General features: G+C 50.4%; 4 protein-coding genes across 10 annotated transcripts; 3 read left to right on the plus strand and 1 right to left on the minus strand.

Moving 5' to 3' along the window:
* Positions 1-34,388: 34,388 nt before the first annotated feature.
* AQP2 (aquaporin 2) lies at positions 34,389-55,751 on the plus strand. Of its 2 annotated transcripts, XR_006742837.1 has the most exons (5): positions 34,389-34,817; positions 37,777-37,941; positions 38,264-38,344; positions 39,171-39,817; positions 55,740-55,751. XR_006742837.1 is itself a non-coding variant. In XM_036456925.2 (4 exons), exons 1-4 carry the CDS (start codon positions 34,458-34,460, stop codon positions 39,378-39,380), a joined length of 816 nt encoding a protein of 271 aa, XP_036312818.1. In that variant the 5' UTR covers positions 34,389-34,457; the 3' UTR covers positions 39,381-40,133. The 2 variants fall into 2 exon arrangements, 1 of the variants encoding a protein (XP_036312818.1); XM_036456925.2 differs by lacking the exon at positions 55,740-55,751 and having other exon boundaries at positions 39,171-40,133.
* AQP5 (aquaporin 5) lies at positions 46,889-50,351 on the plus strand. Its single transcript, XM_036458662.2, has 4 exons — positions 46,889-47,320; positions 48,464-48,628; positions 48,994-49,077; positions 49,829-50,351. The coding sequence occupies exons 1-4, from the start codon at positions 46,958-46,960 to the stop codon at positions 50,012-50,014; spliced, it is 798 nt and encodes a 265-aa protein (XP_036314555.1). The 5' UTR covers positions 46,889-46,957; the 3' UTR covers positions 50,015-50,351.
* Positions 55,752-57,485: 1,734 nt separating the features above from the next.
* On the plus strand, positions 57,486-60,181 carry AQP6 (aquaporin 6). 2 transcript variants are annotated; one of them, XM_045587967.1, is made up of 4 exons: positions 57,486-57,967; positions 58,597-58,773; positions 58,992-59,072; positions 59,666-60,181. In XM_045587967.1, the coding sequence occupies exons 1-4, from the start codon at positions 57,575-57,577 to the stop codon at positions 59,876-59,878; spliced, it is 864 nt and encodes a 287-aa protein (XP_045443923.1). In that variant the 5' UTR covers positions 57,486-57,574; the 3' UTR covers positions 59,879-60,181. The 2 variants fall into 2 exon arrangements, with proteins under 2 accessions (XP_045443923.1, XP_036313929.1); XM_036458036.2 differs by having other exon boundaries at positions 58,615-58,773.
* Positions 60,182-70,680: 10,499 nt separating this feature from the next.
* RACGAP1 (Rac GTPase activating protein 1) lies at positions 70,681-103,562 on the minus strand. 5 transcript variants are annotated; one of them, XM_036457480.2, is made up of 17 exons: positions 103,431-103,562; positions 95,360-95,448; positions 84,638-84,840; positions 83,233-83,369; positions 82,226-82,295; positions 80,553-80,606; positions 79,332-79,412; positions 78,806-78,923; positions 77,705-77,835; positions 76,802-76,966; positions 75,485-75,580; positions 75,202-75,400; positions 73,390-73,495; positions 73,095-73,227; positions 72,850-72,985; positions 72,089-72,194; positions 70,681-71,808 (listed from the first exon to the last, which is right to left on the minus strand). In XM_036457480.2, exons 2-17 carry the CDS (start codon positions 95,442-95,444, stop codon positions 71,733-71,735), a joined length of 1,896 nt encoding a protein of 631 aa, XP_036313373.1. In that variant the 5' UTR covers positions 95,445-95,448; positions 103,431-103,562; the 3' UTR covers positions 70,681-71,732. The 5 variants fall into 5 exon arrangements, with proteins under 5 accessions (XP_036313373.1, XP_036313375.1, XP_036313374.1 ...); XM_036457482.2 differs by having other exon boundaries at positions 95,360-95,444; positions 103,431-103,555; XM_036457481.2 differs by having other exon boundaries at positions 95,360-95,451; positions 103,460-103,480.
* Between the last annotated feature and the right edge of the window lie 1,801 nt (positions 103,563-105,363).

The following is a 105,363-nucleotide window of genomic DNA, read 5'->3' on the forward strand; positions in this document are numbered from 1 at the left end:
GGGATCAGATGTGACAGCCTCTGTCTGAGGAGGGACGGCCCATTCAGAGCTCACCCCATGCTGTGCTGGCGGGAGAGCAGGTGACCAGGGATGGCTAGAGGAAGGGGTGCACAGGAGCAAGGGTAAGGGGTGACCCAGGGGAACTTGTTGGGGTCTCACCCTTGAATTCCTGGCCCAGGGATGAGCTCTATTCTGTTTGCACAAGGTGGGACAATGGGGAATTTCTAGGTGTTTTGAGCAGGAATCATGTGTTCAAAGACATGCTTCAGAAAGACTCAGCTGCTGTAGTGATTTTGGCCAATAAAGTGTTTCCTGAAGCAAGGAGGGAGTAAGGGCCAGCCTGTGAGCAGCGTGCGGGAGGGACTGAGCAGGGGCACGATTAAAGGTGCAGGGACGAGCATGGAGACTTGGTGACGGTACAAGAGACGAAGGCTCGCAGCCTAGACTGAGGCCACCTGGGCTGTCATCCCGGCCCTCCCGATGCTTCACTGCTCCGTGCCTCAGTTTCCTTCCTGTAACACGATGGTGGTGCATTCATGTTGGTAAAGCACTTAGAGCAGAGCCAGACACACCAAGTGTCCCATGTGCATTTGGTAGTCTAAAAGTAAGACTGATGATCCAGGGCAGGAAAGATGGAGAGAGGCAGGCAGCTTGGGGCAGGACCGATGAGACTTAGAAAGAGGCTGGACATGGGATGAAGGGAGAAGAGGCATCAGAAGGGATGGAGATTTGGAGGCCGAGTCCCTGGGAAAACGGTGTCGTTATTAAAAGGGAGGAAGGAGCTGACATGGTCAGGGCTCGGGTTGAATTTGCGGTGCCTTTGGGACAACCAAGTGGAGATGTCCTATGGGCAATCAGGCAGAGGCTTCCGAAGTCTGGGGCCTTCCCTTTGGTTTAGGGGAGTTTCACTTCCTTTCCCACCCAGCAGCCCAACGCTGGGCTTCATGGAGTTGAGTAGTGTGGCTACCGGGGACCGGCCTGGATGGGGGGGTGTGGGGCTCCTTGGAGAGTGGGGCCAAGGAGAGAAGAGTGGAGAGAGTAGACTCAAGGCAGCACCTGAGGTTGGAGGAGACAGACGGAAGTTCTCTCCTCCTCCAGAATTTCCCTTCAACACCTCCACTAGGCTGTGGTGAGAGTTGGAGGGATTCGAAGACCTGCCAGTGTTTGCAGGGCTGTTGCTGGGGGGCGGGGGAGTTGTGGGCCCAGCCATTTCCGCTCTCTTCCTTTCAGGCCCACACTGTGGTGGCCCATCCCGTTCCACCGTTCTGCTCCGGTTGCCAGCCAGCTCGGTGTGGGGCAAGAGCCAGGGAGAGGAGGGAGCTGAAGGTGCGGACAGAGGCAGCACTTCTCATTTTATAAAAGCCATAGAAGCCAGAAGCCAAAGATGGTGACTTTTTTCCCAAAGTTACATGACATTTTGGGGGCCAAGCCAAGGTGAGAAAGTCCATCAGCCCAAGGATGGGTCAGTGACACTTAGACTGAGCGTGAGGGGTGAATTGGGAGGTTTTCAGGGCCCTAAGTGGGCAGAATCAGAGCTATCCAGGCACCTCTCCCCAGATCCTCACCCCAACCACGGACCTGTACACCCAGCCTGCACCAGCCTCTGCTCCATCCGCTGGCCCTGCGTCTCTCCAGGGTAAAGAGAGAACCTGCCCACTTGAGGCCAGTGATGGGGTGGGGCAGAGGCAGGCGCTAGGGCCCAGGTTGCTCGCAGCAGGCAAGTTTCTTCCCGAGGCAGTGAGCCAGCGGAGCCCAGGCACCCTGGTGCATGCTGCGTGCAACCTGTGCCTTAGCGTAGCTGTCTCCACAAGTCCCAGGTCCCTGGCCCCCTGTGACTCTGCTTTCCTACCTCCCCCTCCTCCTAGTGGCCCTACAGCAAAGAACCGGACATCCTGTGCTGGCCAGCCAAAGCCTGGTTACACAACCCCTCTACTCAAGGCGCCCAGTCCTGCCTCCAGCCACCCCGCACCCCCCCACCCCTCACGCCATGACGCTGCCTGCCCAGATACAGTCTCCAAGGCACAGGGACAGAAGCCTTTGGCAAGCATCAACACCCCTCTTCTCCGCTGCAGGATTGCTTAAGGTGTGGAACCCCATTCCTGCCCCTCCTCTCCCCACTCTTCTCCACTCCAGCCCACCATTGCTGGGCTCCTGCTAGAAGATGGGGCAGGGAGCAGAGTGTAGAGTCAATATCCCCACCTCCTCCTCTGGCCTCGCCGTAGCCCGGCGCCCTTCAGAAGTCACTTCCCTCCCCTGGGCCTGGTGCTGGCCTGCCCTCCCTGGTTCCTGAAACAGTCACAGGCTCCGCTCCCATCACAGGCTGTGCCCTTCTGCTCCCCCACCGGGTGGAAGCTCCTCAAAGAGAGGACCGTACATCTCAGCCCTGCCAGCCCCCCCCATCTCTTCCACCCGGTAGGTTCATGGTGAAGAACAAAGGTTTTAGAATCGGGTCCCTCTGGTGCAAAGAGGTGAACTCGCCACTGACTGTGTGAGTGACCTTAGGCAAGTCATTGGCTCTCTCTGAGCTTAGTTTCCTCAGCTGTAAAATGGAAACTCATTAATTCACTCATCCAACCAATAGTTAGTGAAAGCCTGCTACATCTGGAGCATTGATGTATGTACAGCAGTCAACACAAACGACGCCAATCCCTGCCCTGTGGGCTTGCTTTTTACTGGGGAATGTTGGTGCCTGTCTCGGAGGGTGCCGGTGAGCGCTCAGTGAGCTCCCGGATGCAGTGTCTGACATGGTGGGCCTGAGAGCTATTGTTGTGAACACTCACTCAGAACCATTTATGGAGAACCTACTATGTGCCAGCGCGTTGCTAAATGCTAGGAAGGCAAAATGCAGAACGCCCATCCACGCCCTCAAGGAGCTAGCAGCCTAAGGCACCCAGTGTGTGTTAAATGGACACAGTCTTCATCATTGTTCAGAAACTTATAAACAGTACTGACTTGGAATTGCAGGCTACAAAAAAGAAAAAGAAAAATAGCCATAAAATTCTGGAATGTCAAGTGTAGCATAGATCTAGCTCTGTGTCTCCCAGTATCCCTCAGACAAAGCCATGAAAATAAGTCACGTGTGGTTTTTGGGAAGTTCAAAAAAAGGATGGTCATATTTGTTTGCAAGATCAGAAAAGATTGGGGGGAAATGGCTTTTGAACTGCATCTGGAAGAAAAGAGTAGGACTCAACAGGGACAGGGTGGCAGAGCTAGGGAGGTAGGCCCTTCAGGAAACCAGAATGGCACACAAATAAAGGCCTGGAGAAAGGAAAACGTGAGACACCAATTTTGTGCTTCTCCCAAGATGGCCTGGCCCAGTGTGAGGTTAGAGGATGAGCCAGGCAAGACAAGAGACAATTGCCCAAGTGGTAAGATTTTTTTCTTTTAAAATCAATCTTTATTGTTCATATTGTTACAAAGGTTCCTCATTTCTTCCCCCCTCCACCAGGTTCCCACCCCACCCTCCGCCCCCTCCCCATCCCCCATTGTCCTCATTTATAGGTGCAGTTTATGTTCAGTCTCTTCCTCCCTCCCTTTCCCTGATAGTAAATCCCTTTTCAGATAGTAAATCAGTTACTTAGCATTTTCTCATATCAATAATACCTCCACATTCCCAATGATACACTTCACACAAAAGACATTTCCAAATAGGTCAACCAACCTCATCCAGGCCCCGCACAAGGCACTCACAGATCAACACCCCAGCCATATACTAACTCAACACATCCAGATCTAAGCCTTCATCACTTGATTCAGCAGACCCTCAAGTTCCCACAAAAGTTTCCAGCCATGTCTGAGAGGCAGCCGTGGGGCAGGGGCAGGCGAAGAGCGAGCTGTTTCGGGCCTGGCTGCTCCGGGCCTGGCCTCTGTTGCTCTGGTTCGTTCCACAACCAGCTGCTCCGGGTCTGGTCACCGCCGCTCCCGACCTAGTTGCTCTGGACCTGGCTGCTGCTGCTCCGGGCCTGGCCGCTCCCAGCCTGGCAGCCACCGCTCCAGGCCTGGAAGCGGTAAGATTTGAGGGACTCCCTTTCCAGCTTTCTACCTTGGCCAACCCCACACCAGGCTCAAGATTTCCCCATTAGAAATGTATTTACTTGGGGAAATATTTAGTCTCCAGGTGGTCGTTGGCAGGGTCGAACCATCCTAGAGGAATAATATGGAAGCAAGACCTCAGAGCAGTGCAGAGCAGGGGTGTGACTGAGCAGTAATGACAGAAGCTAACATTTACTGAGCATTTACATGCCAGGCTCTGAGCTAAGCATGCCATGTGTACTGTTACAGTGGAGGTAGGTCCTCACGTGATCTTCATGGTACAGATGAGGAAACAGAGACTTAGAGGGGCTAAGTGACTTGGCCAACGTCTCCCACAGCTGGAGTCCTCCATGCAGTCCTGCATCAGGCACTCGGTCTTCAAGCCCGCTAAGCGGGGGAGGTCAGCTCCTTCACTGGGCCTACGGCTTCAATGAGAGTAAAACCCATGAGTGTGTGATATGCTGTAGGCACCTCACCCGAGCCCTTTTCTTTCTCCTGAGCACAACGCTCTGTTTCACGAGCCAGGAACCTCGTCAATATTTCAGTGTGTCTGTGGCCGAGGCTGTGAAGCCTGTTCTCTGTAGCACTGTGACAGTGAGGTGGTGGGGATGTCTCAGGCCTGGTGCAAGTGTTTGCTCAGCTTTAAAAAATATATATTTTTATTGATTTCAGAGAGGAAGGAAGAGGGAGATAGAAACATCAACGATGAGAGAAAATCATTGATTGGCTGCCTCCTGCACGCCGAATCATTGATTGGCTGCCTCCTGCATGCCCCACACTGGGGATTGAGCCTGCAACCCAGACATATGCCCTGACTGGGAATCGAAACGTGACCTCCTGGTTCATAAGTCGACACTCAACCACTGAGCCACACTGGTTGGATTGCTCAACTTTATTTAAAAAAAAAAAAAAAAGAAGGATATTTTCCTAGAACAGTTGATAGTCATGGGCATGAGACAGATCTGTAGACTTTTTCTGGAAAGAAGCCAGAACATGAGCTGGCCCAGGGTCCCATTTGCCAAACAAGACCACCGCCAAGGCCCAGCCACCATCATGGGCTCCTCCACCCCCCACACTCCCACCCAGCTTGAAGACTGCCCAGAAAACAAGAGACTCAGACTGTATCCTGACAGCAGGGCCTGAAGCTAGAACTGAGGGCAAGTTTACCTGGGCCAGTGTCTCTCGAGAACTTTGAATTCTTTTTAAAAAGATGTTTTGTGGTAAGAACATTTAACATGAAATCTACGCTCTTAAATTTTAAGTGTACAACACAATGTTCTTTAACTATAGTCACTGTTTGGTACAGCAGATCTCTAGAATTTATCCATCTTGCATAACTGAAACTTTATACCCGTTAAATAGCAACTCTCCATTCCCCCTCCCCCCAGCTCCTGGCAACCGCCATTTGACACTCTGCTTCTCTGAGGTTGACTGTTTCTACCCCTTAAGAGTAGAATCCTGCCGCACTAACGTACAGCCCTCAGAGTCCATCCATGTTGTCATCTCTGGCAGGATTGCCTTTCTAAGGCGGAATGATATTTCCTTGTATGTGTGCACCACATTTTCTCTCCCTAACCATCCACCAAAGAACAGTTAGGTGGTTTGCACATTGTGACTATTGTGAATAATGCTTCAGTGAATATGGAAGTCTACATATCTCTCTGAGATCCTGGTTTCAGAGTGGGAGTTCTAGTTTGAATTTTTGGAGGAACTGTCACTGCCGTGCTGTTTTCCACAATGGCGCACCACTTTATCTTTCTACCAACGGTATGCAAGGGTCCCGCTTTCTTCACATCCTCAACAATATGTGTTATTATTTTTTTATAATCGCCATACTAACAGATGTCATGTGGTATCTCACGGTAGGGTTTTTGTTGTGGTGGTGGTGGTGAATCCTCCTCCGAGGATATTTTTTTCCATTAATTTTTTAGAGAGAGTGGAAGGGGGGGAGGGCAGGAAGGAGAAAGAAAGAGGGAGAGAAAAGGAGAGAGAGAGAAATCACATTAGGATTGAACCTGCAATCCAGATATGTGCCCTTGACTGGGAATTGAACCCGGGACCCCTCAACCCTTTGACCCTTCTGTTCGGAGGCTAGCAGTCCAACCTCGGAGCAAAACCAGCCAGAGCTCTCCTTGTGGTTTTGATTTGCCTTTTCCTGGCGATGAGTGATGTTGAGCATATTTTCATATTTAGGCAGACCTTGTTTGACTGAGCTTTGCTTTATTGAGCTTCACAGATGTTGTAATTTTTTTTTGTAAATTGAAGGCCAGACACTGCATTAGCAAAAAGATTACAACTTGCTTTATCATGGTACTGGCTTTACTATGATAGTCTGGAATCAAACCTGCAATTCTCTGAGGCATGCCTATCCCTGTTGGCTATTTGTATGTCTTCTTTTGGAGAAATGTCTATTCAAGTCCTTTCTTGTTTTGTAACCAGATCATTTTGGGTGGTTTTATTTGCTATCGAATCAGAGGAGTTCCTTATATATTTTTTGAATGTTGATCTCTCATCAGATATATGGTTTGCAGACTTCTACTCCATTCTATATGTTCCCTTTCCACTCTGTTAATTGTTCTCTTTTCTGTGCAAAAGCTTTTTGGTTTGCTCTAGTCCTGCTTTCTAGTGGGAGCCTTTGAGCTCCAGCTTGCCTCCATCTTCCATTCCCTCCGTGGCAGCACATGGCAGCCCAAGGTGATGTGTAGATGCAGACCCCACCCTCCAGAGTCTGAGAGGAGAGAAGGCGGGCCTACAGTTAAGCCCAGTACAGGCTGGGCCCAGAGGAAAGGGATGCGGAGGAAGGCCGCGGAGCCCTCAGGGGACCTGGCATGTTAACTGGTCTTGGAAGACCAGGCAGGATTTTTAACACCATATGTTAATACAGATTGCTTTTTCAAATTATTTAAGTAATTAATTCATGTGTGTGTGTGTATATATATATATATATATATATATATATATATATATATTTAAAAAAAGTTTTAAAGAAGAGTAGAAAGAAGAAAATGGTTTCCTAGTTCTAAACTCCAGAGAAAACCATACGGTTCAAATACAGGTGTTTTATCTTTTGGTCTCTTCTCTTTGTTGTACTTTCTTTTCTCCCTTCATTTTGCAGCTTAAGTATTTTGAATGTAGCATGTGGCAGATGCAGGTGGAGGAAGAGGAAAGGAGGCGGCAGGAGGAGAGGGCAGAGTGAGGGTGCGGCTTCTCTGGACTCTTCATGTGCCCACACTGGGGTCCTCGGAGCCCACGGGTGAGCTGGACCCTTGCGATCTCTGGGCCCCAAGCCTCAGCTCTAACTGATTAACGGGCCACACCCTTGGCCCAGCCTCAGCCCATTTCCTGCCTGACACCCTGGGCTGGGCTCTGGGCAAGGACATGCAGTAGCAGCCGCCCTTCTTCCGGGCCAAGTCTCTCGGAGAGAGAGCTGTTCCCGGGGTAATGGAGTGGGTTTCCAGCTCCAGAGTGAAGTAAAGCAGGCCAAGCCCCAAGGCTGGTCATCCAGACCTGCGTGGCCCAGTGTGGTGGCTACCCGCCACTCGTGGCTGCGGAGCGCCTGGTGTGGGGAGTCCAGGTTGAGGGGCCCTGTAAGTGGAAGGCACACACTGGACTTCCCTGATAGTAGGAAAAGTGAATGTAAAACATGCTATTTGTGATTTTTTAAAATATTGATTACATGTCAAAGTGACAATATTTTGGGAACAGTGGGTTAAATAAAATATATTATTAAAAATACTTCTACTTGTTCTTTTTGCTTTTTTTCATGTATTAAAATGATTAAAATTACATGCTACATGGTTTGTGTCTCACGTGTTTCTTTCTGCTGAACTTTGCTGACCTAGATGGAGCCATTCCCTTCCCCCTGATCTTCTGAGGGAAAGCCACAGGCAGATATTATGGTAGTATGGCTATTATTTTTTAAAAATAGCCACACTACCATTCAGATGGACCTTGATGCATCCAGACGAGGCTGGAGATGGAGAGGGACATTTGACAAAGGGTCTGGGGGGAGGGGATGGAGGAGCAGGCATCTTCTCTTTTCACCCTCATATTCCTCATAGCTCATGTCTGCCTCCCTGAGATAAATAAGGCCTTGTTGTTCTAGTCATCTTTATGTCCTCAGCGCCAACCATAGTGCCTGCCATAGAGAAAGTGCTTGAAAATACAAACTGAATTAATGAACCAGGTGAGGGGTGGGATGGGGAGAGGATCTAGACAGCAGAGAACTGTCGGGAGATGGGTCTGCCTGGGTGGCTATAGCACTCACAATGTTTGAAGATTTTAATCTTAAATCCTTATATTATTGTGTATAACCTCCGGAGAGCAGGGAGGCCAAACTCATAAATACATCCGTAGCCAGTAGCTGGAAGACAACTGGGAGCAGGCAGTGGGGACACCCGAGGCCATTGTCCTCAGCCTCTGCCTCTCTGCCCCCTCCATAGGGCGGATTCTCCCCACTCCTGCAGCCGGCCTGCCAGCTCCGGCCTGCCCTCCTCACAGGCACACTCGCACCTGGGGGAGAGTTCAGCGGGTCTCCCTCCTCGGGCCAAGATGGTGAAGGCAGCTGGTGCAGCCTGGGAGGGAGGAAACATTCAGCTACACCTGCCTGACACAGCTCTGCTCCCACTTCAAACCGGGGCCCCACCCTCGCCCAACTCATGGGTCAGTGACTCTCAAGAGCACCCGTCTCACACACCTCACCTCTCAAGGTGGGGTCCCTCTGGTAGGTTCCCACAGGCCCCACCCTCAGCAAGCCTCTTCGCCCGGGCAGCAGCGGGCAAGGTGGGGAGGCAGCAGGACCAGGAGGCTGTGAACGCGGGAAGGGTCCCAGAGGAGCTCAGCTGGACGGGCGGCGAGTGCTGCGTGTTGAGAAGCAGCCTATCGCGGGACTGAAGCCGCAAGGGGGCTCTGGCCAAGTCACTAGCCTCTTTAGACCTTAGTTCCCTCACCTCTCAAATGGGCACCAGACAAATTCCCTGCCCGTAGGACGGTTCAGAGAGTCAGTGACTGGAAGCAAACCAAGGACTTCGAACTGTGCCTGCCATGTGGTCAACACTCAACGTTAGGAGTCTAGTTCCCTCACTTACTGCTGGGGAGACGGGTTATAAAGACAAAGTGATTTTTATATCGCTCAGCTCCTCCTTTTGGTTTTTATTATGGAAAGTTTTAAACTTTCAAAAATGGAGAGAAATAATGTAACAAACTCCCATGTGCTCGTTACCCCACCTCATTGATTATAGACTTAGGTCCTACCAAGTGCTTCTATGCCCCTGGGCTCTTTTGAAGAAACCATCAGATGTTATATATATATAATAACATTTCAGTGTGTATCTCCAAGAGAAAGGGATTTTGAAAAATAGCCACACTTCCATTAGTGTACCTAAAACATGAATTCATGAATAATAGTAATGTATTAATATCATCAAGTATCCAATAACTGTTCAAATTCTTCAGTTGTCCCATTTCTAAAATATTTGTTTAAATCGGGGTTCAAATAAAGTCTGTGCATTACAAATTATTGATGCCTCTCTCTCAACTTTAAACTAAAGGTGCCCCCTTTCTCTCTCCCGCCCCTTACAATATATTTGTCGGAGGAAACACACACAGGCCATTTGTCCCGTAGATTTCCCACCGTTTGAAGTTCGGCCGTGTCCCTATATCCAGAGGCTCGATATGATCCCGGTTCAGCATTCGGGAAGTTATTCCCAGTGGGGGGGTGCTCCTTCCTATGCGGAGACACACAGTGAAAGCAGCTAGGAATGATAAACCCCTGGACACATTATTTCCTTAAGCGTTGCAAAATAGTGACGTTCCATAATCTCTTTCTGCATGAAACAGCTGAAATACTTTTAACTGTGTGTGATGCCAGCTGGGTGCTAGAATTTTCAGGAGGTTCACTTCATATATAATTGTCTAACCACCATGCCATACACATGAAACTAATATAAAATAATATTGAATGTCAACTGTAATTGAAAAGAAAAAGAAATAACTGAAATACTTTTACTAAGAGAAATTTCCTCCCTCAACTATTTGGTTAACCGGAGTTAACTTTTATAAACTGTATTAAAAACATAGATCGGTGCTCGATTCTTTCCCTTTTATTTACAATTTCACAATACTGAGTTACTTCCTTAGCATCTCCGGAAGAAATAAATGGTCCTTTTAAAATCATGAACTTGTAGATTTAAATATATGTGAAGTTTCACAGCCCACTGCTATTCCAATTAGGATATTTCTAAACAATGTATTGTATTTCTGGCTTCAATTTAGGAAACGAGGGGCCACCTGGAAAAGCTGAGAGGATTCTCACTTCGGAGTCAAACTGCCCAGGGGTGGAGTCCCGGTTCCACCACTGAGCTCAGTGACCTGGGTCAGGTTACCTAACTTCTCCCTCCTTCTATTTCCTCGTCTCTAACACAGGGAAACGGTTGGCAATAGCTAACATTTATTGAGTGTTTACCGTCTTCCGAGCTTTGTGCTAAGTGCTTTAGTGACATGATAATGACATGTAGTCTGCATGTCAGCTCCATGAGGTGGGAGCTGTTGTCATCATCCCCATTTTAGCGATGAGGAGGAAACTGAAGCAGAGAGTTCCTGAGCAATTTGTCAAAGTTACACACCTAGGAAGTGGTGGAGTCGAGACGTGAACCCAGGACAGCAAACGCCAAAGCTCGCTGCCGTCCAGTGGTTGTTGTGAAGACTTGAGATGGTGATGATCAATCATTGTATGTCTACTACATACCAGGCATCATGCCAGGCACTTGGCCTAACTCCAAATGCCACGCTGTTAGCCAATGCTGGCCTAGAGTGGGTGCATTAGTGAGAATTGCCAGTGGTTGCAAGTATGTTAAACAAAAAGGCTAACACGGGCCAAATAAACAAGGTTTAAGTTTATGTGGGCCACAAAAAAACAAAAAACTTCAATTTTCATAGAAAAGTAGGTTTATTTTTATAGAGACGCGAATACAAAGGGCTGAAATAAATGAGTAATTGTTAACATAAAATAATAGAACATTTCAATAAACATTAATATTTTTTCTTGAACATTAACTTACCAGCATTTGGGAATATTTATGAATAACTGCACAAATTAAGAAGTGTAATGCAAATAAACCTATTTTTCTTGTTCTCTGAAAGCAAGATGTTTACTGTTGTACACACCAAACAAGTCAGTCCAAGACTAATGACATGGCAACCTGCTGCTAAAATATTCACTGCTAGCCGAAACCGGTTTGGCTCAGTGGATAGGGCATCGGTCTGCGGACTAAAAGGTCCCAGGTTCGATTCCAGTCAAGGGCACGTACCTTGGTTGCGGGCACATCCCCAGTGGTTGATGATTCTCTCTTATCGACATTTCTAACTCTCTATCCCTCTCCCTTCCTCTCTGTAAAAAAATCAATAAAATATATATTTAAAAATAAATAAATAAAATATGCACTCCTAGTATTAGTGGAGAGAAATGATGAGCCTGCGGGTAAGGCACGAACTGTAGTTCGTTATTAATAATTATGTATAACAGGATATTGTAAAAATTAAGTTATGAAAAATTTTAAAAACATTTATTACTGTTATATAGGCTGTGCCACAAAAATATTCATTGTGGGCTGCATGTGGCCTGCGGGGCACGAGTTTGACATGCTTGGGTGGTTGTGTAAGTAACCACTGGGGGAATGTGGGATGGGGCACTAAGCTAGCCAGGAAAAGGGCAGGCCCTACCGATAGGAAGATCCGTCCGGGGTCCAGAGTGTGAGCACGGCTGTCCTTGGCACTTCCCCTCGGAAAGGGAGCATGATCAGGTCTGGCCCGTGGGGGGGGGGGTGTGTGGAGAAACTCCTGTTGCAGCAGTGGTCTCCTCGTCCCAGGCTTTCCCTCGCCTGCTGAGAGCAGACCTCTCCCTAAGAGTGCGCTGTTGTCCGTGCGCTCTATTTCCGCTGCCATCGTGGTTCTCATCCTACCACTCGCTTCATCCACCCGCCAGCAGGTATAACCCTCCTTTCAAGATATGATTTGGTGGCACAATTGACCCTGCGGTGGGGGGACGTGCCAGTGCTGCTGGGCGGGGGATGTCAGTGTCTGAGGACAGGAGAGCGAGCTTGGAAGTGGGTGGAGGCTGGCTCTGGGGAGCCCTCAGTCAACAGTGTTACTATTACTTCCGCTTAACATGCAAGGAAACTCAAGTGCATTCGTTTAACAATGTGCATTGACCCCAGTGCTTTTCAGGGCCTGAAGAGACAGGTTAACTGATTTGCACAGAGTGCCCAACTGGAAGCCAGTGGCCAGCTGAGCTCTGCATCCCTGGGGGTTATGTACCTCTCCTCCCTCTCACAATGTCAGCTGCTGGGCAATTCAGAACAATACGTTGTCCGTGTGTTAGAATTTTCTGTGTGTGTGTACCCAGCTCTACACTCACACCTCACCCTTGGATGGGATCTCCAAGAGAGCAGGGATAATTTCATTCCCCTTGGGAGTCCCAGGCAGAAGCTCAGAGAGGGTGCTCAGTAATGTGGATTCCAGGGACAGTGATTCACGGGGGCCTCTCTTTCCTGGATACTGTTCTCTAAGCCACTGCTTCCCTGGTCACCTGCTCTCCAGCGGCCCTGCTCCCCTTCCTGCAGGCCACTGAGACCTGGGGCCCCTGGGAGGAGTGAGAAAGGAAGGGCCAATACCTGGGTGGAGCAGAGGAGTAGGAGAGGATTAAGGAGGCAAAACACACACCTGCTCAGGTCTGCCATTTCCTACGATGGGTGGTCCCTAAAAATGAAAGTTCAGTGGAGGAGGCATCAGGGCAGGGGTGAGTTCAGAATCTAGGTCCTTAGGCAGTGCTGAGTATGTGTTCGCCCGTTGGGGCAGCAATCTATGACTGTCCCTTCCCACCCCCCACTCAGCTGGGGTCACACTGGCCACCTTGCATCCACATTCCAATGTCAGGGCCTTTCTCTAGCTGTGACTGCTTGGAACACCTGTCACCCAGATACCCACTCAGCTACTCCATCACCGCCTTCAGGCCACCGCCTCAGCAAGGCTGGCCCTTGTCCACACTACTGAATGCTCTAATTCCCCCCCACTCCTCACCGCCCTTGCCCAACGCTACTTTCATCTTCCCTAGAAATGTTACTTTTTTATCTTGTTTTGTTCAATGATATACCCAAGCCTGCAGACTAGAGCCTGGCTCGGTGGGGGCTCAATGGGCACGTGCTGCAGTGAGCTTGTTGAGCTGGATCTGGAAGGAACCTTGATCATCTAGCTCAGTGTTTCCCAAACTTCTCTCATGATGAGAATCACCTGGTGGAGTTGTTAAAATACAGATTCCTGAATCCCAGCTAAGAAGTGCTAACCTAGCTGAAACCGGTTTGGCTCAGTGGATAGAACGTCAGCCTGCGGACTGAAAGGTCCCAGGTTCGATTCCAGTCAAGGGCATGTACCTTGGTTGCAGGCACATCCCCAGTAGGGGTTGTGCAAGGGGCAGCTAACCGATGTTTCTCTCTCATCGATATTTCTAACTCTCTATCCCTCTCTCTTCTCTCTGTAAAAAATCAATTTATATATATATATATATATATATATATATATATATATATATATATATATATATATTTTTTTTTTTTTTTAAGTGCTAAACTAGAATTTTTGGGAACATATAGGTAAAATTGTATACTTAACTTAGTGCTCTGTCTTAGAGCTTTCAGAGCCTGGAGCTCAATAACTACCCCAACCAGAGGCCCTTCCCTGGGCCTCCTGAGAGGCTTGAGAGGCTCCCTTCGGTTCCTGACACATAAAACCCCTCCTCTGGTGCAGTCCCCCACTTAGCGGGGTTTACCCAGGCTCCCGGGAGAACTGCCTTCCTCAAGATCATAGCGTGGTTCGGGCACCAGAGCCGGAAACCCCGCAGTCCTCTCCCCCCAGGGCCCTTGCTGGCTCTTTGGGAAGATCTGGGGCACCTCCTAGTGCAGCACAGGGGACCCCGGTTAGGAAGACAAGTTATCAGACAGGGTGCCTGGTGCTAGAAAACCCTGTCTAGTTTTCTCCTAGCTCAGTTAGCCTAGCACAGTGGTCGGCACACCGCGGCTTGCGAGCCACATGCGGCTCTTTGGCCCCTTGAGTGTGGCCCAGCGTTTTAGAACCACTTCTTCACAATAGACTCACCCAGGCTGAAAACTGACTTCTGAGCATGGGCCACGAAGTTTCAATCGCACTGTATGTGCTCACCCGCACGTGGTATCTTGTGGAAGAGCCACACTGAAGGGCCAAAGAGCCGCATGTGGCTCTCGAGCCACGGTTTGCCGACCACTGGCCTAGCACATAGTTGCAGTCAAGGAATGTTTGTTCTTATTACTTACTGTCCCAGTCTTGGTAAGCAGAGATGGGACCCTGGCCTAGGTGATCTTTTTTTCCATTTACAGTTGACATCAACATTACATTAAATTTCCATTTACAGTTGACATCAACATTACATTACATTATACAACATAGCGATTAGACATTTATATCCGTATGAAGTGATCCCCCAGAAGGCTAGTTCTCATCCAACATCATCCACACAGGCCCAGCCGGCCTTCTCCTCAGTCTCCACCAAGGCCGAGCAGGAGCAGAGCTGGAGAAATCAGGGGCTCAAGCAGGACTCTGCCTTCCTCTTTATTTCATTACGCCCTGAGTTTCAGGGCAATGTCCTGTGGGGGCTACAGCATTGGCTTTGGGGTCAGTTGTTAATTGCTCTGCGGCCTGAGCCGGTCTCATAACCATTCTGGGTCTGTTTGCTAAACTGTGAAATGAGCTTGTTCCCAGGATCGGCATGAGGCTCCCACCTGGTGATGTGCCCCTGGGAGCCCCGGGTAAACCACAGGTCATCATGCAAACCCATTTATCACTGTCATCCACTGCTTGCTTAAGGCCTCCTCTGGCCTCTCAGCACCCCCACTCCTTGGTCTCTTTCTACCTTGGCTCCAGCACCACTTTCCCACTCCATCTCCTGCCACTCCTCCCTACACGCCCTTCACTCCGGCCATAGAGTCAGACACCACCCTGAACAGGACATACCCTTTTACGCCTCCGCGCCTTTGCACAAACTGTTCTTTCTGTCGGAAATGCCCCCTCCCTTTGCCACCTTGAGAGTTTCAGCATCATCTGCCTCCTCAGAACCCTGCTTCCTGGTCTCTCTGTACCCAAAGTGGAGTCAGGGTGGGTTAGACTCCTGGCTCTACTACCTACTGGCTAAGTGACCTCAGGCAAAGCTGCTTAACTTCCCTCAGCCTCCGTTAGCTCATAGGCAAAATGGAGACAATAGCAAGACCCAGCTCTTTGGGGCTTTGTGAGGGTGACTGAGGTAACACAGTCTTGGCCCCCGATGTTCTTAGTATTCTTATCCCTATCGTCTCCTCTGAACTGCACCCAGGATCTCTGCCCCCTCACCTGAGCCAGGTGGGCCCTGACCTGTCCTCTAAGACACCACCCAAGGGCCAGCTGACCTTGGAGAAGCCGAGGAATGGGAGTGGAATTGCTGGATGGATCATTTGGTAATTCTGTTTACTTTTTGAGAAGATACCACACTGTTCTCTACAGTGTGGTGTGGCTGCACAATTTTGCATTGCTATTATGAGAGTTACGTTGTCATGTATGAGGGTTTCAGTTCCTTCACATCCTTGTCAATACTTGTTATTGTCTGTGCTTTTTATTATAGCCAAACTCCTGGGTATGAAGTGGTATCCATTTGCATTTTTAGTGCCTATTGGGCATTTGTACACACACACACACACTCTCTCTCTCTCTCTCTCTCTCTCTCTCTCTCTCTCTACCTAATAAAAGAGTAATATGCAAATTAACCATCACTCCACTACACCCACCAGCCAATCAGAGCAAGTATGCAAATAAACCCAACCAAGATGACTACAGCCGCAGAGAGCATGAGGGATGCTTGGGTTTCCCAGGCAATGGAGAAAGCCAAGCTTTCTGCCTGCCCTTGCTGGCCTAAGCCTCCACTCAAGGCTACAAAGTTTCAATTATAGGAGGTAAACAAATCCAAACAGAAATGACTGCCAGCCACAGAGCAAACAGGAGGCTTGTCTCTGCTCCAGGCCACAAAAGTTTCAGTTGTAGAAGGTAAATAAATTCCAGAAACCAGGGCCTCTGTTTGGGTCACTAGGGGGCATGGCCAGCCTGCAAATCACCATGGGCCCCTCGCTCAGGCTGCCCCACACCCTAAGGGAACCCTCACCCTGATCCGGGACACCCTTCAGGGCAGACCAGCTTGCCCCCACCCATGTACCAAGCCTCTATCCTATCTAATAAAAGAGTACTATGCAGATTGGCCATCACTCCAACACATAAGATGGCTGCCCCCATCTGGTCAAAGATCCTGTCCCCATGTGGACACAAGATGGCCACCCCAAGATGGCCAGCAGGGGAGGGCAGTTAGGGGTGACCAGGCCAGCAGAGGAGGGAAGGTGGGGACAAACAGGCTGACAGGGAGCAGTTAGACATCAATCAGGCTGGCAGGCAGAAGCGGTAAGAGGCAATCAGGAAGGCAGGCAGATGAACAGTTGGGAGCCAGCAGTACTGGATTGTGAGATGGGATCGGGTCTAAATGGGCAGTCAGACATCCCTCGAAGGGTCCCAGATTGGAGAAGGTGCAGGCTGGGCTGAGTGACACCCCCCCACTCCCTGCCCACACCATGCACGAATTTTATGCACTGGGCCTCTAATATCTATATATAATAGATATTCCATATATATATTAGGTATATATGAAATATCTATTCAAATCCATTATTAATTTTAAAATTAGGTTGTCTTTTTTATTGTTGAATTGTTGAGTTATAAGTGTTCTTTGTATATTTTGGATGCTAGACCCTTATTAGGTATATGATTTGCAAATACTGTCTTTTATCCTATTGGTTGCCTTTTTCATGTTCTTGAAGGTATCCTTTGTAGTACAAATTTTTAAAATTATGATGATTTTCAGTTTTTTTGGTTGTTTGTGCTTCAGATGTCATATCTAAGAAGCCATTGCCTACTCCAATGTCAAAGGAGTTTTATAGTTTTACCCCATACATTTAGGCCTTTGATCATTTTGACTTAATTTTAGTTTCAGGGTCCAAATTCATTTGGTTGCATGTAGATATCTAGTTGTCCCAGCACTGTTTATTTGAAAAGATTATTCTTTCCTCATTGATTGTCTTGGCATCTTTGCTGAAAATCTATTTCCATAAACATGGATTTTTTTTCTGGACGGTCAGTCTATTCCCTTGATCTGTTATATGTATCCAATGCCAACACCACACAGTCCTGATACTTGATACAGAGTGCACTGCAACAAGTGTAAATCAGGAAGTGTGACTCCTCCGACTTTGTTCTTTTATTTAAAGATTTGTTTGGGCCATTCTGAAGCATGAGTTACTTTTATAGAAGGAAAAATACATATTACTATGAACAAAATCCTACATTTTCAATTCATTATCACCCAAATGCTACCTCCTCCAGCGAACTTCCTCAGACTCTCCATTCAGGACCTGCCTCCCTCTGACGGCCTTGTTAGAACTTCTCTGATAGCACCTGTGTTCTCCTGGGGTGCGGGATCACCAGTCTCAAAGACAAACTCTTTGAAGGCAGGGATCATGTCTTATTTACTTGAGAGTATTTCCCAGGGATTTTGGCATAGAGTCTAGTATTATGATATGGCTGATATACATGCTGAATGAATAAATCAATAAATGAATGCTATTAAATCAATCATATAGGTCATATTCTGATCAAAACCTGGGCAAACATCCACAAAAGAAAAAAAAAGATTTTAGGAAATGCATTCATGAAATTCATGGTTATATCTCTATAGACAAGTATAGTCATGTTTTGTTTCACCTGAGGTTTCCTTAGCTTATTATAGCCATTATAACGCTTGTCAGTAAGAGGGGGGAAATGTGCCTGAGTTACTGGAGGAATTACTTGTGAATTGCAAACTCAGGCAATTCCACAGCCAGGGCCCAGCTTCGATCAATACTGTAACACAATGACAGACAGGTCGTATCAAAGCATCAGACCTTGCTTAAATAAAAAGATTATTAGCCTTTGAATTAGCACTCTAAACAGGGCTCTTAATTAATCTTCTAATGATTTTTGTTGTCTGGAGGCATTAACTCTAATCCCAGAGCTCCATGCATACATTTGTCCCTTAAATAATCCAGGGAGAGCTGGGGTTTGAGTTCCTGCTCTCAGTCCAGGCATGGAGATAGCACACACACCACTCTTCTGAGTCTGGGGCCAAGTTCAGGGTCACACAGTGGGCCCAGAGCTGGGTGGCAATAATAATTCTGCCTGAGAGGCAGGGAGGTATCAGGCCACATGAGACCTTTGAGCCGAGCCTAGGAGCCTATCTAGGATGTTGCCTGGGAGAGACAGGGGAGGGCACAGTGTTCCTGGCAGATGGACCACCGAGAGCAAAGGCATGTTCCCAGGCGCTCAGAGGCTCCTTCTCCCACAAGGCCCGTCAGAGGCCATCTGGAAGAGGATGTCATTGTGCCTGCCTGGGTCAGCCCACAGCTCAAAGCCCCACCAGGCCATGGGCTCTAGCTGTCCTTCTCTCAAGAGGGCATTTAATGTCTGCCATTCCTTGCTTTCCTTCCCATCGGGACAGGCCCTATCTTTGCCACCAGGCTGGGCATCTGCTTAGGGTCCTTATTCACTGCAAACTGTGGTACTAATCCCGGGAGGCTGGGTGTGAACTGGCCAGAGGTCATTGGTCATGATGAAGCTCTTAACCCCAGTGAGTCCTTGGACTGACCAGCCAAGAGGTGGGGGCAGGGAGAACCTCACAGCACTGCAGGCCACTGACTGGGGGGCAGCTTTGTCCAATATTTAAAACATTTCTTAGAAACATTCTCAGTGTGCTTTCATCAATCAATGATAAGCATTTATAGATCATGTACCTTTAAAATCTTTTAATTGGAGTATTGCAAACATGCATTAGTATGTATTACAAACATACAGCCCGAGACATTTCACCAACCAAACACACCCGTGTAGCCAGAATCCTGATCAAGAGACAGGATGTGACCAGACCCTAGAACTCCTCTCGTCCCCTCCCAGTCACCACCTCCCTCAAGGGCAACTGTTGTCCTGGCTTGTGACAGCATAGATCAATTTTATCTGCTTTTGTACTTCATAAAAATAGGATGATATAGTACAGGCTCTCTTGGCACTTACCCTTGAACAAATAGTTGGTCAAAGACTCCGGAGAGAAAACGAGAGGGTGTTTGAAAGTCTGGCTCTTGGCCTGACTGGATAGCTCAGTTGGAGCCTGATCCCAATCTGCCAAGGTTGCAGATTCGAGCCTTATATGGTCAGGGAACATACAAGAACCAACATAATGGATGCATAAATAAGTGGGACAACAAGTCTATGTTTCTCTCTCTCTTTTTTTCCCCTCTAAAATTAATCAATCAATAAAAGTTTAAATAAAAAAGACTGGCTCCCATGAAGATTGGGGGCCCACAAATGTAAAACGAGGGTCTGTGAGGTCCCAAGAAGGTGGGGAGGGCAGGTGGCCTCGTGGAAAGTGGTCTGGTCTAGGAGTCGGACGCTTGTGTTCAAGTTTTATATCTGTTCTCAGTTTGCTGTGCAACCTTGAAAAATCCCTTTGCTTCTCGGGACCTCAGCTGCATTCTCTGCAGGGTTGGAGTGGTTAATCGTTTCCTACCTTTTCACCAGCTACGACACCTTCTGTTATCTATTCCCGCCCCTGCCGCTGCCGTGGAGGTCATGCTTTGAAAAATGTTGCCGACGGAGCAGACTGCATGTAAGTAATGATTGATTTGTTCCCCCATTTCTTGTTAACGGGAGATGCATGAAGCCGACGCAGATCTGCTGCAGATAGCGAGCGGCGCCACCCTGGGTTGACGGAGGCTCTTTATGGCTGAGTTACTCGATGGCAGCCTCACGTCAGGGAAATGCTCAGAGCCCGGTGCACGCCACGAATCCTAACAAACAGCTTGAGAACCTCCATTCCAGCCTTCATGCAGCCCCAGGCCCAGAACCACTGACAGACAGGCCATCACTAACTTTCTTTCCAGCTCTAGTAAGCCAAGAGTCTGGGGGTTGCCTGCTCCCCCTGAATTGACCACAGACTTGTGATATATGGACCTTTCCCTTCTCAACCTGATCTTAGCCCCCAATCCCACTTTGTGCCCTTTACCCTGGGGGAGGGGAGCCCTGCCCAGCCCCGCTGGACAAATCCTGGAGGCCCTACTACTGCTCCATGGGGCTACTTGGCACCTGCTGCTGGCACTTGAATTCCTGGAGTCTGTGATAATCGCAACCCCAGGCAGTCCCCGCATCCTGGGAGAGGAGACCAGTGCTCTCTCTTCGCACCCCTACGAGCTCTCTACTTTCCAGCCCCAGCCCTATTTCTGTCTATGACCCAAGGATGGGATGAAGTCTGCTTGAGGACAGGAATTATTGTGCTCGCTGCTGGAAGCAGGGAGGAAGGGGATGGATTTGGTCAAAGAGAACTTCTTGGCAAAGGGGACTCAAGCATGGACATGGAGTGTAGGCGGAGCTGTATGGAAGGAGGTTCTGGGGCGGGGGCATTGCATCTGGGACGGTCTCCATGTGGTATTCTGGGCAGTGTGAGCACGTACAGGGCATCCATTTTAGAGGAATGGAGTAACTGGGAACCCTCTGGGATGACGGGCTGGGGAGGGCTGAGGGCCCAACCAGCGGGAGATGGGGGAAGTGTGCAATGATGAGTCTGTTGAGAGCCTGGGACTTGATATAGACATCTAGAAGCCTTGGTTGGACATAGGAACATGCCTGGAGCAGGTCACAGTGGATGGTCAGCGTGGATGACCTATTTCCACTGACTTCAAGGTAAGATCTGGGCTTTTGTACAGTGAGGGGCAGTGGGAATTGAGAGGTGTGGCCTGAGGTGTCACCTTGTGGTACAGAGGTGCTTGTCTGGTTATAGGAAACCCCATATAAGCATGTGCTACGGCTGGCGCAGCTCTAGAAAATAAGGGTGAAGAGTTGTGATCCCTGCCCCCCGGGAGCTGACGTTGTGGAGAAGACAGACCATGGAAAACGGTAAAGACATAGAACCTGAGAAAGGCTATGACGAGGGGGTGAGGAAGGGTCTAAAGCCAGTTGTGTCTGAATTGCACTTTGACATTGTAAGAGTTTTTTAAGGGATGAAGTGGGGGCACATACCCAGAGGCTTAAAGATCCTGTTAGAATCCATGAAAGTTATGGGCTCTTTCAGAAACACACACACACGTGCTTCTCAGGTAAGGCAATAATTAAGAACATTGAATTCTGGGACAAAGATAAATCTCAGGGACAAGGACCCCAGCCAGGGCACAGCCTGCCCATGGGTAGTGGTTGCAAAAGTGTGACTCTCGTGACATGGCGAGGCCGCTGGTGAGGGTGGGAGAGGAGGTGGGCCTCAGCAGGAGTGATTTCCCTGAGACGAGCTGAGCTGAGGGTGTGGCTGAGGGTGTGGCTGAGGTGGCTGTGGGTTGAGGGACCAGGCGAGGACGGTGATGGTGGTGAACCTGCTATGGTAGCTGGTGAAGGGCTGGCTCATGCAGGTGGTCCTGGTGAAGGCAGTGCGGTGGGGAGGTTGAGTGCATTGGTGTCAGATGTTTGAGCTCCAGGGGTGGTTGTTAACACCTCAGAGCTGACCTGGAACTCAGCCTTCAGCAGCAGCTTCTGAGGAATGGGGCTGGGGAGGGTCAGCATCCTTCTAGAGCTTTCTCAAAGTGAGGGTCTCACCCCCTCCCCATCCTCATCCTTGCCTAACTCAGACAATATGGCCTCCGGGAAGGTGGGCAGCTGCATTGTGGAAAGCCTTCCAGGTGGTTCCGATCCGTCCCAGCACTTTGTCTTTCTCCCCCAGAACAACTAACTGCCCAAGAAGGTCATTGAAAAGGAACAAGACACGGTTCCTCTGAACTAATTAGACCACCAGCAGCTCAACCCAGCCTCATTCAACCAACCAGCTCATTCATTCACACACTGTTAGCGAGTGTCAACGATGGGCCAGGTGCTGGAGACCCCACACCCAGCCCCACACCACCGCACAGGGAGGCAGGCGGAGCAGACATGGCGGTGCTGTCAGCTCTGGGACAGGGACAGTCCTGGTGCTCTAGGAACGCCCCCAGGAAGGGCAGCCTTGGGTCAGGAGGGAAGGCTCCCAAAGAAGAGTACGTCAGGGCCGGAGCCAGCCAGGGGGGCGGAGAAGCCTTTTCTGGGAGAAGAGGCCACCTGTGCACAGCCCGGAGGCACGAGAGAACAGACAGTTCAGGGAAGTGCAGTGATCCCGAGCGTGGCCTGTGTAGAGAGGTGGCTGGAGGGACCACAGGGTCAGGGGTTCATCCCGCGGGCAGGGCTGGGGGTGGGGTGGGGGTGGGGGTGGGGAGGTGTCTGAGCCTGAGGAGTTGTCCGCTGAGATGGGGTTACTCTGGGGACTAGGCAGGTCTGGAGAGCGGGTCCCAGGAGTCAGGCTGTGGGTCAGGCGGCTGCTCTGGGGTCTCAGCAGGAGACACTGACCCGGGAATGAAGAGAGTGTCCGTGGGACTGGATTCCTCGGAGCCGCACCCCCGTCTGCTGACCCGGCTGAGAGGCTGCAGGGGGGTTGTTTGGGAAGCCTTGTCCGGCTGTCCCCATCTGAGCTGTGAGTTTGTGTGGCCCTCCAGCTCTTCCCTGCTTTTTGTCCTCTGCTTCCTGTTCCCTCTTCCCCTCCCCGTCTTCCCAGGGCCCTCTGACAAGCCGTCCTGTTCCTTCAGCGTCGCTGTTAACGCCCCTCCCTCCTCCTCACCGCCCTGGAGCCCACCTCTCCTCCGGGTGGTGATGGCCCTCCCCTGCTCTGCTCTTTACCATTCTCAGTTCCAAAGGCCTTCCCATCTCCACTTAGTCTTCCTCCCATGGGCACACCCCGGAGCTTCTTTCCTAAAACACCTGATCTTCTTAAAGCTTGAATGAAACCTCCTACTCGATGGACACATCCCCTGTGCTTCTGATTCTGACTCTCTGGCTCCCGTCTGCCAGTCCTGGAGTCTCACTCACCCAGACCTCCAGCCCCTTCCCCCACCCCCACCCCCACCCCAAGGCCCTCTGGCCTGCACAGCCTTCCCTGCCTGCCACCCCCACCCAGGTTCTCCTTGTACCCACCCAGCACCCCTGATGGAGCCGCCGCCACCCTGGTTTCCACCGGGGCTGCACCCACCCGCAGAGCAGCGGCCACTGGAATCCTGGCCCTTCCCTCAGCAGGCTCCTCCCCCTCCAGCTGGCTCCCTCTCGGTGCCTCGCTGCAGCTCTTTCAAACCCTCAGCCCCCAGCTCTCCAATCTCTCCGGGCAGCTCATCTTGCTCCTTATTCACAAAGAAAACAGGAGCCATAAGAGGAAAATTCCCTCAAGTTCCTCCACCCACCTTCCCATTTTCACATCATCCATGTCCCACCTTTCTTCCTTCTTACCACCGCTCTCCTGCCTGGGCCCAGCCTGAGGTCTGGACCCCAGCTCCTCCCTCTTCCCTGGACATGGAGCACCATCCGTTCTCCCCCGTCACGCCCCTGTCCCCAACACCTTCTTCCCCAGCACTTCCCATAATCATTGAAACCTCCTGTCCTCACCTCCCATCCCCTGCTTCCGGCTTCTGCAACTCCCCAGAACACGCTCTGACCCAGCCAGAAGCACCTCAACATCCAAACACCAGAGCTCATCTCGGCATTCCTCCCCCAACCTGCTCCTCCTCCCGTGCTCCCCATCTCAGTAAAGGGCAGCAGGGCCCAGCGACACACCAGTCATTCCGGACTCCCCATTTCCTCGATTTCCCACATCCGACCCCCCACCCCTCACCGAGGCTGCTCTTTAACGTCCCCGGAATCCATCCCCACGCGAGTTAGGCGCCAGGCACTCACCCTGCGCATTCTTGGCGTGTTCTTCTTTCAGGTATTCGTTCAACAAGCATTCCTCAGGAAGGCCATCCTGGGCAGCTCTGACTTCACTCGCGTTCACAATTCCAGCTCGGGCCGCTGCCCCACTTGGCACTTGGCTTCTCTCGTCCTAACACCAACAACTGCCCTGAACGCCTCCCTACTGTCCAACTCTGTCCCACCACCCGCACTGCCTGGGGATTTGGCTGCTCCTCCTCGGGCCGTCTCTAGCTCCTGCTGGCTTTCTGCGGACCTGCTAGTGGGAATTATGTGAGGAGTCGTGGCAGCTCTGAGGACTCCATGGCAGCAGTGGCAGTGACGGGAACCCTGTGGGATGGGGCTGTTGGAGGTCGTGAACCTATTAGAATTCCCTTGGGAGTTATTAATTTATGCACACAATCAATATTCATGGAGTGCCGACGTCGGGCTCTGAGGTAGGCGCTAGGGGTGCATCAGGGATGAAAAAATATACAGGCTCCCCTTTCTTTCCAGGAGCTTATAGTTTAGAAAGGGAGGCAGTCATCATATACATGCTGTCATTATAACCAAGACATGTACTCCCCGGGAATGGCACATGGTGCTTGAGCATGCAATGGGGAGGAGGCTTGTCCTCTCTGAGAAAGTGGTGGTTGAGCTGAGATCCAAACCCTCGTGATGCTTTACGTGAGAGGAGAGAGGAGAGACATGCATTCCAGGTAGAAGAGCCACCAGGTTCTGGCAAAGGCCCTGGGGGAGGCAGAAGAAATACGTGAGACAGGAAGTCCAGGGCGGGTAGGACCACACAACTCACACTTTTCAAAATTTTATGGAAGAGCACCCAAAATTCACCTCTTCACCCATCTCAACGCGCGTTAGCTCCGGGGCGTTGAGTAAAATCACCATGTTGTGCAATCGCTACCACTATCCAGTCCAGAACATTTCACAGCCCGAAAGGAAACTCTGTGCCCCGTAAGCGGTCCCTCCCCATTCCTCTCCTCCCCAGCCCTTGGCAGCCACTCCTCCGCTTCCTGTCTCAATGGCTTTGCCCGTTCTGGACATTTCCTTCAGATGAACTCACACAACTTGTGGCCCTTTGTGACGGAGTTGTTTCACTCAGTATGCTTTTGCGGTGCAGCGATGCTCTGGCATGTATCAGTACTTCATCCCTCTTTGAGGCTGAATCATATCCCATTGTACGGACGTACTGCACGCTGTTCACCCATTCATCAGTGGACAGACACTTGGGCTGTCTCCACCTTTTGTCTATTGTGAGGAGGGCTGCTGTGAGCGTGTGTGTACAAGCTTTTGTTTGAACACCTGATGTCAACTCTTTGGACACACACCTGGGAGTAAATAGGATTGCAGGGTCGTGTTCAGCTTTGTGAGGCACAGCACACACTTTCTGCTGCATTCGTGTGACCTCACTTCACGCTGCGGTGACAAGATGGGGGTAAAGTGACAACAGCGAGTGAACACTTACTTTCTACAGCTTACGGTTTCTTTTCATTTGGGTTACTTAAAGTGGAGGAGACCCAGGCTGGGAAGGGTCATTTAATACACGTCCCCACGGACTGAATAAACGGCCCCCACCGTCAGCCCACCAGGCCAGGGAGCTTTGTCAGTTTGCTGAAGGGCCTAGAGCGGTACTTGGCACACAGCTGGTGCTCAATAACTATTTGTCGCATGAATAGAAAAATACAATGGACTATTTCAAGTGCGCCCTAAAAATCCCCAAGAACACAGCCACCCAGCAGGTGGAACCAGAGAGAATGGGCCGCCATTCCAGCCAGAATGGGGGTGGTGAGAGAAGCCAGGGTTTCCCAGGGCCACGGGCCCTCAGCCGGTGGGGAAGCCTGGCTCACATTTCTGAACACTCGCCACGGGCAGGTCCTCTTACGTCTGTTCACCCGGAAGCTTGGAGAGCCAGGGTGGCTTTGGATCCCACAGCCAGGAAGCCTACGAGGTGGCCTCAAGGTCTGCCCCGGCCCTCTGGACAGGCAGGTCTCGCTCCCTTGGTGGGCACAGCAGCCCTCCACACCGAGGCCCGGGGTGAGGTCCGCAGAGGGACTCCCAGGGGCCCTCGCAGCCAGCGCTGCGGGGAGCGCTGTGCTCTCCCTTCCCCCAGCAGAGGCCGGAGGGAGGAGGGACGGGTGGCAGCAGAGCGTGCAAATTGGAGGCTTGATATTGAATTGCAGCAAAATGAGCAGAGGATCAGGTGCCCCACCTGGACCCACCCCAGAGAATACCGAGGCCTGGGCCGGCTCTCACGGAAAGCCGGCAGGCCCCGGCCCGGGCGGAATCATGGTTGGGTGAGCAGGGGTCAGGAGGCAGGTGGCTGGGCGGGAAGACGCCATCGGTGTGACTGAGGCCTTCACCTCCTGGGCCCTCCATCCCTGGCCTGGACATTCACGTCCCACAGCGCTCCTCCTGGGTTCTGGGGATCAGAGCCAGGCTGAGACGCTGTCCCAGGCCCCATTTTCAAGGAGGGGGGGGGGGTGACAGGAGCACACCTAAACTCCCAGGATTCTGAGTGAGTCGGGAAGGCTGCCTGGAGGCGAGGGGAGGCTGTGGGGCTCGGTTTGGGATCCAGGAAGATCTGAGTGTGAATTATGGCTTAGGCACTTCTTAGCCGTTGAACCTTGGGCAAACAGTGTGTTCTATAAACTCTTTTGTTTGAGCACCTACTCCATGCCAAACATGTGTTACCTTCTGGGACTACAGAGTTGAATTCAATACAGTTCCTGTCCCCAGAGCGTAAACAAATCACCCAGGACAGCATGATCCGTGCCGTTTCGGAGCTGAGGCAGGGCGCTGGGCGCAGAGGGCCAGAGGAGGCGGCCAGCTGAAGGAGCTTTAGCCTCCTTCCCCTACTCCATAAAGTGGAGTGCCCACCTCACCTCGGAGTTGGAATGACGGATGGGGAAAGGACAGGAGCCTGGCTCGGTGCCTCACACAAAGCACAGGCAGGAGGAAGCCCGAGGCTGACAGGGACAGAGGCCTGGGAGGGCAGGAGGAGGCTCCAGGGTGGGAGGAAGGTGAGTGTGTGGCATGGGGGGAGGGGGGGAGAGGGACCCTGAGCAGTCTGAAAGGGGTCTTGCAGGCCCCCCTGTTGCTAAGCCCACAGACGCTGGAGGCAGGGGCTGGGCAGCCGGGGCGGATCAGCTGCCACTGTCCTAAGTGGGGAGTCAAACAGGTTTCGGTGACCTTTGTGAGGAGGGTGGTGGGGCGCTGCTCACAGCCCTCCAGTTTGTTGCCGCCCCGTCTCAGGTAGGACCTGGGTTGGCCTGGCCCTGTGTTCACACCCCTCTCCCTCCCTCTATGGCGGAGGACGCCACTCTCCTGGGCCGGCTGGCACTCTCCTCTCTGCCCTGCAGGCCTGTTTCCAGGGTGGGTGAAGCCAAGGGGACCGCCAAGTCACCCTCCGCTCTTCGGGGGGCCTCCAGGCTGGTCCCCCTCCCCCAGAGGTGCCGGGGGCTAGAGGCGCTCAGTTAAGCGGGGAGCAGTCTGCCCTCCTGCAGCCTCTTCCTGCCAGCTGGTCTGGGCTCCCGCCGGCTTCCACAGTGGCTCCCAGCTGCCCTCTGTGAGGAGGCTCCTCCGTGTGCAGAGCTCTATGGGACCCCCTTCGTCAGCTTGTGCGACCCTCCCGCTGTGCGCTGACTCTTGCCACAGCTTCCCCGCTGCTTGCACAGCCTTTTTTGGACTCTGCTCACAAGGCAGGGCTATTAGAAAGCTGCCCCCGCCCCCACCGGCTTACTCACACCTAATCCTTTCAAATGAGGACAGACGTGTCCCCGACCCCTCCTCGCCCACCAATGCACAAGTACACACGCCCGCTCTCTGCCCACGCTCTGAGCATCAGCTTCTCCCCTGAGCCAGGGCCCTGAGGCAGGATGCTATGTGGATGGAGCTGACAGGCAGGGTGCAGGCAGGCTTGGGGGGGATCAGATCTGGTGGTTTTGTTCGTTTATTCACTCGACAAACTTTTATGGAGCAGCTTGATGGGCCAGACCCTGTGCGAGGCCCGGGGTGGAGGTGCCGTGTGAGCAAACCCAGAAATGGCCCTGCCCTCCGCTCACAGCCCAGGGAGGAGCAGCAGGTAATTACCGGCCTCTGGGGGAGGCGGAAGGTCGGAAGGTCGGGCTGCTGGTGGTGGTGCTGCTGGGTGGTGATACGGAGGCTGTGGGAAGCCCTCGCCAATAAGAAAACGACTCTACAGAACGGCTTCCTGTCTCAGTCCTCGAGGAGCAGCCAGGAGAAAAGGCCACGTGTAAGCCGGGATTGAAAGTGGTGTTTTTTTTCCAAACTCTGAGGGGCAGCCCACTCGTGAGTCATGAAATTGACTCAATCGTTGTGACCTGAAAAACTCTTTTAGGGCCACGGAGTAGAGGAACTTAACACATCACCTCTAGGAAACGCTGGTTTGTGAAATGGTAGTTTTAGTTGTGTCGATCTCTATCGTCCTACCCAGATAATGTTATGAATGAGGATATTAAGCGTATTTCCTCTTGCAGGTCTTGATAAAAAAAAAAAAAAAAAAAAAAGGGCTGATAGTCACTGGCCTGGAGTAGTTGGAGGAAGAATTAGTCACGAGAAAACGATGGTGACACATGGAGCCGGCCGAGAGCACAACACACACCGGAGCCCAGAGGGGAGGGTGCGAGGAGGACAGGCGGAAGCCGAGGCCCACGCTGACCTGCGGGCAGGCGGGAGCTACGTGAGGTTCGGGAGCTCCCGCCTCCTTAGCCCTGGGCCCACCCCTGGGCGGGAGGAGATGGCACCAGCTGTCTTTGTGCCCCTCCAGGGCCCTGGACCTTCAACCCCCTCCTCCGCCTGGGCCTCCTCCGTCAGAGCTGCCTGACCTTGAGCTGCGTTTAGAGGACGGAGCCAGCCAGTCCCTGGCGGGGAGGGGGATGAGTTTCTGGAGCAGACAGACCTGTATGCATAGCTTACATTCATTCCGACCAGCCCTGTGTCTCGGGAAACCTCTATCACCGCTCTGTGCCTCGGTTTCCCCCTGTGTGAAATGGAGCGAAAACAACGCATCCCCAAAAGTCCTGTGAGGATTTAGGTTGAGGCCCAGATGTCCCCAGGCCTCCAGTGCTCCGGGTTCCTCCTTTCTTCCACACAGAACAGGGCTGCCAGGTTTAGCCGATAAAAATGCAGGGCACCCAGTTCCATTTCAAATAATTTTTCAGTATACGTATGTCCCACATAGGGCTTGGAATTACTTATGCTAAACCTTTTATTCTTTTTTTTTTTTTTAATATATTTTATTGATTTTGTACAGAGAGGAAGGGAGAGAGATAGAGAGTTAGAAACATCGATGATAGAGAGTCATCGATCAGCTGCCTCTTGCACACCCCCTACTGGGGATATGCCCGCAACCAAGGTACATGCCCCTGACCGGAATCGAACCCGGGACCTTTCAGTCCGCAGACCGACGCTCTATCCATTGAGCCAAACCGGTTTCGGCTAAACCTTTTATTCTTTATCTGGAATTCAAATGACCTGGGCACCCTGTATTCTATTGGCAAACCCGACAGGACATCCAAGGGCTTGCACTGTGTCCCGGAACCGCGTGGATCCGACACCCGGCGGCACCCCCAGCTTCCTGAGGGCCGAGCCCCCGCCCCCCCCCCCTCCCGCCGGCTGCTGCCGGGGTCCGCTCCCCACACGTCCCCCTGCCCCGGACTGTGGACGGCCCGGCCCCTCTCCCTCATCCCCCAGGGGCCCAGCCTCCAGGCTGTGATGTGACCCACTTTCTCTGACCTCGTGGGGAGATCGGAGCGCATGTGCGCTCAGCTCAGAGCAGGAAACACCGCGCACCAGCGGTCAATTCCGTCCGCTCCCACGTGCGGCGTCCTCACGGCACAGCTCCCCACGACACCCTCTTTCAGCCCCACCTCAAGTCACCAGCGAACATCACCCAAATCACCCGCGCGCGCGTGTGTGTGTGTGTGTGTGTGTGTGTGTGTGTGTGAAAGGGTGAGAGTCCTTTAGCATTCTTTTTATTTTTTTTAATATATTTTATTGATTTTTCTTTTTACAGAGAGGAAGAGAGAGGGATAGAGAGTTAGAAATGTCCATGAGAGAGAAACATCGACCAGCTGCCTCCTGCACACCCCCTACTAGGAATGTGCCCGCAACCAAGATGCATGCCCTTGACTAGAATCGAACCCGGGAACTTTCAGTCCGCAGGCCATCGCTCTATCCACTGAGCCAAACTGGTTTCGGCGCTTTAGCATTCTTTCTCACTTCTTCTCCATCTCGATTCTTTCTGAAGGTGAGGCAGTGATTCACTGTCACAATCCAGAAGCCCTCTTGAAGCCAGACTGCTGGGGTTCTAATCCTGCCTCCCCACTCACAGCTGTGTGGCCTCCGGAAAGTTACTGAACCCCGCTCTGCCTCATTCTCCTCCTCATTTCTGAAAAATGGGATGTCTAGCTCACAGCACTGCTGTGCAGGGTTAATACGTGTAGCATGTCGAGAGCAGTGCTCGGCCGCCTGAGTGCTAGGTGCATGCTGATATCCTAACTGCTGCCTCTCCTCCCCTCTGAGGTGCCCTCTTCCTCCTGTTAACATCTCTCTCCATCCTGTTGTGTGGGAGCAGCCGGGCGTGGCTGTCACTGCCTGTGCGCACTTCAACTTGGTCAGGTAAGTTCCCCGCCCCTCAAGCCTACATCCGTTCAACCTAATTGCTATTTAAATGTCTTCAAGGAGGTTACACTGTGGTTTCGCAGTTAAACACCGAGTTATTGTGTGTACACAAAGACGGAAACTGGAGCGCAGCAAGAATGTGGCGTTAGTGAAGCAAATAGTTACCATTGAAGAGCGGTCCCATGTTTTATTGCAAAACAACAGCCAAGTGTTTTATGAAACCTAAGACAGGAACGGCCTCGCAAGTAGATGGGGCTGTGGTGAGTTTTATCACGGAGAAAAGGGCAGCATGCTTGCCAGTCACATGCGGAGCAGGAAAGAACACGCGATCAAGTTTGCAGAAGGAGCAGGGAGGCATGGAGAGGAATTCGGACACAGCGGCGGGCGGTCTCGTAGGAATGGTGCCTGACGACTGCCTCTCCTGACGCAGAGGACGCTGCAGAGACGCGCGGGGACGCGGAATCCTCACAGGGCTGAGGAGAGGCGGACTCTGACTGCGAAGGAAATCTAGGCGACAGGTGGCCCTTGAACAACACGAGGATTCGGGGGGCCTTTGCAGTCGAAATCCACATACAACTTTTTGCTCCCCCGAAACTTAACGACAAATAGCCTACTATTAACGACAAATAGCCTTACTCATAACATAACCCGTCAGTTAACACATATTCTGTATGTTATATGTATTATATTCTTACAATAAAGGAAATGAGAGAAAGAGAACATTATTAAGAAAATCATATAGAAGAGAAAATACATTTACAGCATTTAAAAAAAATATCCATATGTAAGTGGACTCATGCAGTTCAAACACTGTTGTTCAAGGCTCAGTTGAATTTCAGCCAATTTCTTTTGCCTTTCATTTCCTTTTTCATGCATGCACAAGAGAGATTTTTTGACTTAAACACTGAGGTGTAAATAAATAAATAAGATTTCTTCAAATAAATACACAAAATAAAAATTGGTTTTAAAAAAGCATTTTCAGCCAAAACTGGTTTGGCTCAGTGGATAGAGGGTCAGCCTGCGGACTGAAAGGTTCTGGGTTTGATTCTGGTCAAGGGCATGTACCAGTAGGGGGTGTGCAAGAGGCAGCTGATTGATGACTCTCTCTCATCGATGTTTCTGACTTTCTGTCCCTCTCTCTTCCTCTCTGTAAAAAATCAATAAAATATATATTTTTTTAAAAAGGCATTTTCAGGTCATGTTCCTTTACTTACTTTCTAAAATTATTTTTAATTGCTACAAAGTACCATCCTCCCCATTTTTAAGTGCACAGCTCGACGGTATTAAGTACAGCCATGCTGTTGTGCAACCATTACCACCACCCGTCTCCAAAAGAGCATTTTGGTCACACCGCGTTAGCAGTGCATCATACAATGGATGGCATCTTGGACGTCATAAAGTCACCACACAGTGGTCGCTCACTGGAGACAAAGTACATAGCCCTCCCTTTGGGAGTGCTCCACTGCCTGCCAGAAAGCAGGGCTCGAACCCGTGGCTTGACGGGGACACCTTCTGTCTCCCTGGCTCACAGGCAATGATAAGGCCCCGGGCAAGACTGGCATCCTCCCTCCTCCCAGCCTTGGGCCCAGGCAAGGACGAGGGCAAGCCACGATGTGTCCCTCCCTCTGCATCTCTTCCTGGAGCAGTAGGGGTGCCTGAGGTTGGGAAGGAAAGGCTGAGAGCAGAGAACCAGGGTGCCAAGTAAGAGCCGTGTCCTGGAAAAGGAGAGGGCGGCCGGCAGGTGGAGGGAGGGGAGCTTTACCCGGAGATATTGGAAAACTACTGGGCACCGGACTGAGAGCGGGCAGTGGATGTGGGGATTCGGCACTCACGTCCACCCAGTGCTCAGCCCAGCTGGTGCACCTCAGCCTGTCTCAGCAGGAGGCAGGGGCGGAGGGGTATTTTCCTTCGTTCAGGACACAGCGGAGCATCCACCTGTGTGTCAGGCACCATTCTGGGCCCTGGAAATACACCAGAGGACAAGCCCCATGAGAATTCCTGGTTTGGGGGCGGGGGAGGGGCGGTAATTTTCTTCTGCCTTCCCCTCCTCCTTCTCGTCCTCCGCCTCCTCACTAGTGGGGTGCACTAGTCCCTCTATATATTTGGGTGGTGCCTTCCCAATTGCAAAGTATTTCCCATTCATTCTCTTGCTCCATCCTCAAAACAACTGTGGTGTGGGCAGCATTGCTCCCATTTTCTGAACTAGGAAACTGAGGCTCGGAGGGCGATGGCAGGCAGGGTGTGGTCGAATGCTCTCCAGGTGAGGCTCCAGCCCCAGCTCAGCCACCAACTTGCTGGGCCACCTCAGCTGAGTCACTCGCCCTCCCTGAACCTCAATGACCCCTGTGATACAATACAAGAGGTTCTATCTACTCTACAGTCTTCCACCGGCCCGGGTTTCCCTTCCTGGGCCTGCGACTGGGACTGCTGGTCAGGAGGCAGAGCAGGGCCCAAAAGCTAGTCCTCCTGACCACCCTCCAAGACGGACCCTGCTTTTTCATCCGCAGGAAAGGGAACAGGGCTGGGGGGATTGGGAAGAGCAGGGTGTGAGGTCAGGGGGGTAGGAGGGATTTCCAGACCCAAATGCCTCTTAGACCCTGGGCTGGAGCAGCACTGATGGCAGGAAGTGGCATTGCCTGGTGCTGGGCTGTGTGGGCACCCAGGCAGGAGAGCCGCCTACCGAGCCTGCGGCCTCCGTACGCCTGCACAGCTCACTGCCTCTCAGAAATGTCCTCCCAGAGCCCGGCGTGGCTCTGAGCTCCAGGGGGCACCCAGATTCTGTCCCAGCTTCAGGAACCCTGACATGTGAGTTTGGGGAGACTGATTCTCCTCGGAGTATAAATAATGCTATTAGTAAGAATAGCCGGTATTAATTGATGGCTTACTGTGGGCCAGGCACCGCTTTGAGCACCGTACATACATTATTTTACTTAATCCAAACCTCAACCCAGCAGTCCCAGTCGCAGGCCCAGGAATGGACATCTGGGCTGGTGGGAGGAGATTGTGGAGTAGAACCTCTTGCATTACGGTCCCCTTTTTACAGAGCTGGGTGAGAAGGGGGTCACAAAGAGGGGCAGGGGGGTGCTGCCTGTCAACCCCAGGTTCACCCCGTCACCCAGGGCCGGGGTCCCACCGCCCTGGGACCGCCCCTGCCTCCAGGCGGTGGGGCTGCTGTTTGGCTGGGGTTCCAGGGAGGGGGTGAAGCTTAGTCACTCACGGGTGCTTGGCTGCAAGAAAGCGAACACAGAAGGGACACAAAGCCTTTGTGCCTCAGCAGGTCCGCGTACAGCCAACCAGTTGTTTTCCATCCCCTAGAGAAGTAACTGGTGATCAGACGGCAGGAAGAACTTCCCAGTCACCAGAAGGGGTAGCACTGACATCCTCCCGCCGTCAGTTTTGGGTGAAGCACTGCCCCTGCCTTGGCCAACAGTTTGAGTCGGAGAGAGGGGTCTTGGCAAACCTCCTACAGAATCCCCGTTCACAGGCCCCGTGGGGGCCGGGGAGGCCCCGGGGCAACAGCCCTGGGGTTAAGCGAGGGGACAAACACGGAAAATCAGTCCTTATCTGGAGCTCATTAATGGGGAACATTATTCAGCTGTGAAGGCCAAGATGGGGTGATAGGCATGTGGTGGGCAGGGGTGGGGAGTGGGGGCAGGGAGAAGCTATAAGGGTGAGGAAATCTTAGTCTAAACTCCACCTCCGCCCCACGTGTCCAAATGCTGGACGGAAGGACCCTGTAAATGCCCATGACCCAGCCTCCCCAGAAACCCTGAGAGACAGAGGGAGAGAGAGAGAGAGAGAAAGAGAGAGAGAGAGACCCAAGCCTCCTGCCCTGAGACCGCTGGGCCGGCCCGCGGAAAGCCGGCAGCATGTGGGAACTGCGGTCCATAGCCTTCTCGCGGGCCGTGTTTGCAGAGTTCCTGGCCACGCTCCTCTTCGTCTTCTTTGGCCTGGGCTCGGCCCTCAACTGGCCGCAGGCCCTGCCCTCGGGGCTGCAGATCGCCATGGCCTTCGGCTTGGCTATCGGCACCCTGGTGCAGGCGCTGGGCCACGTCAGCGGAGCCCACATCAACCCTGCGGTGACCGTGGCCTGCCTGGTGGGCTGCCACGTCTCCTTCCTCCGGGCGGCCTTCTACGTGGCCGCCCAGCTGCTGGGGGCCGTGGCAGGGGCCGCTCTGCTGCACGAGATCACACCCGAAGACATCCGGGGGGACCTGGCCATCAACGCGGTGAGTGCCCATGCTGCACCCCCTCCCCAGGGCGGATGGGGTGGAGGGAGCAGGTCTGGGTGAGGGTCTGGGAACTGAGAGAGAGACACGGAGGGAAGCTGCCGGGGGTGGGAGCGGAGGTGCCGGAACCAGAAACACAGCTGCCACAGGAGAGCCAGGTGGAAGGAGCGGCAGGGCCAGAGCTGACGCCGAGAGGATACCCCCGGCGCTGCTGCTGCCTTCTGCCCTCCCTCGTGGAGGAAGGCCTGGGCTGGGGCTCGGTGGAGGACAGGGTCCCAAAGTAGAAGTGCTTTCCGAGCTGGGAGGAGCCTCGGAGTGAGTCCCCTGGGTCTTCCGAGGGGAGAAGGACCCACCTTTTCTTCAGCGTGTTCCGCCCTCCTGCGAGGGGCTCCTCACCAGCCTCTCACGACACCTCCCACAGCGCTGCGGAGTAGGGTGGGCACGCCCTTCCTTAAGAACATGGAACTGAGGCGCGGAGAGGGGAAGGACAAGCCAAAAGTTCTACCGGGTGTCAATACCAGAGAAAGTGCCAGAACCAGGGGCAGCAGACCCTGGAGCCCGTGAGCTAACTGCCGGCTTCATGGCTGGCGGCTCACCGGCACGGCAGGTGGGTGCGTGGGGAGCTGAGGGTGATGCCCAGCCCCTCCATGCCCCCACCCACTCCCCTTGTCTGGGCAAGGCCTGGGCTTCTGAGGGCGTGGTGGGGAGGAATGGTCTGTGCCCCTCATCAGAACCCTGACTCCCCCTCCCCCAAGTGCCTCTTTCGGGCCTCAGTTTCCTGTGGTTTTTGGCCTGCTCTGTCCCTGGCCACTAGCTCAGAGCTCTGGTGTGTCGGAAGAGTCCTGCGCAGTCCCTGTGGCCGCCCCTCCTCTGTGCGAGTGGCCCTTTCTCATACGAGGGACACAGAGGCCCCAACTGGGGGGCTTCTCTCTTCTTACCTCCCCCGAATGGACTGTGTGATGGGGCTGGGGCTCAGGGCTGAGGAAGGGCTAGGACGGCCATGCCCGGGGACAGCCTGAGGAATGTGACCGTTTCCATTGAGGACAGAACAGTTGGCAGCGAGGGGAGGTAGACAAAGAGCAACTTCCTGAGAACAGGGCCAAGAAAGTCTCAAAATGTGACTGAGGAATCTCCTCTAATCGCGGGCGACAGGATGACTAAGGAGCCAGGGGGACTCTCAGTCTCGCTCCTCCATCATGTCACAGCTGCTGGAGCCTCAGAATGGGAGGGTCTGGGAGGTCTCCCCCAAGGTTATCACTACCGTGAGGGGCTGAGGAGAGCCCCGCCTGGCTGCAGGGAGGCAGCCGTGGGGCTGACTTACCCAGAGGCTGGAGGCCCCTAGAAAGGCTAGCCTGGCCCCCGGGGAGTTTCCATTGGTGTGCGCCTGCTCTGTGCCAGGCCAGATAGCATCTCAGTCTTGGTATAATGCTGTAAGGTGAGTTCTGGGACCCTCTACCAAGAGCGGTAAATTGAGGCTCAGCATTCAACTGATTTAAGTCACAGAACCAGTAAGTGTCAGTACCTGGAAATGGACCCAGAGCCATCTGACACCAAACCCCTGTCCACACCGTCTCCCTTAGAGCAGCCATTTACCAGCAGGAATGGGGCTGGGGCTCTGACACTGTCGATTCCAGTCCTCACACAGCCCTCCGGAATTTTGTTGTCCCCATTTTACAGAAGGACAAACCAAGGCGGAAGTAAGTAGGGGCCCGTGGTAAGTCGGAGGCCTCCAAAGTGTCTGCCTTTAAGGTGCCTCTCACTGTCCCCCACCACAGGCGGTGACATTGGCCCACAGGGGGTTGGCATAGCTCTAGGAGGCCCGACGGTGACAGCCCAATGGCGAGGATCCAGGGGTCAGGTTTCAAGGCCTGCAGAAGGGGCATGGGAGGTGAGAGCTGTCACAGGTCTACCTGGTTCAGTGCCCAGCCCCAAAGGGCAGGGTGTAGGGCACAGAATGACAAACCCCAGAGAGAAATCCAGTTCTGGGTGTGGTCCAGTTATGAAATTAGCTCTTTGCTTGGCCTCAAGTTCTCTCATTGCCCAAGGCAGGGGCTGATGGGGTCACAGGCACCCCACATGGGTATGGAGGCATCACAATGCAGGGCTCCAGCACCCTCACCTCAGCCTCCGTGGTGTGTGCAGAGAGCAAATCACAGGGCAAAACTGAGGCCTGAAATGCAATGGGAAACAGGCAAAGTCAAAGGGAACCGTCAAAGGTTAGAGGAAAGAGTCATATGCTAGACTTGAGGGGGGTGAGGGGCACACTGGGACTATCCCCAGACACTCGTCCCGGTCCCTGGGAGCCTCTGACCAAAGGCCTCTGGTTACACCAGGATCCTACGGCCTAGCGAGAGAGGAAGGCCTTCCTGTTACCTGGCCTCAACTTCCTGCTGCATTCAAAACCTTTTCTCTTCTTGCTCTTCCAGAAACAGGAATTTTGGCCTGTCCGATACGGCTCAGGGGTTGAGCATTGATCTATGAGCCAAAAGGTCATGGTTCAATTCATGGTCACAGCACATGCCCGGGTTGTGGGCTGGGTCCCGGGTGAGAGGCGCACTGGAGGCAGCCAATCAATGATTCTCTCTCATCATTGATGTTTCTATCTCCCTCTCCCTCTCCCTCTCTAAAATCAACAAAAATATTAAAAGGAAAAGAAAAAGGAATTCTGGATTTTGCACCCTTTTCCTCTCACATCATAGGCACACATCCCAGCCCCCAAATCTCCTGGGCTATGGAGTCATTTTTCCTCCTCTGACCGGGGACTCAGGCCAGTCTGAGTCCATCCCTCGGCCTGTGGGCCACGGGCCCAGGAAGAAGCCAGCGGTAGTTTGGACTAAGGGCCGCCCTGGAGTCTCGACAGGACGACGGAGCCGGTGCGGGGAGCACGCTCACTGTCCCCCTCTCTGTCCTCAGCTCAGCAACAACACGACAGGCTCACTGTCCCCCTCTCTGTCCTCAGCTCAGCAACAACACGACAGGCGGCCAGGCCGTCACCGTGGAGCTCTTCCTGACGCTGCAGCTGGTGCTCTGCATCTTCGCCTCCACCGATGAGCGCCGGAGCGACAACCTGGGCACCCCTGCCCTGTCCATCGGCTTCTCCGTGGCCCTGGGCCACCTCCTCGGGGTAAGTCATGGTCTCAGCCTCACGGTCTACACAGACTTTCCCCCAAAGAGACACAGAATCCCCCCACGTGGCAGACAAAGGCCCCACAGGGACAGATCAGACTCCCTCGAGGACAGACACACCCCAGAGGGTCTGACTGCCAGATACCCAAGCACAGATCTCACTCCAGCCTCAAAGGATAGAGCCCAGTAAATATAACATGAACCTAATAGTCCGGGGGGTGGACTCCCTTTAGGTTGAGCTCATGGTCTGGAGAGGGGCACAGGGCTCCTGCCCAGGCCTCCCCTCTTTTCTCTCCCTTCCCCTGCCTCTCCCACTGCAGATCCACTACACCGGCTGCTCCATGAATCCCGCCCGCTCCCTGGCTCCGGCTGTTGTCACTGGCAAATTTGATGACCACTGGGTAATGGCAGAATCCTCCCACCCTTCTCCCCTCCCCAGAAACCCAGCCCAGCCAGGCCTGGAACAGGTCAGAGAGGGGGGCTCCACACCTTGTCCGGGGGCCCACCCTGGGGTCTGATGCTGAAAGTCTCAGTCTCCCCCTGTCAGTGAGGGCCGTGGCAATCTGGCCTCACCGCCTTCGGGGAGGATTAGGTGAGGTCACTGGTGTGAGCAGGTCCCTCGGCGCCTTGGGACTTGATAAACGATAGCTGGCGAACACATTTTTTAAATATATATATATATTTTATTGATTTTTTTTTTACAGAGAGGAAGAGAGAGGGACAGAGTTAGAAATGAGAGAGCATCATCGATCAGCTGCCTCCTGCACACCCCCCACCGGGGATGTACCTACAACCAAGGACCTGGACCTGGAATCGAACCTGGGACCTTTCAATCCGCAGGCCAACGCTCTGTCCACTGAGCCAAACCGGTTTTGGCCAAACACATATTCTTTATTTGGCACTTACCTAGCGCTCAGTGTGTGCCAGGCCTTATTCTACATTAACTCCTTTAGTTTTCGCAACCCTGGGCGGTGTTATATCGAAAGGAAACCGAGGCACCGAGTGGGGAATAAGGTGTCCAGGTTCGCGCAGGCAGCCCGCGGGGGAATCCGCCCCCTGAACCCCAACTCTCAGGGCGCCCCCAACAGCCCGCGTGGCCGTTTCTAATCACAGGGCGCGCACTCCATACCCCTGTGAGGCCTCGTGGCGGGAGAGGAGCAGGGCCGCCCCGCGCCCCCCGCGCCCCCCGCGCCCCCCGCGCCCCCAGCGCCTCCGCTCCCCCCGCAGGTCTTCTGGATCGGACCGCTGGTCGGCGCCATCCTGGGCTCCCTCCTCTACAACTACGTGCTGTTCCCGTCCTCCAAGAGCCTGGCGGAGCGCCTGGCCGTGCTGAAGGGGCTGGAGCCCGACACCGACTGGGAGGAGCGCGAGGTGCGGCGGCGCCAGTCGGTGGAGCTGCACTCGCCGCAGAGCCTCCCGCGCGGCAGCAAGGCCTAGGCGCCCGCCGACGCCCGGCCCGCGCCCAGCCCTGCCCGGACTCCCGCCGCCCCGCCAGCCCGCCCCCCGGCCCGGGCCCAACGCTGGCCGCAGGGCAGAGTAGCTGCTTCCGGGCCTGCAGGGCTCCCGGGTGCGGGGTGGTGGGAGCCGGCCGACCCGTCTAGAGGCCGCAGGTGGAGGGCAGCGGACTCCCGCTGGCCCCTTGCAGGGAGCTGGGAAAGGAGGGCGGGTGAGCGGGCGGAGGAAGGTTCTGGAGAGCCTGTCTCCAGGAGTGGGTCGGGTTGGGGAGGGAGAGTGTGCAGACCCCACCATGGAGGGTCTGGGAATGGGGTTTCGCTAGTGTGCGAGTGTGTTCATCCCCGCATGGCTCTCTGTCCCCAGGTGTAGGGCTGTGCGTGCTCCTGAGTGTGAGCGAGTGTGCCTGCGGAGGTGCAGGTGTGGTGGCCGGCGACCTCTCCCGCACCTTCCCCTGGACCCCTTCCTCCTTTCCTCCCTTCCTGCAATAGCTCCACTTCCTCTGTGGGATTGAGTCCTTGCCAGGGTCCTCCCCGGCGCTCTAAGAGTGTGCTCCCTGGAGAAGGGGGGGTCTGGAGGCCACGGAGAGGGCTGAGGCAAGCACCTGAATTCCCCACCCGGCCCCTCCTGGAAAATTTCCCCAAGGTCAGCGCTGGGCTAAGGCTTGTCAGGACCCATTGCTAGAGGCGGAAAGGTGTCAACCAGAGGATGGCTCCCCCAGAACTGACCTCTGGAAAAGAGGAAAAGGGGGTGTCCAGGGACCTCCTTCTGCCCTGCAGAGGATCTCTCCCAGGGAGGAAGCAGAGGGGTGTGTGTGTGTGTGTGTGTGTGTGTGCACGCGCGTGTGTTTGTGCACGTGTGCATGTGACCCACATGTGTGCATGTGCCCCCACCTCCAGGGGGCTCTCGACCTAGAGATTAGCCTCCCACTGTGACAGAGAAAACAAGCGTTCTTTGTGGGCCCCTGGCTTTTGTCTTGGGAGAGGGAGAAATTTGCAACTAGACACTTCTTGAAAGGGGACACTCCGTTTCGCAAGTGAGCCCTCTCACCCAGCACACCCTGTGGCTGGCTGAGCAAGGAAGGCGCTTGGGCATGAAACCACAGGCACCAGGCAACACCCCTCCATCACCCATCCCACCAGAGGCACCCCCCCTCCCAGCAGCAGCTCTTCCCTCTCCGTCCTCATTCCCGGGCTCCCTCCTGCAGCCCCCACAGGACAGCCCCTGTGGAGAGAGTAGCCCAGCACTCACGGGGCCAGAGGAGGGAAATGACGTGTGCAGGCCGAGGCGGGTTTGTGTCCAGAGCCTGGGCTCCTACATTTCCAGGCTAGTGCGTCGGCCCTCTGTGAGATTCACTGGGATTAAGTGAGATGCTCCCTGTAAAGATGCTGTGTGAACTGTGATTCCTCACACCATCATCACTCATTATCGAGACCATTCCGCCAGTCCTGCTTCGTGGGGCTAGAATGCAGAGGGGCCCCGGCCCCCTCCTCTTTTTACCTCTTTTGGTTGGTAGTCCGAGCAAAGGAGAGCCCTGAGAACCCCAAGGTGCAGGCAGAAGGGCCTAGGCTTGGGTCCTGGCCCCTTCCTGGTCCGGCCTCTTAAACTCTCCTGACCTGAGTGCACCCTGCTTGTTCTCTCCTTTCTTTCTTCCCACCACCCAGACCATCCCTTCTCTCCTTCCTCTCCGACTTGCTGCGTAGCTAACTTAAGAATCACACCTTGAGCCCCTTCTGCATGCTCTCTGAGGCCTTCATGCTTTCAGGGCGTTTATAGGTATCTGTACCTCACTGCGCCAAGCACCCACTGTGTACCCGAGCCTCCAGCCCCTTCCTCCTCCTCTCCCTTCAGAGATGGACCGAGTACCAGGAACATTCCTGTAATTGTGCCCACCTCTGCATCTGTCTTTTTTGTCTTCCTTGACCAAAGCTCCCTTTAGGGTCAGAAAAAGGCTGCTCTGGGTCATTGGAGGTGATTCTGCCTCATCCCCCCCCGAAACCGTCCCCCCCCCCCCGCCCCCCGACCAGCCACTTGACCTCCAAGACAGTACTGGGAGAAGACTCAAGTCAGAGACCAAAGTGACCTCCAAGGCGGTACTCCTGGCAGCTGACTGTCCTCTGGGAGCTCAGAGACAGCAGGGCTCTGAGCTGTGGGCCGTGCCCAGATGTGTCTCAGGCACTTCATCCCCGCCCCACCTCCTTTCAGCCTGTCCCTTTAGAAGTTACCGAGAATTTCTCTCCATGTCTGTTTCACTTCCTGGGTTTCATCTCCCTCAGAACTAAATGTGAGATCCCCACCACTTCTAGCCCGGATGGCCCAGATTGGGGTTACGAAGGTCAGAGTTCAAGGCAAAATTCTAAGTGATGGAGTTGGAGGAGAACTGGCACCTTTGAGCGTCTCTTGGGTCCCAGCCTCTGTGCTGGGTGCTTTACATGCGTTTTCTCACTTACGGTAATCCTCCTAAAACTGCAGTGTTCCCTTACCCCAACCTGCGGGACAGTCATGTGCCGCAAAATGACATTTAGGTCAACAATTCATCACATATGTGACGGTGGTCTCATAAGATTATAACAGAGCTGAACATTCCTATCGCCTATCATAACATCGTAGCACAACAATTACTCACATGTCTGTGATGATCTGGTGCAAACAAACCTACGGCGCCATCAGTAGTATAAACGTATATGGGTTTATTCCATCCGCGTTGGTGTGAGTTCACTCAATGACATGAGTTCACACAGTGACAAGATTGCCTAACGATGCCTTTCTCAGAATGTGTCCCCCTCGTTAAGTGGCCCATCCCTGTACTGTTCTTCCTCTTTTATAAACTGAAGCTAAGAAATAGGTCTGAAGTCGTGGAGACAAGATTTGATCTGAAGCCCATGATGTTTCCAGTCAGAAGTCAGAGGAGACGAGGTCCGGTCTCAGGCAAGTCCTCGGCCCCTCTTGGAAGCCCCTGGCAGACACCAGCGCACGCAACTGAGCCCGTTCAGCCCAGCCCACGGACTTGTGGTGGACACAGGGCCCTGGAGGGCTGTGGCAGGGCAGGAGTAAAATGACGAAGAACACGGGGCTGGTTTCTGCCCTTGAAGAGCACTCAGGGTGGAGGAGGATGGAAGTGAGTCACATCTCAAACCAGACAGAGGCCGGGCAGCACAGAGGCAGGTGGACACGTCCCCAGGCTGGGGACAGAGAAGGCTCTGAGCTGAGGGGAGGAGGTAGCTGACCACTGGGTCCCAGCAGCATCCATTCCCGTAACCCCCCACGTTGTGTCAGATAAAAGGCTTTGCACCTGCAAATGTTGCTTTGATGTTTTGTATCTTTAAGCTGTACATATGCAATGCCCCCCAGCTAGACTGTACGCCCTACAGGGGCAGGCCTCCTCCCAGTTCTCAGCTGGCATTCTCCTGTCTATCCTCATTCCTCTGTGTTGTCTGGCACAGCACCCTGCGTATATTAAGCTCAATAAATGCTCATTTGCAAACCAATGCTGTTTCTTCCACAACTTAGAGATGGTCAGTACAGCCCAAAGTGCAGGCAGGCAGACGGGGGTCCCTGGCACATCCTGGGCTCCCCAGAGCTGCTGTTAGGAATGGTGCAGCGAGGGTTTCAATGCTCAACTGATTGGTGGCAACCTGGCCAGAGGAGCATCCGGGCTCTGTGGCTCAGGTGGCACCATGGAGAGGGCACCAAGACATGGGTAGGCTGCGTGGCCTGCAGACAGAGTCAAGAGCAGCCCCTTTTGTCCCCTCGTGCAGGCTGTAGCACTGTGTTGGAAAATCAGGGCAGAACCTCCAGGGTCTGGGACAAACCTAAAGCTCCATGAGTTCAAAACTGACCACCTGCTCTTCTCTCCAAACCTGTGCTTCCTATGCCTGGACACACTGGCTCAGTGGTTGAGCGTCCACCTATAAACCAGGAGGTCGTTGTTTGATTCCTGGTCAGGGCACATGCCCGGGTTACAGGCTCAATCCCCAGTGGGAGGGGTGTAAGAGGTAGCCAATCAATGATTCTCTTTCATCATTGATGTCTCTATCTCTCCCTCCCCCTTCCTCTCTGAAATCAATAAAAAATATGTACTTTTAAAAAACACCTGCTCTGCCCACAGTCCTTTCATCTCAACTGATAACAACTCCATTTTCCAGCTGCTCAGGCCAAAACGCTCATTATCCTTGACTCCTTGCTCTCACTTGCCACGTGAGCCTCATCAGAGAATCCTGTCAGTTCCACCTTCACGGGGGACCCAGAATCCAATCATCCTCACCTCAGGTCCTGGCCACCATCATCTCCCCCTGGATGTCAGTCCCCCTGCTTCCATTCCTGCCCCTCCAGTCTCTTCTCAACACCGCACCAGAGGGGCCGTGTTGCAAACGTTGTCAGACCACATCAGTCCTCGACTCAGTGACTTCCTTGATCTCTCAAGGAAGCCAGCAGTCCTCTGGGGGGCGGGGGGGGGGGGTGCACAGGTCTACCCACCTTCACTACCTCTGTCCTCCACCACCTCTACCCACCTCCACCACCTCTGTCCTCCACCACCTCCACCACCTCCTTAAGCTTCCCCTTGCTCCCTCTGCTGGGAATGCTCTTCCCTCGGGCATATGCATGGTTCTCTCCCTCTCCTCTTTCAAGTCTTTGTTCAGCTGTCACCTTCTCCGTAAGACCTACACTGACACCCCTTTACAATTTCAAAGAAACTCCACTCCCACCCCAGCACAGACCCTATTTTCCCATAGCACTGAACAGAGGCTATTGTACTAGATACTCTGCACATGTCCGTTATTTGTTGTCCGTCTCTTTCCACTAGAATATTAGCTCCACGAGGCAGAGATGTTGCCTGCTAGCTCATAGCTACGGCCCCTGTGCCTAGAGCAGTGCCTGGTGCATAATAAGTGCTCAATAACTCTTTGTGGAGAGAATGAATGACTATTTCCCAACACTGGGGCTAGGTGATCCTCCTGTCCGTTACCCCCGCCCCCCAGAGAACACAGTGGTCTCTATGTCAGGAAAGGAGAGAAGGGGCCCTCCCTGAGGTAGTCTAACCCTCTCTGCCTCAAGCGGGGAGACCCATCTCCCAGCCCACGAAGGTCCCAGGGAAGCACACTCCTCTGGGGCTGGCAGGGCAGGGCCCTGGCGCTCAGAGCAAAGACAAGCCCAGGACACGGGAGCTCCTATAGTTCTTTGTGACAACCTGGGGGCGGAGGGACCCTGATGGAGAGTTGGAAGAGAGGCAAGGATTTCCAGCACAGAGCCAGGAAACATAACCAGCTGCCCCATCTGAGCAATCTTAACAGCCAGGCCTCCTTGTTCAGCCACACCAGGCCCATTCCTGGTGACACCGAGGGTCCCCTCTCAGGTCACGGTGTGACTCCGCACCTCTGAGCCTGTGTCTCCTCACACGCGCAGTTCAGAATCGAATCACACAGCGGAGGCCGAAGACCTTGGTTAGAGGTAAAGGACTGGGCCAAATCCTCAAGCAGGAGCTTCCCCTGGTGGTCAGTCTCCTGTGAGCACTGCCGAGTCCTTCCACCCCCAGAGACCTGTGGGATCACGCAGACAGTGCCCAGGGAGAGAAAGAAGGAAGAAGGGTGCAGACGGAGGCAAGTTCAACAGCCCTCAGCGCCTGTGGGGTTATCAGGGTCCTTGATAACAATTTCTTTGAAATTGTATCAGGGCCAGGCCCACAACAGGCCCACAAAATCCTACGCCCAGCCTCCATGCTGTGCCAGGAGCAGGGCCCAGGACCCAAGGCAGAAAGGACAGACAGACCTCCTGCCTTAAGAGGAGCCATGTGGGGGAGGAGCCACGCCAGCAGGAAGCACTGACCGAGGAGGAACAATAACAGGGTTTCTTCGGTCCCTGTTTTCTTTGGCCTCTGAGCTGCCACGGAGCCCAGAGCCCGGACCTCCGGGCCCTTGGCTTTCCTCCCGGCCCCTCCCCTTCGCCCCTACCTGACAGGCGGATAGAGGAGCACCTGTTCTTTCCCTCTGCTGCACCCGCCACCTTAGCTCCACACAGAGCCTTCGGGGGGCTTTTTAAATTACAGTTGCAACACCAGGAAGCTTTACTTAGCCTTTCTCCGCACCAGGCTCCGTGCTAAGTCTTCCCAAGGACACACGGTGGGGGTGGGGGGTGGGGGGTTGGAGGAGGGAGGTTATTAGTGCAGCTCCCCTCCCGAGTCATTCCCTGCCCCTCCTCCAAGCCCTGAGGGCGCTCCAGCCTCATTCCCCACGTGCCTGACCCGGAGATAGGAAAGGGAGAGAGACTAGGGGGAAACACAGAAAGTCTGAAAAAGAGAGATGGACAGGGTTTGGAGAAACAGACCGAAGGAGAAAGCCAGAGGAGCTGCAGAGAGAGGGAGGAAATTCAAGGCTGAGTGAGAGTCTGAAGGACAAGGAGGCTACCGAGGCTGAGGCTGAGGGAGGCGGGGAGCAGAAGCTGGAGGAGAAGGAAAAGCTGGGACCTGGGGTGGGGGCTTCTGAAAGGAAGGCGGGAGAGCCCAGTCCTGGCATGGGAGGTCCGCGGTGCCTTGCAGCCCCACCCCCCCACCCCACCACACTCCAGCGCCCCAAGTCCCAGGCTCCTTCCCTGCCTGAAACCCTAACCCACCATGCCCCTCTTTCGGTCCCGTGTACAAAGTGGCCCCCCAAGCAGGCCATGCTGCAGGGGTAGGACGGTTGCAGAGCAGAGGGTGCCTCCGGGGCTCCACCGGCTCCTTCCAGGGCTGCCCTGTGGCTGCTGAGGTCCAGGGTGGCCAGGCGCGGGGAAGCCTGTCCCGGGAGCTCGCTTTTCCCAAAACGCCCCCACTCCAGCGCGGGAGGCCCGCCCGGTCCGGGCCAGGGAGAGGCCCACGACGGCCGGCCGGACTGACAGCCCTGCACGGCCCAGCCCGCTGGCCGCCCCCGCCAGCGGGGAGCTGAGAGGCGCTGTCCGCGGGGATCGCATCACTCTGCCCCGCCGCCCGCCGGGGTGAGGCTGCGGGAGGATGCCCGGGGCGCGGGAGGCCCAGGAGGAGCCGGACCCGGGGCCCGCGGAGGAGGAGAGCAGGGAGGACCGCGGCGGGGGGCGAGCCCGGCGGCGGAGGTCGGTAGTAGGACGGGGGAGCCCAGCCAAGTGTCCGCGGGGCCCGGGGCGCGCGGCGCGGAGCTGAGCGCGGGAGCCGCCCGGAGCGCGCCATGCGCGGGGCCCCGGCCGCAGGGCCGGTCTACGCCGCCGCGCGGGTCCCCTGGCCCCGACAGGCCGCACGCTGCCCCGGCTGGAGCCCCCGCGGGGCCCGGGACTGCGGCGGCGGCGGCGGCGCAGAGCCCGGGGCGGCCGCGGAGGGCGCTCCCCGCGAGCGGCGCTGGCCGCGGAGCGCGGGAGCCGCCCCCTGCCCCCCCGCGCCCGCCCCGGCGGGGGGCGCCCGCCCGCTATATAGCGCGCCCCTGCGGCGCCCGCGCCAGCCCGCCCGCCGCGCGCCCGGCCCCGGAGAGCGCGCCCCCGGGAGCCGGTGCCTCGTCCCCCGCGCCCCCGCCGCCGCCCCGACGGGCGCCCGCCGCCGCCGCCGCCCGGGCCCCGCGGCCACCATGAAGAAGGAGGTGTGCTCCGTGGCCTTCGTCAAGGCCGTGTTCGCCGAGTTCCTGGCCACCCTCATCTTCGTCTTCTTCGGCCTCGGCTCGGCCCTGCAGTGGCCGTCGGCGCTGCCCACCATCCTCCAGATCGCGCTGGCCTTCGGCCTGGCCATCGGCACCCTGGCCCAGGCCCTGGGGCCCGTGAGCGGCGGCCACATCAACCCGGCCATCACGCTGGCCCTCCTGCTGGGCAACCAGATCTCCCTGCTGCGCGCCGTCTTCTACGTGGTGGCCCAGCTGCTGGGCGCCATGGCCGGCGCGGGCATCCTCTACGGGCTGGCACCGGCCAACGCGCGGGGCAACCTGGCCGTCAACGCGGTGAGTGCCCCCCGGGGCTGGGGGTGGGCCAGGGCACACCACCGAGGCCAGGAAGAGGAATACCCGGGCCCCTGGAGTGTGCCTGCTCAGCCTTCCCGGGTTTTACCTGCCCCCTCTTTTGTGGCCCCTTCCGGGCCTCTCTCCTGGAGCCTACGGCCCCTCCTTTTTGTCCGAAGCTCCTGCCTTTTCTCCTGTCTCCCCCTGAGCTCTGCCTTCCTCTGGCGCCCTCACAGCTCCCATCCCTTCCTCAGTGGAGTGGTTTCCTGGAACCATCAGAGAGGAGGGTTGCAACCTTGGCTTCTGCTGACCCTGGCCTCTCTGAGTCTCATTTTCCTCAGCCATTGCAGGGGGATGGCGGCCACCTACCACAGCAGGTGTCAAGGGGTCCCCTTTAGAGATCATGCATGTGAACCCCTCATTCTGTCCTAATGGGAGGGTGTCTGCTGAATATTGGCTCCTGTTCCTGGCCCCCCGCTGCCTCCCCCTCTGTACCCACCCCCCTCAGCCCCAGATTTAGCCCCCATGTCCCATGCACACTGGGTTCATTAGGCAAACACAGAGGAGGATTTTCTCGGCCATTGTCAGGCCGTGAGTCAGCCGCACTGGAGAGACGGGTTTGAGGTTGGCCTGGCAGTGGCTCAGGCACGGGCGGGAGGTGGGCTGGGGGTGCAGTAGGCAGACTGGGCAGCTGCCCACAGGAGGGAGGGGAAATGCCAGCTTGTGGGGGTTGGAGCCTGGGCAGAACCGTTGATAGGGCTGTGCCAATAGAAGCTCCCTCATCCCACCCTCCGGCCAGGGCCCCCGCCCCGGGCCCTGTACGTGCTGTGAAGTGTGTCCTCAAACTTTTTAAAGTGGGGGCCAGATCACGGTCCCTCAGAGAGCTGGAGGGCCGGACTATATGAACTACTAATTCCTACTGTAACACCTCGGCTGCGCTCACTGCCCAAAAAACCTGGCGGGCCGGATCAGGCTCCTCTGCGGGCCGCATGTGGCCTGCGGGCCGTAGTTTGAAGACCCCTGGGTAGACTCTCTGGCAGCCGGCCTCCCTGCCTGGACGTGCACGGGGCTGGGGTGTCCTCGGAGGCCCTACCCCCCTCTCTCCAGGCCCCCGGAAGGCGAGCCTAACCCTCCTTCCCCCTGCAGCTCAACAACAACACGACGGCCGGCCAGGCCATGGTGGTGGAGCTGATTCTGACCTTCCAGCTGGCGCTCTGCATCTTCTCCTCCACCGACCCCCGCCGCACCGGCCCCGTGGGCTCCCCGGCCCTGTCCATCGGCCTGTCCGTCACCCTGGGCCACCTCGTGGGGGTGAGCAGAGCTGCCATGTGGCTGGGGTCCTGGGAGCCCCTCCCAGCAAATAACGGGGCCCCGGAGCAGTGCCTCTCCCGACCAGGGAGCCCTGCCGGTGGGCCTGGGGTGGCGCTGCTGTGCTCTGTCCCAGCCTGGAGCCCCCAATCCTTCTCTAGCCCTAGGGAAGACGGGAAAAGCGGGCGGAGAAGAGAGGAGTGGTCGCAGGGACCGGTGGAGGGAGAGGTCACCAGCCTGGGAATGGGGGATCCTGAGCTGGAGATCTGGCTGAGCCCCTGGACTGCGGGGTGACCCTGAGAGAGTTGGGGCTCGGTGGGAGCAGACATGCACGTTGTCCCCCTCCCCACCTCCCTCTCTTTGTCCAGATCTACTTCACCGGCTGCTCCATGAACCCCGCCCGCTCCTTCGGCCCCGCGGTGGTCATGAGGCGGTTCACGCCGGCACACTGGGTGAGTCTGGGCGCCCCCCGTCCCCGGCAGTGAGGCCGGGATGCCAGCTGCGCCTCTGGCCTTTCTGGGTGCTGTGGGCCCAGAGTTTGGGGTGGGCCGGGGAGCAGTGGCTGCAGAGAGAAGGGGGCACCATAGGGAATAGGATGCAGGCATAGATTTATATGGACAAGGAGGCCCTTTTGGGGTGTGCGGGGGTGGGGGGGGAAGCTATGTCTGTCTGTCTTCTAGGTAAGCGAGGGGATCCCCACCCCTGGGCTGATCTCTGAGGATTTTGTCTGTGCCTCTGGGAGTCTGTGTGTCTGTCCTCCCTGATGTTTTACTTCCCTGTTGAGGGGTTGGGACAGTCTTCCTTCCCATTCCCATGGGTCTGTCTCTCTGGACAATCCTTTGGGAGCTCATGGTGTCCCTCCAGAGTCTGGCCCTGCCCCCCTGTGGAGGGAGAGGACCTCTGCCTGTCTCTCTGGGGAGCGATGTGTCTGTTCCCTCTGATGGCTCATCTGTCTCTTTAGGGACAGGAGCCCTGGCTCCGGGGATCTGGTCTGTCTCCTTTAAGGATGTGGGTGTCTGGGATCCAAATCCTTATCATTGGGGGGTCTGCGATCTCGTCTCCCCGAGGTGGGAGAAAGCCTTTCTTTCTGGGGGTCCGCATGTCTGTCTCTCCTGAGGGTCCCCTGAGTCTGTCCTCCGGAGGCGGGGAGTGGGGTCCCCAGGCCTGGGGCTCAGCCCGCGGATGCCGCCTTGTCTCCCCCAGGTGTTCTGGGTGGGGCCCATCGTGGGGGCCGCCCTGGCCGCCATCCTCTACTTCTACCTGCTCTTCCCCACCTCGCTGAGCCTGAGTGAGCGGGTGGCCGTCGTCAAGGGCACGTACGAGCCGGAGGACGACTGGGAGGAGCAGCGGGAGGAGCGGAAGAAGACCATGGAGCTGACCGCCCACTGACCAGTCAGACAAGAGCTAGCCCCTCACCCCTGAACCCGCCTCCCCCCCACAAAAAAAAAAAACCAACAAAGCTTCCTTCCCCACAGCCGGGTCCTCTAGGGGGGAGGCACTGGCTCCCCAGGCTGCAGTTAGAAATGGGAGCGGGAACCCATGATGGGACTCTCGGGTGGGGCCAGGGGCTAAGGTCTGATGGGAAGGGGGTCTCTCTGAGACAGGCCAGGCGCTGCCATGAGGTGAGACCTCAGAGAGTGTGAACACAGCACTGAGCCACCGGGGCCAGGCCAGTTGGGAGTGGCCTGCATTCCTCACTCCCCAGCCCCCCACCACCCCCCAAGAGCCAGAAGGATCCCAGCCCCTAGGAGGCAGAGGCTGGCCTCAGGAGGGAGAGACTGGCTCACTAATGCTGCCTTATTTATTGTATTTCCGCTTCCAGGTGCATGGGCTGGGGCTGCGGGGTTGGAGTGGGGGCTTCCCAATAAACCGCTGACGCTCACGTTCTGCCTCTGGCTCATCGCTGCTCCTCCTCACCATCCACACCTCCCCCGGCTCCGCGGGCCTCTGTGGAAGGACAGGGAGCTGAGGCCGGGGGCCCGGAGTCAGATATGGCGGAGGGAAGAGCGAGAGAGGCGAGTGGGAGAGGGAGCGAGCCCAGAGGCAGAAAGCGCGGGAGGTCAGGAGCAGGCAGTGGGAGCAGAGGAGGAGGCAGCCTCTTCACTCAGCCTCCGCCCACACGCCCCTCCCGCCTCAGCTATGTCAAGTCCCTGCCCCTCCAGGAGGGTGTGCCAGGCAGGGAGGGGGAGAAGCGAACCAGCCTGCAGCCCCTTGAGATGCCAAGGGGGTGACCAGCCAGGTCTGTCATCAGGGAGGAGGCACAGCCTGGACTCCCCTCTCTGCCTCTCTGTGTTCTAAAAAGGAGCCATGTTGGGAGCCTGTGCTCAGGGACAGCAGCCCTACCTGCCCCGCCACATACACACACACACACACACACAAACATGTACACACACACACACACACTCACACACACTCAACCCACACACACTCTCTCACACACACACACACACACACTCACACACACACACACTCACACACAACACACACACACTCACACACACTCACACACACACAAACACACATACAAACACCCCCACACACTCATACACATACACACACACAAGCACACACACACACACACTCACACACACACACACACACACACACACACACACTCACACACACACTCACACACACATACACACACACAAGCACACACACAAAACACACACACACACACACACAGCCTGCACTGGCCCAGCTCTTTTCTGGTCTCCCCTTCCCCGCCCAGTGTCCCCACCATCTTCCTCGCTGAGCCCGCTGCTCTGCCCTCACTGGCTCTTGTCCCCTTGCCACGGACACGCCTTAGGGAACCCCCTTAACCAGCCAGGCCTCCATCTGCGAGGCTACAAAACGAGGATTAAAGCTGCTTCCCTCCCAGGTTGCTGTGGGGATCAGATGAGATGAAGGGGTGAGGTTCCTAGGACCCGCTGCTCGCTGTGGGGAAGGGTGGGGTGCAGATGAGCAGCTCAGGACAAGGCTCTGCCTCAGACTTAAAGAGGCTGCTGGGGTCCAAGTCTGGGTGCCTAACTTTGGGTAACATACACCCTCCGAGCTTCAATGACCTCGCCTGGGAAAGGGGGCTCCTTGCATTCATGGTGGCTGTGAGGATAAAACCAATGGATAGAAATAAAACCCTGGTGCCCACAGGGCCAGATGATTCAGGGTGAGCGCTCAGTAAACAACTGTGAAGAGGAATCAGCAGCTGGGACCCTGGCCGCACCCCGAGTCCGGGCCTCTGCTCTCCTGGGAGTGTGTGAACCTGAGCGCCAGCTTTTCTCTTGGGTGGGAAGCTTGCTCCACAGTCTTCGGCTTTGCCTCAGAAGACGAGGGGCTGGCTGGGCTCGGAGATGGGCAGGGAAGAAGAGGGAGAGTCTGCAGGCCCTGCTGGCAAGGGTCAGTGGCAGGGGGTGGGGGTGAGGGCGGCAGAGTCCCCAGCCCTCCTCCACCTGAGCCTAGTATCTGTGAGTGGGAGCTACAGCCGCCCTGCCCTGCCCCGCCTGCCTCATCAGCGTGCAGTTAACACCAAGAGGCAGCTATGCATGTGAGAACCTGTGGACAGGGGCGGCCAGCTCCGGCCTCCACCCAGGCCCGGCCGCCAGTGCCAGCTCCCACCAGCAGAGGGCGACCTCGACCACCGAATGCACAAATGCTGCTGCGCTTCTCGGCCTCCAATTCTGGGTCTGGGTTCCAGAGGTGGGGGATGGAGGACACGGGGAGTCTCTCAGGCCTGGTTCCCCTGGGGCCACCGGGAAGTAGCTACTCCCAGTCCACCGCCACGCCACGATCCGAGATGGGATGCAGAAGAGAGAGCATCCTTTCCCATTCAGCCTCCAGAAGACTCAGGTGCAGGCACAGCCGTGCCTGGGAGGCTGGCCTCTCCCGCAGCCCAGCAACTTGCGTTCCTTTCTCTGGCAAGTGGGCCTGTGGGGGACAGACCCTCAGGGCGCGGGGAAGCACCCAGTCCGAGGGAGTTCCCGGCGCCGCCAGAGCGAGAGGAGCCACCTACGCTTTGGACGGCCACGTTGCGGCAGTCGGGCTCCGTGGCCAGCAGAGGGCGCTGTGCTCCGCGGTGGCTGATCCTCCACGTGCCGCCAGGTCCGGGCTCACAAAGACCTGCAGGAGCGGGCGCACGCCCAGCCCCGCATCCGCCCTGACCTGCAGCTGTGTGTGCCGAGGGGCTGCTCCCTCCGTGCGTATGACAGCCTCGCCAATCCCCTCCGCTCGTGTCCCGGCTCCATGTGTGTAATCCGAGAGGCGCATGTGTGTCACACCCAAGCACACATGCTCAGTCACACCCCTGGGACCCTCTGCTCCACCTGAAGATGGGACCAGGGAGCGCCTTGATTCCCCTCTAAGAGGCGTCCTACCCCTCCGCTTCCCCTCTGCGCAGGGCTGCCAGGTCTCACCGGTGGAAAGAAAGGGAGACGCGGTGAAGAGATGGAGGACTGGGGGTGAAGGAGAGGATGGACAGAGGTTGGCTGTCTAGATGGATGGACGGGAGGGTGGGCTGGAGCCGTGGTTGGCAAACTGTGGCTCGCGAGCCACACACACGGCTCTTTGGCCCCTTGAGTGTGGCTCTTCCACAACATACCACGGCCTGGGCGAGTCTATGTTGAAGAAGTGGTGTTAGACGAAGTTTAAAAAATTGGGCTCTCAAAAGAAATTTCAATCGTTGTCCTGTTGATATTTGGCTCTGTTGACCAATGAGTTTGCCAACCACTGGGCTGCAGGGTCAGCTCTCTCGGCCCCTCTCTGATCTCGGTTCCCTCCCCTGTCTGTGCAGACGCGGTCAGACTGCCTCGCCTGCCACGTTCTGCGGGGATTGGGGAGATGAGGTGAGGGAAGCTATCTTGACGTCTTCCCTCCGGTCATGTGTTTATGCCCCTCCTCTTCTCTCCTGATACCTTCCTCCTTCCTGCTGCCCCATCTCCCCCGAACCCTGGTGCTCCGTCAGAGCTCGCACTCCCTTACGCATGTTCCTCCCTTCTCGGGGACCTGGGCGCCCAGAGACAGGCCTCTGGGAGGCCAAGCGCACACGGCCCCCTGACAGGCGGTGTGGGCCGCCAGGTGTGGGGCCTTGGCAGAAGGCCTCTGAGCGCGAGTGACCTAGAGCCCAGGTCACCGGGCTGGAACCGGAGCAAGCCCTGGCCAGTGCCCGCTGGCCTCGGAGGTGAAGGACCTTGTCCCAGGCCGGGCTGGGCCCCGGGAGGCTCTGCTCTGGGCGACCAGAACAAAGGCTGCCCTGCTCTTCATGCCCGGCCTCCGGGCCCAGGGCGGGGCGCGGGTTGCGTGTCCTGGAGCTGCCGCAGCCACCCGACCCTTCCCCGCGGCCCGCCCTGGGCCCTCTCACCGGAGAGGGGGGGGAGGGGCGGCGGTTCTAATGACCAGCATCTCCTCGCTCAGAAACACCTCCCGGGAATCGGCACATTGACTCCTAATGACACGTGTGGAGGTGGGGGTTCCAGTCTCCATTTCATTCGGAGGGAAACTGAAGGCGCAGGCGCTGGGCGCTGGTCGGGAGTGCAGTGCATGACAGCGAGGCCTTGGCGGACTCCTGTGGTTTGGTGCCTGGAGTGCAGGCCCAGGGCTGAGGCTGGGAAACGTGGCGGGGCTGGAAGTGGCCGTCCCCAGGGGAGGGTTCTCGGGGACAGCCTCCGGCAGAGCGCCCACCGAGGCTCGGAGGAACGCCACCCAGGCTGCCCGGGCCTCCTTCCCTGAGGGGTTCCTGGAAGACTCCTCCGGCCAGCAGAGCACAGGAGCCTGTGCTGGGACCGCGGAGGCAGGCAGGTGGCGGGGCCGGAGCAGCCCCTGGCTTCGCTCAAGCCCAGCGTCTTCTCCACGCAGCCTGCCCTGCCTCCGCTGGAGAGGAAAACCAGGCAGACCTCATGGAGGAGTCAGACTGGAACAAAGTCTTTTGAAAAGAGACAAGAGGAAGGGCGTTCCAAATTCACGGTCTCCCCAGGACTCCGAGCGACCGGGCACGTCATACAGGAGCCAGGAGAGGGAGAAGCGCAAGCCATGGTGAGACAGAACCGCAGAGACTCCCCCGCCCCCCGCCCGGGTGGGCCCTCATTCAGCCAGGGGGCTGCCTCTGCCCCGGGGCAGGGGAGTGGGCCAGGGCACGGCAGCCACGGCAGCCACGGCGAGCTGTGGCCGGAGGGCGGGAGGGCGCACTGCCCGCCAGCGTGGCTGTCTGGGTGGACAGGAGGCCAGCCGACCTGCTGGAAGAGCAGGTTCTTGAGCGGAGTGGGGGAAGCTGAAGAGTGGGGGCCGTGGGAGAATGGGGAGCGGCCGCCCAGGGTGCTGTGAGGACTGCAGAGCGGAGCAGCGGCCCCTGCTGAGGCCAGGAACCGTGGGCTTGTCGTGGTGGCGGCCGGCACGGCTGGGCGAGCGTGTCCAGCGGCACTCGGCAGAGCGGGTGGCGGGCAGAGGGTGTGAGCAGAATGGGAATGGAGAGGAGCAGGTGGGGGGGGGAGAAAAGAGAGCCAGGACAGGGCCAGGGCATCTGGCTGGAGGAGGTAGGGAGGACAGAATGGGGGCGGGGCAGGGGGCAGTGTTATGTGATTGAGATGGGGGAGGTGGGTGGCCAGAGCCTGTGATCAGAGCCGGGGTATTTCCCTGGAAGAGTTCAGAGGGCCCGGGCCCAGGTGAGAGCGGGGATAAGACTAAGAACAGACAGCTGGAAGGAAGCAGATGTGAAAGCCACCCGCCTCCAGGAGGTCAAGAAGCCGGTGAAGCCCTAGCTGGTTCGGCTCAGTGGATAGAGTGTCGGCCTTTGGACTGAAGGGTCCCGGGTTCGAACCAGGTCAAGGGCACATGCCCAGGTTGCTGGCTCGATCACCAATGGGCAGGAGGCCGCCGATCCATGACTCTCTCTGTCATCATTGATGTTTCTCTCTCTCCCTTTCTCTCTGAGATCAACAAAAACATTTTTAAAAAGCTGGTGAAGCGTAGCCAGCCCAGCAGTGGGGCCACCCACTCCTCCTGCCTCTTCGTCCCCTCAGACAGCCGATGGAGGCACAGACTCAGGAGAAGCAGAAGGGAAGCTTTTACTCGCTCATGCCTTCGCCAGTTACTTATTGAGTACCTACTATGCTCCCTCCCTGCGCAGGGCACTGCCTGTAGGGATGAGCAAGCCTTGGCTCCTGCCTCCCTCAGGAGCTCCCGCCTCCCTGGAGACCCGTCAACACCATGGCCACAGCCTGTGGTGACTGCAGCGCAGACTGTCCAGGTGTGGCGGGGACACACAGAGGGGCTCGCCGAGGGAAGGGGCGGTGAGTGGGGGTGGTAGGGGGGTTGAGGAGGTGGGAAGAGAAGAGAGAGCATCTTCCAAGGACAGACCAGCTCTGAGCGTTCCGGAGCCCACGGGCCTTCGGATGAGGCCGGAGGGTAAAGTGCCCGGCGAGGCATGGAGAGAGGCGAGGAGGAGGAGGAGGAGGAGGAGGAGGAGGAGGAGGAGGAGGAGGAGGAGGAGGAGTGGGATCCCGGGGCCTGCAGGCCAGGCACGTGCACGCAGGGGGCTCGGGAGGGACGGAGCTTTGAAGTGCTCGGCAGAGAAGAGCAGGACAGATTTGCATTTTAGAAAGATCACTGGGGCTGCGGTGTGGATAATTGATTGGAGCAGACAGAACGGTTACAGGCAGCAGGGGTGCCGGAGGAGAGCTCAGTCAAGAAGCATGTAGGGCCCAGAAGCAGCAGGACGGAGGCCTTCGGTGGACGGGGGTGGGGGGTGGGGGGGAGGGTCAGGATGCTGCCCAGGTGCCTGCAGCTGAGCGGGGTGGGGGGCAGGAGGGGTGTTTGGGGATGGGAGAGGAAGACCTTCTTTCGGGAAAGGTTTCGTTTGCGGGGGCCTGAGGACAAGAGGGGGCATCCGCTGGGCAGGTGGGTATGTCCAGGGCGAGGCCCTGGCACCCAGAGGTGGTTATTTTAGCAGCTCGGCAGAGCCTTCTTAGGGAGGGAATGCCTTTGTTTGGGTCAGCACCTCGCTATATATACGGCAAAGGATGGAAGGGCAGAGCCTAGGGCTTGGGTGACTTCAGGGCGGCATAGCCTCTAAACAGCCACAAAAACGGCTCAGCTGCCCTGTGTGAGGCACAGGGCACTGTTTTGTCCCCTGAGAAGGAGAGGGGGGGTGGGGGCGGGGGGTGTCTGAGGAATGAGAGGGAGGGAGGGAAGCAGAGAGAGACAGGGAAGTGGGTGTGACTCCAGTGGAAATTCCGCGGGCAAGCAGCAGGGTGGCACGGCCTGTGTGCCGCCTGACCAGCTGTGGAACAGAATAAGCCGCCTTCCACCTGGCCCTCTGCGTCCCCACAGGCCACGTCCCTAGGAAACGCTATTTACGCTGCTTCCCGTGACCTGGGCTGTAGGTGGGGATGGAGGAGAGAGCTTCCTTTCACATCTGGACTTATGGGGTACAGGTAGGGTGAGCCCATCTGGAGGCAGAGGGCTAGGAGAACAGGAGTCCCCCTGTCGTCCCCCCTCCTACCCCCCCCCCCCGAATGCACAGGGCCCTCCGGGGCAGGCCTTGGGCTTGGGGATGCAGAGACCTCACTTTATCCACGCTGGCATCAGGGATGTGAGCGCCCTGGAGTCCCAGCGCCTGTGCCCTCCGGCTGGGCTCTGCCCGCAGCCCGTCAGGCCTGTCCAGCTTGGAAACCTCCCTGGAGGTTTCAGATCAGCGCCCCAAGACCGCGCCCCCCCCCCCTCAGCTGTCAGGTGAGCTCCGGGTGGACAGGCATGTGAGCGCCGGCCCACCCCGCCCACCCACCCCGACACACATAACCCGCCAGCGCGGCCCCTGCCGGTCCGCCCAGCACCGCCCTGGCTGCAGGCAGCGAGGAGCCCCAGGCGGGCCAGTGAGGCCCCAGAGCAGCCCGGACGGCAGACCAGGCGAGCAGAGGGCCCTGGAGCGGAGGGGGCCGCAGCCCACACTCAGCACCTGCAGGGATGGAGCCAGGAGGCTGCGGCTGGGCCGGGAGGCTGGGGTGCCGGCTCTGGACGGCCATCAGCAAGGCGCTGTTCGCCGAGTTCCTGGCCACGGGGCTGTATGTGTTCTTCGGCGTGGGCTCGGCCATGCGCTGGCCCTCGGCGCTGCCCTCTGTGCTGCAGGTCGCCATCACCTTCAACCTGGCCACGGCCATGGTGGTGCAGGTGACCTGGAAGACCAGCGGGGCGCACGTCAACCCCGCCGTGACGCTGGCCTTCCTCGTGGGCTCCCAGATCTCCCTGCCCCGCGCCCTGGCCTACATGGCAGCCCAGCTGGCGGGGGCCATCGTGGGCGCCGCTCTGCTCTACGGGGTCACCCCGGGAGACATCCGAGAGACCCTGGCGGTCAACGTGGTAGGTGCGGGGAGGGGCCCCTGCAGGGCCAGGGGCGGGGAGGTAACCACACAGGCGCCTGCCTCACTCTTGCCGTGCTGGGCCCTGGGCCCCAGGGAATCAGACTGCGTGCGGCTCCAGTGCAGACAGAGGAGGGGTGGGGGCATGGGTTGGGGAGCAGGTGGGAGCAGCCGCACGAAGGGGCAGGAGGCAGAGAAGGACCAGGCATCCGAGGACTGGGGAAGCCAGGGAGGGCTGGGGCTGCGGGTGACGGCAGGAACCCTGCATGCACTTCGTCTCCCTCCCCACGGTCCCCCAGCACCCTAAGGCCCGTTTCACCAGCCCCCAACCAGTTCCCCTAGTCACCTCTGTTCCTTCCGCTCCCATGCAGGTCTCCCCCCAATCAGCTCGCAAACATGCTCCCCAGCTTCTCTGTGCCTCCTCTTTCCCACCATCCTGAGCCCCAGCCACCTCCTAAACCACTGGCCCCAACAGCCTCTGGGGTGGGAGGGGTGGCACTGCCTCTGCAGGGAGCAGGCGGCCAGGGCTGACCCCCACCCCCTGCGCAGTCCTGACGTCCGGCCTGGCAGGGGTGAGACGTGACCCAGGAAACGGGCGGGGCACCTCCCCTGGGAGCCCCTCGGACCCAGGGTAACCCTCTCGCCCAGGTGCAGAGCAGAGTCTCGGCGGGCCAGGCGGTGGCGGTGGAGCTGGTTCTGACCCTGCAGCTGGTGCTCTGTGTCTTTGCTTCCACCGACAGCCGGCAGACCGCGGCTTCCCCGGCCGCCATGATCGGGACCTCCGTGGCCCTGGGCCACCTCATCGGGGTAAGGGGCAGAGGGGCTGCGGGGGCCCGAAGGCCGGGGAACGTCCCTCCCTGCGCCCCTCAGGCCTTGGGCGGTGGGGGTGGGGAGCCCCATACTCCAGGCCCAGGCTACGTGCTGCAGAGGCCACGGCCGGAGCTGGGTCTGAACTAAGGCTGCGGGGACGGTGCCCTCCCAGGCCTGCTTATCCCTGCACATCCTGACCCACAGCCACTCCGCAGGTCTACTTCACCGGCTGCTCCATGAACCCCGCCCGCTCCTTCGGCCCTGCTGTCATCGTCGGGAAGTTCGAAGTCCACTGGGTGAGACCCTCGGGGGCAGCCATGGGTGAGGGGGTGAGGGCCGGGCCTCACCGGGGCAGGCAGGCAGTCGCCCTGCCACAGACCAGCTTGCCCCCTGAGGGAGGTTCCCTGAGCTCAGAAGGCCAGGGCTTGTTCTTCCTTTCGCTCTGGCTTCCATCGCCCAGGGTGCCCAGGGGACCGGCTAGAAATGGGCCAGGGCGGGAACCGCAGCCTCGAGTCCTGGCTGTTTCCTTATTCACTGTCTCCAGCTGGACCAATTTCCAAACTTGGATAAAGAACAAGGCAAACAGAAATAGACACACACACCAGCAAAGCTAGGAGCAGCACTAGCCAGGGCTCCCGGCTGGTACAGGGGAGGTGAGAGCAGGGAGGAAGGAGTGGCGAGGAGCCTGGGCCGCCTGTGGGAGGCGAGATCCCCCGCCCCCCTTCGCGGGACAGTTCTGGACAGGACTCCTGCTTCTCAAATCTGCCACCTTTCAGGCAGCCCCAGGGCTCCTGGGAGACCACACCAGCACTGGGGAAGCAGTCAGGGGTCCCACAGCCCCCTGTGATCCCGATGGCTCACAGCCGGTGCCCCTCTCTCTGCTACTCAGATCTTCTGGGTGGGACCCCTGACAGGGGCTGTCCTGGCGTCGCTCATCTACAACTTCATCCTGTTCCCCGACACCAAGACCCTGGCCCAGCGGCTGGCCATCCTCACAGGCACCTCGGAGATGGAGGAGGTGGACGGGGTGGAGCCCCAGGAAGACAAGCCCCCGTCCGGTCCAGGGGACACCAAGATGGAGAACATGTGTCAGATAGCATAGCACTCGGCCTCGCTCAGGCTTTGGCGAGGCCTGTGCATGGGCATGTGCCTCATGTGACACGACTTCAGGTTTCCCGAGGGGGGCGGGGGTAAGGGTGTGTAGGGGGGCTTGGCCTCTTGTCCTAACAGGTGGGGGCAGGGGATACCAATCCCTCCCCCGGGCATCCGTTTCTAGATAGAATTCGGGGAGCAAATCTGTCCCGCTTCCTCCTCCATCTCCAATGAACAGCAGAGGGAGGCAGGGGACTCGCGCCTGCCCGCCCCCTCTCTCATCCAGCTGGACTCCAGACCCCCAGGTCTTGCGGGGGGAGGCGGGGGGGAGACAGGGGAATTAGAGCCCAGAGAGCCAGTCTGCTTAAAGGGACCTCAGGGAACCCCAACTTCTTACCCCACCCGCAGGGAGGAGAGGCCAGACTCCCCAGAAGACTCGGGGCTCCTCAGAGGGATCTCTGCCCTTCACTGTGGTTTGGGGGGAGCGGGGGAGGAGGCCCTGGCTCCCCCCTCAGGCTGGGGGCTTCCTGAGGACAGAGATTACCTTCCCTTTAGGTCTTCACCCCTCACTCCCCTCACCCCCCACCCCCAAATGCTCAGGAGAGAAGCCCACCCTTGGGAAGAGCTGACACGGAGAGGAAGCTCCTCTCGGGCTGGCAGAGGGCGGGATACAGGCCAGGAAGGTTTGAGCCTGATGGCCTTTCCCGGGGCAAGCTCTTCCGGGGGTTTTCCTGCCCCCGCGCCCTGTCCCATCCAGGGGATGACTCCGGCCCAGCCCTCGGCCATGCCCTGGGCGACAGGAGCTGTCTCAGCCTCTTCTCAAATCTGCCAGGACCCGGAACGCTGTGGACTAGTCCCAAGGATGGCAGGAATGGAGCAGGGCACCAAGATGTTCAGCTCTGTGCCTCTGAAGGACGGCCAGAGTCTCTGCTGGTTCGTTAGTCTTTACAAGCTGCTACAAACCGATTCTGCCCGGACCCGGGTCCTGCCTGGGCCTCAGCTTCCCCAGGGACCCAATGGGCACAGGCCTCCCCTAGAGACTGCTGTGAAAACAAGTAAGGAATTGGAAAATGTTTGGGGAAGTAAAAGTGTTAGAAAAACAAAGCCAATAAATGATGATTATTGCTGCTATTACTGTAATTATTGGGTTTAAATACAATTGCTGTTGATAATGGGAAGAAGGGAGACGGGGAGATGACTGAGAGGGAGAGACAGGGGACGTTTTCTCTCACTCCATTTGCTCCCCTCCTTTTCTGCTGAGGCTGCAGACCTGGGAGCTGTGTGAGGATGGGTGGGGTGAGAATCTGCGAGCTTTGCGAGGGGGCGGGGGTGCTGGGGGAGGGACCCTGGAATGAAGAGACAAGCCAATAAAAGTTAGTTCTTCTCATCTCTATGGTGCCCATCACCATGGCATTCTGAGATGCAGCAACCGAATCCATAAGATAGGCCTTTCCCTTTGGGTAGGTCTCCAAAGGGCTGCCAGTTTCCCAGGCTGGGTGACGAGGCCCAGCCTGCGACCAGGGCCAGAACAGTCCCGTCCTCGTGGCCACAGCAGTCCTGCCCAGGGTCCTGTGATGCTGTCAGTGCAGAGGACGGCTTCCGGCTACATCTCCCCAGGCTGGGCTGCCCTCATCCGTTGTCACAAAAGCACCCAGGGCTTCTGGTGCCTTTATGAGCAGGGTGGCCGGGTGTGTGTGTGTGTGTGTGTGTGTATGTGAGGTGATTGGCTTGCTAAAGGTAGCTTGGCTCAGAGTACCACAGCCCCTTAGATCTCCCTAGCTCCCAGCTTAGAATTTTCCAAAATGGTGCACCAGGGGGGCTCCCACAGCCCCGGGATGGGAGGGAGCAGGAGAGGAAGGCTGAAGGGGGCAGGGGGAGCTCCTGCAGCGGGCCCTTAGGCTCCTGGACAAGTTACCTCCACATCCCAGAGCCCAGGGCACTCGGTGCTTGATAAAAGTCTGGTGGATGAATGACTGAAGGTGGGCAGCTGGGAGGGAGAGGAGGTGGTGATTGATCAAGAGGAGAATTCAGGAGCCTCAGCTGCACAGGAGCCGGCAGGGGTGGCTGGAAGAGGGCGAAGTCACACTTGAGTCCCACCCTTACTCCAGAGCCAGCTGTGTGACCTGTGTCCCAGGAACTCTGGGCCAAAAGGGTAAGCAAGGGTGACTGCCTGAGGGGAAAGCTGGGGGCTGCTTTCACACACAGTCCTGTGAAGCTGTGACAGAGCCCGGCCCAGCTTCCTGAGACGTGAGGAACTAGGTTACAGCCTGAAGAGCATCCCAAGTCAGACAGGAGAGAGGAACCAACGGGGAGCCCTCCTTCTCCGCAGCCTTTAATAGGACAGCCAGCCATCTGTCTGGCCGAGGGAAGGGCTGGCCTTCAGGGAGCCGAATCTCAGCGGGTTCGGCCAGTGGGCTCCACGGCCTCAGCCCCCGGCCCCAGGTGGGAGTGGGGAGCACAGGGAGGACAGAGACCCAGCCAGGCAGACCCTCGGCGCACTCCCTTCCTCCCATTTGTCAGGGGAAGTTTTTAATTAATGGTGTGTAATCTGATCTGGCCCTTCTCCCTGCTGAGCACTGCTTTCAATCAGCAGAGCCATCTGCAATTGCAATTCATAATTCTCCCCAAAGGGAGGGGGACTCCGGACGGGTGCCTTGGTGATTAATACAATTAGCCTTTTATGTTGATGATTGTCTTAGCAGGAGCAGATGATGCCGGCACAGAGCCCAGGCTGTCGCTTCCCCATTGGTTGGCAGGAAGCCCCTCTCCGTCCCCTCTCACTGCTCCCTCGGGTGTAGAGGACAGGTCTGATCTGGGGCCGCCCTGTGGGAAGGGGAGGGCCCCCTCAGGGGCCAGGTTCTGGGGCACATTTGAGCCCCTTGGGCTGAGGGGAGAGGAGGGGCAGGATGATGAGCCAGAGACTTTCTTTCCAAGGAAAATCATTTTGACCTAAAGGAGTCTGTAAAGGTTAAAAGAAAAGAACTACTTAAGCAGACTAGAGGATGGAAGGGTTGAGTTTAGATACGCTCAGGCTCTTTCAGCTGCTGCACCTGAACAAGTTTAGGGATCCCGAGCCTCGCTCTCCTCATCCGGAAAATGGAGTTTGTTCCTCCGGGCCCCGGCGCACTGCGTGGGGCGTGCCATCAGTGGTGGTGGGTTTAGCCCTCACAGTAGCTGCCATTCCCTCTGCCAGTCTGGCTGTGTCTCCTGCGGTGTGTAATGCAGCCCAGCTATCAGGAAAGAAGGCTTAGCCCAGGCTTAGCGTGAGCAAAGGAGAGCCTGTGAGTATGAGTGAGTCCGGGGAGAAGGATCCAGAGGAAAGAGGAGTCAAGAATCAAACCCGAGAAAGAACAGAGACGTGAAGGGCCGCAGTGATGGCAGCTGGGGAGCCGGTTTGGGGAGGTTCAGGGGACGGGGGTAAGGGAGCTAGGTGGCTATAAAGGGGTGAAAAGAAGCAGGGCTTGGAGCATCTGGGATTTCATATGGCAGCTAAGTAAACAAGAAAGGAGCAGTCACCAGAGCTGAGGGTTTAAGAGGCAGCACAGATCAAAATCTGTGATCTCAGATCTATAATGAGGTCAAGTGATCTGGAACAAGCTGACTGGGGTTTTTGTTTGTTTGTTTTTAAATTAATTTATAAGTGGGGGGGAGAGAAACTTCAATGTGAGAGCATATGGACTGGCTGCCTCCTGCACACCCCCTACCAGGGACCAAGCAAGCAACCCGGGCATGTGCCCGACCACGAATTGAACTGGCAACCTTTCAGGGCACAGGACAACGCCCAACCAATTGAGCCACACTGGCCAGGGCCTGACTAGGGTTTTGATGCGAGACTCTGCAGGGTCAGGAGAGGGGATCGCCCCAGTCTCCCTGAGCCCCGGCCTGTTCTCCAAGACCTGAAGCAGCATGAGAAGAGGGCAGCTATCACAGGAGATGCTAACCTGCAGCCAGTGTCAGGCCGGCAGCGTCATGGGGAAGACGGAGGGAAGAAGGGAGGGGTGACGTGAAGGGCTAATCAAGATGAAGCATCAGGCCAAGTTGTGGCCACTCTGGCGGCTGGCGCAGGGGGTCCCCACAGCCAAGGTCTGTAATCATGTCCCAGGGAGGGGCAGCTTGGTTTGTGAAGGAGAACTGAGGGTGGGGAGCCCAACGGCACTAATTAATAGGCAGCAGCCGATGGCAGAAAAGAGGGAAATGAAACACTGTTTGAGCTCTGATGAAGTCAGATAAAGGGGCAGTTGTTACAAGAGCTGATGGAGGAGGCCGGAGACAGAGGCAGGGACCAACAACTCCACCTGCCCCGCGTGGACAGGTCAAACAAGGCCAGTCGGGCGGGCCGGAAGACTTTAGAGGCCGGACAGGGCTGGGGAGTCCGGTTGTAGGACCCCGGGCTAGAGGGCCTTCCTTGGCCTGGATCCGCTCCAGGCCCTCTCTAGCTGCCTGTTCATCCTGAGACCCAGCTTGAACACGTCACTTTCCAGGCTCTTCGTAATATTTACATTACGATTCATAACTCCAGCTCCTTCCCTCCCTCTGGGCGCCCACAGCACCCAGCACCCACCTCCATCGTGGCACTTGAACACCTCTCCCTACCAACCAGGAAGACCTTCTTAAGCAAAATTATATTTTTAGTCTACTTCTCATCTCAGGGCAACCGTCTCCTTCAGCTGTCCTTCTCTCGTCTTGGTCCCCGAACCATGGCCTTCCAGGGTCAGAGGACAAAGGCCCTCCCAGGCGCTGTGGGACGGGAGCAAACTGGACAAAGGATGCAATACACTCCCAACTCCCTGCCCCGCATCCAACCACCGAATCCCCTTTGTGCTGAAGCACCTGAATGTTTCCGTCCTACACGGAGATTCCAGAACTCCACCGACATGGCCTGTTATTTTGGTCTTGGCCTCACTGGCTCACAGCAGCTTCTGCCCCCTCCCCTGACTCAGGGGTCCCATGGAATGGCTCGGGGGTCATGGCTGGAACAAACGTTGGTCCTACCCTACACAGGCTTCGTGCCAATGTCCTGGAGCTGAACCTTGCTTTTCCCATTCCTCAGGTTCCCTCGGAGCTGAAGGAACTCCCTGTTTCAATCTCTGCACAACTACTAGCAAGCAGCAGGTTCCTACCACATCTGGTCTAGCCAACAGCATATATCCCGCAAACAGCTAACACTTCCAACCCAAATGACATTGATAGTAAGGTGCACTACCACTTTATGAGCCACTAAGAAAGAAAAATCACTGCATTATATTTGTAAGATGCCATTGATTATGATATCTCAATTCTCAGAGACACTAAAAGATATTTTTTAAGTGCAACTTATGACCAAGGAATGGTCATTTCTCTCTCAAGTCTTGGCTTTTTAAGTTAGATTTTAAAGAAAAGGGGAACAGCCCTAACCGGTTTGGCTCAGTGGATATAGCATCAGCCTGCGGACTCAAGGGTTCCAGGTTCAATTCCGGTCAAGGGCATGCACCTTGGTTGCGGGCACATCCCAGTGGGGAGTGTGCAGGAGGCAGCTGATCGATGATTCTCTCTCATCGATGTTTCTAACTCTCTATCCCTCCCTTCCTCTTTTTTAAAAAATCAATATATTAAAATAAAGAAAGAAAAAATAAAAGGGGAACAGAAGGCCAAATGGGAGCCACATGGGTGGGGGGGAAGGGTGGAGTGTCTCAAGTCTTCTCCTTCCTCTATGGATGGATACCATTGCCCTTAGATGGGTGATTCTCAACCTTTCTAATGCCTCGACCCTTTAATACAGTTACTCATGTTGTGGTGACCCTCAACCATAAAATTATTTTCGTTGCTACTTCATAACTGTAATTTTGCTAGTTATGAATCGTAATGTAAATATCTGTGTTTTCCAATGGTCTTAGGCTCTACAGCAGGATTCACAGGTTGAGAACCGCTAGCAGGGTCACGTAAGACTATCGGAAAACACAGATACTTACATTATGACTTATAACAGTAGCAAAATTACAGTTATGAAGTAGCAACGAAAATAATCTTATGGTTGGGGGTCACCACAATATGAGGAACTGTATTAAAGGGTCACGACATTAGAAAGGTTGAGAACCACTGCCTTAGATGCTTTCAACTCACCTGCTTAACTGTTGCTAGCCCAGCTCCTAGACACCCAGGCCACCCCTCGCTGTGAACATCTCCTCTCCCTTAGTACCAGGGAACTGCTAAAGAGAACCCCACTTTCCTCATAGAGACAAAACAAAGCACAAGCCAGGGCCACCATTTTTGAGATAATCACCTACCACTCCACCATTTATCCAACCACTTCCCACCCTACCAGGTTATCTGCCCCGGAGCCTAGGCCATGCCATGAGAAGATGGCGAGATTAGTCATTCCCTCCTAATCGGACAGAAACAGCTCTGTTAAACTGCCGAGCAGCTGGAAAGGGGCTTAGCCCTTTAATGCCAGCAGCTGTATCTCCACAGTGTGGCTGCTCTGCTGAGGGGCTGGACTCTGTCCAGGAGCATCAAGCGTTTAGCCCCAGTCAATGCATACTAACCTAGGAGGGGAAAGCAGCCAGCTCCCTGGGAGGGAGGTGGTTCATTTAAGAACCTCCACCCCCAGGCTTTGCTTTCCAATGAGGAAGAAAAATTCCAGCCCCTTCGTCTCCCTCGCCCTACTAAAATCTGGACAAGCTGCATCATCTCGAAGGCAGAAGGCGCTTTCTCTGTGGCAGGAACAATTCCATTTCAAAAACTCACCTAGGGAGAGCTTCACCTGTTAGTTTTGACAACATAAAGACTTTAGGCCATTAACCACCTGACTCATTCTCCTTTAAGCTGATTTTCCCCCTCTGAGGCCTTAAGTATTCTTTTGATCTCAGGCATGCACACATGTGGACACAACAGACTGATAACCTCTTCTTAGAGAACACTGGGCCCTCATGTTGGTGAGGGAGGAAGCTGAACGGCCCTCAGAAAGCCCTGGCACAGAGCAGGCTGCTGGAGAGAGATCGCTCAAAGACTTCTCACTCAAAGCCAGATGGTGAACATGAGTCGAGGTGAGAGCTAATGCCACTCAGGGGAAAAGCCAATAAGCTAATCCGCTGACACGTTTCTAGAAGCAGGCTGATGGCTTTGGTTCAGAGATTTGCCTGTTCTTGGCTCTGAGCTTCAGAGCACACAAGATGCACATGCACTCCCACCAGGAGTAACCTCATAACCCACACCAGCTCTTCCTCCTCCTTCCACACGGAATGCAGCCCTGGATCACCAAGCACAGGTCTTCCATTCCACCAGATAACAACCCTAATCACAAGACATTCCCATCCCAAACGCTTTCCCAGGAGTCTGGGCCTCCCTGCTCTTCCACAGTCATCTGTTGAGCACAAAAGCAGATCCACATACAGAAATGAGTGGAATCATTTATGTGCCTAACTAGAGGCCTGGTGCCCGAATTCATGCCCAGGTGCGATCCCTCGGAGTAACCTGTGGGAATTGGGCCAAAACTGGCAGTCTAATGTCACCTGCTGCTCCTGCCTGCTTTTCCCGCTCATCCCAGCCCCGCTGGGCCTGCTGTAGGCTCGTGCCCAGTCAGTCCCAATCAGGAGAGGCTCACACTGCTGCAGCAGCCGCAGTGGCACTCACCAGCTGTGGGACCTGCATCTGGCGCCTGTCCCAATGGAGATTGAGGGGGGAGCTGAGATGCAATCGGCCCTCCGGGAGGGCTGTGGGATGCCCTTGCTGGCCGTGATCCGGATCCATATCACTGGCATTCGCTCCGGTTGTCAGGAGCCATCTGGCGGCCACTTTTATATCATTTCTTCTTTGTGGAGTGTCTAGGGAGGAGAAGCGGGCCGCAGTACCCGAGGCTGACTTCCAGGAGGGCGGCGCTGTTGGGATCGTGCCAGCAGTGCCAGTCTGTCAGTGCCTGGCCCATTTTCCAGAAATTGGTCCTGCAGGACTACTGAGGGAGGGAGTGGCTTGCTGGGCTTGTGGGCCACCAGGCTTGTAGGCCACTGGGATGGGATGGTCAGCTGAGTGGCACTCCTGCTGTGGGAGCACTTACTGCCAGCAGGCAGATCCTGCATTGAGCATCTGCCCCCTGGTGGTCAGTGCATGTCATAGCGAGGGGTCAGTTGGTCACTAAGGCTTTTATATATAATATATAGTGTATTAACAAGTCCACAATATTAAAGAATCTGAAGTAGCAAGCACCACAGTTGACCTCCAGAGTGGGGCTGCAATCCCCAGGGTCTAATCCCAGCCAAACTATAGACCTGTGGGAATTTGAGCCATCACCTCTCTGAAGTTGTCAATTGGGATATCACCAATCCTGTCCACCATACATGGGTGTGGCGATCAAGTGGGTGATAAATGAAAGCACTTTGCACACTGTAAACCATCACATTACTTTCCCTAGAGGCTCTGTGGGAAATCAGTTCCCAAGTCCATCTTCACTGATAACCAGAGAGGGTATGAACTTGCAAGTGCTTGATTAGAAGTCTTAACTCTCCATTTACATGTGTCTGAGCCTAGCACACAGATGGTATCCACCTGTGTGAGATGTGAGAGTAATGCTATATAAAAACATGCATTTAAGTGCAGCAGGCAAGACTTATAGAGAAGGTAGACAAAAGGGAAAATTCCTGCTTCCAACTCTGAGTCCCTGAAAAGTGGCCTCCTTTGCCAGCCCACATGACTGCAGAGGAGACGGCTCCCACACACTACAAGGTTATTCCTGGTGATGTCAAGCTGTCTTCCGCCTGACTTCGTGAATAGAAACCGTCAACAAACACAGACTCAGAACCCGAGTCTAATAAGTTATACAAGGTCCTCCTGGACTAGGGCCATCACTTATTTACAAAATATACCAGCTACAGGGAGATTTTTAAAAATTATTAAATTCTTAGGTTAAGTGGCCATTCTCCAAACCCTGTTTATACTAAAAACACCACATGACAAACATGCCCCAAACCTGCTTGCTTAAAAAGCTTTTTGCATCAGTGGCTTCAGCTTCAGAATCATGACCAAGACTATCATTGATGCGTATTGAACAAGAACCTAGTGTGTGAGCCATGGCGACTTGAACACTGAGCTCTGCCACCCTCGCTTCTCAGATCTGCATTGCACAATGGCTCTCTCCTTGCTCATGACGAGAGTGAGAAAAGGTGATGCATGATTATGCAAACTGCTTGGTGTACCAGGCACAGCAGTGGGTCTCCCACATGCTTTTCCAATAGGAAATCATATACCATACGCATATGCATAGGTACGTGCCTGTCTATCTGAAGCTTGAGGTGGGTAGGAGGCCCTACTGTAACAAAATAAACACACAGCAAGCCTCGTAGCTGTGTTCCTTGCAATCACTCAGCACTACCTGTCATTTTGTGCTATCCAATAATTTAACCATGACTATAAGGATTCAAGACCTCTTTCAATGCCACAGGGTCAGTTTATAGCCCCCAAAATGACTACATTTACCACAGTAAATCACCTGAACACCCTATAGCCCTCGAATCAAAACCAGATGCCTTCTTGCCTTCTATTTCTGCAAGCAATGAATTCACCTTCTTAAGGAAGAAGTCATTAAACATCCAGTAAAAATGCAAATCGTTGCTGCTGAACCAAACTGTGCAATGCTTGCCCAGTTAAATAAATAGCAAACTCAGGAGACTTACACAGATAATAGAAGAATAGATTTAAAGATTCTGGTTATTAGCAAGTGGGACAGTCAAGTTCAACTGCATTAAAGAAGGAGCAAGAGGGAGCAGCAGAAAGGGTTGGGAGCAGGAGACAGAGGTGACAGCCACTCCAAAGCACTGACCCCTTTCCACAGATCTCGCACAGGAAGTATAATTTAATTAAGAAAGCCCTTGAAAGTGGAAAGGCAAGCTGTTCCACATGAAGTGCTGTTAAAGAAGTTGGAGGTGGGTACATACTTCCCTTTGCTAATATCAGAATTATTTTCATGGCCAAGGTCTCGTAGCCTAGCCCCAAACTGAGCAACTGCCTGCCAGCATCTGACACACAGGACCATTTTCTTTCTCCTTAATGGGCCATCAGTTCCTGCATAGGGAAGCCTTGCCTTACTAACGTTCTACAATCCATTTACTTCCTCTGCATTAGTGACTTAAAATGCACCTTGGGGAGATTCTACAGAACAGCAACTATGGAGCCGGGCCAACACTAGGCTTGCAGAGACACAAGGAAAGGAATGGCACCTAGGACAAAGTTTAAAAAAACAAAACCTAACGGGCTTGTGTGCGCGAAGGCGAGGACGGGGAGAAGGGACGCATCCTCTGTCAGTTTGCTGAGGCAGATGGGCCCTGCTGTGAGAGTGCCACCTCCTGGGAAAAAAGCCAGTAGGTTGCCTCCTCTCTCTGCTGTTACATATTAAGCCTGCAACTGTTTCCGTTCAATCTCAGATACATTCTGTTCACCAGCTTCAGAGTTCCGAGTGCAGGTGCCCTCAGTTAATCATCCAGCTCACTCCAGAGTCACTTCCAGCAGTGAAGGATGTTCCTTCCAGGCAGCCAGCCAGCCAGCCAGCCAGCATCGTGGTTTTTAAAAATCTGCACCATTCTGGTCCCTAAAGACTTGTTCAAAGTTTGTTTGCTTTTTTATTTAAATTTCTTAAAATTAGAGGGTAACAGTCAAAGGGACAAATCCAGGACTTTAATATTGACAACAAAAGAGACAATGAGAAATAAACCAACTACTGCTTATGGTAAAGATTGTGTGGTAAAGGAACGGAGATGAACAGACTCAAAACACTTAAGAGGAAAAAGTAGTATTTTCTTTAAAAAGATGTTAAACGTTACCTTCCAGGACAAGACAACCAACCTCATGTTCACTTTGAAAAAACTATTTACTTTTTTCCAAATATTATTTCAAATATGTATTGTACAGACAAGGGTCAATATGGGTCATAAACATTCTATAGAAAAACACATTTTATAGACATTGGAAATAAATTTAATAAAAGAAAACTCTCATATTTATCTAGATGTGCTATGTTATACAGGAAGATTTTAGCATCCAAAGTGCAAAGACAAAATGTGGCTTTTCTTGCCACACCAAATATTGACAATCTCCCCTGAAGCCTACTCTTGTTAGTGGGATGCCAAACAGACAGCACACTGACCTCTGCAGCTCCATAAGACAGGCAGGGCTCAAGTATCAGAATGAATTCAATTTATAAACAAACTGGCCTTGACCCCCACCAAAGCCAAAATTCAGCCAGAGGCCCATTAGAGATAAATACAAAAAGTGTCACTTTTACAAGGTTGTGCCACTTATCACTACTAAACCTAATCAATCCAAAATACACCCACCGCTAGTTCTGTCCTCACCCTATCCCATTTTTACGAAGGCTCCGGGTTATAGCTCCAGTTCATCATGAAGAAAGAGGGATGTCCAGTTCTCAGGAGCCATCCTGAATCCTCTATCCAAACCTGTTTTTACCCTGCCCTCCCACCTCCCACTCTGAGACAAGTCAATTTTACTAAAAAGGTAGGGCTTCTATCATCGCCTCACAAAAATAAGTTCTAAGTAATAGCACAGAAATGTCATTCCATGAGCGGCATTTAGCTTTCAGGCAAAGGGACGAGGCTCCCCCACCACAGCCCCTCGCAATCACAATGAATTTCATACTGCCCTCTACCCCTACAAAGAGCTCCCATCTAAAAGCTCCCAACCACAGCACAAGGTGTTGGTGTTACATCACTTGAGAGAAAGAGAGGAAGATATATATAGTTTTAATGAACCCCCTGCACAATTACACTGGATTGAAAGCCTGGAGAATGCTAAAGTAGTGACGAGTGAGGGGGCTGCGAGCAGGGAGTACAGGTGCGTCCTTCCTTTGCAGTCAGTAAATGCTGGAAGTAACAGGAGATGCGGCTTCACTTGAGCATTGGAGAAGCAAAGAAGTTGCCTTGCCGTCCTAGGTTTGTGGCAGACTTACTTTTGCTCCCAAACCTGAAGAAAAAGAGAATAAACTAGAAAAAGTATTCTATGAAAAAACAGTAAATGAACAACTATAACATGATGATTTAATGAACTAAAAGTAGAAACTCCTCAAAAACTACTCTGTAAGCTACTCAGTCATCTAAGATGGGGGCGCTGGGACTGTAAAGAGGGATCCTTATGGCTCCAGGTTTCCTTTTAAAATCTAGCCACTAGCTAAGATCTAATTCTATCTTTCTTTGAATTAGCTTCAGTATGGTAGGAAAGAGATCTAAGCAGGCAATCCCCATACCTGGGCGTGTTCCTGAGCGTGGAGCGGACTCGCTGCGACAGGGAGCTGGAGGAAGGCGTCTTGAGAAGCTGATGCTCAGGCGTGGTCACAGGCCCCAGAAAACTCACTTCAATCACAGTTAAGCATATTTTTAAAGGAGGGGAGAGAAAAAAAGCACCCATGAAGGTGGCCAGTTTTAAGCTGAAATCCCTAGAAATACTTAAGAACTAAGGCTAGAGACCTAGCAATGCCCAGAGATCATGCCTGTCATCATGTAACACACCAGTGTATCTTTTGAACTATGAATTGCTGACATTCATTCACTTCCTGATTTAGGCCATCCTCAAACTTCAAACTACACAAATCTAACATTTGACCACTTGATTTTTACCTATATTACAAGAAATAATATGCTACCTTATAATGAAAGAACATGTGAGGTTGCCAGTGCCACTGAGGTTGGAATAAAACCAGCCTCCTACAAACTGGCAAAGCTTTTAAGAAATCAAATTGGTAAAACATATCAAGAAACATAAGGATAAATTATATATAATTATTATTGTATCTATGTTTTTTACTTTCCATATGGGTAAAGAAGACCACAGAAGGTGGGGAAAATCAAGATAGTAGATCTGTATAAATTCTCCTTCAACATTAGCATTCTCAAAACGATTTTAATTTTTATTGGAAAATGTGAATTTCAAATAACTCTAGCAAAGGCAGGGAAACAGCCCATGACTAAATCTGAAAAGGTCTTTTAAAAAGCACAACTAGGGCCTTACCTTTAATATCTGGTGTCTGTGGTGTTGAAAAGGCATTTGAGTTTTCAATGACATGCATGGGGTCAATGTTCTCTTGTTCCACCATCATGAACTGACTCCAGTATTCCAGGGGCAGTGAGAGCAAGCGTTCTACCACCTAAAAGCCACCAAATATGTTAGCAAGCTTCCAAATCTCAGGGCTTATCTCTCACCAGTCTCTCATGTTATCATATCACACAAGTTCATGTATAAATATGATTGCCCACCTTGGGTTGACGCTTGATGTCCTGTAACATTGTCACTGGATCTGGATTGGGCACAGCGTGGGCAACTATTGTAGGTCCAAAGACTTTAGCCAGATTGGCAACATCCATTTTCGTATTTGGGCTCTGAGCCACTCTAAGCAAAAGAACATTATATTATAAGACTTTCTCCTCCACTTAAACACAGACCAAAATATAAGTTCTACAAGAAAACAATTCACCTCCCTGACACACAACCCACATTGTCTTCCCTTGGAAAATTCCCTAACTCCCAGAAACAACTTTCTGCTGTACTTACCTCTGCAAGTGAATCATGAGGAAAGCTAATGTGTCTCTGTTGGCCTGGGGCAGCTCACCAACAGCCTGGTACATGGCAGCTATGCTGTTGTCCTCATCTGTGATTTCTATAAATGGAAAGAAAGTACCAAAAGGCCTAAGACTGCTTTCCCTTGACAGCAGGCATCCAAGTTATCGACCACAAAGTCTCATCTATACAGTAAGCTCCTGAAACTTCTGATTAGGTTCATGACTACATCAGACTCTAGGTTCATTAACAAGCAGGATACTGGCCAACAGTTCAATATTAGAAATCAGAACTTTTAAAAAACCAGCTCTTGCAGGTAGGGAAAGCATGTGCAGGAAGGCAGACATACAACTGCTATGACTACAATTATCAAGAAGGCATTTGTTTATAGAACATGTTTATGGACCTACTATGTGCCAGGTACTATTGGAGGAGTTACTAAAAAAAGCAAATATCTACTAGGTAGTAACACATGTAATAAAATAAGGCAGGCAAGAAGCTAGAAAGTAATGGAAGCTATTATTTTAGAAAAACTGGTCAGGAAAGGGGTTTCTGAGGAAAAGATATTCAAAAAGAAACCTGAAAGAAATAAAAAAGCAAACCATGCAAATATTATTTCTGCAACTACTGTGAAGGCCAGGAGAGTTGGTATGTTCTAAGAATTGCAAGAACTCCGTTGTACCTGGAGAGGAAAGAAAGAAGGGAAGGGCATAAAAGGAAATAATACTGGATACAAAACCAGGAGCAAAATCATGCAGGGTCTTTGGGCCATGCTAAGGACTGGATTGATCGTGTGAATGAAGGGAAGCCATTGGAAGACACTGAGGACAGAAATAATATCATGTTATTTAAAAGAACTACTCTACCTCAGAGGGTAAGAGTAGTAACAGGAAAAACAGGAAGTTCTTACATTACTCCAGGTGAGAAATGTTCAGAATGGTAGTAGGACCATAAATTTTCAAATGTAGCCTATATTTTACAAGATCTTTGCAGACAAGATTTGCCAGCCAATGGATTAAATGTGAAATGTGAGAAAAAGGAATTAAAGATGGTTCTAAGTTCAAAAGGCCAACCTAAAACTTGGCCAAACAACAAAAAAAACCTATGAGAGCCCTACTGTTTAGACAGGAAGAAAACAGGCATGGGCAACATGCCATACTTATCTATCCATCAAAGTATTTGAGTATCTGCTATGTTTCAGGCACTTAACTAGATGGGGATAAAGCTGCAAACAAAAACATTCAAACATTCCTGCCCCTTGTGGGACTCACACTCTCAAGTATTAAGATCTGCCCTTAGCCCTGACCGGTTTGGCTCAGTAGATAGATCGTTGGCTTGCAGACTCAAGGGTCTCAGGTTCGATTCCGGTCAAGGGTATGTACCTTGGTTGCGGGTACATCCCCAGTAGGAGGTGTGCAGGAGGCAGCTGATCCATGTTTCTCTCTCATCATCGATGTTTCTAACTATCCCTCACCCTTCCTCTCTGTAAAAAATCAATAAAAAAAAAAAAAAAAAAATATATATATATATGTATATATATATATATATATATATATATAAAATATATTTTGTTGATTTTTTACAGAGAGGAAGAGAGAGGGATAGAGAGTTAGAAACATCGATGAGAGAGAATCATCGACCAGCTGTTTCTTGCACACCCCCCACTGGGGATGTGCCCGCAACCAAGGTACATGCCCTTGACCGGAATCAAACCCGGGACCTTTCAGTCCGCAGGCCAACGCTCTATCCACTGAGCCAAACCAGTTTCGGCTAAAATTTGTTTTTTTAAAAAAGATCTGCTCTTACCTGCTGCTCCCATAAAGGTCTTATTCAGCCGAAAGGTCAGAAGGGGTTCTTTAAGGTTTCGAAGGAAGTCTTTCAGGAAGCTACAGATAGCATGGATATCATCCACTTTGCTGAGGAGGGGTACAGTTTTCACTCTGAGAAATTTTTCTTTTAGTTCTTTTACTGTCCGGTCGCAGCCTGAGACCCGATATAGGCCTGTCTGTTATCAAGAAGACACTCAGTTAAGAAGCTCATAAGTGTTAACACAAGAAACAAACTCACTCTCTTCCAAGTTCATGCTTACCTCAGTCAGCCCCCTCTGTTCAATCTCATTTACGCAGTGGACAATAATGGAGGGGATCATTGGAGAAGTCTGGGACACATAATCTGCCAGTATTCCCTGAAACGGAACGTTTTAAGTTATCATTTTTACCACTTAGACCAGCAGATCTCGACCAGTGTGCAGAACCATCTCCCAACTAATACTCAGGCTGGCACAGCATGTCTCCTTTAAATTCCTATTCCCAACGCATATATTAGAACAGAGACACTCAATTATGTTTCCTACCTCCACACCACGACTGATTTATGGTCAAAGATACCACACTCTTCATGAACAAGTAATAAAACCACTAGCTACAACTGTGTCCTTGTTTTTCTAATACACAAGGGCATCAGAAAAAAGCAATAATGACATTACAGTAAGGCCTTTAATATACACTAATTCGTTGCTTTAAAAAAAAAAAAAAAAGCCTTTTAAATTAATTCTTAGTAAGGAAAATAAATACAACTCAATTGCTGTGACACAGCCTTACCTTTAAGGGAGAACTCCATGGTACTATATCAGAATACAGAAAATTTGTTAAAAAAAAAAAAAAAAATCTTTGCACAAATAAGAATTCTTAAGATTAGGGAAATAACATTTGATTTGCTGGGGGCTGGGTAGTAGCTTAGTCATTTTGCTTTGATTCTTGCTAATGTTGCTTGAACAATAAATACTTTCTTGAAGGATTAAATAGATTTTTAGAAATAAGCAACCTAATCTTAATAGCCTTGAATGGGATATCTCTAACATAAGAGAAAAGATATTCATAGATGAACTTATATGTTGTCTGGGATTTGATTCAAAATAATTTACTGGACAGGGCCAAGAGGGAGAGATAGGAATATTGATAAAGCAAGACTAGAATGAATTAGTAATTGTGGAATTTGAGTGATAAAAACAGGGAATTAGTTATACTAATCTCTCTACTTTTGCATGTTCCAAATTTTACAAAATAGGATAGGACGGGGAAGGGAGGGAAGGGAAGAGGAAAGAAGGTGAGAAAAGAGAGGGGAGGAAGGAAAGGAGAAAATGGAAACAAGGAAGAGAAGGAGGAAGTGTGAGGATGGGGGAAAAAGGGAAGGAGAAAGGGGGAGGGCAGGTAAAGGAAGAGGACTTTTGGTCTAGAATGGTTATAAAACAGACTAACCCATACAGGACCCAAATGCAAGTTAACATTTTATAATTTGTATTCATTACTCGTGGAAAACATACTTAGCATAATTTAAAACAAAACTGACATTCAGCTGCAGAAAAGCTAATAATAAGCCCTAACACGATGCTTTCCATAGGCCGTACCTCTCCTATCTTAACAGGTGTTCCCATCAGGGTAGGAATGCAGGGAAGGGGACAGCGGTCCCGACATTCTGGATGAGAGACGACACGACAGTCTCGACACTTCAGAGACAGCTTGCCAAATTTTATCCGCTTTCCACATGGAACACAAGATTCGGGTTTAATAACCTGAGGATGAAATGGGGCAGAAGGAACAGAGTGGTACGAATTAGGAAATTATCAACATCATCAACCACTTTAAGCACTTAGGATGTGCTGAACAGCTTTCTAGTCCTTTTTTACACTTAGATGTTGTGTAATTCTCACAATAATCCCATAAAATAGGTTGTGTTTTTATTTAAGGAAACAGATGCAAAAAGAGGCTAAGTAACTTGCATAAAGTCAATCCACTAGAAGGGAACAGTGAGTGTACAATAGTGGAAAGAACTTGTTTACATAGAGTCAGAAAACCTCCACGTAACTATGCCACTTACTGTCATGTGGCTCAAATAAGTCACTTAACTCCTCTGAGCCTGTCAGTTTGCTTGGGTTTTTATGAGGAAATCAAATGGGACAAAGTTAAAATATGCCATTTAATAAGTATAAAACATAAATATATGTCACTAAGAAGCACGAAATGCTTCTGAAAAGTTACTTTCTTCGAATTTTAGTGTTCCTCCCAGAATGGAAAGCTACACACCTTTTGTAATTCAGCAGTGACCCCTTCAGAGTGGGATTAGGAGGAGGAAGGAAATTCAACATTTAACTCTATAATGTCAGAGCAACTGTCGCCAACCCGTGGTCTGTGAGGTCCGGAAGGCTGGTGACTGCTATTTTGAAGTATTAAAATTTGTTCCTGGTACATATTACTCTCACAATTGAAAAACTATAGGTGGCCCCCAAAAGGAGGAGCAATCAGAGATTTACCGTCTTGGAGACAAAGTCGTGCAGACGCATCCCCCCAGTACTCTGCGGAGTGTTGGAGCTGTCTGTCTCAGTTCTTGGCTCCAGCGGCCTGCTGCTCAAGGTGGAGTCACTACTCCAAGGCTGTAAAGTACCTAGAAAGCAAGCAGCTTTAACCTTAAGTATTTTGTTCCTTCTGAATTTTAACCCTAATTTCAATGTAATCTGTAATAATAAAAGGGTAACATGGTAATTAAACTGGATAACTGCCGGGCGTCCTTCCTGACAAAGCCAGGGCCAGAGGGAAACCAGCCCAGGTCCCGGTGCCTGCGGGCCTGTGGGCGGCTGGAGGAGGGAACCCAGCCTGGTCCGAGTGCCTGCCAGCAGCCAGCAGAGGTAAACCCAGGTCCCCGAGGGAAGCAGGTGCCAACAGCCAGGGGAAGGAAGGCCTACTCTTGCAAGACTTTTCATGCATCGGGCCACTAGTTGATAGATAACCAGTAATCTGTAACATTAATCAGAAGTAAATAGCCTTTTATGTCATTGCTGGCTGGTGTGGCTCAAATGGTTGGAGCAACATCCCATACACCAAAAGGTTGTGGTTTGATTCCCAGTCAGGGTACACACCTAGGTTGCAGGTTCAATTCTCCAGCCAGGAGGCAACCAACTGATATTTCTCTCTCACATCAATGTTTCTTTCTCTTCATCTCTCTCTTTTCACAATTTTCTCTCTCTCTTAAAAAAGAAAAGTGAGTCCTGGTTGATGTGCTCAGTGGTTAAGAGTGTTGGCCCATGAACTAAAATGCCTGGGTTGCAGGTTCTCCTGTCCAATTGGGGCACTAGCAGGAGGCAACCAACTGATGTGTCTCTCACATCAATGTTTCTCTCTCTCTTCTCTTTACCCTTCCTGGTCGGTCCCTTTCACACTCTAAAATCAATGGGAAAAATATCCTCCAGTGAGAAATAACACACACAAAAAAAGAAGTGAATATAATGGCTACTCCTACACACACACACACACACAGTATCAAGAATAACAAGTTATGCATTAATGGCATAGGCCAGCTAGCAATCTAAGGTAGAGTTTGATACAATGTTCTGGCCATCAGCCACAACCCAGCAGACCTGATTTCCTTCGACTTCTCGTCCAATATGGAACAGTTTCAATAGTGGATGTAGCTTCAATGGGCCCGCCATCATTGGGAACAGTCACTGTAGTTTTTGCAACAATGGATTCATTCCCCTGAAACAAAATTGTAATGAAGGAAGAAAAAACATTTAAATCTAATATCCCCTCCACTACAGGGTTTTGGAATGCTTGAAAAATTCCTGAGTCTTTGTTAGGACTTAAGGCCCAAATCACTATTAAGTCGAAATCTCATACTTTAGGACAGAAATATAGGCCACAGGGGTATACATACAAGCAACTAAGAATCAAGCATAAAACTGACAGCTGTTTACTTAATCAGACTGATTCCATTCATATGGATGATAAGGACTCTATTTCATTAAAAAAAAAAAGAAAAAACAACCCTCATCAACATCTCTCTCAAAGTAACACTTGCAATGTTCACTCAGAATTTTTAATGTTTTGAGCCACTAATCTTTAATGTGTTCAAGAGCACAATCGTCTTGGCCTGACTAGTCTTACCTGGTCTGCTGTAGAGCCAATGGAACGAGTTTTCTTTATAGGTCCTGGGGGGCCATCAATGAACTGTCGGCTATTGGAGCGCTAGAGAGGGGGCAAACACCATTAACTTTACTGCCAAGCACATCTGAAGCACAGAAGATAAACTTATTCATTAGACAACTTGGATCCAAGTCCTAGGCTCCAAGGCTATGGTTAATAACAAACAATGTGCTCTCTCTCACTGCCTATTTCCACAGGAAGCTTAAGTTGTACCGACACAAAAATGTCTTCCCTTAAGAAACAAGCAAGCTTGGGAAAAATTTAGATGACAGCACAGAGAAAGTAGAGCTGTAATCCTATCTAAGGACAAGAAGTCTTTGGAAACATATTAAGCACCCTAAACAAACACACAGACACACCTCTGATTATCCCATTATACACACATTACATCTGAAGCTTTTATTAGAGCACAAAAGTTCTGCATAAAAAGTCATATGACAACTCAAAATAAACTTAAGCATTTCCTTTTCCATATGATGAATAAAGTGAGAGCAGTCCAGAATAGTAAAATGGGACAGAATTCTATCCTGAGTTACCACCCTCAGCAAGGATTAAAATGTATTTAACAATGGCTAGAGCAGTGGTTTGCAAACCGCAGCCCGAGAGCCACATGCAGCTCTTTGGCCCTTTGAGTGTTCTAACGCCACTTCTTCAAAATAGACTCACCCAGGCCGAAAACCGACTTCTGCGCATGGGCCCCAAAGTTTCAATCGCACTGTACGTGCGTGCCTGCATGTGGCATTTTATGGAAGTGCCACACTCAAGGGGCCAAAGAGCCACATGTGGCTCGGGAGCCGCGGTTTGCCGAACACTAGGCTAGAGCAACAGTCAGAAATGCAATATTGTGGTAGAACTTACAAGGAAACTTTTATTTTATTTTTTTTAAAGAAAGAAAGAGATAAGGATAAAAAGAAACTGACAAACAAAACAGATCCAGTGACATGGAAGCATGCAACAGATTAAGGACTCTCAGATGGAAAGGACTGGGGGGAGGGAAGAGGGGGGAAATACACATACACTCACACACACACACACACATACACACACACATTCATAACCCATGGACACAGACAATAGTGGGGTAAAGGCCTGCAGAGGGGTCAATGGGAAAACAAAGGGGGACATCTGTAATACTTTCAATAATAAAGATAAAAAATTTAAAAAAAAAAAGAAATAACATACCCTCTTTTCTCTCTTCTTCAGTTTGAAAGTCTTTATTACAGAAGAATCCCAATCCTGTTGACAATTACACTGTATTAATTTCTTTCTTTGGTTAGGCCTCCCCTAAACCCTGTGCAAATAAATTTACAGAGAACTTTAAAGGCTTCTTAAGTCAGACTCCCTTAACTAACAATTTGAGAAAATTGGGGGCAGAACTCAAGTATTGTACCTACAAAGCCATAGAAAGTTAACATGTTTTCTTTCCAAAATTGAAGCTATTATAATAGAATCAGGAATCAATACCACAGAGACAAGAAAAGGTTAAAGAATCAACTTCTGTTGTGATTATCTCCAGTGCCTAGTCCTTTGTTTCTGATTATGTGTGTAATTGGTTTTAGAACTTGTTAGGCACTGTACTGATCGTGTTAGATGTCATCTTCCTCTTACGGGATTGTTATTTTCTGTCTAATCATATGTTCTGTACAATATAGCCACTTAAAAAGTTCTAGTTTAGGTTTTACTTCTCTCAATCACCTGGGCCCTAAAAGACATTTGCCACTGAAGAATTATTTGTCTTTTACTATGGTCTAGCTTCCTTCACTTATTTTAACCACATGCATTTTTAGTAGCTACCTGTGATTTCCTTACTCCTGATAATCCCTTAAAACACAAAATCCACAAACAGCTGTATGCAGCAAATTGTAATTTAGCTACATAAATTTAATCTCTCCAACTCATGGTCAAATAATTTAGCTATTGCTTGTTTGACCTAGCTTCAGTTACAACAGATAACATAGCGGAGGTGTAGCTCCAAAGTCAGCAAATTAGTTTTATTATATGTTCCAGACCTATTCTATATCATTCCTTATTCCAAAAGGGAGATACCAAATATTTATATCTATAAAATGGCAATTATTTCCCTAGTCAAATACTGAATTTGGACAGAAAACTCATAGTCCATGTAACAAGTAGTTGTCACTTGTTTGGCTATCAACCAGGAAACAAATCTCCAATAACCTCCCGATTTATTGTTTTACTGAGCTTTCAGTCAGTAAAACAGGTTCCTGAACATCAAAGACTGAAATATGAGGAGATGACCCTTCATGCAGAAACACCATCAGAAGTTAAAGAGAAGGGTGCTGTCCTATAAAAGCAGGGTAACAGTTTAGACATGTTAACCATTGTTGATCAGAGCATTATATAGTACCTAGAAACTCATCAGTCCTCTGACTGAAGCTCCAGATCACTGGTTTTCCTTCTACTTGTGAAGTAAAACTAAGTTTCCCTCTAGAACCAAACTAATTCAGAAATAAGGCACAAATCTATTCTCCCTAAGAGCAACAAATAGAGCTTTGCTTAAAAAAAAAAAAAAAAAAAAAAAAAAAAAAAAAAAAAAAAAAAATTATTGCTAGCTGGGGCTTTAATAAGTCAGGATATAATCAATTAATACATGCAGCTCACAAATCCATTAAAATTTAATCTCATGCTAAATCCTGAATTCTATATCTCCACTTCCAGAAACTAATAAAATATATAAGCAAGTCTCTTTTTTTATATTTTTATATTTTTTAATGCTACCTCAGTATCTATAACACATCAATTAATAACAGTAATAAAGGAATTCCAGAAGGACACAGAGATATTCCTAAGGGAGCAGAAATATAAATAATTCTCAGAGGTCAAATGTTCATTACCAGCGATTCATCAGTCTTGTCAAAGCTGATATCTGATAAAATGGAACCAGATTCATCAATGGTTGACAATCTATTGAGTGAAACAATACAAAGTTAGACAAAGATTATGAAAAGTAAAATCCACCAACGCCCAGAACAAGTTACCTAGCAGGTCAGATAATGTCAGCACTTTCACAGCAACCTCCTCCCTTTAAAGATAACTCCAAGCTTAGCCCCTAGCTGTGGTGGGTTGCTTTTATGGTTTCATGAGGAGTGTGTGAATGCAATACAGTGCTTTTTCAGCAAAAGCCTATAACTACAGCTGAAAATTACAGTTAGGGGTACGGGTTCTATTCCCTACTGAGTCTGTACTACAGGCTACTAAAAATTTACAAGGCAGAGAGTGAAGTTTAATGTGATCCCAATTGTGGTTGCTTTCTACAAGAGAGGGTATTACCCAGCATTAGCTTTTTAAGAAATTAAGCCCATACATCTTCTTAGTTATCAAGATTCCCCATAAAACAATCAGGCAACAAAATAAATGCCTCCAAGAGTGCTGACCTCTCCCTATATACTGTATTGGGGGTGTTAAATTCAAAGCCTACTTGAGATTTTTTTAAAGAGAGATGCAGTGGAACCAAAATTATTGTCTGGTCTTGGCTCACCGAAGACCTTTCTAAACCAGAGGAGCCTCAAGAGCTCTCTGGAGAGTAAACACTCAAAGTATTGCTGAACTGCCACTTTCACCTGTAGGCTTCTTAGCAATCTGCAGGATTAGTTATTGGTGTGCAATTTAGCACCAACATCAAAATTTTACCCATGGTGAAACAACATCTTAAGGAAAGATTAAAAAAACAAAAGAAATAGGGAGGCCACTGTGCCTTTATTTTCACCCACCCTTCCTCCAAAGTCTTTTCTGCTTTATTCAGCACACATTCCAGAACCAGTTTATTTAAGAGTTCAGATAACAAGAACTTCTGACAGCTGTGTTGCTCGTGATCAGATAACAACAGATGCAGTTCCCCCACCTTTTGTTCCCAGCATTGCCAGTGGATGGTTGGCCTCTGTTGAGAAAAGCCAGAGCTGATTTTTGCTCCTCGCTTAGTTGAATGCTGCCAGATGTGTCACACATGAGCATCTCTCGGATCAGCTGAATCTGTCTTTCCTACAGACCAAAGCAGAATAAAACATCCTAACCAACCAGGGGAGAAAGCTTCACCTCAAATTTATGGGATGGGCAGACCAGAAGACATTAAAATACAGCATTACACAAATGAGTCTTCAGGAAAGCGGTTACACCAATAGCATATTAATTCACATCAAGTCCAGATTGTGTCTCAGATTTCTGACTGGTAAAATAAACTCCATCTAGCAAATTGGGGTTTCTCTACAAGACTTTTGGATCAAATTGCTAATCCAAGAGGACAGAGTATTGCAAAATGAGAGTCCCAAAATAAATTTTGCATAGCACACACACTTTATTGTCATTTTACCAGGACAATTATTGGCTTCTTCCACAGATGGAAACAGCTACCCACCTTTCTAAATGGTGGAGCAAAATGCTATTAAATGGATACAAAGCTATGACACACTAGAACCAGATAATTTGAGCTCACTGAGGCATCTAACACTGTGCCAGGGTAGATCTGTGCCTCCTGGCTTTCCTTTGTACCATGACCCACCTTGGTACACCAAAATGAAAGTGTTCTATGTTAGCCACACTGCTCAACTTGTTGAATATATCTAGCCCTTTATCTTGAATCAGGAGCAGTGGTGAAGGAAAAACTTCGAGTTGTCTTACCTGTATCAAAGTACTAGCAATTTCACAGCAATCCCTTCCCTTTAAAGATAACTCCAAGCTTAGACCCTGGCTGTGGTGGGTTGCTTTTTATGGTTTCATGAGGAGTGTGTGTATGCAATACAGTTGATTGATATAAAGCTGAGGATATTCTGGGTGGCATGAGAGATGGCCAACTGTCTTGTGACAGACCAAGTATGGATTTCCCTGCCCTTCCCCCTAATTATAATTCTTTAAATTTGAAATCTGTCAAGTCAAAAAATGAAAAACATTTTAAATTTCAACCTATGGAGAACAGGATTCCTAAGATGCAGTTTCAGTTCCAATCACAGACATATTGTCAATGGGCAGGTTGCTTTTAGTTCTTTAATACGGAATAAGAAGCTGGGCATGTCTGGCAAGTAGATAGCTCAGTTGGTCAGAGCATCATCATGATATGCCAAGGTTGTGCATTCAATCCCTGGTCAGGGCTCATATAATCAGCCAATGAATGCATAAGTGGAACATCAAATCGATGCTTCTCCACTTCACCTCCACTTCCCTCACTCTAAAACATCAATTTAAAAAATCACAACATTACCAGATCCTCCCCCCTCCCCCAGCGTCACAGTACTAGCATAGAAAACAATACACACCAGCTTTTCACAGTCGGCCTCAGCTCGCTGTCTCCGTTTGATCTCTACATCCACCTGATTGCGTGCATGCTTCAGCTTAACATCCAGAGCACTTCGCTCAGTCTCTGCTTTCATCAAAAGATCCTTGTATTTTCCCAGCTCTTGGTCTGTTCTCTGCCACTTTTTACGGAAATCCTCGAAGTCCTTTGCCAACTGGATGAATTCTAAAGATACGAGGGAAACTTTAATAATTCAAACGCCAAATGCTTGAATTATAAATGCTCTCATAAATGAGTCCTCTGGTTATTTTACTCCAAATACATAATTAAGAGCCCAGCTAAACTATGAGCAGCTGAAAACAACCAAGAGCAGATTCTGGATATATGTTCATCACTCTAGATGAGGACTTTATGGGGAGCAATTCCTGTTTCAGCAGGCCACTTACTCTGGCTTAGCCAGTAGCATCTGCTATGAAATAAGTAACTCATTAGTCACCTGGCTCCAGATGTAACACCAACACCGAAAGCTCCTAACAGAAGGCAATCAAAACGGAATACCTTTGGGGCAGCTGTCACACACCAGGACAGTTACAGCTATAAAACAAAAGTGGCCTCCTTTAGAGTCACTCATTGCTGTGCCAGAGAGATGTTAAACAGGAAATTCAAATGTACCTGTTGTAGTATGCTCCAGTAGATGTAGGTTAATATTAGAGATGTCTAGGCTTGCAATTCCATTCAGCTATATAATTATACAAATACTAGAGGCCCAGTGCATAGAATTCGTGCATGTGTGTGTGAGTGTGTGAGTGTGTGTATGTGTGTGGGGGGGGTCCTCAGCCCTGCACCCTCTCCAATCTGAGACCCCTCAATCCCTGCCAACAGTCGAACATCCCTCTCATAATCTGGGACTGCTGGCTCCTAACCACTCGCCTGCCTGGCAGCCCCCTAACTGCTCCCGGGCCAGCATGATTGACACCTAACTGCTTCCCTGCCAGCCTAATCACCCCTAACTATCCTCCCCTGCAGGCCTGGGTCTCCCCCACTACAGGTCTGGCTGCCCCCAATCGTCTTCCCATGCAGGCCTGGTCGCCCACAACTGCCCTCCCCTGCCAGCCATCTTGTAACAATGTGGGGTGGCCATCGTATGACGACGTAGGGGTAGCCATCTTGTGGTGGCCATCTTGTGATGACGTGGAGCAGCCATCTTGTGACAATGTGGGGGTGGCCCACTGTGACACAAGGGTATGAGGGTCAATCTGCATATTACCTCTTTATTATGTAGGATCGGTTTGAAAGTAAAGAGCCAATTTGCTGTTTAACACTGCCCTGAAGGGTATATAAACATTCCAGTTAGAAAGATACAGGAAGAGAAGACCTACTAGGTTTGGGTGGGTCACTGATAGCAAAATGTGGATTCTTTTCAAGTGTCTGCAAAGACAGCACCACTTCCAAGGCAGCACCTCAAAGCATGAAAACTCTAGTGACATTCATTGTTATCATCTGCTATCAGCAAAGACTTTTTTTTTTTCCATAATGCCTTACTATTTCCAGTTAACCTGAATCTATCTCTAAGCATCACTTTACACCAGTATCAATGGAGGAAGTTTCAAAGGTGTACATCTGTTGGTCAAACTAACCCAATTTACAGCTGAAACTAGGCCAAATTTACACAAGGCAAGCAGATTTTTTGGTGCACTTTTCCTATTTGAATTTAACTTGGAGCATAGAAACAATATAGTCTCCTTTTAAAATAATCTTAATAATTTGACTAAATTTCAAACTTGAAATTAAAATTGGGCTACCAATTCAATCTATAGAAATCAAGTCTTACATATAAGGAAACTAGTTTTTAGCCAACAAAAGATTTTAACAAAACAAGGATATTATGACCTACTTATCTTAGACAATGCAAATAACAAGGAACATATATGTATGTATGTATGTATGTATGTATATTCTACAATAGATATACTAGTTAATTATAATGGATTTGTAATTTAAAAAAACATAATTTCAAAAGAATCATCAAAAGTTCTTTATTCAAAGTAATGTCCATCGCTACCTACACATTTCACCCATCTTCCAGGTAATTTGTGGATACAGTTCCAATAGAACTTTTCTTGTTTTGAGGCAAATCATTCAGAGACCCAATTTTCCACTTCTTTATATGTTTTGAAGTGCTGATCAGAAAGTGCAAGTGCCATGGATCAGAACAAGTGGTAATCTGAAGGAGCAAGGTCTGGTGAATGCAGCAGGTGGGTTAATACTTCCTAAGGTCTTTTAATGTGTCTTTAACTGGTTTTGAAGTGTGTGATGGTGCGTCATCATGAAGCAGCATCATCATGAAGCAAAACTACTTTGCTGTGTCTTCTGGCACATTCTGGTCATTTCACGATCAAAGCGTGGTTCAGCCCTAACTCGTTTAGCTCAGTGGATAGAGTATCAGCCTGTGGACTGAAGGGTCCCAAGTTAGATTTCAGTCAAGGGCATGTAACTTAGTTGTGGACACATCCCCAGTAGGGGTGTGCAGGATGCAGCTGACTGATGTTTCTCTCTCATCGATGTTTCTAACTCTCTATCCCTCTCCCTTCCTCTCTGTAAAAAACTCAATTTTATATATATATATATATATATATATATATATATTTTAAAAAGCGTGGTTCAAGTTGATCATTTGTTGTCGGTATCTATCAGTATTAACGGTTTCACCTGTTTTAGAAGCTCATAATACACACCTTCCTGATCCCACCAACACAGAGCATTGTCTTCTTTCCAAAGCAATTTGGCCTTGCAAGCGATGTTGATGATTGGCCTGGATCAACCCATGATTTTGTGCATTTGGGATTCTCAAAATAAATCCACTTTTCATCACCAGTCACATTTCATGCAAAAACGACTTTCTTTTGTGCCATTGAAACAACATTTTACTGATGACTTTTCGGTTTTCCATTTGTCTTTCGTTCAGTTGATATAGCACCCATTTTCCTTCCTTTAAAATCTTTCCCATTGCTTATAAACGATCAGAAATTGTTTGCTGAGCAACGTTTAATCTTTCTGCAAGTTGTTTTTGAGTTTGACACGCATTTTCATTCAATAATGCTTTGTAATTGTTGGTCTTCAAATTTTTTCGGTTGACAAAATAGCATATATATCAAATCACACATATATCAACATATGTGTAACTCCATCTATTGAAAAAATCTGCATTATTAACCGGTACACCTAGTGTGTGTGTGTATATATACAGAGTGTGTGTATATGTATATGTGTATATATGTATATATATGTATATATGTGTATATATGTATATGTATATATGTGTGTATATGTGTGTGTGTGTGTGTGTGTGTGTGTGTGTATATATATATATAAATAATTACAATTCAAATAGATTTTAAAAATACCCCTGTTTGGTTAACAGTTTGGAACATTACTAAGGCCTAATTTTCCTCCTTAATTTAAAAAATAACAACAATATATCCTTTTGTAAATTTAACAATTTCAACACTATAGATTCACAAGGAAGAAAATTTAAAAACAAGCCCAGCCTGTATGGCTCAATGGTTGAGCAATGACCCAGGAACCAAGAAATCACTGGTCCCCGTGTCAGGGCACATGCCCGAGCGAAGGGCTCGATCCCCAGTAAGAGTGTGTGCCGGAGGCAACGAATCGATGATGTTCCTCTCTCATCAATGTTTCTATTCTCTATCTCTGTCTTTTCTCTCTGTCTCTAAAAATCAATAAAACATATTTTTAAAAAACAACACACAAAAAATCCTAAAGCTGGTCTTAGCCATGTTCACTCCGGTAATCATTAAGTAGTACACTTATGATTTGTGTATTTTCCTGATGAATATAATACTTTAATTTAAAAAAGAATAAGAAACACACTTTTCAACTACGCAGTCTAAAAACTTTCTACCTCCACGCTGCAGCCAATTAAATGTTTCTAAATGTAGTTGTACATACACACACAAATACTTAAGTACTGAAAAACAAATTGAGAACAAAAGATTTTCATTTGACCTAATTTTGCTGGTTTGTTTATTCTTTGGGATATTCCCTTTTTTCTTTCTATAATTCTTTATTGTTGGATATATATATATATATATATATATATATATATATATATATATATCCATCCATCCATCCATCCCTCCCTCCCCTTTTGGGGATATTCCTTGATAAGTCTTATTAAATTTAGGTTTTTAGCCCTGGCCAGTGTGGCTCCGTTGTTTGGGTGCTGGTTCAATTCTGGTCAGGACACATGCCTGGGTTGCAAGCTTGATCCCAGGTAGGAGGCAGTCATGCCAGTATTTCACTCTCAACATAGATATTTCTCTCTTCCTCTCACTATCGCTCTCTCTAAAAATCAATTAAAATATTTTTTAAAATAAAAATAATGAAGTGATCAACCAAAGAACTTGTATGCATATATCCATAACCTATAGACACAGACAACAGGGTGGTAAAGGCCTGGGGTGGAGAGCAAAGCAGACTAGAAGGGGTCAATAGAGGAAAAACAGGGGATATATGTAACACTAAAGCCCCGGTGCCCAAAATTCGTGAAAGGGGGGAGGGGGGTGTCCTTCAACTCGGCCTACACCCTCTCCAATCTGGGACCCCTCAGAGGATGTCTGGCAGTTGGACATCCTTCTCACAATCCAGGACCACTGGCTCCTAACCACTTGCCGGCATGCCTGCCTGATTGCCCCTACAGCTTCTGCCTACCAACCTGATGACCCCCTAACCGCTCCCCAGCCACCCTGATTGACACTTAACTGCTACCCTGATGGCCCACAAGTGCCCTCCCTTCCTGCCTGATGGCCCACAACATCTGGTCCCTGCTGGCCTGATCACCCACAACTGCCCTCTGCTGCCACAACCGGCCTCCTCTGCTGGGACCTGCCTCCTCCGTGCCAGGACTGACCTCCTCCGAACTGCACAGAGCCATGGGACCCCCTGGCCGCCTCCTCTGTGTGCACAGCCATCTTGTGATGACATCACGCAAGGGCATCGTGCAAGGGCATGACACCACCTAGGCTTTTATTATATAGGATTTCCAACAATAAAGATTTTAAAAATAAATATTAATTAAAATAATAAGTAATAAATTAATAAATAAAATGTAGGTCTTAATTCTTGTTCATTGTTAATTGGCATACATTACAGGTCTCATTGCAATGGAACTCCAAATAAAGTATCAATTAATTTCAAGGAAAAAGTTCCTATTTTAACAGTACCAATTATTGTATTACTAGTAGTTCAACTTAGTTTGTTAGACCAAAACCATAACACATGCATACATGACTAAGTGATTACTTTTTTTTTAATCCTCACCTGAGGACATGCCTAGAGAGAGGAAGTGATTGGAGGGGAAGGGAGGAGAGAGAGGGAAAAAAACATCAATGTGAAAGAAATATCGATCAGCTGCCTTCCCTATACACCCCAACTGGGGGATTGAGCCCACAACCCAGGTATGTGCCTGACCAGGAATCGAACAAGCAACCTTTTGGTGCACAGAACACTCAACTAACTGAGTCACCCCAGCCAGGCCAAGTTATTACTGTTAAGTACAAGTTTGTTATAAACTAAGTTTGTTATAAAGGGTCAAAAAGGCCCTTTAGACCACAGACCAGGAAAAATTCTGACGTTGGTGATCAACAAACATGGCCTTTCCCCCACTAAATTGTGAATCACTTCATACCAGCCCGTCGTGAAGTACACATTCAAACGATTTATTAAATTCAAACTATCTCCTTAAAAAAAACAAGGACATATTAAATTCAATTAACAAAAAGGAGAAAGGAAAATAGAAATTTCCTTAAAACAAATTGAGGACAACCTTTGATTAAAAAAAAAAAGTAGGGTTTTGTTCATATTTCAGCAAGCAGATTAAAGCAATTCAGAAATCTTTTCTCAGTTCACCCCTCTTGCGATCTTTGTTATCAGGCCCTTTATCTTATGATATCTACTGTCCTCAAAGCTTCTTCTTTTTAAAAAAATATATTTTTATTGATTTCAGAGAGGAAGGGAGAGGGAAAAGGAGAAACATCAATGATGAGAAAGAATCATTGATTGGCTGCCTCTGGCATCCCCCTGCAACCCGGACATGTGCTCTTGACTGGAATTGAACCTGGGACCCTTCAGTTCACACGCCAACGCTCTATCCACTGAGCCAAACACGAGAGGGCCCTTGAAGCTTCTTAAGGGCAATGACCTAGTGTCTCTTTTGCTTTTATCACTAGTGCCTAACACTCTGCCTAACACATAATAGGGATTTAAATATTGATCGAATGAATGAATGAAGGAAGGAAGGAATGAATTGCTGTTCAGATCAAATTTAAATTCCAGGGATCCAAGCCCACCTTACCAATCTAATCAAATTTACCTCCCACCAACACACAACATCCTCTTTCTAACTAACCCGGTTTGTCCCTGTCCTCAGAACAGACCTATGCTCATCTCTGCCTTCTCACTTGTGATCAAGCTATGCACTCCAAATGAAATGCCCTATCTACTCTTCTTTATGTACCCATTTTTCTAGTCCCATCTGCTCTATGAGTCCTTTCCTAATTTGTTTGCTCCACATTAAATTTTTCTCTACTTCCCACAAGCATATATTCTGATACTTTTCCTATCTTCATTTCATGAGAAAGAATCCTGTCTCTGAAATTCAAATACCATAATCTTCTTGAAGACAGGTACCATATCATATACACTTCAGTATCACCTACTGTATAGCATAGAACAAACCTAGCACAATATTGGAATACAATAGGCACCTAATAAATACTGTTATATTTATTCCTAATTTACACACCAACAACATAAAAAAAATTCAGGCAGTCCAGCTGGTGTGGCTCAGTGGATGAGTGTCAACCTATGAACCAGGGGGATCACCCATTCGATTCCCTGTCAGAGCATATGCCCAGTTTGTGGGCTCAAACCCCAGTGTGGGGCATGCTGGAGGCAGCTGATCAATGATTCTCTCTCATCATTAATATCTTTCTAGCCTTCTCCCTTCTCTGAAATCAATAATATATATATATATATATATATATATATATATATATATATATATTTTATTTTTTTTTTTTTAACTCAGGCATTTCATAATAAAATAAAGATAAAAATCATGGTGACTGGGGAAAACAAAGATAACAAAATACCTAGACCCGTGGTCAGCAAACTGCAGCTCACAAACCACATGCGGCTCTTTGGCTCCTTGAGTGTGGCTCAGCCATAATACCATGGCCTGAGCGAGTTTATTTTGAAGAAGTGGTGTTAGAAGAAATTTGGCTCTCAAAAGAAATTTCAATCACTGTACTGTTGATATTTGGCTCTATTGACTAATGAGTTTGCCTACCACTGACCTGAGCCATTAAAGTCATTTTATTTGAATAGTAGTGGCACAGTGCACGAAATTCGTGCGGGGGGAGGTCCCCTCACCCCAGCCTGCATCCCCTCCAATCTAGGACCCCTCAGAGGGTGTCCGACTACCAGACATCCCTCTCATAATCCAGGACTACTGGCTCCTAACTGCTCACCTGCTCGCCTGCCCAACTGGCCCTAATCACTCTGCCTGCTGGCCTGCTTGCCCCCAACTGCCCCTTCCCCCCACCAGCCTGCTTGCCAACTGCCCTCCTGCGACCTGCTCACCCACAACAGCCCCTCCACACCAGCCTGATCACCCACAACTGCCCTCCCCTCTTGGCCCCTAACCACCTCCACCCTCGGCCCCGCCACCATGGCTTTGTCCAGAAGAACGTCCGGAAGGTCTCCCGGAAGGTCTCCCAGTCTAATTAGCATATTACCCTTTTATTAGTATAGATTAACCCTCACTCTGATCTTTCAATAACCTTGGACTTCGCTTTAAAAAAAAAAAAAAAAAACTATACAAAAAAGAGAAAGAAGAATGAAGTTATGATGAAACTCAAGAATAATTTGGGATTTGGGATACCTGGGCGTGGGAGGAATTCCTAGTGTCAAAGAAAAGGACAGACCCATGGCTCCTTATCTCTGGGTCTGTTCTTGTTCATCAGGCTATGTTGTTCACCATTTCCCCTAGGTGAGTGAGATCATGTCCTACTGGAAATATACTTATAAGAATAAAAAATGAGACAAGCAATAATCATTATGCTGAAAGGCAAATGAATCAGTCTGTAGTTTCTTTCTGGTTAGAATCTCTTTATTAATACTTAATTATAACATTTTTTAAAAATTTCTTTATTGGTTAGGCTCATATGTATACACATGAGTCCTTTGGTTGATCTCTCCCTTTTATCCCACCCTCCCTTTTATTCCCAGCCTAACCAATGGTCAAGGACAATAGGGGGGTGGGGGATGGGGTAATGAGTGGGAGGGGGTTGGAAGATTGGAATGGGGGGTTGAGGATACATATGTGATACCTTAATCAATAAAGAAATTAAAAAAAAAATAGAAAAGAGATTCTAGAGTCTAGAAAACACTGAGCCACTTTAGTTGCTCAAAAGCCAACATTCCAAGTTAGGAATTTAAGAGGGAGACAAAACATACCTCTATTTTATAACAGAAATCAATGGGAAAGCATAAATTTGCTTATAAAATAAGAGTATCTGTAAAAATAAATATCTTTTATATTTTTGGCATAACTACTTCCAAAGTATTTTCACAACTAGTATCTCATTTTATCCCCAATCTTCACATAACTCCCACTAAGAAGATAGACATTTAAATTCATATTTTACAGACAGAGACACAGAAATAAGCATTAAAAGTCAGCATAGTTACTGAGACTCCAAACCTCAGATTCCTCTCTCTGCCCCCACATCTACCAGTTGCCTCCTCCTAGAGATCTTAATTCTCACAATCTCTTCTACCCGTTCCCCTTATTTCCATCTTCACACTATTCCAGTTAGGACTCCCGTTGCCTCTTTCCTGAATATTGGCAACCATGTCTTATCATTCTCCCAGACTCCATCTCTCTAAGGCAGCCTCCACCTTTGCCGGCTTATCTTCCAAAAGTACAGCTCTGAGTATATCACTCCCCCTTACTCCTATTCCCCTCAACCCCACACCCTCTTGCCTCCATTCAGGCTATTCCCCTGACCCTAAATGCCCTATTTCATCTCTGTCTGTTGGGATCTTACCCTATATCTAAGGCTCAACTCAAACCCTACTTTTCTCCATTATGCCCTTTAGTCATCTCCATCAACTCAACAGGTGCTAGGGGTTGTGATAGGTTCTCACTAAATATTTGTTGAATTTTAAGATCTATTCAATACTCCTCCCCACTAGACTCCAAATTATCCATCTTCTGAGATAATGTGATCTCAAAAAGAAGCCTAATTAGTATGCCATCATGGTTACTGAGCTGGTACCAGATGATAGGGTCGTGTAACAGCTATTAAAGAGAGAAAATAGAATATTGTTTTGAAAGGCCTGTAAGTGGATAAGAGCTATTAAAAACATCAATCAAATTGAAGGAAATATTGAATGGCATAAGCAGATGCCATTACTAAATACAGTAGGGTTGTTTTTTTTTAAGTTTAAGACATAGTTCTTACATTATTTTTTAACAAGGCTGACTTAAGAGCAACACTTACTAAGTTAAATATTAATAAAAATCTGAAATAGGAGAGGATAGCATCACAAAGCGAAGCTGGTAAGAATATTTCCAGATCACTTAAAACTCTGCTCCCAGCCCCACCTTCCTTTCTCACCAATCCACTTCACAGATGACTATTTTATTATCACCTTTATTTTCTCCCTAGCTCTCTACCCAATCTCAATCCTTTATTACTAAACATCAAATACATGAAGTAGGTAAAAGCAAATGATTAGTTACTCCAAAAAGATGTTATAACATTTTTCTCTTCTTCAATTGAAAATGTTCTTTAGAATACAGGGAAAGCCCAGAATTAAAAAATGTAAATAACTACTCTCTAAAGAAAAAAGCAACATCCTTAAAAATTCGATTTTGCCCAATTCATGGTACAAAAATGAATTAGCAGCTACTTAGTAGAGAAAAAAAATCTGGATAAACCCATTTAATAACTACAGAAAAAGTGACCATCCTATCCTATATAATAAAAAAGTAATATGCAAATTGACCATCATTCCAACATACAAAATGGCCACCCCCATGTGGTCAAATATGGATGCCCCCATGTGGACACAAGATGGCTGCCACAAGATGGCCGGCAGGAGAGGGCAGTTGTGGGCGATCAGGCCTGCAAGTGAGGGCAATTGGGAGGGACCAGGCCTGCAAGGAAGGGCAGTTGGGAGCAAACAGATCTGCAAGGGAGGGCAGATGGGGGGAGGGGGACCAGGCCTGCAGGGGAGGGCAGTTGGGAAGACCAGGCCTGCAAGCGAGGACAGTTGGGGTGACCAGACCAGCAGGGGAGAGCAGTTGGGTGGGGGATCAGGCCTACAGGGGAGGGCAGTTGGGTGGAACCAGGCCTGCAAGGGAGGACAGTTGGACATCCCTCGAGGGGTCCCAGATTGGAGAGGGTGCAGGCTGGGCTGAGGGACAGTTCCCCGTCCCCCGCCACACACACACACACACACACAAATTTCATGCACAGGTCCTCTAGTTTAGAATAAGTGTCCACTAAGCTTTAACCATGGATAAGTGACCATCACTTTCTTTTAGGAAACCCAAATAAAAAACAAGTTTCTGATTGGAATGTACTTCAGCTCTGTAGAAAACCCAAGTCTGAAATGTTTTCACTCTTCACACAGCCAGCTCAGAATGACTTACGGAGTTCATTTCCTTCACTGAGAATCTCCACCCGGCGTACAAGCTGCTCAAACAGATTCCGCAAATTCAGCATCGTAGTATCCATCTTTCTGCCAAGAAATCAAATATACATTAGGGGTCCTGCCTTCTCCCCCAGACAAAGATTCAGTCACAATCCAGTACAGTCATCAGTAACTAACATCTGGCCTCTTCCATTTGTAGCTACCATTATAAGAATCACAAGTCAACAATTTGTGTAATCCTTATTATAAAAACAAAGTTGGAATGTTTAATACTCATTTGAAAATTAGAAAAGCATTTTAGACCTTTAATTATAATACCCTCTTCCTGCCTACTGCTTTTCCTCCACTCTGCAATCACTACAGAACTGAGAGGAGAGCAATTAGGGACAAGCATGTCCGTTGATCACTAGGTGACAAAATACAAAATGTGGTTCTTAGTCAAGCATACTGATTAATAACACTTCTACCACTTTAAATCCTTCTGGACACTTAAGAGCTTCAAGATAACTTAAAGGTTTACTTTTAATTTCATTTTTAGCTAGTACTCCTGTTGCATCTGCCTTTTACAATGCAGGACATGGTCAGCACATTTCCTACCAACAGAACAGATGACGTCACACAAGTGATTAAGTGAGGAAATCGCCAGCTCAGCAGCACAAGAATTATTTCTGTAATGCAGGGCTCTCTGCTAGACTGCATGCAGGGACTATGTCTAATAAATTTATACTAAGTATAGGCAAAGGCTTATGTTATACCACATTCTGGCATCAAGGAGACAATACACCACCTTCACAGTTAGAAGGGCAAAGGAAAAATCATTTGCTACTGTGTTCTGTATAGTGAATTTCAGGGTTGGTATTTTCCCCAAAGACCTGCTGATATTACATTAAAAATGGTGTCCTTTCTAGCAGTTTTGCTCCAAATAGACTTTAACTGGGTACACTTTGAGAAAATAAGCTCTTCATTTAATAGTCAAAGAAGAAAGACAACAACTAGATATTACATAAAATTCAATAAAATTTAAAAATGTGAATTCATGTAAAAGCTGAACATCTTAAGAAATACCATTAAAGGATTATTCTGTTTCAACATTCTAGTCCAGGTCCTTATTTCATACTCTAAATAAAATCTGAGGAACTATTTTATGACGGTTTAGTGATTTTATAATGTTTATAAGATTAGGCCATATGCTATGAGGGCAAGAAAGAAAAAAACCAACCACAAAGAACAAAAGAATATATAAAGAGATTTTCTATTAAATGCTACAGAATTATTCATTTGTACTTTGTATTATTGCTCTAATAGCAAAAGAAGCTTTTAATTCCAAGCTTGGATGCAATATATACCTGAACTAGGGCCGGAAACCAAGATTTTCAAATGGCAATGTATCTGTTCCAAGCTACATGAACACAGCTAGCTGCTAAGCAACCAGACCAACAAACTTATTACAAAGATCTTTCTCTAAACTAAGAACAAAACTAAAATAATAGCATTGAAACTGGCAGGAAGATATCTGGAAGTTATGGAGAAACCCATGGATTTTACAATATGACAAAGCAGGTAAATACATTCAAATTCTATGGGAAAGAAGCAAGAATAGGGCACTCAGGATCCTACTCAAATTATTTCCTTTAGCTCCCTGTGAAAATGGAATTTACTGATCACTTTTAATATGGATATTTATTTCTATCATTTCAGCATTCATCTGTATATTCTGAGACTATAAGTTCAGACCTAGGAAAATTGACGAAGAATGCAAAAAAAGGAATATTTCACAGTGCAACTAGAGTACCAAAAACTAGTTAATATTTTTTTCCAGGAAGTTTTTATGTCTTAAATGGCAATACAATAACCTGATCCTTTGCCCCTTTATAAGAAATCCTCACATTTTCTCAAGTTCCTCTAGTCCATTATTCTTCTTTCCTATTTTTGTGTGCATACTACTGCCTAGAGTGAGTGTTTAGGGAAGGTACTCTCTTGAAAACACAACCTGATTCCTGAAAAGTCTAAGAAAACAGAGAACCTACCTGGGGACATCTCCTCCTCATAGTAACTGTCATCTCATATACTAGTAACTACCTCAGTCTACATTGTTCTCCTAATACGATGCCTAGTACCTAGAAAATAGTTGTATAATTGAACTTCCAGTGCTGTATTGTAAAACAGCAGAGGTAACCCTAACTCTGTCAGACCATTAGTCTCCAGATTTAGAATTTTAGTTTTACAAATAGTTTGATTATGGATTTTTCTCTATTCTTCTCTTTCAACACCAGATATTCCTTTAGTTCAGTGGTTCTCAACCTTTCTAATGCCACGACCCTTTAATACAGTTCCTCATGTTGTGGTGACCCCCAACCATAAGATTATTTTCATTGCTACTTCATAACTGTAATTTTGCTATTGTTATGAATCGTAATGTAAATATCTTGTTTTAATTACAGTTATGAAGTAGCAACGAAAATAATTTTATGGTTGGGGGTCACCACAACATGAGGAACTGTATTAAAGGGTCACGGCTTTAGAGAGGTTGAGAACCACTGCCTTAGATGCTCTCAACTCATCTGCTAACTATTGCTAGCCCAGTTCTTAAGAGACCCAGGCCACCCCTCGCTGTGAACATCTCTCCCTCAGTACCAGGGAATTGCTGAAGAGAACCCCACTTTTCTCATGGAGACAAAACAAAGCAAAGGTTACTGAAGAAAAAAAATGTATAAATTTACCATAGCCCAGTGTTTATAAAGTCTATAGTAATGTATAGTAATGGCATAGGCCTTCACATTCACTCACTCACTGACTTACCCAGAGCAACTTCCAGTTCTGCAAGCTCCATTCATGGTAAGTGCCCTTTTTATCTTTTACACCACATTTTTACTGTACCTTTTCTGTTTAGATATACAAATATTTATCATTGTGTTAGTTGCCTACAGTATTCAGTACAGATCATGCGATATAGGCTTGACTTTATTATCAACTACCTATCTACTGATCTACCCTGCCCTACTGACTCCCAACTTTGATTCCTTATTTTTATCATTCTCCCAGTCACTCAGTTCCAAATCTCAGAGTCACCTGAAGTTAGTCCCTTTCTTATAAGTATAACCACCAAACCTGTGCTTTCTTCTCTAATGTGAATTATAACCATCCCCTCATCACATATAGGTCATCATCACTCAATTAACCTTATCTTTCTTCCATTGCTTTACTTAATTGGCGCTCAGACACATATACTTTGCACTCTAGCATGTATGTACCATCCCTGATAAACTAAATTCGAGAACAGAAACCTTACATTTGGCACTATTGTACATACAAACACTCAGTATTTAAAAATATATGACAAAAGTCAGATAATACACACACACACACACACACACACACACACCCAGTCATCACTCTATTGTCAAAAGAATTTCCATTCTACATGAACATCAATGTATAATCTAGATTTTTTTTTTTTAATGTTAAAAGGGAAGAGGGCAGAGCCCTGGGATAAAGTCTTAGTTCTTCTATTTACCAGTAGTATAACTTTAGTTGAGTCACTTAGTTTATGATACATATCTATAAATAGGAACAATAATACATGTCCTAGTTACCTCACAGAATATTATCAATTAATGTAGTTAAAAGTTTTATAATGTATAGCCCAGGCAGTGTGGCTTGGCTCAGTAGGAGGTCAAGGCACATCCCCAGTGGGAGGTATGCAGGAGGCAACTGTTCAATGATTCTCTCTCATCACTGATGTTTCCATCTCCTCTCCCTCTCCCTTCCTCTCTGAAATTAATAAAAATAAATAAAAGTTGTATAATGTATAAATTGCACCTTATCATAAAAATACATGGTATTATTATAGTAGATATGAATTTTTTGTTTTTGCTTTGGTCTGACAGTTGTTATTTACACTATAGTGGTTACAAAATCATAGCTGGACCCCAGACCAAGAAGAATGGGGGATAGCAAAATCTGACCAGTTCTAGGCTCATTTTTAAACAAGCTGTTCTAAATGAGGCTTATAGTGTCTAAGAGTTTTTCCTCTAACATAGATTTATTCAGGATAATAAAAAAGAAAAAAGAAACAGCACTAGGAAAATATAATCCTCTTTTCTTTAGACACTAGGGGACCATCATTCATTTTTACTAATGTTCTATAGAAGTGACTCTCAGGAATTAAAAACTTTTTTTAAATATATATATATATATATATATTATTGATTTTTCACAGAGAGGAAGAGAGAGAGGATAGAGAGTTAGAAACATCGATGAGAGAGACATCGATCAGCTAGCTGCCTCTTGCACACCCCCCACTGGGGATGTGTCCACAACCAAGGTACATGCCCTTGACCAGAATCGAACCAGGGACCTTTCAGCCCGCAGGCAGATGCTCTATCCACTGAGCCAAACCAGTTTCAGCTTAAAATATATTTTATTGATTTTTGACAGAGAGGAAGAGAGAGTGATAGAGAGTTAGAAACATCGATGAGAGAGAATCCAGGACCTTTCAGTCCGCAGGCAGCCGCTCTATCCACTGAGCCAAACCGGTTTCGGCTTAAAATATATTTTATTGATTTTTGACAGAGAGGAAGAGAGAGTGATAGAGAGCTAGAAACATCGATGAGAGAGAACCTGGGACCTTTCAGTCCACAGGCCGACGCTCTATCCTCTGAGCCAAACCAGTTTCAGCAGGAATTAAACACTTTTATAGATGACTAAATATCTTTTTGCATCAGTTCTAACTGTGATATTGCAGCCAAACTGTAACTCGAAAAGTTAAAAATTACTCATCCTACTCAATGTCCATTGAAAATGGCTTTAATTTTCCTCCTGGGTCACATTATCACCCTCATGAGTATTTTATTTCTCCCCCTTTATTATTTAGCTCCATAGCCAGGAGATACACTCCCCCTTTACTATTTAGCTCCATAGCCAGGAGATACACTCCTCCTTTATTATTTAGCTCCATAGCCAGGAGATACACTCCTCCTTTATTTAGCTCCATAGCCGGGAGATAATGTGAAAGGAAACAAAAACAATGTCATATTGTAGTACATTGCTTTGCAGCTGTACAACAGCTGTCACTTTTCACTAGAGGCGGCTGCCTTTTGGGAAAGCTGAAATGATCCCTGTGTGGAGCAAGGAAATCAGTTTGTAGAGCATTTTAAGCAAAAAGGTGCTACAAAAACCTCAGCTGTTATTGATGAGAAGCCCAGAGGTGGAGAAGTCATTGTTACAGATTCCCAATCTGTGAGTATCCCTAAGGGAGCAATTTGGCATCACCAGGAAAGAGTCTCAGCTTGATGTGATTGCTTTGAGTCCCCAATTTAATTTCAATCACCCAGCCAAGAGACAGGCATGTCTGTCCTTCAGAATAACAGACTACTACAGATCTTGACTGCAGAGTATCCTGAGTAAAGTCTCTATCCTTTTCTTCCTCCCCCTATAAATAACATTATTAAGAGACCTAAACATCATGTGTTTTAGATGCATCAAGGGTGTTAAATATTGTAAGCCAAAGCAATGGAAGATTGCCTGAATTTTTCAGGAAGAGTTTTGATGAAAAACATTCTCACAAACATTACTAAATCTGGAGATCCCCAACAAATCAACAATATAGGTTCTCTGCTGCCAAGGAAAACCATTCCCCAAGGCAGTCTCAATACTATCCAATTTTTACATGAAAGCATTTCCCCCCAAATATCCAGTTTCTGCTTCACCATATCAAAAGCCTCTACACAGTCAGGCCGGCATAGCTCAATGGTTGAGCGTCAACCTATGAACCAGGTCATGGTTCGATTCCCAGTCAGGGCACATGCTCGGATAGCAAGCTTGATTCCCAGTAGGGGGCCTGCAGAAGGCAGCCCATCAATGATTCTCTCTCATCACTGATATTTCTCTCTCTCTATCCCTCTCCCTTCCTCTCTAAAATCAATAAAAAATATATGTATTGTATATTTTTTAAAAGCCTCTATTCAACTGGCAGGCAGAAGGAATATCTTGAAAACAAATGTTTTTATGAGCAAATCAATTGCACAAAGAGTAAATAGACCATCTTCAGGCCAACATGAATGAAAACCAAAGAAAGGGATGAACTGAATTATTTTTCAGAAAATTATTACCAGTCCAATATATTAAGTTCTCCTTTTTTTCTGTGAATTCCCTTTATGAAGTGCTCCATTCTTCAACATCCATAAGTCTTATCAATTCACCAAAGCATTCCCTAACTATTTCAGTCCAAAATTATCTCTTCTTTATCTACAATATTTATTTAGCAAATATAAAACATTGCCTCATATTGTTAATTTTCTATGTTCAAAAAATTCCCACTATGCTCAAATTTATTTCATAAAAATTACAATCACAGATTGTACGTAATTTTGCTTTGCTATTTTTTCTACCATGTTTCCAGTAAGTCCCAAAAAGTTGATGAACAATTATTTGTTTAGCCGTTCTCTTCTTTGGATGTTTAGGTAATTTCCAGGTTTCAGTTACATCTGTCTGGAACTTCTTGCAGTCACTCCCTTACCTCCTTCAAGTGTTTATTCAAACATCCTTTTCTCAATGAGGTCCTTGCCACCCTATTTTATTCCTCACCCAAAGATATGTTTTCTTAACTGATTTAAAAATATATATATGTTTTTACAGATTTCAGAGGGAGGAGAGGAAGGGAGAGATAGAAACATCAGTGATGAGAGAATTATTGATCGGCTCTCCCCTATTGGGGATCTGCCCAAAATCCTGGCCACGTGCCCTGCTCAGGAATCTGTGAGCTAGTTCATATGTCAACAGTCAACCACTGAGGCACAGCGGCTGGGCTTAATTGATTTTGATTGGTTGCCTCCTGTATGCACCCCAACTAGGGATGGAACCCAGGGAATCAAACCCACCAAACCTTTTGGTGTTTGGGACCACACTCTAACCAATTAAACCACACGGCCAGGGCCAGCCACTCTATTTAAACTGCAGGCTTCCCCTCCAACACATTTCTGCTTTATTTTGCTCCAAACCACTTATCCCCATCTAACAACATACATAGTAACTTGTTTATTTGGTTTATTGTCTGTCCCCCAAGTAGTTTAAGTTCCAAGAACGCAGAAATTTTTGTCCGTTTTGTTCATGGTGGAGCCCCTGATGTCCAGAACAGTACCTGACACTGGGCAAATGATTTATAAATATTCACTGAAGGAATGACTTGAATACCCCATGGACAGTGTTTTTCTTCAGGTGGCCGTGCTCCTTGGATTTCCAAGGCTGGGATTATTATAACAGAAAGTAAAAGCCTCTTGGGGCTCTTCGTAAATATTGCCAAAATATTCTCTAAAAGAGCTGTCCTAATTGATACACATTACTTTCAACAGTGTGCAAACCTACTAGATTCACCAGTTATCTTTTTTAAGTTCTATCACCCCCAAATAAAATGCAAGCTCCTTTAAAACCAAATAAGACTGTCTTTTACCAAAATGTTTTTCAACATTTTGCACTTACTACTGTTGAATGATTAAGCTATAGAAAAGGCGCCTTCTCAGTAAAGAGAATGATAATGACATTTCTTGAAAAAAAAAAAAAATAGGCTTATCTTCCCACCCAGCCCAAGTTCCGCCTACGAATGAAATCCTATGGAGTGAAATGTACGAGAACTTTTTAAGTACAAACGTAAGGCCTGGTTGTTACTCAGACTAAGAATTAGGGGGGAAGGGCAAGAAGTCACTGCCGGAGCCAGCTTACCTAGAAGCCCCCAGGGAGGGCACTCCCCTCCCCGCCGCGCGGCCTCACACCAGGGTCTTTCCCTCGGAAAGGATGGGGTGCTACTGCCCCCAAAACTCCCGAACTCTTATCGAGGTGCCCTTGTTCAAGCCACCACCTTCACAAAACGACGCCCGGCTTTCTACAGGACGCGGCCCCAGGAGCGAAGTGTCCCCCCGCCGCCCCGTCGCCACCCATTCAGGCCGCTCCGGCGCCCGGCCCGGCGGAGTCCCCGTGACAGGGCCGTGGGGCCGCCTTCTCACCGGCTCCGGCCGGGCCGCGGCTCGCCACTGCCGACGCCCTCCCGCCTGCCGCAAACCCAGCGCCATACCGACCTCTCCTCGCAGACGCCAGGGCCCACGGAGCCGGGTCGCTGGGCCCCACCGGGGTGGCCTTCCGCTTCCCTCGGCGCCGCACCCAACGGCAGAGCAGCTCCCCGCCGCCAGCGCCGGTTTGAAATCCCGCACGGACCAATCACAGAGAAATTTATTCCTCCCACGCTGCGACGCATGCGCAGCAGGGCCGCGGAGGGGCGGGGGCAGATGTAAGCATGCGCATTCTCACAGAGGGAAGCCAGCGGCAGCCATTTTTACTAAGGTCAACAGTTTTCCCTCTTCTGAACCCCATGCCCCGCCCCAGCCCTCTCCTCACGCCATTTAGGATACTTTGTTGACTAAGGGCAAGTGATAGTTACTCAGTACAGATATTTTTTAATATATATATTTTTTATTGCAGAAAGACAGGGAGAAGGAGCGAGCAATAGATCAATGATGAGAAAGAATCATTGATTGACTGCCCCCACACTGGGAGTTGAGCCTGAAACGCAGGCATGTGCCCTGACTGGGAATCAAACCGTGACCTCCTGGTTCACAGGTGGAAGCTCAACCACTGAGCCATGCTGGTGGGGCTACAAAAAAAAAGTTTTTTTTTTAATTTTTATTGTTGAAAATATTACTTTATGTCACCCTTTTCCCCCATTGACCCCTTCTAGCCCACCTCTGCGCGCCCCCTAACCCCATCCCCAGTATAAATTCTTGGCCTCACTGATTACTCTAGGCAGGGACAGGGTTTTTAGAAACTATCAACTTAGTGTTGGGTCTGGCTGTTGAAAAGGTAGAAATCTGAAAGGAGATAGAACAGTAGTCATTAGCAACCATATTCATTAGCAATCTATATAATACCTTTGTTTATTGATGTATTCATAGAGGTTTTAATTTGACACCCATTTATTAAGTGTACCAAATTCATAACGAGCACTATAGTAGCAAGGAATTGGGAAAATAAAGATATGATCTCTGCTTTCCAGTATCCACCAATGAAGGAGACAGCTCAGGTAAAAATATATACAAAGTGAAAGTACTATAATTCCATTTTATAAACATTCATTTTGAACTTAGCATTGGGCTAGTATGGGGCTTTCATACTTTCGTTTCTTCCATGACCCACAGTAAGAAATACCGTATTTTTCGGACCATAAGACGCTCCAGACCATAAGACGCACCAGTTTTTAGAGAAGGGAAATGAAGAAAAAAAGATTCTGAAACAAATAGTGTCCTAAAATATTTTATGTGCATTAAAACCCAACATCACAGTCATAAACACATGTAATCAACCCTGTAAAGTAAACAGCAGCATTTAGAACCATTTTAGAGCCAGGCAAGCACACAGAGACCACACAGAGCCGGGCAAGTAAAAAAACTTTTTTTTAAAAGTATATGTGTAGGCTATATTTGGACCATAAGATGCAGGGACTTTTTCCCCCCACTTCTGGGGGGAAAAAAGTGCTTCTTATGGTCCCAAAAGTACAGTACATTTTACATTACAATCAAGTATCACAGAACTCTGCTTACCCTGTTCTCTTTTTTCTCTCCCATTTTAGTTGTCCCTACTTCATTAAATTTATTAGTCAATATGATTGGCTACCCACAATTGGAGAAAATACTGATTACAGCTTAGAAAGAGCAATGTACTTTAATGGAAAGATTACAGATTTTGTAACCAGAAAGCTGGATTCCATTCAAACAAATACTGATGGAGCACTTTTGCGTGGCAAGCATCCCACTGAACCATCTACATTATCACTCTTTCCCCCTTCTGTACTTCACTTCCTGCAACTATAAAACAAAAATAATAGTACCATCTCTATAGCTCAGGTATTTTCCTAGATAAAATAAGAGACAGTATAAAACATAATTAAAGCCTTATCCAGTTTGGTTCAGTGGATACAGCATCAGCCTGCAGACTGAAGGGTCCCAGGTTCAATTCCGG

The sequence above is a fragment of the Pipistrellus kuhlii genome, unplaced genomic scaffold (assembly GCF_014108245.1).
Source record: "Pipistrellus kuhlii isolate mPipKuh1 unplaced genomic scaffold, mPipKuh1.p scaffold_m20_p_3, whole genome shotgun sequence".
Classification (NCBI taxonomy): Eukaryota; Metazoa; Chordata; class Mammalia; order Chiroptera; family Vespertilionidae; genus Pipistrellus; species Pipistrellus kuhlii.

Coding starts and splice junctions, on each gene's coding strand:
- AQP6 (XM_045587967.1), top strand. CDS start 57,575: ATGGAGCCAGGAGGCTGCGGCTGGGCCGGGAGGCTGGGGTGCCGGCTC. Junction 57,968..58,596: donor AGACCCTGGCGGTCAACGTG/GTAGGTGCGGGG, acceptor CCTCGGACCCAG/GGTAACCCTCTCGCCCAGGT. Junction 59,073..59,665: donor GGAAGTTCGAAGTCCACTGG/GTGAGACCCTCG, acceptor TCTGCTACTCAG/ATCTTCTGGGTGGGACCCCT.
- AQP5 (XM_036458662.2), top strand. CDS start 46,958: ATGAAGAAGGAGGTGTGCTCCGTGGCCTTCGTCAAGGCCGTGTTCGCC. Junction 47,321..48,463: donor GCAACCTGGCCGTCAACGCG/GTGAGTGCCCCC, acceptor TTCCCCCTGCAG/CTCAACAACAACACGACGGC. Junction 49,078..49,828: donor GGTTCACGCCGGCACACTGG/GTGAGTCTGGGC, acceptor TGTCTCCCCCAG/GTGTTCTGGGTGGGGCCCAT.
- RACGAP1 (XM_036457480.2), bottom strand. CDS start 95,444: ATGGATACTACGATGCTGAATTTGCGGAATCTGTTTGAGCAGCTTGTA. Junction 82,296..83,232: donor GGCAATGCTGGGAACAAAAG/GTGGGGGAACTG, acceptor TTCACTCAATAG/ATTGTCAACCATTGATGAAT. Junction 73,496..75,201: donor GACCTTTATGGGAGCAGCAG/GTAAGAGCAGAT, acceptor TTCCATTTATAG/AAATCACAGATGAGGACAAC.
- AQP2 (XM_036456925.2), top strand. CDS start 34,458: ATGTGGGAACTGCGGTCCATAGCCTTCTCGCGGGCCGTGTTTGCAGAG. Junction 34,818..37,776: donor GGGACCTGGCCATCAACGCG/GTGAGTGCCCAT, acceptor CTCTGTCCTCAG/CTCAGCAACAACACGACAGG. Junction 38,345..39,170: donor GCAAATTTGATGACCACTGG/GTAATGGCAGAA, acceptor CTCCCCCCGCAG/GTCTTCTGGATCGGACCGCT.